The 119,813-nt window shown below is 38.9% G+C and overlaps 22 protein-coding genes across 22 annotated transcripts; 10 read left to right on the forward strand and 12 right to left on the reverse strand.

The window, feature by feature from the left end:
• Positions 1-6,332: 6,332 nt before the first annotated feature.
• Positions 6,333-7,573, reverse strand: PCOAH_00032890 (KIR protein; the record flags this gene model as incomplete). The annotated part of the gene is made up of 2 exons (XM_020060084.1): positions 6,333-6,932; positions 7,100-7,573. 2 exons carry the CDS (start codon positions 7,571-7,573, stop codon positions 6,333-6,335), a joined length of 1,074 nt encoding a protein of 357 aa, XP_019915647.1.
• A 4,857-nt stretch (positions 7,574-12,430) lies between these two features.
• On the reverse strand, positions 12,431-14,527 carry PCOAH_00032900 (Uncharacterized protein; the record flags this gene model as incomplete). The annotated part of the gene is made up of 1 exon (XM_020060085.1): positions 12,431-14,527. The coding sequence occupies one exon, from the start codon at positions 14,525-14,527 to the stop codon at positions 12,431-12,433; it is 2,097 nt and encodes a 698-aa protein (XP_019915598.1).
• A 1,553-nt stretch (positions 14,528-16,080) lies between these two features.
• Positions 16,081-17,317, reverse strand: PCOAH_00032910 (KIR protein; the record flags this gene model as incomplete). Its single annotated transcript, XM_020060086.1, has 3 exons — positions 16,081-16,272; positions 16,375-17,172; positions 17,291-17,317. 3 exons carry the CDS (start codon positions 17,315-17,317, stop codon positions 16,081-16,083), a joined length of 1,017 nt encoding a protein of 338 aa, XP_019915743.1.
• A 10,368-nt stretch (positions 17,318-27,685) lies between these two features.
• Positions 27,686-28,696, reverse strand: PCOAH_00032920 (Uncharacterized protein; the record flags this gene model as incomplete). The annotated part of the gene is made up of 1 exon (XM_020060087.1): positions 27,686-28,696. One exon carries the CDS (start codon positions 28,694-28,696, stop codon positions 27,686-27,688), a length of 1,011 nt encoding a protein of 336 aa, XP_019915893.1.
• An 835-nt stretch (positions 28,697-29,531) lies between these two features.
• On the forward strand, positions 29,532-30,647 carry PCOAH_00032930 (Uncharacterized protein; the record flags this gene model as incomplete). The annotated part of the gene is made up of 1 exon (XM_020060088.1): positions 29,532-30,647. The coding sequence occupies one exon, from the start codon at positions 29,532-29,534 to the stop codon at positions 30,645-30,647; it is 1,116 nt and encodes a 371-aa protein (XP_019916041.1).
• A 1,055-nt stretch (positions 30,648-31,702) lies between these two features.
• On the forward strand, positions 31,703-33,421 carry PCOAH_00032940 (Uncharacterized protein; the record flags this gene model as incomplete). Its single annotated transcript, XM_020060089.1, has 7 exons — positions 31,703-31,851; positions 32,104-32,366; positions 32,487-32,586; positions 32,741-32,805; positions 32,932-32,997; positions 33,180-33,253; positions 33,365-33,421. 7 exons carry the CDS (start codon positions 31,703-31,705, stop codon positions 33,419-33,421), a joined length of 774 nt encoding a protein of 257 aa, XP_019916028.1.
• An 802-nt stretch (positions 33,422-34,223) lies between these two features.
• PCOAH_00032950 (RNA binding protein) lies at positions 34,224-35,771 on the forward strand (the record flags this gene model as incomplete). The annotated part of the gene is made up of 4 exons (XM_020060090.1): positions 34,224-34,465; positions 34,781-34,942; positions 35,132-35,393; positions 35,569-35,771. The coding sequence occupies 4 exons, from the start codon at positions 34,388-34,390 to the stop codon at positions 35,610-35,612; spliced, it is 546 nt and encodes a 181-aa protein (XP_019915645.1).
• Positions 35,772-37,081: 1,310 nt separating this feature from the next.
• On the forward strand, positions 37,082-37,990 carry PCOAH_00032960 (Uncharacterized protein; the record flags this gene model as incomplete). Its single annotated transcript, XM_020060091.1, has 2 exons — positions 37,082-37,600; positions 37,970-37,990. 2 exons carry the CDS (start codon positions 37,082-37,084, stop codon positions 37,988-37,990), a joined length of 540 nt encoding a protein of 179 aa, XP_019915792.1.
• A 771-nt stretch (positions 37,991-38,761) lies between these two features.
• On the reverse strand, positions 38,762-44,311 carry PCOAH_00032970 (Uncharacterized protein; the record flags this gene model as incomplete). Its single annotated transcript, XM_020060092.1, has 1 exon — positions 38,762-44,311. The coding sequence occupies one exon, from the start codon at positions 44,309-44,311 to the stop codon at positions 38,762-38,764; it is 5,550 nt and encodes a 1,849-aa protein (XP_019915982.1).
• A 1,327-nt stretch (positions 44,312-45,638) lies between these two features.
• On the reverse strand, positions 45,639-46,885 carry PCOAH_00032980 (ADP-ribosylation factor; the record flags this gene model as incomplete). The annotated part of the gene is made up of 3 exons (XM_020060093.1): positions 45,639-46,269; positions 46,384-46,493; positions 46,738-46,885. The coding sequence occupies 3 exons, from the start codon at positions 46,883-46,885 to the stop codon at positions 45,916-45,918; spliced, it is 612 nt and encodes a 203-aa protein (XP_019915970.1).
• Positions 46,886-48,016: 1,131 nt separating this feature from the next.
• PCOAH_00032990 (Uncharacterized protein) lies at positions 48,017-57,347 on the reverse strand (the record flags this gene model as incomplete). The annotated part of the gene is made up of 3 exons (XM_020060094.1): positions 48,017-50,656; positions 50,746-53,812; positions 53,863-57,347. The coding sequence occupies 3 exons, from the start codon at positions 57,345-57,347 to the stop codon at positions 48,017-48,019; spliced, it is 9,192 nt and encodes a 3,063-aa protein (XP_019915585.1).
• Positions 57,348-59,511: 2,164 nt separating this feature from the next.
• PCOAH_00033000 (Uncharacterized protein) lies at positions 59,512-65,415 on the reverse strand (the record flags this gene model as incomplete). The annotated part of the gene is made up of 1 exon (XM_020060095.1): positions 59,512-65,415. The coding sequence occupies one exon, from the start codon at positions 65,413-65,415 to the stop codon at positions 59,512-59,514; it is 5,904 nt and encodes a 1,967-aa protein (XP_019915885.1).
• Positions 65,416-74,679: 9,264 nt separating this feature from the next.
• Positions 74,680-75,819, reverse strand: PCOAH_00033010 (Uncharacterized protein; the record flags this gene model as incomplete). The annotated part of the gene is made up of 2 exons (XM_020060096.1): positions 74,680-74,706; positions 75,310-75,819. 2 exons carry the CDS (start codon positions 75,817-75,819, stop codon positions 74,680-74,682), a joined length of 537 nt encoding a protein of 178 aa, XP_019916033.1.
• Positions 75,820-78,310: 2,491 nt separating this feature from the next.
• On the forward strand, positions 78,311-79,996 carry PCOAH_00033020 (RNA binding protein; the record flags this gene model as incomplete). Its single annotated transcript, XM_020060097.1, has 2 exons — positions 78,311-79,409; positions 79,557-79,996. 2 exons carry the CDS (start codon positions 78,311-78,313, stop codon positions 79,994-79,996), a joined length of 1,539 nt encoding a protein of 512 aa, XP_019915590.1.
• Positions 79,997-82,578: 2,582 nt separating this feature from the next.
• On the reverse strand, positions 82,579-85,545 carry PCOAH_00033030 (Mitotic control protein dis3-like protein; the record flags this gene model as incomplete). Its single annotated transcript, XM_020060098.1, has 1 exon — positions 82,579-85,545. The coding sequence occupies one exon, from the start codon at positions 85,543-85,545 to the stop codon at positions 82,579-82,581; it is 2,967 nt and encodes a 988-aa protein (XP_019915734.1).
• Positions 85,546-86,054: 509 nt separating this feature from the next.
• PCOAH_00033040 (High mobility protein 4) lies at positions 86,055-88,811 on the forward strand (the record flags this gene model as incomplete). The annotated part of the gene is made up of 13 exons (XM_020060099.1): positions 86,055-86,070; positions 86,109-86,226; positions 86,372-86,416; positions 86,656-86,758; positions 86,924-86,992; positions 87,097-87,156; positions 87,310-87,338; positions 87,499-87,574; positions 87,702-87,740; positions 87,878-87,965; positions 88,127-88,171; positions 88,315-88,380; positions 88,642-88,811. The coding sequence occupies 13 exons, from the start codon at positions 86,055-86,057 to the stop codon at positions 88,809-88,811; spliced, it is 924 nt and encodes a 307-aa protein (XP_019915820.1).
• Positions 88,812-89,839: 1,028 nt separating this feature from the next.
• PCOAH_00033050 (Riboflavin kinase / FAD synthase family protein) lies at positions 89,840-91,897 on the forward strand (the record flags this gene model as incomplete). The annotated part of the gene is made up of 1 exon (XM_020060100.1): positions 89,840-91,897. One exon carries the CDS (start codon positions 89,840-89,842, stop codon positions 91,895-91,897), a length of 2,058 nt encoding a protein of 685 aa, XP_019915973.1.
• Positions 91,898-93,902: 2,005 nt separating this feature from the next.
• PCOAH_00033060 (Uncharacterized protein) lies at positions 93,903-102,644 on the forward strand (the record flags this gene model as incomplete). Its single annotated transcript, XM_020060101.1, has 1 exon — positions 93,903-102,644. One exon carries the CDS (start codon positions 93,903-93,905, stop codon positions 102,642-102,644), a length of 8,742 nt encoding a protein of 2,913 aa, XP_019916061.1.
• Positions 102,645-103,930: 1,286 nt separating this feature from the next.
• PCOAH_00033070 (Uncharacterized protein) lies at positions 103,931-107,257 on the forward strand (the record flags this gene model as incomplete). Its single annotated transcript, XM_020060102.1, has 15 exons — positions 103,931-103,945; positions 104,046-104,102; positions 104,243-104,283; positions 104,463-104,522; positions 104,675-104,802; positions 104,938-105,029; positions 105,182-105,267; positions 105,361-105,406; positions 105,552-105,614; positions 105,746-105,826; positions 105,922-106,034; positions 106,198-106,352; positions 106,508-106,548; positions 106,649-106,724; positions 106,880-107,257. 15 exons carry the CDS (start codon positions 103,931-103,933, stop codon positions 106,927-106,929), a joined length of 1,104 nt encoding a protein of 367 aa, XP_019915674.1.
• A 275-nt stretch (positions 107,258-107,532) lies between these two features.
• On the reverse strand, positions 107,533-107,988 carry PCOAH_00033080 (40S ribosomal protein S13; the record flags this gene model as incomplete). The annotated part of the gene is made up of 1 exon (XM_020060103.1): positions 107,533-107,988. One exon carries the CDS (start codon positions 107,986-107,988, stop codon positions 107,533-107,535), a length of 456 nt encoding a protein of 151 aa, XP_019915760.1.
• Positions 107,989-113,899: 5,911 nt separating this feature from the next.
• PCOAH_00033090 (Uncharacterized protein) lies at positions 113,900-114,361 on the forward strand (the record flags this gene model as incomplete). Its single annotated transcript, XM_020060104.1, has 1 exon — positions 113,900-114,361. One exon carries the CDS (start codon positions 113,900-113,902, stop codon positions 114,359-114,361), a length of 462 nt encoding a protein of 153 aa, XP_019915915.1.
• A 1,637-nt stretch (positions 114,362-115,998) lies between these two features.
• On the reverse strand, positions 115,999-118,761 carry PCOAH_00033100 (Uncharacterized protein; the record flags this gene model as incomplete). The annotated part of the gene is made up of 1 exon (XM_020060105.1): positions 115,999-118,761. The coding sequence occupies one exon, from the start codon at positions 118,759-118,761 to the stop codon at positions 115,999-116,001; it is 2,763 nt and encodes a 920-aa protein (XP_019915716.1).
• Positions 118,762-119,813: the final 1,052 nt, after the last annotated feature.

The raw sequence follows: 119,813 nt of genomic DNA on the forward strand, positions 1-119,813 counted from the left end.
GCGAAGAAATGTCTAAGGATATTAGAATGGAGGTTCAGGGTTTCAGAGTTTAGGGTTCTAGGTTCAGGGTTTAGGGCTTAAGGTTTCGATGTTTATGATTTAGGGTTTCCGGGATGAGTGTTTCAGGGTTTAGGGTTCAGGGGTTTAGGGTTCAGGGTTCAGGGTTTAGGGTTCAGGGTTCAGGGTTTAGGGTTCAGGGTTCAGGGTTTAGGGTTCAGGGTTCAGGGTTCGGGGTTTAGGGTTAAAGGTTCAGGGTTTAGGGTTCAGGGTTCACGATTCAGGGTTCGGGGTTTAGGGTTAAAGGTTCAGGATTTAGGGTTCAGGGTTCAGGTTTTAGGGTTTAGGGTTCAGGGTTTAGGGTTCAGGGTTCAGGGTTTAGGGTTGAGGCGTTTAGGTTTCAAGTTTCACAATCAAGATTGCGTTTCCTCAGGAAGAAGTTCAATATAGATATTACGGATTTGGAATTAATGTTTAGGTTTTTAAGAATGAGTTTCCTACTTAAAAAATTGATGATTCCGGCTTAGGTCTCAGGGTTCAGGATCTTAGATATCATAGTTATGGTTCAGATATATGGCTCCAGATTATGTATTCAATAAGTTACTTCCCAGCAAATTTCTGGATGTAATTATTTTCGTTCATAACCCTAACCGACATCCATATATCTGAACCATAACTATGATATCTAAGATCCTGAACCCTAAGACCTAAGCCGGAATCATCAATTTTTTAAGTAGGAAACTCATTCTTAAAAACCTAAACATTAATTCCAAATCCGTAATATCTATATTGAACTTCTTCCTGAGGAAACGCAATCTTGATTGTGAAACATGAAACCTAAACGCCTCAACCCTAAACCCTGAACCCTGAACCCTAAACCCTGAACCCTAAACCCTAAAACCTGAACCCTGAACCCTAAATCCTGAACCTTTAACCCTAAACCCCGAACCCTGAATCGTGAACCCTGAACCCTAAACCCTGAACCTTTAACCCTAAACCCCGAACCCTGAACCCTGAACCCTAAACCCTGAACCCTGAACCCTAAACCCTGAACCCTGAACCCTAAACCCTGAACCCTGAACCCTAAACCCCTGAACCCTAAACCCTGAAACACTCATCCCGGAAACCCTAAATCATAAACATCGAAACCTTAAGCCCTAAACCCTGAACCTAGAACCCTAAACTCTGAAACCCTGAACCTCCATTCTAATATCCTTAGACATTTCTTCGCTTTCCTTTCTTTCATTCATTCATTCTTTCTTTTTTTCCTTTTATCTTTCTTTCTTTTCTCTCTTTTCTTTCTTTCTTTTTTTTTTTTTAATTTTTTTCTCTGCGTGCTCTCATGAATTGAACTCTTTTTTTGTGAATCTTTGGATTTTCAATTTTACTGCTTTCAGCTTTCACCTTTAAGGGGGTGTGCGTACTTTCTATACTTACAGGGTGTTGAGAGGGAGCTACGACCGTTTTTATTGTGTATATGATCATTTTGGCTTTGGTGTTCAAGGAGTGTGTGAAATGGAAGAAAAGGCCATGGATAAGGAGTTATATTTAGACAATTTACTACAGAATATTTGAAAACGCAAAGCGGTGTTATACTTCACACGTTATAATACAATCACACTTAAGGAAAGATAGGCATCCTCAGGAGGAAAACGCATACTTGAATATCCCTGTTCTTCTTAAATTGATTAAATCTTTTTTTGTAAACGTGTTACCAAGAGGTTTATTTTTACTTTTTCATTTTTTTTAGAGCATATCTATTTAATGTAATATTCATAGGGAGAGAGAATATGAACCATTTTAAGCTTACTGAACCTTGGTGACGCTATTGAACCTCTTAGATCTAATAAATTAGAAGGAGGGACCTGTTTTAATGTATGAAATATAGTATAAATTAAGGTGGGAGGAGAAGTGATATTAGTGTTGTACACATGCCCTATACAAATGCACAATTTGTAATATACTTAGAAGGAAAGGGAAAAGGAGGAATAGTGTGAATACTTGAATATAATTTAGATAAGTGAAAGTAGGGGAGAGTGTTAAAATAGTGTAATATATATTTTACTTAAAGTGTTTATAATATAATTATAAGGAAAGTAAGATGAAAGAAATGAAGGACGATGTATAACACATAAGATACCACTATGAGGGTGTGCTTATACCTGTCGTTTGAAATATAGTTAATGTGAACTTCTATATGGAGACCTTCCTGATTTATCTTGTAAAGGTATGCTCCCCCCCGTTTAGCATTAATAAGTTAACATGGTCAAAGTAGAATACCTTGCATAAGAACTGTACGCAAGTTCAAACAATTTTTAATGAACCTCATTCGGGGAGCCGTGAAATATGAATGAGTAACGTGGGCAAGGTACCTATTTCTTAGGGGGAAGTTCCATCCCGGTATACACAGTATTGGGGAGATATAAATAATAGTATAGCCTTTTAAGTGGTCACCTATTGTACATTAGTATGGCGTACCAATTGAGAATGCATAAGGAATTTCGTAATTGATACCCCCTGAGCTTTGTGAATTCTGAACCCATTCACCCATATCTTCACCTTAATTGTACACATATAATAGTTTAACACATATTTGTGTACTATCATTGCCTGAGGTATTGTAGAATATGTACTCCTGATAGAAATAAAAGCTTGTGCTGATTAATTTATAATCATCCTGAAGTTCACGAAATACTCACGTACACATTTTGTAGGAATATATGTGGGAGGAGATCTTTTTAATATAAATACCACATAAACAGGAATATACACATAAATCATGGTGCTCGCTAAGCGAGTATTACACCCATTCCTTCCTTCAAAATGAATATACAAACATAGTATATGTAATTCTCCATGCATATTAAAAGAGAAGAGTAGGAAAACATATATATATATGTAATTGTTTAATTATATTTACAGACAGAGAAGCCTATATTATATTCAGAATGGATCTATGATATGTTCAAGGAGGGTGGCAATCTCTCCCTACCTCTTGAAATTATGCAGAAGTTACAGACAGTGTTGGATGAATATAACACAATAAAGGGATCTGCATTTAACATTGCGCAAGCGTGCTACTATGTGTCGAAAGTAAAAGAACAGAATCCAGGCGGGGATGGTGATATTTGTAAGTTCTTTTATTATTGGCTATGGGGCATGTTAGTTAACAAACTTCGTCATGATCAAATTTCGAATGTAATGAGTAAAGTTTACGCAGCGTGGGCAGCGTCCTACCCAGGAAGTAGTTGTACAAAGGGGGACATTCATAATGAAGAAGGTGCTTCCTATAGTAAGAAGAATAAATTTGATTATGAACAGGACTATAATCCCAAGAGAGAACAATTAAAGAAGTATTATGATTCTTGCGATAATGTATACCGTACGGTCAAGGGGACTCTTCCAACATTCCCTGAAGTGCGTGTTAAATGTGTGAAAGGTAGTAACGATGTATATTGTACCAGACTTCAGGAGATATATATGAGCTACTGCCTGATGGAGTTATCACAATTAGCATGTACACCACCGGAGAAACTGTCTGTCGGGGACGACTTCGACCTTGGCGACGCCGTGGTAGATGGTGGAAGTGATTATCCACCACGACACCAAGATCTACCCAAACCTAAGCCAAATCCTAATCCTAACCAAGCCGGTAGTAGTGGTAGTTTCCCGGTAGGTGTTGATGGTGTCTGAATTAGTGGTGGGAAAGGAAAAGGAAGGGTCATTCTTCACCTTATTCATTCCTTTTCCAACATAAACAATTATATATTAAACACAGTGTATTCTATACATAATATCATAAACTTAAGAGCAGTGGAAGTGCATGGACACATCCATCTACACATACATACTCCATTTTCTGCTAATTAAATTTATAGGAACAATGTTTAGGCAAATTACCTTCAAAATTAATGTATAGTTCATTCGATAATAGTGATAAGAAATGTTGTAAAGATCTGAATGGCACCGTAAGTACTGTCAAAACTGAACTAGAGAGTATAAGGGGAGCGCATAACGGCATTCCAGGCTCAGAGGAATACATTATGGGAGCCTGGTGCCATGTGCCCAACATGGAAAATAACGTTGTTCCCAAGATTGAACATTGTAAATTTTTATATTATTGGTTGGGATATATACTATTTTTTACTTCTAACCAACGTGACAAATTTTCTACCGCCATGGAGAAAGTCTACGACCAACTAAAACAACTGAGCGGAACAGGAAGTAGTACCCCATGTAATAATTTATATGAGAATGGCAACATTCCTTTGGACACTTTTCTTAATATGAAATCAATATATGACTACACCCAAGACTACAACACTATAAATGCATATAAACCAAACACTGGGGCTCCTCCCAAAACTGACTGTAAGGATGACTACGTCGGCTACCTGAACGACGTTCTTATTGCACATGAAAAAATGCAATCACACTGTAAAGGAAGTTCGAATTCCAGCCAAGCATGGTGTACGGATTTTAAGCGAGTGGCTGAGAAACACAATTATGAGGAACTCCTAAAATTAAAGTGCAAATTAAAATACACCTCAGAATGTACAAACAACACCATAACTGCTGCTGTATCTGGTACATTACTCACATTAGGAATGGGGGTAGCTTCCCTACTTTTATATAAAGTAAGTAATTACAACAATTATAATAGAGCTATATATATATATATGACATATGTATGAAAATGTTAATGCATAATACATATTCTTTCAACCCTAACACACCCTTATTCCCGCCCTTCCTCCCTTCCTTCCTTTCTTCTTCCCTCAGTACACTTCCATATTCAATGGGATAAATAACACCTTCTCTGGAAAAAGAAGAAAGGGAAGATCAAACCACCAACAACAACACTTCGATACATCCACAGATGACACGTTAACAGAATACTCCACTGAAGCTTCAACATACGGTTCTACAGATAATTCTATCATCTATAATGCTAGGCCACCATCTGGAACGAAAAATACACGGGGTCGAAAGAATATAGGTTACCATGGTATGTGATGTACCACTACATGTGATGTTCTCTCTCCCCCTCTTCGGAGGGGGACCATATAAATAACTGCAGAACTCATACAGTGTGAAAAAGAGTAAATTGGCTTTTTTCCCATTTGTTCCTTTTAATTTATTTTTTCCTCTTTTCCTTTTTTTTTTTTTTTTTTTTTTCTTTTGTTTCTTTCTGCAACTTATGTTAATTACAAAAAAAACTTGATTACACTTTCGTAAAATGTGCAAAAAAAAATTGCCAAAAAAATTACCCAAAAAAAGAAAGAAAAATGCCCTAATATAAATTTGTCACAGGAAAATTGCGAAAAAGTGGTCCTCGTCGCTGTTCCGTGAAAACAGTGCAACGTGCACCACCGAGTGCGCAAAGCAAAATTGCACCGTGTAATATTTACAAAAAAAAAAAAAAAGAAAAAAAAAAATTAAATTGAATTAATTCATAATATTAAAAAAGAAAAAGAAAAAAGTCCACCTCTAACATTTAAAAAAAAAAAAAAGGAAAAAGAGGAAAAAAGAAAAATAGGAAAGAAATGCCACTTCGTCCTTTGCACTGTATGTAAACTGTGCGCATAACCTCTTTATATTAAGTGGGAAGGAGGAAAAACATTACACATTCCAATGCGTTACATTCAATGTGTTACATTGCACACAATGTGTTGTTACATATACGATGTTACATTACATACGTTGATAACTAATGTTTTTCCTGTTTTCATTTCCTCCTCTTCTATCATTATTATTTGCCCTTCCTTCCCTTCTTCTTCTGGTGGGTGGTGATGGTGGTGGCCCACCAAATACGGATGATTCATCCGCAGAACCAATGGTTGAGGCACCTTCTGTGGAATATAATGTTGAGATGTCGTCTTCTGTGAGTGTGTTTAGGTCCCGTCGGACGGATCATCTATTTCTGCTGCTTCCAAAGGAGTTTTTTATCCCAGAGAATAGGGAAGTGTACTGAAAGAAAGGAAGGAAGGGAAGGCGTGTATATTATGTTCAACATAATTTACACTGGCATTTATTTCTAAATAAAAAATCAATATGGAAAAGAATACTATTATTCATGCTATTATTTGAATTATAATTTTACTTTAAATAGGAGGAAAGCAGCCGCCGGTATTCCGACTAGTGCACCGGCAGAAGGAACCGCTGTACTAGCAACTGTGCTTTCACCAGGGGAGGTTTCACTATTGCGCTGTGCTAGACTCGCTTGGGACTCAGGACTACTTGCCTCCTGTGTGCACTGCTTTGGATTTTTCAGTACACACCCTACATCTAATTCTGCTTTCTGCTCATAATCCAAATACCATTCTTTAAATTTATTACACCACTTGTGATTTTTTGTGTGCTACACATTCCTTCTGTATAATTTCATAGGCATATTGTACTTTCTGTAGGTAATCTTCATATCGTGCAGAACAAAGTTCCCCTTCACCTTTTGGTTCCTCAGTTATAGTACTTTCATCCATCTGATAATTGGACAGTATTTTCATTTGTTTGAAATACTCTTGAGTAATATCAGTATATATAGTTCCACACCTATATTCAGAAAGCAACTTCTCCTTCAGTGCACGATAAATTTTATCCGTAACTTCTGAGAAGGTATTATCCCTGCCCAAATTGTTCCATACTTTATCTCCCAGCCAAAAATAAAACAGGTCATATACAGGACCACTCACTTCCTTCCTCCTTACTTCTCCTGCGTAGTCCCCCTCTTCGTTCGCACCATTAGTTACATAACACCAAGCTTTTGTGATGTTACCGGCATGTTTCTTAATACGATCATACTTGTTTAATTCATTCTCTAAATGAGCCCTTATTTCTGTCTCCTTATTCCAAATTCCACCTCCTGTGGTACTTCCTGCCCCTCTGTCAAAATTATCGTACCTTTCTTTTGAAGGTAATTCATCTGAATCATCTTCCTGCAAATGTAATTGGTGAGGAATGAAATATATAAATGAGTATTCCTATAAATGTTCCTTACATTTTCCCATTACAATATGTACAAAGTGCCACGTGTACGTTGGTGCATTTCAGTTGAACATGGAATAATGTGCAGTAGTTGCTGTAGTGTTTGTTCTTGTCCTACTTCTTCCATTGTTAAGGTTTCCGGTGCCTGTACTCCTTTGCACTCTAATTGTGGTAAATTCTGCTTAGTCTCACAGTTTCCGTTGCTTTTCTTGAATTCCATACAGTACTTATCATCACTATTATTTTCCACACATTTCTCACATAACCATATATATGCTTTTTGAGCTTTACTGTGGTATTTAATATAATTCCCATCTGATAAATAACTACTGCACTTCGGAAGTTTCGCTATAGCACTAACATTATAGTCATAATTGAATAGTTGCATACTATTATCGAAAACGTCCTCGCCAATATTATCGTACATATCATTGAACTTCTGCTTGCGTTTTTCCCCTTGTAACTTGTCGTAAATTTTCCTCATTATATCCATAAAATCCTGGTCCTTTAATGTTCTTATTTCATTAACTAACCAATAATAAAAGAAGTCCCAAGGTTTACCGTCGAGTGGTGGTCCTTTCTCTATTTCCATTTTATATGCATTGCACCATCCTCTTGCAACTATACTGGCCAAGCCTCATCTCTTAATTCTTATTGGCCCTAATACTTCCCCCAGCGTCCTCGTTAATTGATCCCCGTAATTCTCTTGCGGTGATTCTTTGTTACATGTTCCTTTCTTGTTGAACTCATCGTATACTTCCTGTGTGGGCAATGGAAGTGAACTTCCGCTCTGTAAGTGTAATTGACGAAATATAAATGTATGTATTCCTCAGTTCATAATTTACTACACTATAAATAAAAAATTATGCACACATTCATATGTAATTATTCATGCTGTAGAAGGAAGGAAGCAGAAAGAAAGGAAGAGAGGAAGGAGGATCTAAGTGGGACGAAGGAAGGGGTTATAGGGAAGGGTCTAAGGAAGGAAGGAATGGAGGATCTAAGAAGGTCTAAGGAGAAAGGAAAGGTGGGTCTAAGGAGGAAGGTGGTCTAATGAAGGAAAGAATGGGTCTAAGCAACGGTCTAAGGGAGGAGGAAGGAAGGAGGTCTAAGGAAGGAAAGGGAAGATGTCTAAGGAAGGAGGAAGGAAGGGTCTAAGGAGGAAGGTCGGTTGCTAGGTGGGTGGTAGTTGGGTTGTTAGGGTGGTGGTAGGTGGCAGGGAAGGTTGTTAGGGTTGGTGATAGGTGGAAGGAAGGTTGTATTAGGGGTGGTAGGTGGAAGGAGGATTGTATTAGGTGATAGATGGAAGTAATGGTTGTTAGGGTGTTGGTTGGTGGAAGGAAGGGGTCTAAGGAAGAGGAAGGAAGTAGGGGGTTTAAGGAGGAGGAAGGAAAGCATGGTCTAAGGAAGGAAGGATGATATTAATTTTCGAGGTATAGTGTGCACTGGAAGGAGTAGTGGGGAAGGCTTAGGTAGTGCATAATGTGCTCATTTTATGTATGCATGAATTATTTATTGTATTCTCATCAGAAAAGAAAAAGAGAACATAACAGTTAAATTATTATTACTAAGTGTCCATGGGAGGGAAGAGAAAGGGTGTGTATTAAACAATGTACTATTACTACGGGAACACGCATATACATGTTCTCTTCTAAGTAATTCGTACTCGTTTTCTTTCGTACATAATTAACTTATTTATTTTAAATCCACATTCTGCTCACTAAATATGGATGAACATGTGCACATTTCGAGAAGGGAAGAAATGAAGTATATGTGAACTGTACTTATGTCAACTTCTTGGCAACCACCCCTTTTAACAATAACAATTGAGCATAGTGAATGGAAAGAACAGGAGTGCGTGACGAAGCAGGAAAAAAATTGTTCCTCTGCTCAGAGGGGAGATAAGAAAATTACACTCCTATGTACCTAATGAAAGGGGGGTCCCTAAGAATATACTAATACACTTATACACAAGGCAATAGTGTGATATATGAATTGGTAAGGTAGGGAAGAATGGGCTTCTGCATACATTTGCCCAATTATTCTAATATATTTATTCCAACATTTCTGGCTTTAATTCGTATGTGCACATATAATGATTTTGATACATATATGTATAGTGTATTATTAGGGCTTAAAAATAGAGCAGCGTGTATTATAGAGGGAAAGGAAAAATTTCATATCCATATTTATGGAGCAGGCTAAATTTTTTCCACATGTGCATATTCTTTAAAGAGCATGTGTGAATAGTTCCTTAATATGAGTATATTATATAAGTAGTGGGTATATATGAAAAATGAAAACAGGGGAAACATTGGGGGTTAGTACCTGTTAGAAATATATATGTGTTCATTATACACTTAATACTATATTTGTAGTAACTGAATAATAGGAGTGTATGTGGGAACACCTATTAATGTGTTCCATTCTATCCGAATTATATTTGTAGGTGAAGGAGTTGAATGAATTACCTTCAAGGAAATATGTAAACCAGGAGGTTGATGGAAGAACAGTTTCAAATACCTGCACGGATCCAACGAAGGGGGGGGATGCTAAAGGGGAGGTAGAAAGTTTCCTTAAGGGGAATGATAAAGGGGAATATGCGGATCAGATTGTAGGAACATGGTGTCATATAAATAAGACGAGGGGCACCACGGAATCTGAGAATAGCTGGTGTTACGTTTTTTACTATTGGCTAGGGGGTATATTGTCTGAATATTCGGTAAGTGCTGATTCATTTTCAGGCGCCATGGAGGAAATTTATAAGGCATTGCGTAAGTTAGTTCCTGGTAGTAAGTGTAAAATAATATGCCCCAATGTTGACAAAACCACATTCGACCGAAGGAAAGTAATATATGACTACTCACACGATTATGGTCTAATTGATATGTATTCACATACAGGGAAGAAATGTTGCGATCAACATTATTACCAACACCTACAGGCCATTGTTAAAGCTTATGAGGCAGTACATTTCGACTGCAAAGGTAGTACCGGTGGTACATGCTGTGGAGAATTTGAAAAAGTATATCAGGGAAACAAAGATCAGCCGACGCTAAAATTGGAATGTCAGTTAGTGCCAGGTTCTTCTGGTCCAGTTAGTACTGGACACCAGTCTCCCGGTTCCTCTGGACCAGGTTCTACTGCTTCCAGTACAGGTGGTGCCGTGGCACCTGCAGCTGTGTCAGGTGGCGTATTGGCAACAATAGGATTACCAACAATAGCATTCCTTTTATATAAAGTAATTGTTCCTCAATGTATATTTAAAATATATATATAAATAATGCAACATGTACACTAAGTATTTATTTCTTCCTTCCCTTTTGGAATAATAAATGTTCAAATATATGTGTTATTTATATATATGCTGCATGTACCTTCTTCCTTTCTCTTTCTTCCTTCCTTCCTTAGACCCTCCTTCCTCCTTAGACACCCTCCATCCTTCCTTAGAACCCTTCCTTCCATAGAACCCTTCCTTCCTTAGACCCTCCATCCTTCCTTAGACCCTCCATCCTTCCTTAGACCCTCCTCCCTCCTTAGAACCCTTTCTTCCTTAGACCCTCCTCCCTCCTTAGAACCCTTCCTTCCTTAGACCCTTCCTTCCCTCCTTAGACCTCCTTCTAATCCCTTTCTTTAGACCCCTGCCCTTCTTAGACCAACCTTTCCTTCCTTTCTTCTTCCCTCAGTACACTTCCATATTCAATGGGATAAATAACACCTTCTCTGGAAAAAGAAGAAAGGGAAGATCAATAAACCACGAAATAAACACCTTCTCAGATGATTCTACCGAATATTCAACAGTAGGTTCCTCATCCAATTTAACAGATGGTGATTCCACCACACTGTATTCTGTCCCGTACACTATGAAACCAAAAAAAGGAAGTAGTAATGGACAGCAGTCAAGAAATATAAGTTATCATCGAATGTGAAGTTTTTCTTCTCCGTTAATTATAAATAGTGCATGTAATTCACCCCCACACTTTCCCCATTAAGTACCTGCACAATTTCTAACATATTTCTATACCACATTTATAAAGGTAGAAAAAAGAGGCGTTTACAGGGGAAAATTTTTACCTTCCAGAAGAAAATTTACCTTCCAAAAAAAAAGGAAGGAAAAGAATAAAAAAAAAAAAAAAAAAAATAAAAAATAAAATAAAATGAAATAAAATAAAATAAAATAAAATAAAGGTGAATGAATCAGTGGGCTGTGGGAGGGTGTGGCATTTCGCAGTTAAGAATGTACAAGATTTCACATTTTAGGGGGGTGTATGTAGGATTTCGCATTTTAGGGGTGTGCCTGTACGATTTCACACTTTAGGATGTGTGTGTAGGACTTCACATTTTTAGGGTGTATGTGTAGGATTTCACATTTAAGGGGTGTATGTGTAGGATTTCGCACTTTAGGATGTGTGTGTAGGATTTCACATTTAAGGAGTGTATTTGTAGGATTCGGCGTTTAAAGTTCCGGGTTTCAGGTATAAGAGCAACAATGTTGGCCTGGTGTTTAGCTGTTTAAGGGTGTAAGAAACAACAACATGCCCTGGTATTTAGATATTTTAGGGGTGTAAGGACAACAATGTGGCCTGCTATTTAGCTGTTTTAGGGTATAAGAAGAACAATATAGCCTGGTGTTTAGCTGTTTTAGGGGTATGAGGACAACAATATGGCCTGGTGTTCAGCTGTTTTAGAGAGGGGTATGCATCTAAGGTGTTCATAGAAAAAAGAAGAATGAAAAAAGAACAAAAAAAAAAAAAAGGAAATTAAAAAAAAAAGATAGAAGGAAAAGAAAAAAGGGTTTAGGCTTCCATACTTAAGGTTCCGCGTTTCAGGGTTTTTAAGAACAACAATATGCCTGTTGTTTAGCTCTTTTAGGGAGGGGGAAAGAATGGAGGAAAAGAAGGTAAAGAAAAAAAAATAAAAATAAAAGAATGAAAAAATACACATTGGCGTGATACATGCCTGTGTGATGTGTGCTGCGTTCTGTTTAATGCGTGTTTGCGTCCTTCCATGTGTATTATCAGGGTCGCGTGACGAGAAAACTTCGACGTGTTGGTGCCTCCCTAATATGTTCACCCCGCGCTATGCGCATCATAACTGTCTTTTTTTTTAATTTGTATACTTCGCAACACTTTTTGAACAACTTAAACGTAGGTTAAAAAAAAAAAAAAAAAAAAAAATGAACGAGAGCGAGAAGAACAAAACAAAATGGGAAAGAGGCACGGGGAAAGAAATCCCCAGACGAAGCTGCTAACACACACACACGGGGGAGGAGCCCCGCTCAGTTATCCTGATGTTCAAGCGGATTTGCTTTGCTCCCCATTCTTGGTCCCTTTAAAAGGAAGCATCAACAAAGTGGAGCGTTACACAAACACAAAGGGAAAGATACACATGGTAGGGTTACCCCCCCTCTTTCTGCAGGGATGCCCCCTTTTTTGCTCGGGTAATATTGCTACGGTTCGTCGTCTCCTGGAAGGTCCTCTTCTACCTCCCCCGGTGGAGCGTTTTCCCCCGTTTGGGTATTCTTCTTTTTTTTTTTCTTCTTCGACGTCGTTGTCGTCTTCTTCTCCTTTTCCTGCACGAAGTTGGCCCCCGGTGGTTTGGGTTTGCTCAGCTTGTGCGTTGGCTTCTTGGCATTCATGAACCCATTTAAAATTGCGCTCACAGTGGTAGATGTTCCAGGAGCACGGTAAACGCCAGTTTTCTTCGAATCGATACCTAGCTGCTTATGTATGTATAGTTGCTTATTCGAATTTTCCACATAGATGCCTAAAGATGCATCTGTTTCGGAAAAATTAATCTTATTAAAAGGGAGAATGATAACATTGTATAACTCTTCAAAGTTAATTCTGCTAACGATAAAACCATCGTGGGTGAAGATTTTCAAATGGTTATCCACTCGAAGTCTAGGGTGGGTAGTTGCTGTAAGGAAATGCTTCCCATCATTAAAGAATTCACAAATAACTGCACAGGATGCTTTCGTTTTGGTGACTTCCTTTTTTGTGGTGGTATTCCACAAGGTGATGTCTCCACTTAAGTTCCCAAACCCACCTGTTAGAAGCAACTTCTCTGAACAATTCAACCTTAAGGTGTTAAATTTATGCCTCCCAAAGGAATGAGCAATATTAGCACATTTGTCATACAGAACAATTTCTGCAGGAATGTCTCCTTTACAGACATAAAATTTGTTTTGATTATAAGACCAGATGCAGTCATAGATTTGTCCTCGGTCGGTCATTATATTCACCTCGCTAAACTTGCTCGTGTCGATGAAGAATAAGTTGCTTAGTCCATAGTAATACTGCTTCTCCTTATCCACCTGTGTGTGCACATTTAACAACACCGCAGTGGCATTTTTGTTCCACTTGAGCTTCATCTCATCTGAGTTAAAAAAACTCTTCGAGTAAACATGGTTACTTAAGTCGGACGACTTGAAAATCTTAAATACGGATGGTTTACCTTTAGTCCCTCTTTCATACGTTGCAATTAGCGCTTCTCCTCCTCCTTTTTTATTACCTTGCTCAGGGGACACATCAAAAAATTCCAAATTTTCTAGGGTCAGTTTACTTACGTACGAAGTGAAGTTATTTTCCTTATACACGTAAATAATGTTGTTCATTCGGATGGCGCACAAAGATTCGTTTTCACTCCATTTGTAAAAGGGCCACATCTTGCTGCTGTAACTTTTGAGCGTGTCCACACGCACGGGAATCTTCTCACCAAAGTTATCATCGCGGTGGCAACTATCCCCGTAGCAAATATCGCTGTGGTCCGTGTGGTCGCCCTGCCCGGACGCTTTTTTCCCCCCTGTGTTGGGCGCTTTTTTCGGAGTTTCTTTAAGAGTTGTGCTAGACTTTTCTTTGGATCGTTCTTCTTCTTCCGCGCAGTGGCTCCCCCTGCCGCCGGGTGCCCCATCATCACCCTTTGTATTTTTTTTATACCTGTTCTTCTTTCCAGCTGCTTTGCCAATGTTATACACGAACAAATTGTGTGGTGATACCTCCGGTTTATATTGGCAGTACAACACCAGGTGGCTATCCTTGGGGCTGCTAGTAATTGCTTTTATGGGCGTCTTCGCCCTAATTTGGAAGGAGGAGGCTGTCCCTCCCTTATTCGTGTTATCATCCCCCTGTGGTAGGTCGATGATTTCGGCCACGTTCAAGTTGGACTTCTTAACCAGAATAATTTTTTTATAATCGTTTGTGCAAGTGGCTAGCTCCACATCCTCAAATTCTTTGTAAATGCGAATACCCCGGTTGAGTATAAAATCGTTGTTAAATTTGATGTTTCCCGTTTTTTTTACTTGTGTTGGGGGTGGTGCGCTTTCATTGCTCGTGGCCGTTTTTCTCCCATCTGTACATTCCCGCTTGGCACTTTCGCTGGGTAGTGCCAAACCATTCTCTTCGCTCCGTTTGATCTGCTCTTCTATATCATCAACTATGCGGCTACTACAACTAACGTCGTACTCGTAAACCGTTGCTTTGTTTTTGCTCACCGCGAGGAAGAACAGATTGTTGTTACTGCTGTGACTCGGCTCTGACGACCTCATTGTTGCAGAGATGTGGTACTGGTTCCAGCCGGATTTTTCGGCTATGGTTCTCCCCGCGTCTGCGCTATACACGTGTCACGTCGCGAGTGAAAAATCGAATGCGAGATTCGGCTCCCCCAGGAAACGGTTGACGCTTTCTCGTTTGGGTTATCAATGACCTGTTAAGGGCGATGTTAGCGGCTTTGTTGGCGGCCTTCCGGTAATCTACCACTAGCGTGCGCAAAACGTTTGGTGATGGTGGGAATGCCTTCCTAGGCAATGTTCGTAGCCTTTCTCCTATTATGTCGGTTAAATGGTGGTAAAATTCGAATTATGTGCTTCCAATTTTTGGTGGAAGGGGAAGAACTCCCACCGAAGCAAGGAAAGGAAGGAAATATATATTGACAAGTAGAGGAGCTTAAAAGTTAAGGGTAGGAAGTTGCGAAATTATTATTATTTTTCTTTAATTAATTTTTTTTTTTTTTTCCTGATAATGCCCTCCCGCCTTCCGACGTACGTATATATTTCCCCCTTTTTAAGGGCAGCTAATGGTTGGGAGCGTTCAGAAGGGGCCTCTTTCCTGTGAGATGTAGACTCGCTTGTTTTTTTTTTTCTTCCACTGCAATGATCCCTCATAAGGGGTACATTCTTCCTTGCAATACACGCGCATGCGCAAGTGAAAAGAAGCGCGCTAGGTCCACGTTGCAGTATACCTGTACATGGTAAATGCTCATCGGTGTATGCATAATCATAAGGGTAACACAACCCCCTCATGTTGCGCCCCACGTTGTCCACCTCGTCATTCCATTTTCTATTTATGTAGGCACAATTATTACATTTTTTTTTTTTTTTTTTTTAAATTACGTTAGCATTTTTTTTAAAGGAACATGAGAAAAAGGGAGAGGAAACTTTGAACTATTGAAACAGAGATTGCCATTTTGGACTTTTTTTTTAAAGCATATTTTTGCGCAGGAGAGCACATGTGATGTGCTGTTGGAGGCGCTAGAAATGGACAACTTTGCGCAAAAAAAAAAAAAAAAAGAGCAGTGAAAACCCTAAGCCCCTCCTTTTTTTTGGCAGTAAAAAGGCCCCTTTTTTTTTTTTGGTGCTTGCTCCTTATTTGGGTTGTTGTTGTTGCTTTCGCCCCCCCTTTTTTATTGTGTGTACTTCTTCCATATTGTACTTTCGATTCTCTTTTTTTAAAAATTTTAGAGGGGTAGACGGATTATTTTTTTTATGATGAAATGAGAAATTCGATTTTTTTTTTTTTTTTTTTTTTTTTTTTTTTAATACACCCTTTGGGTGTACACCCCTAAAGGGGAATATACCCCTATCACCATTCCTCCTTCTTTCCTTCCTCCTCCTTATTTCTTCACTTCCTTAGACGTCCTTCCTTCAAACCCTAACAACCCACCTACCACCCTACCACCCCTAAGAACCTTCCTTCGACCCTACCACTCCTAAAAACCTTCCATGCACCCTACCACCCACCTAACAACCCACCTACCACCTAACAACCCACCTACCACCTAACAACCCAAACAACCCACCTACCACCTAACAACCTTCCTTCATCATCTGGATGATGATGAAGTATATGGAACAGAATATTTTGTTGCAGTGTCGGTTAGGTTGGTTCTAGAATATGTTTCTGTAGAAGTGTTGTCGTCGTCGTCTGTTAAGGTGTTCAAATCGTGGTGAATGGTTGATCTTTTCTTCCTTCTGGCATCAGAATGGTTACGTTTATTAAGGAAGAATGGTTTATACTAAAAAAAAAAAAAGAAAGGGGTGTTATGGTTGTTATGTGATAGGTGGAAGGAAGGTTGTTGTTAGGTGGTTGATGACAACTGTGGTATAGATTTACTTACCTTGTAAAAAATGTATGCCAATGCTGGTAATGCTACGGTGGACAATGCACCACCAGACACAGCTGGTGCTACACTACCACCTGCACTTTGATCAGCATCACTAAACGAACCAGATGAACCGGCCTGGTTTGGATTGTGGTTTGGTGGTGGTGTGCATGTTAATTTTGATAGTTGGTTCCCTTCACAGTAATTGTTACCTTTCCCTTTTTCTGCATTAAACCATGTACAAAATTGATCACTCGAATGTCCATTATTTGGTGCGCAATCCCCCTCCACAATAGGACACACTAATTTAATGGCCTCTAGGTGCTGGTGATATGCTAGGTCACAGGATTTGTTACCTCCACCTAATTGATGTTTAATAAGGGTGTAGTCCATGAAGTAATCATATATTATTTTCCTTCTGTCGAAAATTTCTTTGTCAATACCACGACATATTATTTGGCACACATTCCCAAGAGTTGATTTCCTCAATATTGGGTAAATCGCGTCCATGACGTCAGAAAATGAATCGGGATTTTGTCCATACTTCAACAATATATCTCCTAACCAATAGTAGAAAACATAACACCAATCATAATTGGACTTAGTGACTTTCAGGTTTTCATGTATGTAACACCAGGTTCCGACAATCTGATCCGCATATTCTCCCTTATCCCGCTCCTTAAGGTAAGCTCCTACCTGCTTCTTAGCATCTTCTCCATCCTGCTCTCCATTACAGTTGGTTGAAACTGTTCTCCCTTTGACTGTATGGCTTACACGTTCTCTTGAAGGTAACTGGTCCAAATCATCCTCCTTCTATAAGTGCCATTGGTAATGTGAATATTCCCATGTATCGCCATATTTGAACCTATTATATTACACGTAAATTAATATATGCGCTCTATTAACTTATTTCTCTTAAATAGAAAGTAACCGTTAATTTTCCTCTTTGATCCGGCATTGTTAATATGGACTCCGTGGTATACACAGTAAACTTATTTTAACGTATGCTCATTCATGCAGAACACAAATATGTGTGAACACCTTTCCTCCTCCATAATCATTATGGAACAGCGTTAATTTTCTATTCCTCGCCACCCAATAATACACATTCCTCAATTGTGAAGTGAACACCGTATTCTATATACATGTGCTGAAACATTATATACTCAATTCATATAAAAAAAAAAGGGAATGAATACAGAATAAATCGCGCCATAAGCAAATTAGAAAGGAAAGAAATGCAAATTTCTTATGCACATTCCCTATTCGTGTATTATACACTATTAGTCCCTATTCCTGTATTATTCTATTCCGTATGTTACATCATCAATTGCATTTCCTTCACTATTGCACATATAAAAGGAGCGTAATAACTCTTAGGAGCACATCGTGCTAACACCTTCCATTTTTCCTAAATTGCTATTATGAAAAAGGGTGGTTGCTAAGAAGTGTATATATATATAATACAGTTCATATATGCTTTATTCATTCCCCCTTTTTTTCATACTGCGCACATTTATCCATATTTAGAAATGGCGATTGTACATTTATGGAATAAGTTAACTATACATATGTGTGACATAAAAGATCTAAATGATCCGTCTATCATAAAATATATGTGCCCATCCTTTATAATAATACATCATTTAATATACGTCCCCTACCTTTCCCGGCCACGCTTATTTAGTAATAATAATTCCATTGTAATTTTTCTTATCGTTCCCCTTATGGTGAGCACACTGAAAGTAACTCACACATATAGAAGGTACTCATTCTGTTATTTGAGCCGCCCCTTTCTCATTCTTCTAATGCACACGATATTTCGAACATTAATATCCTCACTCCATAAACCCTCCTTCTCTTCCCCTCTCAGACCCATTCCTTCACTTCTCCTTAGACCATTCTTCCATGTTTCCTCCTTAGACACCTTCGTTTCCTTCCCTCTTCCTTAGACCCCTTTTCTTCCTTCATTCCTTTCTCAGATCGTTCTTCCTTCCTTAGACCCTCCTTCGATAGACCTGCCTTCCTCCATAGACGCTCCTTTCTTCGAAGCTTAAACATTCTTTCTTCCTCCTCCTTCGAACCCTATCCTTCCTTCCTTCTTAGGCCCCTACCTTTACTTCCTTACTTAGATGCCCTTCATTCAACCCATAAAAAACATCATTCTAACACCCCTAAAATATCATTCTAACACCTATAACAAAATCGTTCTACAAACCATAACCCTTCAAACACTGAATCCAGAACCATAAAAACCATAAACGCTAAACCCTGAACACTCAAACCTGAATTCTAATGCATAAACCCTCAACCCTAAAACCTAAAACCCTGAACCCTAAACCCTAAATCCTAAACCCTAAAACCTGAACCCTAAACCCTGAAACCTAAACCCTGAACCCTAAAAACTGAACCTTAAGTCCTAAACCCTGAACACTGAACCCTGAAACCTAAATCCTGAACCCTAAACCAGGAACCCTAAACCAGGAACCCTAAACCAGGAACCCTAAACCCTGAAAACCTAAACCCTAAACCCTGAAACCTGAAGCCTAAACCCTTAAACTCTTTTTACCCCTGCAGAATCTGTTAAACTTCTTAATTTTATAGAACAGAAAGAAAGAATGAAAAATAGGTGGAAAGGATTGAAGGAAGGAGGGAGTGAGGGCGTGAAGGAGTGAAGGAGGGTCTAAGGAGGAAGGAAAGAAAAAAAAGAAATTAAAGAAAAAAAAGAAAGAAGTAGAATGAGGAAATGGAAGAATATTAATATATATGAAATAATATGTATTAGCAAAGGGAGTAATTTAAAATAATGTAATATGCATTCCAAGTAAGTGTGCTATCTATAGTGCACTTCACAGGAGGAGGAAAATGGACGTAATGGAAGAGGGGACTCATTATTATGGAGCGCATGTTAATAGGGGGAGAACGGATTTATGATAAAGAGAATGTTATTATAAAAGTGTGTGTTACTCCTCTTTATTATAATTAATTTTTCTCAATTAGTTTAACTACTTTTAATGTGTATGAATAGTACTGTACACACATTCCTAAAGGGGATTTTGAAAAAATGTTCTCTACATGTGTAGGAAGTATACTGGATATATGTGCGTGATCAATTTTTTAAATAAGCACTTCCGATATAAGAATATGAACAATAAGGGTTAAGCATAAATGGAAATTGTGAGTAAAATTTTTGCCTCCTACTAAGGTATATTTTTATGAATGGAACAGTGAAGGGTGCTGAGGGATACGAATAAATAGTAATAATAATAATACTAATAATAGTAGTGGTAGTGTATAGATTCTAAATGATTATATGGAATTGTAGAATAGTGTATTAAATACATGAAGGATGTGAAAAGCGCAAACCACAACACCTTTTCACATAAATTTTATTACATGTATACATATAAATGTGTGTATACACACATACAAACAATAGCAGTAACAATGGCAAAACCACCACAAGCTTCATCACCACTAACGGTTAGCACTACCACTACTTCTTTCCTCATTATTCAAAGTAGTGTGGGTACACATACATACATACATACATACATACACATATATATATATATATATTATTCATGTATAATACTTCTTATGAATAATACATGGAAACATATATATATCACTAATTTCATTCGTAGAAAGTGGAGTTGGAAAATTTACCATCAAGATTAGCATATGAAAATTTTAACCTTAATTGGACAACATACAGTTCCGACCAATATGTCAGTAGCATAAAAGGCAGTGTGCAGGCAGTACTACAGCAATATTTGAAGAGTGATAAGTACTTAAAGGAAATTTTGGGGGCTTGGTATTACATGAACAAAGTAATGAATAGTAGCAACAACCCATCCTATGCACAGCGCTGTGAATATTTTCATTACTGGTTAGGTAGTAAGTTCTTCGAGAAACAAACAAGTGGAGGTGAGTTCGTCGACTTCATGGAAAAAATTTATGATGCACTGGAGGTGTTAGATGTTGAGCACAAGTGTGAAAGAATAAATGTATTTATTGACAAATTCACTTTCTCCCAAATGAGGAAAATGTATGAATACAAACAGGATTATGGTACTATAGATCTGCAATTGAGAACTCATAACAATTCTTGTGATACAGATGTTAGCACTTACCTGCAAGATATTCTTACAGCTTATGGTGCTGCGCAGAGTAAATGTGAAGGAGGAGCAACTTATAGTAAATATTGTGATGGTTTCAAAGACATGTTCCAAGAGAGTGACAACAACAACCAATATGAAAAACTTTTAAAGGACGGATGCAAAGGAGAACCTTTACCGGAGCGCGCAGTACTTGCAACAATGACAAGAGACGGGAGGCAACAGCCAGTAAGGATAAGTTTACTTTCCCCCCCTTTTTTTTTTTTTTTTTCTCATTTGAATGTGTACTAATATACTAGCATATATATATAATGCACTTTATATGCATATAAAGCACTCTATACATAATGTAACGGAGAATATGTGTGAATACGTAGTAGAAACACATTCCATTTCTAAATATATTCCACTTCCTCCTGCTCAATTACATTTATAGGAAGGATGTTTGGAACAATTACCGTCAAATGAACATTTCTACAGTATATTTAATGAAAATAGAAACCAGTGTCAAGGGGAACCTCCTACGGGGGTTGACGAGGATCCACTGTTAGAATACGGTGATCTTGGAGGTTATTGGGATACAATTAAGGACCGTTATTGTTATGTATCTAAGGTGGAAATGGAAGGTGATCTTTACAGTGAACGTTGTAATTTTTTATATTTCTGGATAGGATATCTGTTAAATGACAGTCTTTCGAAGGTTGATTTCTCAGGACGTATGAATACAATTTATGATGCATTAGTACAATTGAATGTTCAGAATAAGTGTGAAAGGAAGCACACTAATAATATTGACAAAAAACTTCTCAAACAAATGAGGACAGTGCACGCTTACTGTCAGGACTATAATACTATAGAACAGCGGATAAACCGTGGTGACAATTCTTGCAATAAGCAGTACTATGAACACCTCCAACATGTTCCTGCAGATTACAAAGATGTACGGAAATACTGTATACAGGAGCCTAGTGATAAGTACTGTGTCGAATTTAAAACGAAATATGAGAAATACGGTGGTCCCGTATTGTCAAATTTGATGTGTTCTTTAAAACATACACCGGATTGTCCAAGCAACGCTGTCGCCGCTGCTATATCTGGTACATTTGCTGCGATTGGATTACCAACAGTCGCTTTCTTCTTCCTATATAAAGTAACATCATAATAAAAATATATACATATATACATATATATTTATTTATATATACACATGTATATGTTATATATATACATGTCTATATATAAATATATATGTATATACGTATGCACATATACATACACATTTCCACGTTCCTTTCCTTTGTGCAGTATAATCTTCTACCTTCTTGGTTTGGTAACCAACTTAAAGGAAGAAGAAGGAAAAAATGGTCATTAGAACGGAACTTAGACACCCTAACGGAAGATTCTACAACGGGCGGCTCCACATTCGACTCAACAACGTTCGATTCTACGGACGTCTCAACAGTAGCTTCCACAGCAGCGTCCGATTCTACGGACAATTCTACTATATATAATGAACGACGACGACCACCACCAAGATACAAAGGAAGAAGTAAAAGCAGAAGTGAGCAGGAGGGACAAAGGCAAAAAAATATACGTTATCAACGTATGTAAAGTGATGTGATGCTGGTGGGCCCTAGAAATGGACAACTGCTTAAATTGACAACTTTGATAACAAAAAAAAAAAAAAAAAAGCAGTAAAAGCAGTGTAAGTCAAGTCCCCCCTTTCTTTTTTTTTTGACAGTAAAAGCCCCTCCTTTTTTTTTTTGTGGTTGATGTTCCTTATTTGGTTGTTGTTGTTGTTGTTGCTTCCGCCCCTTTTATTGTGTGTGTGTACACTTTTTCCATTTCCTTTTTTTTTAAAATTTTAGAAGGGTAGACGGATATATATATTTTTTTCTTCTAATATTATGAATTAATTCAATTTAATTTTTTTCTTTTTTTTTGTTGTGCCAGTGTTTGTTCTTTATAATTTTGATTCTTTTTCGTATACATACACATGCATGTGACATGGTAAAAATTTTGTGTAATTGTACACACAGTCCTTTTTTTTTTTTTTTTTTTTTTTTGTAGGAACATTCTTTTTTTAAGACACTTTTTTTTTGCGGAGGCGAAGAGCAGTGCACATCTGTGTGACATGGTAAAAAATTTGTGTAATTGTACACACTTTCTTTCTTTTTTTTTTTTTTTTTTTTAAGAACACTTTTTTTTTAAGAAACTTTTTTTTTTTGAGAACACATGTACGTAATGTTTTGCTAGATTGACTTTGCGCAAAAAAAAAAAAAAAAAAGAGCAGTGAAAACCCTAAGCCCCTCCTTTTTTTTTGACTTCTTTTTTTTGGTGCAATTTTTTCTTTGTGACAAAATTTATATTAGGGCATTTCTTTTTTTGGACAACTTCACTTTCACAAATTTCTGTGACAAAATTTATATTAGGGAAATTTTTCTATTGGGCATCTTTTTCCTTTGGACAAAATTTTCTTCGAAATTTTTTCTGTGTGACAAATTTATATTAGGGCATATTTTTCTTCTTTTGGACAATTTTTTCTCCTTTTTGCAATTTTTTTTTGGTGCAATTTTCTCTGTGTGACAAAATTTATATTAGGGCATTCTTTTTTTTCGCAATTTTTTGTGTGACCAATTTTTATTAGGGCATTCTTTTTTTTTGGACAATTTTTTTTTTTGGCCTATATTAAACTTAAATTTGAATAAACGCACAAGGGAAGAACGCAGCTTCTCCTTTATCTTCTGTGAAGAACATTGTGTAATTTTGCACTTTTATATGAACTGTGCATCTAAAAGATGTGTATAACACAAGAGTGGGTATAATATACTTTGCGCAATGTTGTACACATATTCATTTTATCAAATAAACAGAAAAAAAAAGTAACCCCCCCTTTTTTGACAAATTTATTAGGGCATTTTTTTTTGTGCAATTTTTTTGACAAATTTATTAAGGTAGGAAAAGTTATGGAGGTCAAAACTTGTGCAAAAAAATGAATAAACATATTGCACCTTCACTAAAAAAAATTTACCAGCAGGTCTGTTAAGTGAAAAAATTTACCAAACAATCAGAATAAAGTGGAAAAAAAATTTTTTCTTCTTCTTTCTGGACTTATATTGATTTAAACATGAACATGTACACAATTTAATACAATACAAAAGAAAGACAGGAAAAAATTAAAAAAAGAAAAATCCTTCTGTTCATACACTGTATAAACTCTGCGTTAATTTATGCTTCCTGCAAAAAGGAAACATTACATTCCAATGTGTTACATTCCTATGTGTGTTTTACATACGATGATAACTAATATTCTGGCGACTCGCTGTATTCTTTCCTCTTGTGAGTGGTGATCTACCACCATATAGGGTAGATTCATCCGTAGAACCTACTGTTGAAGCTTCTTCCGCTGTTGAATAATCTGTTCCATATTCTGTTGTTGAGTCGTCGTCCGCGAACTCATTAAATTCTCTCCTAATGGATCTCTGTACCCTTCTATTTCCTTCAGAACGGGTATGCTTCCTCAAGAAGAAAGGTTTGTACTTGTAAAAAAAGTATGCCAATGTTGGTAATGCTATGGTGGCCAATACGCCACCAGATACACCACCAATAACACCACCACTAAGAGCCTCAGCTTCTTCCCCTTCTTTTCTGTGACTACCACCACCGTCACTCCCTCCTTTTCCTTCCCCACCCATGACGGGGTCGCCAAGGTCTAAGTCATCTCCTGCAGAAGGTTTCTTTGGTGTTGCGGGGCATTCCAATTTTTCCAGTTCCTGCTTAGTGCAGTATTTTTCATATTTCCCTTCTTCCCTTTTGAACCAGATACAAAAGGGATCACTATTAGCTGTATCCCTTTTGCAGCGTTCACTTACAGTGGAACATGCTGTTTTAATGTTTTGCACATGTTCCTCGCACTCACTAATACATTGAGAACCAGAACTCTGTAACCGTGTTCGTATATTACTATGGTCATAGAAATAATCATATACTATTTTCATATTCTCGAAAACGCTTTGGCTAATATTTTCGTCCTTGTATATACACTTACACACATTACTGTACCCCTTCCCGAAATTTGATTTCTCTAGGTGTTGGTAAATTGTTTCTATAACTGTTCCTAGCGAGGCGTCCCTTTTCATTTCGCCTTTTATTTTATCCCCTATCCAATAATATAAAAAATTACAACGTTCACTTCCCGCAGGGTGGCTACTTCCCATTGTACATGCGTAGCACCAGTTTTTCACAATTTCCTCGGCATAGTTTTCAAGGTCCGTGTACAACTTTAATGCATTCCTTACCCTTTCGTGTACGTTAGCCTGGTTCCACTGTCCTTCCTTAAATGGACACTCTATTTCACGCATATCAAACGCAGAGTATCTTAATTTTGAGGGTAATGTTTGTAAACATTGTCCATCCTACAAAATGTAAATTAAGATTGAATAGAACATATATAATGAGTAGGAGGAGGAAGAAGAGGAGTGTGTATATTCTTCCATGTATTTTTTTTTTTTACATTTTCTATTGAATTATGATGAACACATGAAGAATATTATTATATATGTAGTAGTGATAATGGTACATCCACTTGAAATCAAAAAAGAGAATAAATCTCCAAGTACTTCGCCTCTTCCCTTCACCATTGTTTACATGCACATTCCTTCTATGTATATATATATAAAGTAATCTAATAATGTTCAATCATTCGGAAAGGATTTATAAAAATATTTCTTGTTTCATTATTATAAGCGAAAGGACATGTGTGAGCTCTGCCCCATTATTGATTATGAGCTCCTGTTAAATTTTTATTTTCCTGAATAATAGATATTGCTTAATTTTCAAGCATAGATAACATATTATATATACATATCAGATCATTATGCACTAATTTAAGGCGGAAATGTGAAAAATTGGCCAAGAAATAATGAAATAATGTGGAAAAATCATATTTCATATATTCTTCACACACCATACTTTCCTATTGTTGCTAATAGTTCAAAGCATCACATTATTAATCATACCACTTAGTTATTATGTACATAAAGGAATAGTCATATATGAGCAAAAATGTTAGCACATATTATATTAATTCATGCTTCACTGTTATTTAAAGTGTTACTAAGAACTGTTAACAAATGCAGTACACTTCGTGTGTATTGTGTGCACTTCTTTCATCCTCCAAATGTGCACATTCTTCAACATGTAGTGTAGAAAAGAAATTTATAAATAAAATAGAAAGGAACATGCAGTACCAAAGGAATATATGAAGTATATGTTAAAACAAAGGAGGAGCACACATCCCCATAACAATACGTTCTGGAGTACACGTTCCCACTTCTCTTTCATAATTATTGAATAATAATAATTCCTCCCTTTTTTTTCCTTGCTCCCTGATAAGTATACTGTAACGCATTCATATGTGGAACATGGACAACATTATTTGAGCCAGTTCTCCCATAATGCATATTTACCTTTATATATTAATGTAAACGCCCTATTCCTCTTTTCCCTTTTATTATAATGTATTAGAAGGCTAAGTAAGCTTAGGAGGGATTAACAAAGTTTAAACAATTGGAGGGCTGAAAAGATTGGAAGAGGTCTTCTAGGGTTAATGCTTAATCTAGAATTCCTTAATTCCGATGTTATAAAGTTTAAAAATTTTTAGAGCAATATAGGCTTGAGGCTTGAGCGCTTAATGTATAGCGTTCAGGGTTTAGCTTTTAGGGTTCAGGATTTAGGGTTTCATATTTCAGGGTTTAACTTTCAGGATTTAGGATTGACGCTTCAGGGCTTACGGTTGAGTGTTCAGAGTTTCAGGGTCTCAGGCTTTTAGGATTTAGGGTCTAGGATTTATGGTTTAGGATTTACGGTTCTGGCTTAGATGATTTCATGGATTCAGTGTTTAGGATTTAGGTTTCAGGGTTCAAGGTTCAGGTTTTTTGTTGGTTTACTCCTTAGGGTTAAGGTTTAGGGTCCAGTGTTTAGGGTCCAGGGTTTAGGGTTCAGGATTTGAGGGTTTAGGGTTCAGGTTTGAGGGGTTAGGTTTGAGGGGTTAGGTTTGAGGGTTATTGATTTAGGTTTTAGGGTTGTAGATTTAGCGTTTAGGGTTATAGATTTAGCGTTTAGGGTTAATGATTTAGGGTTTAGGTTTTAGGACTCAGGGATTGGCGTTTAATTTTTAGAGTTCAGAGTTTAGGATTCAGGGTTTAGGGTTTTGGGTTCAGGGTTGAGGCTTTAGCGTTTAGGGTTCAGGGTTTAGGATTTTAGGATTTCAGTGGTATTAACGGACTGTTCTTATAGAAAATCTCCTACGGAGCATCCACGCGCCGAATGCATTCCCATGGACAATAATCCCTGAATGCTGAACGCTAAGCTCCAAGTCCTAAATGTTATACCCCCAACCCTAAACGATAAATCATAAAGCCTGAAGCCTAAAACATAATTCCTAAAACCCTGTACGTATCCCCTAGAATAGTGAATCCTAAAACCTAAAAACTAAGCCCTATACACTAAACCCTAAACACTTAACCCCAAACACTTAACCCTAAAGCCTAACCCCTGAACCCTAAACCCTAAATACTTAACCCCAAACCCCAACCCATAAACGTTAAACCGAGAACACTAAAACCTAAACCCTAAAACCATGAACACTAAACCCTAAAACTTGAACCTTAAACCGTGCACCCTAGACCCTGGAGTCTAAACCCTGAAACCTAAAACCTAAACCATAAACTTGGAACCCTAAATCCTAATAGCCTGAACCCTGAAAACTAAACCCTAAACCGTGAAACCTAAACCCTGAACACTGAACCCTATACCCTGAACCCTAAATCCTAAACCCTGATCCCCGATCCTTAAACGACAAATCCTGAACCATAAACCCTGAACCCTGAAAGGCTGAACTCTGAACGCTGGAACCTCCTAGCTAGCCGCTTCGGGTTATTCTCTTTTAATTTTGAAATATCCCCGTTTTTACATTCATGCAGGGTCCGAATTAATAAGTATGAAGTGGGAATGTATAGGTGCGGAGAACACACAGTTTTTCAGATTTTAATTATAAGCCAATTTGGTGTTTTGGGGAATGTAAACTTGGGGAGGTGGCATAATTCGTGGACTTATGTGACGAAGACGGTCCGTGAAGTAGAACAATGTATAAGTTATATTATGATGAAGTTATGAGGATAAAAAAAAAAAAAAAATCCAAAAAGTTACTCACCATGTAACTGTTTCAACATGCTTATTCTGCCGGAATAGAACCCAGAGTAATACCAAGACATAAGATATTTGAGGAGCTCTTGCAATTCTTTATTTTGTTTGGTAGAGTCTTGCTCATTGTTGGGATTTACAACATTTAATTTTCTCATAATGAAATTATCAAAATGGTTATTTATAAAGTTATTTTCTTTTTCAAATGCACCTTCATCTATGCACAGAAGTTGCGACTCTAGGAAAATGTTTAAGGAACCGCTTCTTTTTTTTTTATGTTTCACGTACACATCACTTATTTCTTTATTGTATTTCTGGAAGGTATCATTAAGAGGGATTGGCGGCGGCTCCAGGAGGCTTTTAATTACTTCACTGTTCATGTTAATGTCCTTTTGGTATGGCAACTCATTCGTGTATTCATTGGCATATCCATTGGTATACCCGTTGCCATACCCGTTAGCGTATTCCTCCGCATGGACAGAATTGCGTCTTACCAACTCCTCATTGGAACTGCTAGCAAAATCCTCCTTTTCGAAATCAAAATTAATTTTATCGATGTCAATATAGCGTCTTTTTCTTTTATGCCTCTTCTTATCATTGCTTTCCCTGTTGTCAGCCTCGTCGGGAACTTTGCCCAGGCCGTCTGCACACATCTCCAAATTTCGCTGTTCATGCGGGCTGTTTAAAAAGGCTTCACGATAATTATTCCCGTTGATGTTTTCGCTTGCATTATTACCGCTAACATTTATGAACTCCAAGCCATCGTCAGATTTATTCCAGTCGTCCTCCTCCTCGGGGGAAGCCCCCCCTGGAATATTCTTTTCTATATAACTGTTTAATTCTTCATTTTTTCGCTTTAAGAAATGTTCATTGTCAGCCTCCCCCCGAATTGTACACTGTAAAATATTTTTTATACAAATGGGTATTATGGTTTCATCATTTAAAGAGCACTCTGCAGTGTTTTCTTTCTTGTGTTCTTTCAGATCGCTGTTATTTTCATTATTCCCATTCATTTTAGCTACCTGCAGTTGAATGGCGCATTATGCTTCTCTCAATTATTTCTTTGCTGTGATTGTTCTGGCATTTTGCTTCTCATGACAAACGCACCACGTTTGCCATTTATGCGGTGGAATAAATGCTTTCGAACTGTTCCTTCGGCTGCTGCGACTGCTCTTTCTTGACTCCCCTTGACTGCTTTTTTTTTCTTCTTCCGTGAAGATCAGCAAAAAAGTGGGTAGATAAATTTCCCTTTTTTTCCCCCACCTTTAAAGCACGTCGCTGGATTTTTTTTATGAAAAAAAAAAGAACAGGGGAATTAACAAAAGTGCAAACCTTTCCCACGAATGGACAAATTTACACTACACAGTTGAAATAAATATGGCACCATAAAATGGTAAACAAAACCATTCTGTGTTGTGCAATGCCATCAGTTTGTATGCCTCACCTTCTGCATGTATATGTTTTCCCATTTTGAACACACTAATTGGAGTGAAAAAAAAAACAAAAAGTCTACATGTTCTTATGAGGCGAAAAGAATGCCTAGCCCATTGCACAATTTTAAGAATTAAAGAAACTAGGCGGAGCAATTTATTCCTCGGTGACACTAACAAAAGATTGATTTTGTCAGATTAAGAGGAAAAAATACACCTTTTTTGATTTGAGGGAAAAGGTCCAATTTTTTTGCAATATTACAAATAAATCGCACCATTGTGTAAAGTTTACGTGCAGGACATGAGGACACTTTTTTTTGTGATGATCTATTAGCAAAACTTATTGACGACCCTCCGAAGAGCGTACATTTTTCTTTCTTTTCTTTCCCTCCAAAGTTGCTACAGCTAATGAGAAGATATGCCAAATGTTATCATAAAATGTGTCCTCCTTTTTTACCTCATTTATTGCCTCTCCTTTATTGTAACTACAACCTGCCTGATAAGCCATAATGGAAGAACTTTAAAAAACTGGTTTAGCCAATTTAGTGATGACATTTTTTCACCTGAACAGGTCATAAAAATAAAAAAAAATAAAAAAAATAACTCACCAACTTTTGGTTGTCCATTTGATAAGCAAAAAAAACAGGCTACTTTCGAATGCGTCAGGAGACAACTGCTTAAATGTAGTGGGAAATTATTTAACGCATGGTGTGATAACTTGTCTATAATACATCCTAATGGAAAATTAAAAAGAGAACAAATTTATAATGAGGCAGAGCATTATATAGTAACAAAAAAGGGAATAAATGAAAAGTTGAATTACATCGATTTGTCATCGTTCAGTACGTATTGCTCATTTTACAAATTGTATGTGCGCGACTTGGTACACTTTAGTAACAATGCGGGGGCACATACTGGTACCTCCATCCCGAAGACAATTATTAAAAGATATTTTGTCAAAACAGACCATTTGAATAGCGATCCACTGGAAGAAAATAGCTATATTTTCATTTCAGGCGCAAAAAAGGAAAGCCTAAAAGGGGAAAATGAAAATCCACCGTACAGTAAAATTTACAACACAGTAGCGAACATAATACATTATTACTACGTTATCTTTATAAACAAAATACTGGATCACACTTTCTACTTTGTATATAGCCAGGGCCATAAGAAGGAAAGCGCTACACATAGCACCAGTAGTAGTTATTTAATTTATAAAAATGAAGTTATATACCCATTTCGAAATGGCGAAAGAGCCTGTGGGGGTGTTTCTTTCAAGGACTACTCCCATTATGATGATCTACGAGATTTTTACGTAATTGAAATTTGTCACTGCTTCAACGGGATTACATACAGACAGAATATGTACCGTTTGTTGAAGAGGTTGTGCAAGCTATATTTTAATATCGAATTGGTTCCCTACATTTATCAGTTACCCCCCGTGTTTTACCACATCCTAATCATCCTTATCTGCTCCTTAACGTTTTCCTACATTTTTTACAAAATTTTTCTAAAGTACAAAAATTGCTTTTGATGTGGCGTACGGAGGCAACCGCATGGGCGACATAAAACATTTGAACATTGACAGAGGGGAATACAAAAACATCCAACCCATTACACTGCGTCCTATTTTGTAAATACCTCTATGTGTTAACTTGGTTAACGCAGCTATGCGTACTGACTTCGAGAACAACCGCAAAATTGTTTATCCGTTGGCATTCACCCCACACTGGGCGGAATGCACAGGTACGTTTAAAAATACCCACATGGCATGTATGTACGTTTGTGTCAATTTTCCCAATTCATTGTAAACTTCGACTTGTAACTAATCTACAAGGTAAAAACGTTTTTCTTTTTTTCGTAAAAAGCCAAGCACAACTAATTTACACATGTAAAATACATCCGCATAATGCAAAAAAAAAAGAAAAAGAAATCATTTCGTTAATTTTTCATTTTAATGATGTATTGTTGGAAAGAGCATTCCTTTTCTTACGCAATTGTTTAACTTAATAATTTGATTGAGGTTGAATATTTTTTAAAATATTTTTAAAGAAATGTTTTCCATTTCGACCTCCCACTGTTCAGCGCATATTTATTTTTAACCTGTTTGTCGGCCCCGCATCCTTTACACTTTTAACAAAATTTTCGTTCGTTTCACTCTTATTGGAATTACGTGTTATATTCTTGCGGTTAATTCCCCCTATGTGATGTCACCATTATTTCTTTTTTTTTTTTTTTTATTTGCTCATCCCCTATTACTATTTGCTTCTTCACATGGTATGCCACAGGGAGGGCATAACAAAAAAGGGATGCGTTTGGAAGAGTTTTCCCTTCTAACCCAGTTGTGCTTGTTGTTGCCGCTGAGCAATAGAACATCACCCAGTCTTCATCCTTTTTTGCAACATAAGCGTAGAAAAAATATTACCACACAAAAGAAGCACTTAACCCGTCATGTGCCAACTAGCTTAAGCAATGCATCCCTGAGACTTCGCGACTAACCTATTTGAACACGCGAATTGTATTTACATATATCAAGAAGCAGCTACATAAGAAGAGGAACAACAGCAAAAAAAAAAAGAAGTAGAAAAAATGGATGCGCTAATGCTGGACGAAAAAATACGCATGTATGCCCTTGTGCCAATTTTCATAATTGTCGTTTTGGTCTGCATAATAAAAAGCAACCTGGGGCAAATGGTCCGACCTATCATCAAACCGGACGTTGAGAAACTGAAGCAAAAGTAAATAGGAGCGATCAAAATGAGAGAAAAAAATTCCATTTCATCGATTGTGTTTTTTTTTTTTTTTTTTTTTTTTTGTCGCATATGTTGCTCTGGTCTGCCATAAATTATACAGACAAACTTGTGCCTTCTTGCGTGCACCTGCAAATTGCCACGTTTCAGTTGGCACGAGCCAAAATTGAGTAAATATAGGTGAAATACTAATATAGACACTTTTTTTTCCCCCCTTCACCCCTTTTATTTTTTACAAAGTAACTTCCTAACTAGGTACACCCAGCTGAAAACGAATCATGGATTTATTTCCCCAGTTGCATTCCTAAGTCGAAAATATTTTTTTAATAAACCGCAAGGTGGCTTTTTCAATGATTTACCTGAACAAGTTAATCCGTTTGATGCGCTCCTAAAGCAAGATCCCTCGGACCTGTTTGGAATGATGAAGAACCAGATCCCCTTTTTGGTGTTACAGTTGGGGCTAGGGTTTTTAATAAACCTCTTTTTTTCTGGCTATTTAGTGGGTATGCTTCGCTAGGCGAGACTGTGCTGCGCATGTGCCCAAGTGTGCAACTGGGCACGCAAAAAATGCAGCACACGCAATACACACACGTATATTCCTTTTTGCTGTCACCCCCATTCAGCCAAAATTCCCTTCCCCCTGACGTACAAATTCAAGTCAACCCTCCAGATGGGAATGGATATAGAATTGCTGGACATGAAATTTGTGTCCTCCCTCTCATGGTTAGAATTTTTTTGCATGCGAGGGAGTTCATTCGTTCTAATTACCCACGTTCATACCACATCGGGGATTACATGAGCGTTTTTTTGTTTGTCCTTTTTACCAGTTCGTTGGCGCATTTCATCTTGCTGCAAAACCTCCACCCGTTAATCGCAGGTACTTCCTTGTCATGTTTGGATCGAGCGGCCTAATAAGCATCATTGATTATTTTGTTCTTCACGGTATGGAAAAAAAAAAAAAAATAGACGAAAGAGCAAATAGCCACGTATAACGGAGCAAAACTGTTGTGCGAACAAAAAGACAACTTCTCCTTTTTTTTTTTTTTTTTGCGAATAAAAATGTTGCAGACAAGGACAGGTCACAAAATAACCCAATGGAAAATTTGATGGCAACCCAAAATCCCCTAGCGAAACGTAATAGTAGCAAATAAGAGAGGATATTTTTTTTTGCACGAAAAATTAGTACATTGCACATAAAAAAGACCAACGAGGAATAATTAAATGTGCGCATAAGCATGCACGTTAAAACCGCATTTGTTTTTGCTATTACGCGTGTACTTACGCCGCGTATTCGCCTTTTAATTTTCCCTTTGCAGAGCCTGCAAATATGAACAACGTGCCCGACTTGAAAAAGTTTTACGAGAAAAAGAAGGCCGAGCTGGAGAACGTGGTATTTAAAATGGAAAATATTTTATTTGTCCAACGTTGTTTGTGCGTCTCTGCATTTTGTTAGTCATCATAACAAACACCCCCGCCCCCCATTTTCCTCCCTATTTTGCAGAGGTATAAATTTTGGCTGGAAAATATCGAATATGACCTTATAGTAAACTGGAAATGAAAAGGTGCGTTGGAATGTAACTCCCCCCCTCCTCCTAATGTGTATGCACATGTTGCATACGTTCTTATGTGCGCATTTTTCTAGTGCTATGCAATTTTTTTTCCGTCTTTTTTTTTTAAAGGCATATTAACAAACCGTTATATTAACAACTAGGTTGTTCTGTTTATGTGCCAAACGTGTTCTCTTTTTCCTGTCCCTTCATTTCATCTTCACCTTCTTCGCATAGAACAATTTTTTTTTTTTTTTTTGTAAAAACTTTTAAAAGCATATATTGTTTTTTAAAAAAGGAATTTGTCGTAATGATGAATTTAAAAACATCGATTTGGAGCGCAAGACGTCCGCTACTTCAACGTAGGTGTATGCACTGTATAATCCATGCGTGTGGATACACTATTTTTACCGGTCTTTTTTTAAGTTACCGTGGATAAAAATCGGCACATATATATATGTATACATGTCTCTCACTCAGTTGGGGTCTATACCACTAGCAAATTTAATCCTCTATGCAGAATTTTCGAAATACAGCCAAATGGGGGGGCTAAACAATGTATATGTGAAAATATTGTCCGCTCATGCTACAAATGTACAACAAAATGAATGTTATAAAAGGGCATTTTAGAAAAATAGCGGTTAATAATAATTTTCGCATCATTTTGGCCAAGTGTCAAATTTGCTTAATTTATTTGGTGACGCAATTATGTGCCAATTTAACGCTTAGTGGTTTTTTTTTTTTCTTTTTGGAGTCAATATTTTAGTGCATTCCATTTCCGCTAGCCAAATTTTACGGCAAAAAAAAAAAAAAAAAAAAAAAAAAAAAATATTGCGAATGTATATATATACGTACGCGCGAAACCTAATACAGTCCTGAGGCAGATTTTAACGAAGGAACAAATTTGTTTTCTACCCAGTTTGTGGAACACGCGAACGAGAAAGTAGAAAAACCCGCAATTTGCAAAGTAATGCCAAATGAACGCCAACGACGGAGAAGAGACGCAACTGGATAATGCATCCCCCACCAAAAATGACAAATCGAATAAACCCAAAGTAAGCACAAAAATGCGCGCCATACAAAAGTATGTATACCTTTGAAGTGGCAACAGTTCGAAAAAAATTGCACGAAATGTTTAATTAGGCACTGCACAAAAATGCATTCCAACTTAAGTGATACCACATTTTTGCACTAATCTCATTATCCCGCTGTGCCAATGCAACGGAACTGCACGACGGTCAAAGTTGTTTGCTTGCAGACGCGGGTGGAACTCAATGTTATTTCGTTTTATCTTATACGTACGTCTACACAAAAGCATATATCTGAACGCTTTTCTCATCTTTTTTTTTTTTTTTCACCTCGCCACGCAGCCACATTTACGGAAGGCAGCCGGGGTAGTGTGGAAGGACTCATCATTGGATGACTGGCCAGAAAATGACTTTCGAATTTTTTGCGGAAATTTGGGAAACGAAGTGACTACGGACATTTTAGCCAACGCCTTTAGAAAGTACAAATCGTTTAACATGGCAAAGGTGAGAAACATTCGAAGGCGTCAGCTGTGTGTGCGCTTTCGAATACATGTACTTTTTACAATTTTCCCACTTATTTGGGGCCCCCCGAGTGAACAAGTGTTCATTTTCGTAAGTCTGCATTCCGACGCGGTGTAGATCCGAAGAAGCCACATTGCATGATCAAACAACGCCCCTTTTAATCCCGTACAGGTAATTCGCGAGAAAAGGAACAATAAAACGAAAGGCTACGGTTTTGTGTCCCTCTCGAACCCCCAAGACATGCTAGATGCATTGAAAAATATGAACAATAAATTTATTGGGAATAGACCAATCATAGTTAAAAGGAGCAAGTGGAAAGACAGAGAAGTGGACTCCAAAAAAAATAAAGACTTTGATAGCTTCGTCCAGAATATGTATGTTCCATCCAAGAAATTTAGGAAATTCAAAAAACCCGTCAGAAGTGATAATAAAGGTTAGAGCAAAAAAAAAAATGGCAACCTCTTTTTGGTCAACATTTTCTTTTCAACGTTGTAACGGTTTCAATTTACCACTAAAGTGAGGTGCACCCAAAGTGGCGTGCAACGTGAGCTATGCTTGTGCACATATATAGGTGGACACTCTTCTTTTCCTTCCCCCCGCCTTTTTAGAAGTGCAAGACAAATTGATAAACAAAAACGGAAATAACTACTGACATGGAAATAGTTACTCTGCGGATGAAGAAAATGATTTCCCACTTATCTTAGCGAGCATACCCCCTTTTGCGCATTATCGCGTTCTCACTTTTGCCGATATGTGGAGACCCCCCGTTGGTCTCGTTTCGAAGTTTGTTTGGGAACATTTCCCCCTCATAATCCTTTTTTTTTTTTTTTTTTTTGTCGTAATTTTAATTAATTTTTGTGACCTCTTTAACAACAATTTAGTAGCCAATTAGCTACTTCTTAGCAACCACTTAACAACCATTTTTGGACCCCTGTTGCCATTTTTTTTTTTACCGAATTTTTTAAAAAAGGGAGAAAATAACTACGAAATGATTTTTAATCATTAATATGTTTTTGATTTATGCAACTTCTTTTTATTTTCAACGGGATTATTTGGATAATCTCCGGCGGGAGGGTGAAACACCAGGAGAGTAAGGTTTCCCACCTCACCCTTTGAAAATGTTCAGAGTGTTCGCACACATGTGCCCCACGGGTACATATACACTTATCTGTATTTCCTGCATTACTCCCCCATTTTAGGAGTAAAAATAAACTCCTTGCTTTAGCCCGCTACCCTTAATAAAATTTCCCCTTCTCCAGGGTACCTTTTAAAGGTTTTTTTTCCCCTCCACCCCTTTGGCATTTTAAGAACAAAATTGACGCAGCAGATGTGCTGTGTAGGTGTACACTTATATGTAGGTACGTACACCTGTATGCTCTGCTTACATATGCACTTGTAGTGTTCTTTCCCCGCGTATCAACCGTTTGCCCTTTTCATTCTATCATTTAATAATGACGCAAAAGGTACGACCACGGAAAAAGGTACAAAAAAGTAAATAGCAAACACCCAGCATTTGCATACATTTTATTGTACACTAGGTTCGCCGCTTCGATAAAAATGCAAAAGGGTAAATGAGTTTTCAATAGGATTATGTACCAATCAGTGTAGTGCTTCACCTTTTGGCCCGTTTTTTTTTTCTACGAAAGTCTATAGAACGTAAAAATTGCCCTTCCCCAGGGCGGGGATAATATTAGTGCCCTTTTCCCCGCCGTATGTGAAACGCCCGCCGGAACATATATTTATCATTTTCTGAAAAATAAAAAATATAAACCTTCGCTGAGCTGTGCTTATGACAAAATATCTTGTGAATTAATTTTTTTTATTTCACACAAGGTATTCGAGCAAGTACATCCCCATTATGCATTCCGCGAAGTAGGTACACTCATAAATTATAAGGGATAACAAAGCAGTTCAATTTTTACCTAAAGGGAAGAAGCAATATTTATGGTCGCTTCAGATGTGAGGGGATAATCTTCCCTGCGTATGCGTGAACAGTTCAGGGGCGCACATGCCAGCACACGCTTCAATCTTCGTGCCAAGGAACCTGCTAGCGGGTGTATCAGGAGCTTTCCCACCCACCTGCCATGTGCACCCCCCCCATGACCCAACGAAGCAACCAGGATGAACGCAACCAGGATCCTTCTAAGCAGCCAAAAAGTATTAAAAAGAAATGTAGAGTTTAAGGAGATATTCACCCCGAGGTGGTTCCTAGAATCGCCCAACTACAGCCGTATGCCCCTATGGAGAAGATTTTTTGAAGGGCAATACACAAATGGGTCCTTTTTATTTTTTGGTAATGCATGGACATCCATGTTTGCTTTCGCCTTCATGTTATGGTTTTCAAGAATATTCGACCCACCCCCCTTAGAGAGAGTTGATAAGTATTGGCTAAACTCACCCAAGTTCAGGATCCTATCTGCCTTTTACAATGAAGGAAAAAGGCCAGGTGTGAAAATATCTCTGATGACCTACGAAGCGAGATACTTCTACAGGGGCATAGATCACCCCTTTACAATTAACGAGATAAAAGACTTATGGTTTAAATTGAGGGAGAATTATATTATTGAGAGCATTCCAGCCATTCAATACCCGCACGTTTTTAGGCAGTACAACAATGTCTCTACGCCTGCAGATTTGCATGTACATCTTCACTGAGGAAAATTTGGATCTCCCTTACTGTGGGGTACATCACCTGTTTGTATGGAGCTGTGCCCGTTTGCTTCTCCATATCGTTGACGAAGCGTGGCCCAGGGGGACGTAACAGAGTTCAGGCTCCACCACGAATGCTTTGATGCGTAGTGCGTTTCCTATTAAGGGGAACCCTCCCCTCATTCGCGCAGCCATTTGGAAACCATTTGCAAACTATTCGGGGGAGACCAAATCGGTACCCTCTGTACCACGCGCATCCCGTTTAGACCTTTTACACACATACCTGTTTTGAGCAGACAAATGTGTTCATTCATTCGTTCGCTCGTTGCTTGTTTATTTATTTATTTTTTTGCTGCCTAGAATAACTCGCAACAGTCATAACTTTTGCGCCAGTGAAGTCGTTGCGCTAGGGCGTGTTCGTATCTTCACACTACTGGGGGCACCAGCGCATCAACACCGCTTTGCATTCGCCAAAATGAGATAGCGTCACCCCATAAATGCAGCGCAACCCCATATGGGTATCCATCCAAAGGGAAACACGGCAGGCTGCCGCTTTATTAAGGGAACAAACGGTTTTCGCAAATGTTTCGAGGGCCACCGCAACAACGGGATGTCCGTCCCTGAATATACACATGCTGCGTGTGCTGACGCAGAGGGAACGCCGCTATGCCAGACAGCGCATTCAGCACAAAATGGTACATTCTATCGAAAACGTGTGCAACGGTAAATTCGTATAGAAAGGTGCAAAATAGCCGTAAAATGGGCGAAAAAGTAAATGTTAATTTAGAATCATCAAATTTGCTGCCCATCCAAATGAGGAGAAAATTCAGCACAACAGAACATACGCGCTGAACGGGCACATAAATACAGGCACGACAAGGGAAACAAACACCCATGTAGAAATTTTTCCACAAAATGAAAAGGACAAATAGAGCAGGTAAAATTTTCCCCAATCCAGGGAAGGAAAAAATAAAATAACACTTAATTAAATTATGAGACGATGGAAATTAAAAAAGGCGAATGTGCCTCACAAAAAAGCTGCACACAAAAACACGCACAGCGCAATTCTATCCACGCAGGATAGGAACAGAAAAAACAAAAAAAGGAAAAGCGAAAGTGGAGATACGCCGCACGGTTGAGCAAATTATTGTTTTACCGATGGAGGCTGCCAACCCCAGCTGGAGCTACGCGCAGCACAAAGACGTTGCCTCTCCGTCTGTCCAACCGGCTGACACGCTCGTGCGCACGTATATTCGAAATTAGTACCTCCCGTATATCATCCATAATTTCTCTTTTCACCTGATAAAAAGAATGCTTTAAAAAATCCACATTCGTTTCGACGAAAGTTGTGTCAATCACATCCATGTCTAGCCAAGCGTATTTATCGAAGGAAATATAAACAGTGTCTGTTTTTTTAGACGTCTGATTGGACGTTTTAGACACCCTTTCTTTCATTTTTATATTATTAGACGTATTAACAGTGTTTTGGTTAAAATAAATGTGCTTCTTCTTATTTTTGAATAGCCATTTTCTTTTAAATTTTTTAAAGGCCTTGGATATTTTAAACCTCCTTTTGGATGTAAAGGCCCTTAAACTGGAGTCACTAAACTCCACCGTTTTGAGGAAATTTTCATTCAGGTAATTCTGCGCTAAATCTTCAGAAATGCAGGAGGCACCTTCATCATAGTCATATGTGGATGTCTTACGAACGGTCTTATTGACATGTTGGTCATTCCCACTGGTGTTTGCATTAGTATTCGTGGATTTATTTTGTGTCTGACTTTCTTCTCTCTCATTTTCTTTCGCTCTGTTGTATTGCTTGTCACCCCTGTCAAACTGCTCCCCAATTCGCTCACTCTGTTTCATCCTCATTTTTTCCTCCACGTAGGACGAATTGGGGAACAAAACGTTGTCACACATTTTGTATTTGTCTTCGTAATTCCCCGTGAGGAAATTACTTCGGTCCAAATTTAAATTCAAGTAATCTTCACAATTATATATTTTGTACAGGGGTAACTTCAGCTTGAAAATTCTTTTTCCTAAACACTTTTCTCGATTCCACGTTTCGGAGTAGGTCAGGGCCTGGTCCCTCGTGTCTCCATACATGACGATGTGGTTGCAGTGGCTCCTCAAAACGAAAAAGTCTGTTTCTAGGAACTTGTCCAGTGGGTAATCTGGGTTCAGTAAAATGACTGTTTTGACTATGATTTGCTTGTTCTTTTTTTTTCCCCGCTTTTTGCCTGGCGGGCGTTCGATCGTACTGCCCCCCAAGCGGCACTCCTCACTTCCATCATCGCTGCTATGATCGCTAATATCGTCGTTGGCCGCATCGCGCTTGGCCCCGCCTTCATCATGATCCCCCTTCTTCCCGGCCGACTTTTCACTCTTCAGTACGTTATAAAACAGGTTATCCTCCACGCAGCTAGCGAACCCGTTAAAAAATAGCCTTGAACCACAGGAGTGACTTATCAGATGCACATTCTTAATGCCCGATTTTATAAGCTCCCGTATAAATGTTTTGAAAGAATTTCCCAAGACAGCCATTTCGGATCTTTTCCTCGCAACCGGGTAGGACAGAGCCGAAAGCGGACCCCACATGTAGCCTTCCCAGTGAAAAACAAACGGTTGGATGTAGGACGGCAACTTGGAAAAAGAAACCAAGTGAGCCAACTGAGAACATCCATGATGTAACTTCACATTATATCCATGTATATATATAACAATTTCGTCTGGCATAAAATTTAAATTCTGTTTTAAAGATAATGATTGCCAACCTTCTACAATAATTTTTTCCTTGTGTTGATGGCGATAATTTTCCCATTCATCTTCTTCAGCAAAAACCTGCGCAATTGTTTTATTCCTCTTCATATTATAGCTGGATAAATTGGCACCATTCAAACTGCCAAAGGATTCATTGATACTCTTTACTGTGTCCCCCAAGGTGCTTATTATTTGTGTGTTCTTACTATTGTTATTATACTTGGATCGAATGAACTTATCGATTTTCTTATTATTGGAGGTTATGTAGATAGATCCTTTTCTGTACTGTTTCGTGTACTTTTTTACAAATCCTTTTATCTTTGAATTTTTCATTCTGCGCAGACTTACTTTTTTCATTGTCTTGTTGTAAATTTCTTTCCTTCCTTTATTCATATTTGAATAACTCCTTTTCGATTTTTTACTCTTCGTCCTTTTGTCCGTATACATTTTGTGCCTATCATTTTCTATGTCGTCACTGGAGTTATTTTTCACATTTTTTTTTCTTGAATTTTTGGCTATTCCCGATTTTATAAAGGATTTAAAAATGTCCGAAAGGAATAACGCTTTGTTTTCTCCAAAATTTGATGTGCCACTTGATGTATCCTTTGGGTTAACTGTTTTTTCTTTCCATTTCTGTTCCTCATTTTTTTTTGCCTTCGGGGAGTCCATGCTTTTCCTTTCGTCCGATTCGACGTTCTTATCCTGCTCATTCGGTAGGGTAACTCTGTTTTTGTTCTGCTTTTTTTCTCCTTCTTGATGGTGTTTCGGGGTGCTCCCCTCAGATTCGCTTCTCCGCCTCGCCCTACCGACGCTTTCCCTCTTTTCATTGCTTCCCCCCTTTTCCATCCCCACGGTGGGGTGCTCCCTAAACTTCGCACGCAAAACGTTCTCACAGAGTAGTTCTTCTTCTCTGCACTGGAAACCTTCCTGTTCGTGTTCGCTATAAAGGGAAGGATCCTCCATGTATGAGTTTTCTTCCCCATGGAGCGGTACCCTTCTGCGCAGCTTCTTTCTTTTCTCCTTATTCGGTGTTCTTCTCCCCGGTCCAACAACATGTAAACCATGGGATCGTCCCCCCCCACTGCACCGCCTGTCACTTCCGAAGCCGCTTATATTAACAACAAATGTGTCATCCTTTCGGCAAAAGGAGGAGCTACTTCTGGCAGCGCTATCCTCTGTGAAGAGGTTGACATGTGGAGGAATATGGCACATTCCACGCTTCCTCTCTCTTTCGTTTGAACGTTTACCTGTTTGTTCATCTCTTCTGCCGAAATGCACTTCGATGGAGCTGCCACTGTCGCTGCCTCCACCCATGTGGCGATAAGGATATTTTCCCCTTGCGCCATAATAGTTACTCCGATGGGGAAAAACACAACCATGTTGACTGTTCACGGATTGACCGATTCCGTCTGCACCCCTTTTTGCGTCCTCATCAGGACTGGTGCTGCTCCCACTGTGATCGAACAGGTATGGCGCTTTGTGTATTTCGGTCGATTTAATCGACTTATTCATTTTGTACAAATAAATGTCATCATTTACAGAGTCCAGCAGCTTGTCTGACAGCCTATGTGTGTAGTAAGAATGGTAGTTGTCGTCCTTCAGTTCATTTGGATAATTCTGGTTCCCATGTGCACTTAGCTTTTTAGTATTGCTATGAATTCTGTTCTGGTTGGAGTAAAAAAATTCTTCACCTTCATGTCCCTTGACCTGTTCATCGTGCTTTTTTTCCGGTTTCACATACAGCACAGTGTTGTTTCCATTGCCGCTAAATTTATAGGGACAACCCCTTTTGTAAATTTTTTTCCCCTTTTTCACCTTGGGGAGGTGTACCAATTTTACGGTAATTTCGTCGAGGATGTTATTATTCCTCGCCTTGATAGGCCCCAACCGTTTGTAATTGTGAACCTTCAAGCTCATAGTCACATGGTCAATGGAAATCATGCAGTTGTTGGAAAAATATTCCGTCGTAGTGCTACTATTAACCTTTAGCATATTAAAACACCACTTCAAATCGTACCCTAAAATGTCCTCATAATTTTCCTTCAAAATGTCCTTCACAATAATATCATACCTATTGGTTGGCAACCTCCCATTGGCATCCTTCTCAATTTTTGGATTAAAAAAATATGTCAATGGAAAGTCATTAAAAAAGTGGCCACTGATAGAGCATTCCGTACAGGAAACGCCATATCGTACATCTGACCAATCTTTTCCCACACAGGCGGCAAAGCCAACTCTTGTATTAACAAATAGAGATCCACTTCCAACTTCCTGTGATATAAAGGGACCTACTGGGTACCCATGGAACCAGAAACCTCTTAGCTTCTCTCCATAAGAATGATCTTCAATCCATTCTCCATACCCATGCGGTCTACCATATATATCAGTCTTCCCCTTATACCTTAACTGATGACTAAAAGGGGCTTCATTAATACTATCATTTGCCATTTTGAAACGTAAATTGGAAAACTTTTTATAAAAACAGTTTACAATACGATAGAAGGATCGATAAGCACAGAGACAAAAACAGCAAAAGTTATTTCCACACATCCCAGCGAAATCGTTATACCGACTTACCGTTATATTCAATTTATTCGTTGAAACTTTCTTCTTTAAAATTCGACAGTGCTCTGTACATGGGCAGAAAAAACCATATATAGCCAGAAGGGGACCAATACAAATAATAACCTTCACTATAATTATTAGGGACAATTGAACTAACCCATAAATCATTAGGATGTGTTCCCCCCTGGAGATTTTATCATATTTGTCCTTCTCATAAAATATTAACAAAATGGAGGCGCAGATTATAAATATGTAGGAGGCGTAAATAGGCCAGTGTAAACTCAGCCTCGTTTGGAACTTTGCAAAAATGATCACTCCAATGATTACCAAGGCGGCTTCTACAAAAAATAAAAAGGACGTCTGAATTTTGAAGCTAATTGTAAGCATGCTATTCTCATAGGACGTTTTAAAATACTTCCACGATATGAGGATTAAACAGAAAATGGTTATAATGAAGACAATTTTCTTCGAAATTGGCTTCCTTATTCCGTTGAACCTTCTTCGCAGGCGTCTATAATCCATGTATCTTATGGTGTAGATCAACCAGTCCATGTTCTTCAGCTCGCTGCTTGCGTTTTTCATCTTCTTCTGGCTTTGATTCCCGCGTTCGCACTTTATGCAGTGCCCACTCTTGGCGCATCGGCAATGGTTAACCTCGGCACAGTTGTGCACATCCCCGTAGTTGTGAATATCTACGCTTGTGTACTTCTTCCCCCTTCTTGCGAAACAACAGCAGCAGTCATTTTTCGCGTCCAATTTGCTCTTGCTCATTTCGCTCACGTAGGAGACCTCCGTGTCTGTGTAGCCCGAATTATCCCCCAGGTTCTTCTTTAAACTCCCCTCCCCTTTTGTGTTATTTTCCTCCAGTTCATTTTCATACTCCTGAGAATCGCACAAATCAAACTGCACGTCATCCATCTGGCTATTCATGTCATCGTCGTACTCGTCGTCCATTTCGTTCTCCACATCGTTGTCGATTCCAAGGTCGTACCCATAATCCTCTGGGGTGACCTTTCTAACTTCACTGCTAAGTTGGCTACTAACCTGACTACTTACCTCACTGTCGTTCTTTTTCGAGTGGGCCGCCGGAATGACTGATGAACCCAAGCCGATAGCGCTTTGGCTTCTGCGTGGGTTGCCGTGATCGTCTCTGTCCTTTTTTTCCGTCTTTTCGGCCTTCTGCACCTTTTTCGTCACTTCTCTTTTTCCCGTCCGCTTGTTCTCGCTTCCCCCTTTGTCTACGTCTGCAACCACCCCATGATGTTCTAACAGTCCCGCGTTTGTATGGCTATTTTTTCGCTTCCTCTGTTTTAGGCTTTCCTCCATTTGCCACCCTGACGCCACTTTCTCCGTGTCGCTGTTTCTCTCTGATTTCATTTCACTACCATTGAGATTGATAAAGTGTGTTTATTTGCTTAAAGGTTTTTTTTTTTTTTTTGATTTTCCCTTTCATTATTACATGAATATGAACTTTTTTTTCTTCTTAAAAAAATCTTGTTCAAATTGCGTTCGCTTTGACTCTTCTCATTTTTTTACACCTTTTTTCATGGTTAAAGAGGACTCCTTTTTTTTTTGACAAAATTTTCATCTAATGGGGGATCGTTTATTTTCCTGTTTTGAATAAGCCCTCACAAAAGAAAAGGTTATAATATCTTTCTTTCCCCTAATCTGCTCTTTATTTTGCTATAATGCTGTTTGGTATGGCGACAAGTAAAAGCTATTGCTCGGTTACACTTTTTTTTTTTTTTTTTTTTAATCACTGAACAACATTCGGAAATTGGCATATTTCGATATATCTCATTTATTGCAGGGGGAATTGTTCTTCTTTTTTTCTTTTTTTTTTTCCCCTTTTGAGAATTTCTTCCCGCCAAGTTGTAGGTAAACTTGAAGGAAACTACAAAAAAAAAAAAAAAAAAAAAAAAAATCGTAACCTAACCGGATTGTAACTGTCATTACACAAAATAAGGTAAGTCCTCACCTCGGAGAAGGTGGAAGGAGGAAAATTCACAACTTCGGAGGCCAGTTGGAAGGATTACACAAGAATGTGCACGTATTGTGTGTGGGGATGCAGAACAATGTGCTTATGCAAAAATATACTTTCACATGCAACATGTGCATGCTGCGCGTACATGCGTCTTCGGCTCCACGGTCACCCATATGTTTTTCGTAACGAACTGTTGCGTTGTCCCTAGCTTTTAAGTATCTCAAAAATGTTCCTTTTTTGTGTGAACTTTGGGAAAAGGAAAACGAAACGAAGTAAGCACAATAATGCAACGGTGAATAGTAATATCCGCTTGGTTAAAAGCTTTTTTTTTGTCCTTTATCACAAAATAGACCTAAATTTTATCTCTTTTTTTTTTTTTCTTTTCATTTTCCCGTTTTCGCGTAAAACACATTGACTCTTTTCCGATTGAGAATACTGCCCCTTTTAATTCTACAGATTATGTTACTACTCGATCGTGCAGCATATAGGGCGCGTTAAAGATTATTCCTTTTTTAACCGCTTTTTTTTTTAAATCCGTGTTAACCTAAAATTGGGGGGGAAATCCCACACCATGAGGGGGTTATTTTTTTACTGCTAAATCTGATTTATCAGTTTAGGCATTACCTCATTTAGGACAGTATATTCTTTTTTTTTTTTTTTTTTTTCCTTTATTCCTCTTTTCACCGTGGATTCGTGTCTTTCGTTGCGAATCGCCCATTTGGGACACATTTTTTTTTGAAGGAGTTGTCGCCTTAGGGAAGGTTTGCAAAAAAAGCGCTTCGCCCACAAAGTCGGTAAAGTCAAATTGAAGTTAACTAAGCAGAACAGCACAAACTTCATATGCACAGCTGAAACATGCAAACACACATATATGTACGATATGTATACATTTAGAGAGAGCCCCGTCTGGCCAATTCTCTTCTGACGCGTGAGAAGACTCATTTCTTCCCCCCAATTAGCACGCAATGCAGTGGACACTTTTCTTTTCCTTTTTACCTCAGAAGTAGTAGGAAATTTGTTGCATCAAGCCCATCCAGTTTTTATCCAACTTACAATTTTTGCAATCAACAAAAATGTGATGAATTCTATTCCCATAATGGTTTATCAAATCTTTAATTCTGTACTTAAGGTATACCTGATTTTTTGTGGCTTCATCCACACTGTCTACATCATTAAAGGTGTTAAAGACTAACACTACGCAGGACGCTTGCAGACATTCATCGTTCAGTAGAAGACTTATGAGTGAATTGTTCTCTCTTAAAATTTCATCCGATATGTCCATTATGTTAATAACGTATAAAATTGCGTTCACTTTTACGTTCCGATAAATCAGTTGCCAAATGTTCCTCATCTGCGGGGGGCAAAATAAACCACACGCACTTTTTGTTGCACACATGGACGCAAGAAAAATATATATATATATATATGTAATGAGAAAAAATAAAATACACTAATGGTTACTAACTACTGGATTCCCTGACATGTCCCAAAAGCCGATTCTCCCATTTATCCATTTAATCTCCTCGTAGTGGTAAGATATGGTTGGTTCCATGTGCGACGCGATGTCTGTCCATTCTTTCGAAAGTATTGTGGGAAAAAAAAAAAAAAAAAAAAAGGTGCACACATTTAAGTCGTTTTAATTTCTCCCTTTTGCTTATGGCTGAGCGGGTAGAACTTGGCCAGACTACTCAACGTAATTCATTTTTTTAACCTGATCCACATGTCGCTTTCACGTGGGTATGTCCCAATAACGGAACACCACACAGCTATACGCTGCAACGCCCTCGTTTAAACCACAAAAATGAGAAGTCAAACTCACCTGGAATAAAATTATGATACAGTAGCGTTGTTTTGCCTGAGCCGTTAAGGCCCAAAATTAGAATGTTGTACTTTTTGTCTGGCGGTTTGTTTTTCCCTTTTGCGCGATCGTCAGTTAGGAAGGCCACTTTGTTCGCAGCGTTCCCCATTTTGCGTATAAGCGAGGAAAAATAAAAAAAAAACACTTATGAAAAAATATATATAAATGCATATCCTCGCTAGACGCACCCATCGTAGGGGGTTTCCTCCGCGCACATTTGTGTGCTCTTCCGGAATTGCTGCGTCCAACTTAAAAAAGGAGTTTAAATCGACTGAGCCAAAGTTTAACGTTCCACCTGTTCGTCAGCGCGCCGGCTTCCAAATTTGAAAATCGTTTCAGTCTTAGAGGAAGGACACCCCAAGCGGGCGGCCAAACGGACGGCCGAAGGGACGCACAAATACATGCCCCAAATTCGCGAACTTAAACAGAATTATTTCTCGCACTTGAAAAAATTAAACAAAAAATAGTGAGAACGAATAAGCGCACATACGTACCTAGCAGATGGATACAACAGGGACGCTTTGTACGTCCAAGAAGTTTTTTTTTTTTCTTACGCACGGAAGGGTTAACTGTGTGCACAGTTACATATATGCGTAGACGTACTGCCAGATTTGCGCGAGCAAACTTATGTTCTAATGAGTGATCATTATGACACGTAAAAAAAAAACAACAAAAGAGCATACTTAAACGAACACATAATATGTCATTTGGTATGCTTAATTATCCCCCTTTTTTGTGTATGAACGATTTTTCCTTTAAAGGTGACTTCACCGTTTCTCTACATGTCTGCTTAGTTTCCCATTCACGTCTGTTCGTAGTTTCTACCTTTACAGGGGAAGTACAAGTTACTTTTTTTGCTGCACACGCGCCCTGAGTAATGCATGCGATAAAGGGTACACACGAATAGATAATAAGTATATATTTGTGCGCCCTTTGCTAAAGCTTTATATTTTGCTCCATGGGAATGTTCTCTCCAGCCAGGCTTCCACATGGTTGCTACGGTCGAGCTCATTTTGACCTTCATTCGTTCCCCCAGCTGGACTAATGCAACAGTGGTGAATTGTACCCGTAATCATTCCTTTGTTTGCGCCTTCAAAAAAAGATAAGAATATTTTACGCATACTAATTCTGGTGACAACTACAGGTAGAAGAAAGACATGTCCTCTTGGCCAAATAAATATGAGTCATTCTGTTGCCCCCTCAACACCTCCAAATAATTACACCCATAAAAAAATTACGATCATAGAGTTTTGCTCTTATTAAGTTGGCCGCTCCCTTCTGGTATATGAATGGAAGGGGTTCCGGCTTCTTCCCCCGTCTCCCTTCCGTTACTTCGCTTGGAAAGTTCCTCCTCCTGTTTATTGGGCTGGGCATTGCACTGGTTCTCCACGGCACAATTTTGTTCTTCCACCGTTGATTCGATCGCTACTTCCACGGCTGGTTCGACTGTTTGCCCCACCTCTGCTTCTGCGTCCTCCTTCTTGTGCGTCTCTCCATCCTGTCCCCCCCTGGTGGCGCTTGTCCCCTCTATCGAATACCCCACTCTTGCTTTACCCCTTTGCACGAAGTAACCTTCCAGCGTTTTATACGCACCTGCCGCCCATGCAAAACGCTTGCTATTCAGTAAAAGCTCCATTAGGGATCCCATTAAATAGGCAAAATTATCGTCCCTCTTTGTGAGAAGTATCTCCAAGTTGCCCTCTACGTATTCCAACAAAGAGTGCATTTTGTTATGCAAGTTATCTTCATCGAATTTTGTGTCATACCTACTATTATCCACGCAGATATTGTGAAAAATGTCTTCAATGGGAACTACTTCCGAAGCGCCTTCGCTGGCTGTTCTCTTTACAACATTAATTAAAATGTAAAGGAAGTTATTTAACTCGGTCATACTAGGGTTCACATGAAAATTTAACTTTTCCAAAAACTCCTTTTCATATTTTAAATTAGTCAAATGGACAAAGTGGAACAATCTGCTGCCATTTATGAACTCCCTAAACAAGCCACTATTACCATTGTAAAGCTGAGCAATTTGTACATATCCCCTAAACTTCAATCGCACTTCTTTCAATTCTCCAAAAATGTTCATCAGGAATTCCCCGTAGTGATTATCCACATGGTCCACCTCATTTGCGTCACACACATTATGGATGTTACCAGAATATTTTTCCCTCCTAAAATTTGTTTGTTTGTTTTTTTTTTCCACTATGTCTTCATACTCCTTGTAGATAAAAAGCAGAATGTAGTGAAATAGTTGTTCATCCCTGCAATCTCGTACCACTTGTAATAAAAAATTTGCGATGACGTCATACCCGCACCAGCATTCTATGTTGATATGCTTCCAGTAGTTTACGCTAACGTTGGAGTGGTGTAGGAAAGTGTACTTCATCGGTGTGCTCATTTCGTTGTTGTGAATTGTTGCGGAATGGTCCCTTTCTGTACTTCTCTTCAGGGGTGAGGCCTCCGAAAGGACGTCCACCTGATCAGCGTCACCATGCTTAGCATTCCCTTCCTCTTTACTACCTTCACGCAAATCTGTAATTGTTACCCCATTTGCACCATTAGTAGTATCTCCCTCGATGGTGCTACTACCCAAACGCAATTCCGACAGTACAAGTGAGAACAACTCCAAATGATTCGTGCACACCACAATGTACCTTCTACTCTTGTTTGCCAAATTGATGTATGCAGAACAATTTAAAGAATAAAAAATGGGCAAAGCTTTAAAATAAAAAATATTATTACTATTAAATTTGATGGTCGAAAGGAAAGTAAGTAGAAGAAAATTCATGTCATCCATGCTCAGTGCTGACCAGTTGAGATAGTCCCCATTTATATATAAGGAAAGCATAGCATCTTCGTAGTCATTTATTAAGTACTGTCTAAAAATACAACTGTCTGACATAGTGGGGTGCATTTTTTTGTAGCCCAATAAATATAATGTAGCCTCCATGCGGGGATCTCCAAAGTGAAAGCTGAGGATATTTTTTATATCGTTCCACCTGTGTACATACATATATGCCTTCTCTGCATTCTGTGCTGCCTCGTCAAATGTGATGAGAAGGCGAAAATTGTTCAGCGTGTGGAGGACGCTCTTGTAGGGCTGCCCAGTACACAGATCGCTTATCATGTCGAGGAGAAGTCTACTATAAATGAGGACGTTTTCTTCGTAGGCGATTTGTATGCAGTTATACAGGGGAGCGTTATTTTTGCGTTGGTTTTCTTCTCCTTCGAGATGGTATTGTGTATGCTGACGTGGGTGGTTTGGGTCCCCCTCCCCGGGGAAGCGCACCAAAGCATCACCCTGGTCACTATCAAATCCATCACAGGTGCCATCCTTCCCATCGATCGGATGGCAAGGGTGAAAAATGGAAGGGTACAAATTATGCTTCAGCACCTGGGACAAATTACTAAAACTCAGATTCACCACAATTTGGGTCTCCATAAGGAGAGACAAAATGGATGAGGAGTAAAAATGGACGTTTATAAAAGTTACGCTGTCTAAGTCAAACAGATAAAAATATTTTGACGTGTAAATTTTTCCATTTTCGTCATACTTAATCAGGTGAATAAAATCATAATTGAAAAATTCCTCCGTGTCGAAGTTGCTGTTCTTAAATTTGAGTAGGTTATCTGTGCATATGGGGACGACGTGATTTGCTTCCCCCTTCGAGTGGTCATCCTGTTTGGGGAAGGAACACCCAGCGCTTTCTCCACACTCCAACGTTTTAGCGTCTTCATTGTGATCATCCCCCATTATGTCAACATTCCCATCTTGAGAATAACGTCCGTCCATATCTCCCTCATCGCACTTTGTCTTGAATGTCTCCTCTTCGTTACTCACACAGGAGTTTCCTTCCCTTAACCCTGTTAACTCTTCCTTTCCGGTAATGGTGGGGAACACCCCCCAGGAGGTAACAATCCCTCCAACTTCATCTTCAAATACGATGTGTCATAATTCAGGATGACCAAGAGGGGTATGCATTTTATCTCCTTCACCAACGTGTCATACAATTCATGCTTCTTAAAATCGGAGAAAATATAATCCAGAAAATAGATCACCGTGGAAAAGTTCTTCTCACTCAGACATTCCTTCACAAAATTGACATAAACGGACATATATTTTTTTATCCTATTTCTCAGATAACATGGTGTTATATTGACAACTTGTTCTGGTTTGTTCTCCTCATGAGTGCCTGTTTTGAGGGCATCTTGATTGTTCTGCTTTTCCTTCATGTATGAGGAACGGTCCTCCTCACCACGTCCGCTGGTAGGGGGCTTCTCCGACCCCATGTGCGCTCCGGCCTCCCTGACGCAGTTAACCATTTTGTGCATATGTATAATGTTGTCAATTTCGTAGTAGGGCAGCAGAACGGTGAGGCCCAAATCGAGGAGGAAGAAGGTGATCTGGTTTAAGTACTTGCAGAAAGGGTAGACATTGATGCAGTCGTGCATATTGGACCAGTACAGGGCGTAAATTTTTTCCTTCTTCTTTAAGCAAGGCAAAATTTGAAGTTCTGGGCAATTTAAAAAAACACTCCTAACAACTGAACTGAATAAGTCATTCTTGTCATATTTTTTCGGAATAAAATTAAGATACTTGGTTTTAAAAATTTGATATATTTCGCTAAAATTTTTAATGTCCCTTTTGTCTACTTTGTATATGTAGTCTAGGGTTACGCCGTCGTTGCTCTCCTTAGGGGTGTTCCGTGCGTTTTCACAATTCGAAAGATCCATCAGGGAGGCGCTCGCCATGCTGGTCATGTTGCTCACCTTCCCGCTGTGCATGTTTCGCATGACGTGTATGCTGGGAATGTTAGTAATGCTGCTCAGGTCGGCACTGCTAAGGCTTCTTATACCGTTAACTGTGCCAACCGGGGGAATTGTACTCACGCCGCTTGCAACTCGCCTCTCCGGCAACTTCCTTTTAACCCATTTCCCCTTACATTTGTAGAGAACCCTACTCGAATCCTGCTTCAACAATTTCTTCACTGCATTTCTGTGGGCCAGCTTCAAAAAGTGTTCATACAAAATGGAGATCTTCTTTATTACCCCCTGCAGGTTCTCCACATTTTTCACCCTTTTCAAATTGGAGGTATTATTGTCAAATAAGTTGCAACATATATGCATAGGTAAGTTGTCTATATTTGAAACGATGTTAAAATTTTGGAACAGAAAATGTTTGCGGAAAATTTGATAATGCTCGAAACAAATGGCTATACGAACCTCGTGCAACAACCCGATGATCCATCTGCTCGATTTACTTCCGTTGTATATTTGGCACTGAAGAAATATTTCCAAATTGTTGCAATTCGTTTCGTCCGGGGATAATTGCTCCCCTTTGTTATTACCCAAACTGTGTAATTGCTTCCTCGCTGCGTTGTAAAATTTTTCCCGCAGATGGAAGTGATAGTCAGACATGCAGATCCCTAAACTTGTGGCATTTTCAGCCCGCCCCCCTTTTTCATTTATTTTTATAATATCCAATTTTAGAAGATTTTTCGAAAAGAAGAAAAACTTTTCACTATATTTTTTGCACTCCAAAAAGACCCTTTCAATCATCTTTAGTACTGACAGCTTCTGCTTACTGTACAGGCGAATGCATATGATTTGGTTTTCCCTCACGTTTGAATATTTTCTCTTCATTTCGATTCGATCTATGGGATCAGGTTCCACGTCACTGATGGAGATTGCTCCTAGTGGGTATTCCCCGCTTCCCATTTCGGTTGTCCGTCGCAAATAATATTTTTTCTCGCCCCGCAGGGGTACCTCCTTTCTTCTGCTCGCACTTCCCACTTTGGGCTGTTTCCGCAGGTAGCCATTTTCCTCCCATTTGTTCTTCTCATCGGTTCGGAAGTAGTTGTAAAAGAATATACTTTTGGCTAGTTCTTCATCCTTTTTGCTGAGAATGTGGTTTCTTCTGTATAGGACCCTTTTGTTCCTCTCAGATGGTGGGTCTACATTTGGGGTTATGCGCGTCGTGCTTTTCCCAAGGTTGTCACCGTCATTGTGAAGGGAAGTTGCTTGATCCCCACTATCGGGAGATTTTTTCCCATTCGGAAATTCCACTTCTGGTGTATTCCCACTCGGTACATCCTTCAAGCGGGTATTCAGCTCATCTAGGTTAGGCAAACTCTGCTCATGGCTGCCCTCCTTATTGGTCCCCTCCTCGGTGTGCCGTGAATACCACTCTGAGATGCAGTTCCCATTTCGAATTAGCAAATAATCCAAAACGCCGGAAAGGTTCTCAAAAAGGTAGGAGCAAATCAAGTCGTTGCAAGATTTTAGTGACTCTAAGTTGTTCGTGTCTGCATTGAGGTATTCCCTGTAACGCACTACATTGTGAGCATCGGCATAGGAATTTAATTCGTCACTTCTAATTAGAAGATTTTCGTACTGTTCCTTCTTGACCTTTATGTACAGACAGAAGCAAGTCCTTTTGAGGAACACTTTGGGAAGAGTGTCCGAGCTGAAACTTCTCTTATCCGAAATCAATTTTATGTCCAAGCATCCTATGTCGTCTAGAAAGTATATCAAGTTTTTTATTTCCCTAAATAGGATATTATCATTGAGTTTATTCCCCTTTTGGAGCTCTCTTTTTTTGATCCCATTTGTTTTTACATGAGTTCCATTTTGGGGAGGTAACAATTTGGGCTCTCCCCTAACAGTGGGTGTTTTTTCCTTTTTTACTTCTCTCCTCAGTTGTTCCTTTTTCTTCTGTTCGATTAGGTAGGACGTCGTTTTCTTTTTATTTGCCTCCTCGTTGTTTGTAGCAATTTGTGGATTTTTCCCCACTTGGATTTTTCTAGTCTTGCTAATGGTGCTCGCAGGTAGGGTATTTTTCACTGTTTTATTTCTCCCCAGTGGGAGACTTTTTATGGGCCCTTTTTTCATACTATTCTTCTCCCCCTCGTTGGAACCCTTTTTTTGAATTTTCTGCGTTCCTCTATTCAGTTCTACACTTTCCTTTTCTCCTTTTTTTGGAACATTCAACAAATCAATGATGTTCTCCTTCACGTCCCTATGCACGATGTTCCTTTTGTGTGAGTTGTTATTATACAATAGGGGGTACTAACATAGGTTAACTCCTCCTTCTTCACCAGGAGGTATTCCCCATTTGGAAGGTAGATGCCATCGAAGCAGGGACATTTCAACTGAGGCTTCGTCTTCTTATCCACTTGATTCAATTTTGCCAAATTTCGACCCTTTTCATTTTCCACCGTTTGTAAGTTTTCCTTTTCTCCCTTTGTACAGAGGGGTGCCCAATCACAAACTGACACATCAATTATATTCAACGTGTTAACGTATGATATTTTTAGCAGTCCTGATAGGTACACTTTCTGTTCATTTACTACCTCGCCTTCATTTGTTTTCTCATCCGGGTGGGCGTCCTTCTCACCTGGGGGAACCAATTTGCTCCTCAGTTTGGAGACAATTTTGCCCAAAATGCTAACCACCTTGGAATGCTTCAGACTTCCCTGCACGCAACTGAGCTCGATCAAATTGGGGTACTTCATTTTGTACAGTTTGGGGAGCTCACACAGGAAGAGGTTAAAAGGGATGGTATACTTAATGGAAAACACGTCCTTGGCCCTCCATAGTTTGTTCTTTATGTAAATGAACTTCTCTTTTTGGACAAAGTTCGCCAGCATGCGAGATTCACCTTGTGGGGAAGAGTCCCCCACACGCCCTGCTTTCACCCCCCCTGTGTCACCCGTTCCCGCATTTCCTGAGACGACCAAACTTCCCCTCGATTTGTTCCGAACAATGTGCTTCTCCAAATGGTCATATATATCGTCGTACACCTTGGACACGTTCTGAAAGCACGTATTCTTGGAACTCCTACAGAGCAATTCCAGGTGCCCCAGAACCTCAGCCAAGGGGGGACTCCTCTCCAATTCGAGTAGGTCCCCCAATTGGGGAGACACAGTCAGCTTCTCCAAATGGTAACATTTGGCTTTCAAAAAAATGACGTTGAAATATTTCCTATCATACGCATCACATATTTTGACAAAGTCGTTATCCTTCTGGTCGTTTTTGCTTTTTCCACAGAGGTCTGCACTTTTATGCACGTCACGCCTTGCGACGTTAGAGATATTTTGGGGCGAATTGCTGTTAGTCTCCCTTAAGGGGTCAAAACTGTTGGCACTGTTGTCATTGCTCGAGGTGACCTCCGTTTTGGTGACCCCCCTTTTCGGATGATCCCGATTGGGTGTCCCTCTAATGACGACCTTTTTACTTATCCCACTCTTACCTTCTACCGAAGTATCCCCTGTACTAGAGAAGGCATAACTAAAGTGTTTACTCCGGTACAGTGGCAGGAAAAAACGCTCCCTACATTTTTGCAGTACTAGGGGATCTTTCAAATGGTGTATATTTTTCTCTAGCTGGAAAATTATTTTGTTCAGAATTTTTAATTTACTATCAAACAAATTTTTGCTACGATATAGTTTTTCCAAGTCGAGAAAAATATCGTTTATGTTGTCATTTAATTTGTACTGCTCTTCGAGGATGGTAAGACCTAGCGACTTCATCTTTTCGATCCCCTCCTCCTTAACTTGTTTCACCAAATGGAAGTTTAACAGATTTTCCTTCCCAATGGAATTTTTGTTTTTTGTCTTGTGGGTGTCGTCCTTCACGTGGGTATCACCATGAGGTATATTTTCCCCCTCCGTAGGACTGCAACTTTCACCATTTTTGCCTCCCCCCATGTTGAGTTCTATCCCATTTTCACTACAATCGTGATTGTCTACCCCGTAGAAATCTTCGCTGTCCAGGGGGTACACCAATTCGCTTAGCCTCCTATACTCTTTTTCTTCATTTGGGAAACAAGGCGAGTTTTTCAGACATGCTAATACGGACTGTTCCCCCACTTCCAGCAAGTGGGACAAAATGGGGACCCAATTTTCGAACTGCACATAGACAGCATTGTGTATGATTACTTCGCACAAAAATTTATTTGTCCTATTTTGATACGTTCTCTTCACCATTTCATCATCTATGTTGTGTTTATCCGTTCGTCTGAATTTATCAGGGACATTTTCTATATATAGCAAATTTCGCTTACAAATTTTCGAAGCCAATACATTTTTTTTTTCCTCACATAGGATATTCAAATAACTGAACAAAGCGTTCTTCACCTTATCGTCAAAAAAGAGTAAATTCTTCACACCGGAATGTTTTACAATGTCGGAGATGCAATTCTCAAAAATATTTTTCAAGTCGTACGGAACGAATACACATTCAGAGAATCCCATCCAGTGATGCCCATTAAAAAAAAATTTTAATTTTTCTTCTTCTTCAAATAGTTGTCTGTAGAGGACAAAAAAAGTATTGGCCTCTAAGGTGTCTGGAAAATGGAACGAAAAATCATATGCACTGCAGGATAGGTTTAGCTCACGGAGGAGTAACAAAAATTCCACGTAAAGGTTACAAATGGTAGTTGCTTCCCACCCCTTCGTTATATCCACCATTTGGATTTTCCTTTTACTCTTCGATTTTATAAACATTGGGACGACACCCTTCACGGTCTGTATGTAGCTCGGCCAAGTAACACCTCCCCCTTTTTGGAACGCATCAATTTCGCTACAGTTTTGTGATATTCCATCCATTTGTCTACTTACATGCATAAAATATATTTCTTCCTCTTGGCTATTACTTTTTATCGCATTTGCATGGAGAACATACTGGGTGATTTCATCTTCCTGCTTCTGCCGCACAGTAACGTAGGGGACTTCATTCACTAGGTGTGTTTCACCTTCCAAGTGAGAAATGGGAATACTATTCTCCCTCCTCTCCCAGGTACACACCGAATGACCATTCATATGAACTTTAAACGTTTCTACCTCCCGGGACAGGAGCACAAACTCCGTTGTGACTTTTATTAATTGCTCGCAAATTTGGTGCATACACACCTGCGAAGTGAAGGGGAATTTTAGGAGAGTCCCCGAGAAGGAGCTTAAACTTTCCATTCCCAAGGCTTCCAAAATTTGTTTCAACTTGGAGTTCTTTCCATTGTCGTTATGGAAGGATGCATTCATCTTCTCCATTTCGACGCCCTCTTTTGCGTCTTCATCGTTAGAGCTTCTGCATAGTATTAGTTTCTCCTTGGAATTTTCTACCGTGTTGGCACACAGTGTTCTCTCACATATGTCCACCCCTAACGCGCTTCCTACCAATTCGGGGTCAAACACGACATTGTAAAAAATGACCATCTCGCCATACTTCATTTGTTCTTCACCCACTCGAGAAGTTACCTCACTTTTCTGTTTTCCAACATTTCTGTGTCCAAATGGGACTCCCTCAGAGTTATTGACCTCTTCCCCCCCTCCCCAATATTGGCTATTCAAAGAGGGAGTATGCCCTTCTCTACTGGGAGGAACTTCCTCATCATTGGGTACTCCTTCCCTTGCGACATTGTCAAAGTAGTCAAAAAGGAAGACATGAAAATGGCTAGCTCCTTCATTTGAGGCATCCACATATTGTAAAACATTTATATATTCATTAATTTCTTTATTTTTTGTAAACACATTCGTCACGTTTTTGCATCCGTATACCTTTATATTGTTCATATTTCCGAGTGTCTTGTTCTAGCTTATATTTTCACAAAAAAGGGGGAAGAAGCACCGACGTTGTCTCGTTACGCTTTTCGGGGGGTGCAGGTAGTAAGCCGATCGATCAGCTAATTGTACAACATTGAACGCGGGAAAAAAAAAAAAATTCAGCCGAAGAGCCCAATTCGAATGTGCAACATAATTATGTCTTCAGAGGACACTAAAACTGATGCGGTTAACGCGGTTCCGTGTGCATGGTGACTGAAGGACGCGCTTCCACTCCCCATGTGCGTATAATTATGCGTTCACCTGTGAGTACATATATATATATATGCATCCACATGGGTGTGGAAAATGGGAACACCCCTTCTTCCAAGCAAAGAAAAGCACTGTTCTTGTAACTTTTTTTTTTTTACATTTTTGTGTGTTGCGCGAATGGGGTGGAGAAACAGTACCATAGCGCGCGCGCTTACATATGAGCATGCAAATGTGTGTATACATATATATGTGTCGCAAAAAGCACCAATCTTACAACACAATTTGCAACGTTTGAGCTAGGGAAAAAGCCAGCATTTTGTGTCCAGATGACCACTGCCGGAATTGCAAACATGTCTTCTTCAATGACAAATGAGAGGGGTAAACAAGCTTCCAACATTTTTGTTGTGCGTATTTTCCCCGCTAGAACATTTTAGCACTATTCCGTATTTTTTTTTTTGCACTTCGCTTGTGTAGTGTGTAACGATTTTTTTTTTTTTTTTTTTTTTTTTGCGCGATCTAGGTTTGAATATCCTCATCCCTTTTTTACGTATTTGTTTGCATACCTGTGTGCATAAAAAGGGTTTTGCCATTTAACAGGGATGGGATAATTGAAGGGTACCACATTGAAGAGAGTCACATTGGCCCTATCCCTTTGGACCATTTTGTCCTAAGGACGCGTGCGTGAGCGCGTAAAAAGTTGCATGTGCATGCTGTGGGGAAGCCTTCTCCATTTTTTTTGCAAAATTTGGAATTTGCCACATGTACACGATGAAAGGGGGTAACATTGAGAAGGACCATGCTTCTATTAAAACATTAATCCTCACGTGAAAATTGAGGGGGATGATCAAAGTTGAAATAGACATTTGTAGAGCCTTACACAACCTGTAAAAGTGACCACCCTGCCGATGGTGCTAATTGGATTTCCCATTCGTTTTTTACTCATTTAGTTACCACCCTATTTGGGCTTCGTATCAATCCGGGAACACAAACGGTATACCTTCGCATAAGATCAAGAAAGACAAATGTTAGAGGGGAGAAAAAATTCATTTCATAATTGAATAGGTTGGATGATGGTAAAAAAAAAAAATTCGCTTAATCTAACATAAACACAAATTCATATTTTGTAACATTTAAAAAAAAATTTCTCTAATGTAAATTAATATTATGATTATTACTAAAAAAAAAAAAAAAAGGAAAAAAAAAAAATTTAGTATATAATTATAATTGTTAACTATCGAAACCATTAGAGTAAATGATTAAATAAATGTACTGAAAGTATGCTTGTGAAGATTTAGACGGAGAGGGGGTGAAAAGCAGTAGGTGTGCATAGGAGCAGATATGCACATGGGTAGGAGCTTATGAAATGTTAAAGTGAAGACGTGGTGCGAGGACGGAGACCCGACGAAACAATAAAAAGTAGAATATATACGAAAAAACATTTTACACAAAACAAAAAAATATATGTAACGAAAAAATAAAGTGTGGTAAAGGAAGGAGCTGAAGAAAATAAAATGAGAGGGAGAATTTTCCCCCTTCAACATAAAAACGTGTTGGCAAGTTGTACAGTTCGCTTTTTTTTTTTTTTTTTTTTTATGCCCATAGAGTATATATATGCAGACAGCGCATCTTGAAGATGCACCGAAAAAATGAAATATAAAATATGAGAAAAATATACACGCAAGGGTTCTTCCACTTTGCTCGTGCTCAGGTTCCCACGTAAAGATATACACCTTCAATAAAACGATAAAATAAAAAATTAAAGTAAAAATGATCGACAGGGATGCCCACTTTCTTCCTCCAACAGGAAGCTATGTAAGTTATGTCGGTTGAGAGAATTCCCGTTCTTCTCTTCATAAGGAAAAAGCCTACTCCCGTTTTGCCTCTTCCCAATGAAAGTATATACTCCACTTCTACTTGCTATCACTCACTGCAAGTTAAGCACCGATCGGCAAGGGTACTTGAGCAACTCGTAATCGTAGGACTGAACTGAAAAGCAGGACTGCATAAAAATGACCAGCTTCTCCAGCGCACAGTCCACATTGACCTCGTTTCCTCGTATCTCCATTAAGCGTTCCGTAAAGCCCTCATGCACCTGTACGTATAAATTACCCAATCGGACGTCCGCCCCACACTCCTCCTTAATTATTGCCATTCGTTTGCATCCATCGGCCAGTAACTTCTGTACACACTCAAACGGAGCAACTAAATAAATGCAACATTTGGAAGACGACATTTTAGACTTCACATAATGGTACAACAATTGACATGCTCTTAAAATACCAAAAATATTTCCTTTTAATAAAAATACGTGGCTGTCAGCAAATCCTGGAAACCAAACATCCTTTGCACTTTTGTACACTGAAATGTGAAGAGACGATTTAATCGTTTTCACGTGTATGCCCTTAGGACCCATAAAAGATCCACTAATGTCTCTCTGAGCAGCTATTTTTAATTTCCCCATGGAGTTATTTGTATAGGCCAAATGGAACTTCTGTATAGAAATCTTCGTGTCGTAATTGTACTTCTCCTTATCATTTAAAACGTTCTGAACGTACCTGTGCGAATTTTCTGCACTGCCACAATCGGAGTTATTCGTGTCTTCCTTAAAAGATGAGTAGCTACTAATGTCGTCATTTTTATTACTTAGACTATTTAATATAAGATTTTGCTTTTTTTTCAGTTGCATATTTTTCACCTCCGTGAGTTCCTTTTGCAGCTGCTTGTTCTTAAACCTGAGACTGTTTATTATGTTTTGCAGTTCCATAATTTTGTCGTTTTTCAGGGTCGCTTTGCAATAACCCTCGACGTCTTCATTTTCTTCCAGCATAAAATCGACGTCGTCTTCGAATCGGTTCATACTTTCCATTAAGTTATTCAAGTGATCGCTCTCCACTAGGTTATCGCAGATGTTAGCGTTATTGTTGGGTCGGTTGGCGGTGCCCACCCCGATGTTAGCTCCGTTGTGCAGCGCTCCACTCAAGGGACCGTACTTCAGTTCGCCCCCCTGCATACGATTCGCCTCCTTATACATATCCTCCTCAATATTTCTAAACATGTTCTCATTCTTCCCGATTAGGTTAACATTGGAGGTTTTGTCGTCCCCGTGATGGTTTTTCACGTTTCCATAGATGCATCTGCCATTAGGATCATTCACCTGATCAACAAGGTTTTCCACCTTCGTCCCATTTTTTAAAATGTCATTCTGCTGGTTCTTCATATCAAAATAGACCTTTTGATCATTCATACAGCCATGCACATTTTCGCCTGGATCCATTCGACCGTGGTACATGCCCGATTGGTTATTCGCACCTATGTTGTCCACTTTGCCTCTCAGATGGAACATATCGTCTTTCGCTTTTCTACTCATACTACCTCTAATGGCCCCGAAGTGATCATCCTTAGTAGCGTGGCCACTTCTTATATTCTGTTTGTTAAAGCTGAAAAGGGGACTGCTGCCCAAATATTTTTTGCCCTTTTCAGCTGTCAACAAATTTATTCTTCGGGCGTTATCTGTCCGGTTGTTAGTAGTTCGTAGGAAGGACTCCTTCTTCTCGTTGCTCGCAGGATAAACACGGTTTGTACAATTAGACGAGTTCAAAAAAGTTCGACTTGGATTCATTCCGTTGGAGCTGTTCAGATCACTTCTACCTCCGAACGAATCGAAGCTGCTTCGGTTGCCCATTAAATTGTCCTTATTATACTTACTATTGCTAAAATTTCTATTACGGTCGTTCAGCCACGTTTCGAAATATTTCCGCACATGACTTTTGTCCTTTTTATCCACGTTAAATGTACTATTCATAAAAACCTTATCTGTGTGGCCATTGGAATTGGTACTAGCCAACTTTGTAGAAGCGCAATTTAAGAAGGCACTACTTTTCGACTTGTCATTCTTTACCATTTCGCTTTTAAACGAGAAGTTCTCATTTTTGATGTTCTCATAATTTAACGGCACGGAATTGTATGGTGGCAAGATAAGCTTCTTCCTATGTTCTGCGTTCACCAGGCTGCTGTTTTGACTGCCATTTTTGTTCATCCCACTTGCGACGGGGTTAGTCCTGTTTTGATTTCGGCCATTACTATCGATGGGATCGTCCCTGCTGCTTCGATTGCTTCGATTGCTTCTGTTGCTTCTGTTGCTTCCGTTTCTTGCGTCGCTCCTGCTGCTGCTGGTACTATTGGTGCTGTCGTCGCTAAAATTACTGGCATTCTTTAGTTGCACATTTTCGATTCCGCTTATGTTGATACCCTGATTATTTGTGTTAAAATTTCGTACGTTTTTCGGATCCGTTGCGCTTTCCCTTGGCTGACTGTTTTGCACCATTGCAACCCCTTTGACGCTGTTCTTTTTATTACTACTACCGTTGTTGCAACTTTTTACGCATATCCCCGTTACCGACTCGCCTGTAGCATCACCGCTAATATGGTCATCGGGGTTAGTCTCTTCATTTCTCTTGGCATTACTACTGGCCCTCTTCGTGTTGTCTTCCAGGATTCTATCAGCGACCCCTTGTTTGTTCATGCTACCTTTTCCACTTACACCAGAGGAATGTACTGTCTCGCATTTTGTACCGACCAAGTTCGCTCCTTTTTTCGTCATCGCGTTGGAATAATTACCGCGTGCGTGCTTCCCCATGTGCTCTCCGTCGCTATGCAAAGCAGAACCAACTTCGTCATCTAGGTCATTTCTTCTGCGTGCACCATTCCTTTTGCTACACGGAGGGATGCTTTCACACGCGCTAGCGCAAGTCGTATTTATACAAACGCCGTGTATTATGTTCCTATTGCGCTCCAAGTTGGTGCTATTATTTTCCAGCGAATGATCGTTATGCGGCAGCCCCAAATGATGGTCATCCATCAGTGTGTGGTCATTATTAGAGACGTTATTTTCCTCGCAAATAAAGTTGCTATTAATGGTGTCGTTATTTCTTCCGCATGTGCTTTCCTCATGTGCACCCTTTTCAAATTTCCCCGAATCGGCATTCCCCCAATTTATACCTAAATTATTGTTATTCACAAAGAGCATATTATTATTGTTTATATTTTTCTCCACGTCATTATTGCACTGATTTGTACCCTGAACCGTTGCGCCAAAACTTGATTTCTCGTCAAAAATTCTGGGTTCACTATAAATGGGGCTGGGAAAAACGGTACTACAAGCGCTAAGGCCAAAGTTCCTCTCTGCACCGAGGTTGTAACCGCTACTACTGATATCATGGTTGAAGTGAAAGGAGCTTCCCAACGTGCCTTTTCCATAAAACGAGTGATGATCATCGCTACCCAAGTGGGGACTCCCCTTAGCGGAAAATATTTCATTCATGTGCTCGTCCTTCCAGTCCTTTTCTTCCAACTCGTCATAATTTAGGAAGGACATATTTCTACTCATGCTGCTTAGGTTGGCCGGAAAATCTAAATCATTATGTAGCTGCGCGAAATTGCCATCAAAATTGGAGACCTTCCCTAAATAATTCACATTTCCTATATCGTCGTCCTTCATATTGAGATGCTCGTTCAGATGCTTCAAGTTCAGGTGCAGCTCGTTCTTTCTGAACAGATCATAATCATAACTGAACTGCAGGTGGTCGTCAAAATTCAGATACAGTTCATCATCGTCATGATAAGGTCCGATATCTCTTTCACAGTTTTTAAGCACCTCGCTTTCGAAGTTAAGCGGATCCGTAATTCCATCCGGACAACGTCGGCTTAAGTCATCCCCATTTTCATTATCAATGTAGTGGCCATTCTCATCCAAATCATCATCCTCTTCCCTTCCATTTTTATTCTTACTAACAGCGTTATTGGTCGGGTATATGGTGCTGTCCGTGGCCATATAGACAGGCTTCACACTTTGCACACTCTGCTCTGCGCATGCGTTTGTTCCTTTAAAGTTTTTATTCACCAATTCGGGAAGCTCGTCATCCACATCTCCCTTGAACAGGTTATCACCATTGCGAAGGAAGGAACGGTCTGTCTTAATGAACTTCAAATCTTCACTCTGATCCTTTTTTACCTTCATCTGTTGTACTTCCATCGGGAGTTCCACATTGGACGTGTCGAACGCGCTCTGGTTGTAACTGATGTGATTAGCATGTTGCAAATGCCCAGCATAATTCAACAATTGCTCTTCGATTAAATTTTTGCCATTAAATTTGTTTTCATCAATTACAGCACTGTCGCTGCTGACGTTCACACACACCCCACAACTGTTAAGGCCATCCTCTACATTCTCCTTTGGCAAATAATTAGACGCACATTCCAAGTCGACCCCATTGAAAACCCTATCACGCTGGTTATCATTACTCAAAAAGGGGGTGTAAAAGTTTCCTTTCCCATTCCCATTACTGTTACTACCTATCGGGGTTGGCATATACTTCCTCAAATCGCTCGTTGGGTTACTTTTCACACTGGAAGACATTTTTCTAAAATCCTCATAGTTCGTGTTATTGCTCATAGCGTCTGCAAGGTGGAGATAATCCCCCAGGGGTGTAGCAATACTCCCTGGTTGAGTAACACCTACGTTATTCTTCATTCTGTTGCAATTACCATTGGCAGAGTTGTTCGTTCCGGTCATCATAGCAGCCATCGGAGCAGCGATGCCACAATTGTTGGAGACAGACTTACCGTGATGATCCTTACCAATAGGTTTATACATACCATCATTAAAAGTAAAATTCTCATAGTGGAACAATTCCATAGCGTTTTTCTCCCTCACCAAATTATGGTCCTTTCCCATTTCATCCACATTTAATCTTTTCATATTTGCAAATAGCTTTTCAGGTTCTATGGAGAATTCCTTATTGGCTAAATCGTCCCCAGTGTTCATCTTCTTGAAGCTACCACCTTCCATGGGTGCACTATTCGCATTGCTAATGCTAATCTCCTCCCCGATGGTCAAACCGACCATATTAGTATTGCTCATTTGGGCCATACCTTTCCATGAGGAAGATTTCATATCGCAGCTGGTTCTACTTACACCTTCATACACATTCCCTGCGCAGGAGTTCAATACACTGTGTTGGTGCTCAATCGGAGAGTTCACACTGCTCAAATTGTGCATGCTATTCACACCGTTTACGTGGTTAAAACTGCGATCAGCTGCACCCGTACCATTGTAGAGATTGCCACATCCAGCGTACTTGCAGCTGTCACCTGGGATTATTGCACTGCCTATCCTGTTCAGCCCTCCACTGTAGCGGTCCCTTATAATGCTACTCATATTCGCTCCGTTCGTTATATCCTCAGGGAAGTCATTCCTTCCCCCAAGGGAGCTATTCAAAAGTCCATAACCAGGAGGTTCCATTATTTTATTCATGTTGGGAATCATAAAGGCTTCACTAAAAGGTGTTACCCCATTGGCTCCTTCCACATTACACACCGCTGGGTTTACAAAAATGTCTTTACCATCCGGTACCTCGTGCAGAACTGAATTATCCCTATTCCCTTCGTTAATACTACTAGCAGATGTTGCACAGGTATTATACCCGTAAGCATAGCTACTATCCATGTTTGCACTTTTATTCAGTTCATTCGTTATTCTAGATTCCTCACTACTGATAAAGTTGCAATTCCCTTGGGGGAGACTTTCATTCTGTGAATTGCACATGTTCACATTTTCGCTAGCCTTTTGTTGACTAGCCGTCTTGGATTTTGCTTTCCCCTTTTCTTTCTTTTCCTTATTTCCCGTTTTAACCTTTTTATCCTTTTTGTCTTTCTTATCCTTCTTACCTTTCTTGTCTTTGTTGCTTCCCTTCAACGGTAACTTATTCAAGTCTACCTCCCGCAAAACTCGCGGCACATTCGGATCTTCACTCTTGCAGTCCTCGTCCATCTTCAGCAGTGCGTAATAAAGAATTTGGTTTGGGCTTAAAAAATAGAAAAGGTCCTCAATTTGTTAATTCCCGGATCATAATATGGACTCAATTGAGAATCGATTTTTACTTTTTTTTTTTTTTTTTTTTTTTTTTTTTTTTTTTTTTATTTAATTCAAAGTGTATCACTTTGGAGTGTTATATAATGGCGCATGAGGTGGGCGTGTGAAGCGGGTTTTTTTCACAGAACATGCACAGACACCTTTCTACACTGTCACAACTAGATTATCCACAACGCATAAAGGTAAGCGACGAACTCTCCGACATGCACCCAGATGTAGAATTGCCTCCGTTTTGCACATGCACTTTATACGAACGGGGCATCAACTCCTGTCAACCAGCATGAAATAGTGTTTAGCACCCAAAACCACCACCTTCACGTCAATTAAAAAGGAAAAAAAAAAAAAAAAAAAATGGACACGCTATGTATCACTAACATTTAAAAAGTAATGTAAATTTCAGAAAAAAAAAGAAAAAAATTTAAACTACCCTTTGTGATGATATATAATTACATGTACAGAGTGAGCACATTGGGTGGCCAAAGAAAGGGGCATTAAAAATTTATATAAATAAAGGATAATTTGAATTATGTACAATCATGAAGCTTTTAAATAGCTCAATGGTAAGTGACGCAACGGAAAACTAACTGAACGCTGGAGTGAAAAAGGTGGGAAATATAATAAAGCAGAGCAGCAAAATGGAAAAGAGGCAAAAGAAAAAAATAATGCTGTCCTTGCGCTGTGTCTAAGAGACTGCGCTTATACATTCCTATGTAGGGAGTCTCACGCAGGAACAGATAACTGGACAAATGATTAAAAATTTTCTTAATTCATAAAGCAATAATAATTATCACATGCAAATGCACTTAGTTTTCAAAAGGGAGAAAATAAATGGGCAATGGCAAACGAAACAAATGCGAAACTGTACATGTGGTGGGAAGTGTAAATATCACCCCCTACACCAATTGTTCTGCGCACATATATATATACAAAAAATTATGGGGGAATATTAAGACCTCCTCAGAAGCTGAGCTATCTTTGAGGTCTACTAATTAAAAGCATATTAACAAGTGAACCATAAAACGGAGGTCACGGGCAACATATGCATATATATGTAAGTCTTCCAAGGGGTAGAAAAAATTCATAAAAAAAAAAAAAAGGTGGAGAGTGTGATGATTTGTTCCTCGGTCGGGTTTTTTAATAACGCACGCACACACGATAAAGATAGAAAGATGTAAATTTTCCAATAAGCACTTTGCAATAATATGCAAAAGCTCATAAGGCGTGTTTTTTTCTTTTTTTTTTCAGATGGGAAGTACTAATTTGGAGATATAACTCGTTGTAAATTAAAAAACGTTTGAGTGCCTACGCAGGAAATCACATCCCGGATACCGACAGGCACATGCACATATTCATAAAAGTGGAAGTGTGCACTCCACAAACGTAATGGGACGTTATAAAAGATGACAAAAAAATTTGCTTTTCTATTTATCCAATATAACATAAAAAAAAAAAAATAAAATAATAAAATAAAATGAAATAAAATGGTGAAATTATAAAATACTGAAATAATGAAATAATGGTGAATTATGAAAATTCTCCGGGAGAATTAAAACGCAACACGTGTTAGTATTATAACGAGATGTGCGAATAAAAAAAAAGCTGAAGGATTAAAAAAGAGGGATAATACACTGGAACAAATGTAGCTACGTACAAATGTGGAACGATACAAATGTAGAGCGGTACAAAAGTAGAGCGGTACAAATGTAGAGCGATATAAATATAGGACAATACAAGTATAGAGAGGTGCAAATATGCAACAGCTCACACATACAATGGTATACGTGCAAAGGAATGAAAGTATTCATAAAAATATATAATTATTTAAAAAAAAAAAAAAAAAAAGACCATATATTAACATACAAATTATCAAAGTATACACATTAAATGAATAAATAAATGATTAAAGCATACAACGGTTTTGCTCCTATAACATTACTGTATCTGCTTAAAAATTTCACATCCACGAATTGTGGCCAATGAATGTACATAAAAATATATGTTTCTTTCTGTCACTTACAAAGCGAGAGGGCTTTTTCCCTTACCACCAATACGCCTGGATATACGCGTCGGGGAATACGAGTGCTGACATATATGTGTCCAGGTACGTACTTGTGTTTGCACGATGGTATGCACATGTACACATGCATACACACAGGGCCACAAGCACATACAGGCGCGAACACACACGTGCGGCCACTCACCCTTGTACACATTCACATATAAATAAATATGCCAAAATGTGCACTCAGACGTCTGTCCAAGCAGGATGGAAGGGAGTGAAGAAGGTCACGCCCAATCTACATCATATGACAGTGTGTATATGCGCCCACAAAATGGGGCGGGAGGGGAAAATAAAATTTAAAATTAATTTAAGTACTTAGCATTTTTGCTATTAATAATATATACATATAAAAAATAAAAAAAATTAAAAACTGTAAACATGTAAAACGTGTAGGCACATTGGAAAAATGAATTAAAATTTCTCCTACACGCATAAAAGGTGCTATGGTAGAAAAAGGCTAGCTGAAAAAAAAAAAAAAAAAAAAAACATTTATTCATAAACAAAAAAAAAAAAAAAAAAAAATTAAAAGAAGGGATTAAAGAAGGCACATTTTATATTTACTCATGTTTTAATTCAGTTGATAAAGTGAATTTGCTATTAAAATCTATATCTGCAAATGGTTAAAAAATTCAATAAACAAAAAGACATTGAAAAGAGTATATGTAATTAGTTCGCAATTGTTTTGAATATGACATTCATTATTCATCACAAAGCATTTCTTAATTATTTTTACACACATATATGCGTTATTATAATATATTTTATAGTATTTTTTTTTATTATTTATTATTTTTTTTTTTGCCACTTACGCAAGATGCACACTATTTTAGCAATGCAGTGACTTCTTTATTTTTTAATTTTTTATTACAGGTACGTTTTTGCATAAATGTATACTCTCACGTATGCTCTGGCGGGTGGACGCTCGAGCATTGGCTCGTATACTTATATGCTCTTTCGCTACTTGTAAATGTATACAGACTTTTTTTTTTTTTTTTTTTTTTTTTTTTTTTTGCGACGATCTGCATACAAGAACAGATGCACACATGTACACATACGCTCAGGTATATGCACAATTTTCTCAACACACAAACATTTATAGATGCATTTGCACATACGAAACAATATGTGCAATGGAAGAGAATTCACTCTATATTATCATATTAAAAAAGGGCAAACGTCCTAATTTGGTACATGAAAATGAGGGCACTACGGCGTGTACATATATATACCTGTGTGTATTTTGTATATACGCACAGGATGTACGAGCAAAGCGTAGGTATATATATATACACACAGTCATACACACATGTACGCATATATGCTACACGTGTGGTGCCTCGGTACGCTCTTGTGTGTGCGCGCACATTTTCACATACGTGTGTGTGTGTGTGTGTATTGGGTGGATGCACCACGAAGGTGTAATTTTTTTTATTGATTTTTTACCTATTCTGTTAATTTAAAAAGTGAAACATAGAAATGGTTTAAAAAATAAAACAAAGTGTAAGTACACACACGTACATATTCACCTGTAATAGCACTTCTTACACACAGCTGATAAATTTTACTACTGTTCAAAATGGGAAGGGATGGAAAGAAAACACTATTATGTATTCGACGTGTGTTTCATTTTGGTTTAATTTTCACGGGGGGTACTCGTGTGAAAAGCGTATGTGTGTGTATATATATACGTACATACACATGTGTACATGTATTCATGTGACCAGCGGAGTTAACGGGGCAAACGACTCCTTCACCGCAGCACGTTTATTCGGATGTATGGTCGAGCGTCGTGTAGTTTTACGCATGAGCTTACCCACGTACGCTCACATGTAGATTCCTCCACACACTGAAAACACAGGGGGAGGGCTTTAAAGGTAAAAAGTTATAAACCACATCTTACGCGTTGGTAACAGATGGAAAAAACGTATGTACGAAGGTGTGGGCATACATGTATATACACCAGAAATATGAAAACATAATGTATTACATAAACTTGAATTGTGAAAAGGTTCTTTTCTGTTTTTTTGAAAGCGGGGGGTACGGTAGCACGATGTATATATGGATGTACGAATGTACTTGTGACTTGTAAGATAAAGTTGAATTTAAAAATAACTTGTTAAAGATTTATAGATTTAAAATGAAGGTACATTTCTCTTTTTTTTTTAAACTGATGTTACAGCTTTTACATCTTCTTCATTTATGACACACATAAATTTATAAATGTTATAAAGAAAGGTGAACGTACCATCATGTCATGTTATAATTTTATAAAAAATAATAATAGTGAGGTGGTACAAGTTCATTCATTACTTCCTTCAAAAATACATGTACATGCGAATATATACATATAAGGTGCGTGTATATTAACTACGCACATATGTGCATATATACACGTATAGTACCCGTGCACCACATGTACACCTGCATGAACACATGCACGAATACATGTGCATTAGTTATGTAAAGGTATGCAGAGCGCTGTGCGAAGTAAAAGTTCACACTATGGGATATAATTTAGTGGGGACCCACAAGCTTCTACCCTTCAATTCAATTCTTACCATGAGGAGATGCATTCCACACATATGAGAGCCATCCCAAGTGTACACGTGAAAATGGGTTCGCATATATAAATCATACACTTTTTCCTACCTGCCCTATCTACGTGTATGTATGCGTAATAAATATATAAAGATATATATGTGCACATTACACATTCAGCTATATATGCATACTATACATGTGTACTATGCATAAATGTTATATATAAACATACAAACATATGGATGCGTGAAGATGCAAATTGAAAAAGTACACATAAGTAGAGTGATAAAAATGTTCATGACTAGCTGAAAAGATATATTTCTTTTTTTTCTCACCACTGAGGTGTATATAAAAATGCCGAAAAACTAATACTTTACAGTGTAAAATTAAGTACGCTTAAACACTTTTACTTTGATGCGTTAAAAATGGTATTCCTGCGCTTCTTTTCATCTGAGATATATATAAAGGTGCACATTTATATATACATATGTATGCATATATATATACATATATATGAATATATATATATATACATGAACATGCGTCATAATTGCAGTTTTATCAAAAGGAGCGGGAAAATATTACTAACATTTTGTTCACTACCCAGAAAATTTATATATATAAATGTTCAAGAAAATGACCTTCCCTTATTTTTGCCTTTTCTGCATGCGAATCGAAAAAAAAAAAAAAAAAAAATAATGAAAAGAAAATAAATAAAAAAAAAATAAGGAAAAATAAAAAAAAGTTAAAGGAAAAATAAAAAAATTAAGGGAAAAAAAAAATTAAGGAAAAAAAGAAAAACTTTTATTTATGCGTTCCTTCCTTACACTTAACCTTTTGCTAATAGACTAAGGCGAAATATACACAAAAGGAGTGTTCTTTTCTGCGTATTATAAAGGCCAGATCATGCTATAAAACCATAACCCCCTGGAAGTATCACATTATAAATTCATGCACATATATATGTAATTATACGAATAACCCTTTTGCGCTTATTTCAAGATTACTACATATTCTAATTTACCGAAAAATACATAAATTTTTCACTGCGTTACCTTCCTTATGTTTGTAAGCGGGAGATAGTTTCGCGTCGCACGCCAACACACCTATTCTACTGACCAGCATTATCACTTCGCGACGAGCGCATATTTTTGGTTGCACATTGTAGGAGAGGATGCATATCCAAATTTAAAAAAAAAAGCACATCTCTCTTGCTACATATTATATGCTACACTGAAGAGCTAAGCCTGTTCCTACATGGCAAAATATATTGCGTGTAGCTAAGCAAAAAACGGCACTCGTTAGGTGTACTGCATTTTGCTACCCCTATTTTTATTCTTTTGTGGGAACAGAAAAGGCGAAAAAATATAAGCAAAAACTGTTTACCTCCTTATGTTTAAATTTTTTTTTTCTGGGTACATATATCGCTATATCTCCCCCGTTTCAAAGCGTTCCACATTTCGCGAATTCTAAAATTGCGTTTTACGCGATGTGCGTACCGTATGCCCTAGCTATTCCCTAAATTCCCCGTTCACATAATTAACTATGCTCTAGCTCAGTGGTGAGGAATTTTCACCCCTAAATAAGTACATCAAAAAAAATGCTTATCCTGCCGATACACTTCCTCATTTTGTGTATCTCCATTTTGCGTTAAAAGGGGAATCTGTGCAGAGGACGTGCCAAAGAACAGATTAAAGGCGAAACGAAATACTCCCCCGTTTTGACTGCTCTACGTTTCCATCAATTGAAAATGCAGATTCTTTACACCAGTTGAGGGGAAAATTATTTTGCGTAAAACGTCTCGCACGCGTTACCATCATGTTGCGTCTGATATAATTTGCATCATGTGTCGCAAAGTACACAAAAAAAAAAGAGGAATTACAATGCGCGTTAAACATGTCGAGCAGGTGTAGGTAAACGCCGCTCTGTTGTTCGCAAAATTGCACATATGCAAAATGTGAATTATAATTGTAAATTTTATAGCAAATTCGCACTTTTCGACGAGTGCCAGAATTTTATTTTAATTTTTTCATGCAATGGAAAGACAAAGGGGGATACGAAAAAAAAAAAGGAGGAAAAAAATGAGCTAAAATTATAATGCATGAAATTGTCGCACCCCTGGGGGGGTGTAAGTTTGTGCATTTCTTCACCCTGATCGGTGACGCATCTTTGTTTTTTCTTCGCTGTTACGACACGCATAATCGCCTCAATTTTTGTGCTTTTCTTTTCGCGAAATATTTTTATTTAATCGACAAGACTAAAATGCTCGCCCGCTTGATGAAACAGATGGAAAAATTGTCATCGCATCCGCTTCTTTTTTGTCAAAAAAACACGAAAAACAACCCCAAAGGATGAAAAAAAAAATGGCGCAACAAAATTTATAACAAGTTAATTACGGGTACACTCGTTCACACATATTCACGAATGAGTGAACAACTGCATGCACTTTCAATTTGTTCTATTCTTCTCGCCTCCTTTTTTTTCCGCCCCTTCCCCAATATTCGGGGTGCACTCAAATAATATTTACTGCACCACTTCAAAAATATCGAGCCAGGAAAATGCATACGAATACATGCGCGCAAGGGAAACTAAAGACACGCCCATTTTGAAAAAACCTGTTACGGCAAAAAGAAAAAAAAATGTTCAAAGTTGTTAAAGGAGGCGAAGTCAGAAATGAAGCGTGTACCACCGTCTTGCAACTTGGCAACTTTTCCACTTTGCAACTTTTCGGTTGCCCTGCCAACCCCCCTGTCGCGCGTGCGATTGGTGCAATCATGCAGATCGAATTTTCCTCCAGTTGGGGGAGACACCAATATATGATGCCGCTACGTAACGGAAAATTGCAGATTGAATTTGTTTGTTTAAATTGTAATCAATTTTTGCACTTTCTTTTTTTTTTGCCTAGGCTGTGTGCCTTCCATTTTCCAACCTCCAAAACGCTTTGTCTTGACAGAGGTATCCAAAGTGCAATATTTATTTTGGAAGCTCTTTTTAACCCCTCCATACATGTGCACAAAAGCGCAAATGTGCAAACGCGCATGCCAGTTTCGAACTTTCATTTTGCGCGTGCAAAAATGGAGGGCGGCACGCATTTTTTTTTTTTTTCACATTTGTTCATTCTTCGTAAAATGGAAGATGATCGTTTGTTCTGATTTTCCCCACCACGGTTTAACTCACAAATTGATTAAACTTTAATCTAATTGCGTGGTTGTGCAGAAAATCCAAAGTGTGCACTTCAATTGCAGTTAAGTGTCACCTTCCGCCTGGGAAAGGATATGTTGGGGCATCCTTCCAAGACAGGCACAGATGAGTTCATTACATTATGCACATGCATACGTAAACACACGCACACCCTGATAATTGCCAACCCTCACATTTGTGCGAAAATTATTCTGTCATTATGATATGCCAAATTTATTACTCAGGCAAAAAAAGAAAAAAATGAAGTGCCATTTTTCCCTTTACATTTTTGTGCTAATTTGAAGAAAGCAAAATAAAAGTGTGACAAAAAAAAAAAAAAAAAAAGGGGGAAGTAAAATGGGTCAACGGTGGAATTTGTTTATCTTTTCTGTGCGCAAATAGCTAATCGTGTGAACTTTGCATTGGATAATCCCACATGCTCATTCGCGCGATAGGTGTAAATGTTATATGTCAAGCAGGTACGTTTATGCAGGCATAATTGAACACATAACGTATGCACTCCCAGTCTCCTATGAAACGTTTGGTGGGATTACTTCGTCGGAAAAAATATGCCAAGCCATAAAAAGGGTTGCCCTTCACATACGATGTGTCACATTAGGGGCAAGCACAGTGTAGTATGATAAAGGGAAGTAAATCCTGTGTAGTGCTAGGTATGATTTACTGCCAGTTCGGATTCCATCCCCCTGGCTGAATATTTGTGACCTTCATTCGTAATAAAGTGCATGGTAATGACTCCATATTATGAACATACATAACTTTTGGTGATGCACCACTGCATGTATCTTCCCCATAATAACGTGGCGGTGATGGTAAGTACACCCAAGTTTTATTTTTTCTCTTTTTTATTTTTACACCCCATTTGATTATTCTTAACCCTTTTCTGCTCTAAGGGGTGCACCCATGTATGTACGCACAATTGCATGCACATAATTATGCAGCGTGCATAATATCAGGTGAAGGAAAAAACTGAGCTAAATTAAATTATGCACGTATGTAGGGGTAGTGCCGGTTTGCCTATCGGTATGAGACGAATCTATATGTGCATGTAAGAAATGGTTATGCGCATGCGAGTGAGGGATTTTCTAAGGACATGATATTCTGAGCTTAAACAGTACGGAGCATTTTTTTTTTTTCTTTTTTAACATTTTAGCAAAGAGAAATCCTATGCCATTCAAGCTGATACATTTAGCTGCGTGAACTCCTTTCGAATGATCATAAATCGTGAAAATGTCGCCAAACGTGTGAACGTATATGGTGTGCAATGGGGATCCCCCAATTTGCCATTACTTCACCGTACCTTCATTCTTTATGACCCCTTTTTTGTTTCATTATCGGGTCGTCCTTTTGAAGTAACTTCTTCACTGTAATGTGGGTTCATGATGTGGCTCCAAAGAGGAAAAACGGTGAAAAAGGGGTGCTTAAAAATGGGGTAAGCATATTTTCCCATTCTTTGTAACACATGCCCATAGTGCAAAACGAAATGGGGAAAGTGGGTTTATTTTTTCTTCCTTTCGCTTGGCTGAACTGGTGGGATTATTCCCCCTCGCCAAATATGCGCAAACGTGCATACGTGTGCAGCCCTGAGGAAGCACATACTGAGGGGATAGAGCGACGTTCTGCCACAGGCACTCTGCATCGCTCCTACACCCGATCGATGTCATTTAAAGAGGGCCACGTGGTTTGTCCCTACAATTTGCTATACAGCATCCAAATGCCCTTTTGCTATATCCTCTCGTTCTGTGTAAACAAACTGGGTAGGCCATCACTGGTTCGATCAATCTGATCAGGCCACTATTCCTTTTATGCTTCTTCTTAATACATCCTGGTGAAAGGTTCAATTCGTTCGCACCATCATGAAGGGGTTTTCCCTACCACGACGTCCCACTGTTTAATTCCTCCTTGCCGTACATTCTCATTCATCGATTACCTGATTGGCCTACTTTTTTTTTAGTCCGTTTTTTATGTCTACCCTTTTTGCGCGTCTTTACAAATAAGTGCGTTCCATTTAGGGGTGTACCAATTTCCGGCAATAATGCAAAGTCGAAAGTATTTTCGACATATATGGGTTCAGTTTGCTTAGGTGGATTTGTCCCATTTCGGCAATTCAAGGTACTGCCATTAGTGTTAGCATGTTCAAACGTATTGAGTTGTCCCTTCTTATGGCACTCCTCCTCTTTACCTTCTTGGTCCCCCTCTCGATCGCTGATTAAGAAGAAATTTTCCATAACCCTTATACGATCAAAATGTTCATAACGTGTTCTCTTTCGACTTAACTTTCGTAAATGTGCTTCTCTGTCATTTTGGCTAGCTCCAACGTTGCGAGCGCTACCCTTCTTAACACTAAAGCTTCCTGCAGTGGTGTAGTACCAGTCGATGACTTTAAGTCTTAAGCTACTTTTCCCCGTGGTAGAAAATTCTATTTCACTTTGATCTATTACGTACTTCTCAGGAGTACAGGCAAGCAAGCAATTTGAATAATATTCCCTTATCAAGTCCATGGCGAAACGCAGGTGTGGGGGATTTAACCGCGTGTTTCAACTGTCATGGGTTATGTGTCACTTTTAAAAAATTTTCACCAAATTGTAATCACGTGTGATGTTGCAATGGACACTTTTTTTTTTACCTTTTCTTTTCCTTCTTTTTCAGAAATGACCAATTTGATGCCCACGTTATAAGAACAAAATTGTATCCCCTTTTGCAAATCCATCCAATTATAGGCAAAACCACTTTAGCAAAAAAAAAAAAAAAAAAAAAGAGGACACACCAACGTTGCGATCAAATGTGTGCAGCTGTTCAGAGAATTTCCACAAAGGCATTTTCGTTCGCGTGCCGAGCGCGCGAAATTCTTTTCATGAGCCGCCTATATTTCATCCATCCAAGTGCAAACATTTTATTTCACCATTTTAGGGATTATATCCTTTTCTATCATTCGTATGTGAGACATTTATTGTGTCATCATGGGGCACGTCACGTGCAGACAGATGTGCTGCAATACCCATTCACCCCTTTAGCATACACAATTAGTCTTTGATATGCCCATTCATCATAGCGCCTATAAGAAAGTGACTTATTCTGTGAGAACATATGTCTAGGTACCTCCCTGTACAGGTTAGTATATCCGCCGTTGCTTGTAGTCAGTCAGTCAATACGTACACCTTCCCTTTTTTGAAAAATTTTAACCACATGGGGAAGAAGTCAAACATGGCAAAACCAACTTCTTAAACTGACACTTTGGCTCAAGGGACCATAGTCACATAAAGGAGAACATCCCCCCTTATCGCATTTTTACGCTATTGCAAAAATGGTTCAACAGAGTGGAAGCATCCGGTTGGTTAAACGTCCTTTCTCACTTATTCTTAGCTAATCCTTCACCCTTTTTACAAAAACACGCGTGGTTCTTGTATGTCGGTGAGAAAATGTGCACAAATTTATGCACGCGTATCGTTCAGTACGTGACGTACTTATGCATGCCTTTATGGCGTGCGCGTGAACAGCCTTGTGCTGTATTCTGCAGCTCTACTGCAATTTGTCAGGCCTGCATATGAGCAGTTCACACGTAAAAAGGTGCACGCTTATTTACATTATGTGCCTGCTTTGTGGGCATACTTTGCAAGAATACTGCCATAACTGCACGTGCACCTTTGCACGCGTTAACTGTGAAGGCGGCACTAAAAAAAAAGAAGCGCGAACCGAACCCGTGACCGTGCCATGTCGTAGCAGCGAAAGGCAGAAAAGCAAAGGACAATGGGTTAAAAGAAAAAACGAAAATCTGAAAAAGTTCATACTTGCATTCATACGTAAAATCAAGCGTACCTGTAAACATTTATAAATAGTAAAATAAACCGCAAGCGGAGGCAAAAAAAAGTGCGTTCACTTGAAGAAATGGCAACTTTTTCCTTCCTCCATATATTAATTTTTACCGATAACCCCCGTGATACACTTAACATTCTACACGCAATCGGTATGTACATAGGTACATTTGTACGTATATGTAAAATAGGCCTTTTCAGCACAACTACGGTCTGGGGCGCAGCGTTAATGTAGCGTAAGTGTAGCGTTATGATAGCCCCAACATACCGCATAAACGCTGCGTATGCCTGCGTGTACAATTGGTGCGCAAATATTTCCCGAATATTTTGCCCTTACATGACTGCAATTTGTGCGCGCTATAAAAATCCCCAAAAAAATAACTTTAAAAAAAAAATGAGGAAATAAACGAAGAGAAACTTTTACCCTTTCAGCAAAGTATCACTTGACAAGTGCAAAATTTTTTACTTTTTTTTTTTTTATTTCCCCTCATTTTTTCCACCACCTTTTTTATTTTTCTATTCATTATTGTTTCAAACTTCGTCACCATTTTTTGTGCCACTTTTTGCGCCAAAATTTGTGCATATTTTTGTGCGCTTTTTCACTTTTTCACATTTTGTTTTTTTGCCTTATTTTAATATATACCCCTTTTTTTTTTACTTTTTATTTCCCCACCCCACATTTATATCCATGCAAACGCGAATCGATAGGGTATGATTAAACGTACTCAGTTAAGCCAAAAAAATTGCGCAATCGATTTGGGAACGTAAAAAGCAGGCCACATTTGTAAAAGGAAAAAAAAAAATAAAAGCGGGAATAAAAGGGAAAAACGCGAAAAGAGCGAATCGGAAGAGGAAAAAAAGAAAAAAAATATATTCACATCCGAAGGGAGGAATATATCGTTCCGGCTTTGAGAAAAAAAAGGTCCCATCCAAGTTTCGCGCGAACTGCTGTATTCGTCACTTTTGAAAAGTCCAGGGGTAAAAAGTTTGCCCATTGTACATACGCAAGTTGGCAAGTCACCAGCTGCAAAGGGAAACGCATACATTGCGTACACCGCTGCAGGTATCGCTCAAGCGGTGTAAAGGTATAGCAGCATAGCAGCTAAACGACGAAGCGGCTAAACAGCCAAACGGATAAGCAACCAAACGATAACCAGTCAACCACGCCAGGCACCCCAATATGGATAACAGTGAGAACATAGACTCGAACGACAACTCGTCGGACACCAACACGGCGAACTACCACCAGGGGAAAAATGAGAACATATCAGAGGAAATGGACTTTTCCAAGGAAGACAACGAAATGGATGAAAACGGCAAGAGCTCCAAATCGAAGCAGGATAATTTAGGCAAGGGAAAAAATGCATCAGATAAGGATGACATAAACATGGACTACAGTGACCATCATTTTCCATGCCACCCAGCGCCACCAGTATCGATAAAGCTTTTCATAGGAAGAGTCCCAAAAACTATGGAGGAAGAACAGGTACGACCAATCTTTGAAGAATTTGGAATAGTAAAGGAAGTGGTAATTATAAGGGATAAAATTACAAATATACACAAATCAAGTGCCTTTGTAAAAATGGCATCCATCTCAGAAGCAGATAATGCTATACGGTCACTGAATAACCAGAGAACTTTAGATCCTACACTTGGTTCTCTGCAAGTAAAGTATGCATCTGGAGAAATTATGAAATTAGGATTTCCACAAAATATCGAATCAGGTGTTGATCAGGCAAAACTATTTATTGGATCTTTGCCAAAAAGTATATCAGAAGAAAGTGTGAAGGAAATGTTTTCTCCTTATGGTTCTGTAGAAGAGGTATTCATCATGAAAGACAATTCTACCGGCTTAGGAAAGGGATGTTCTTTTGTAAAATTTGCTTACAAGGAACAAGCACTTTATGCCATAAACTCCCTAAATGGGAAGAAAACTTTAGAAGGATGTGCACGTCCTGTGGAAGTTCGATTTGCAGAACCCAAGTCGGCTAAACAGGGACAAATGCCATTGAATATGCAATCCATGCAGAATTCAGCCCATGGTATGTCCTCGCAAGCACATGTGACCAGCCCGAACAATATCAATTTTGGTAACAACTTTGGCGTTAATAATAATTACCCACGACAAGTTGGTGCCTGGAAGGAATACTACTCTGGAGAGGGAAGACCCTATTACTACAATGAACAGACAAACACAACACAATGGGAAATGCCAAAAGAATTTGAGACCCTCTTTATGGGTTCTACCCACAATATGCACAATTTGTCTGACACATCAGGTAATTTGGAAAAAATGCAAAATTTTGAATATAACTACTTATTTGGGGGACGCGTTCCATTTGGGCATTTCCCCAGTGAGGTTGTTAACCGCTCTTGTGAGTGCCTATTTCATATTCGTTATGCTTCTTTTCCATCCTCTTCTGCAGGTCCACCAGGAGCGAATTTATTCATCTTCCACGTCCCCAACGAATGGCACCAAACAGACCTCATCCAGGCCTTTTCCCCGTTTGGCGAACTTCTCTCTGCCAGAATTGCAACTGAAAAAAGTACCGGTCGAAACAGAGGATTCGCATTCGTCTCTTACGAAAATATTGAAAGCGCTGCGGCGGCAATTTCCCAGATGAACGGATTTATGGCATTAAATAAAAAGTTAAAGGTAACTGTCAAGAAGGGAGAAGAAGAGGAAATGAAAAAGTTCGTCAGCCAAAATGGGATAAACTCCTTCCAGCAAATGTCCAGACCGCAGAAGAGCATCCCTGCCCAACCCAATGCAGTAGCACAGCCAAATTTCCCACCACACCAAAATGCACAACCACAGAATTTTTTCTACTCCAATAGCAACAGTTATAGGTGTGGACCTTATTGAGGTAAATGTGGGGACTGGCAGTCCTGCCTCCCTTTTTTTTTTCTCTTATAGTTTTACTTAAGAGTCATTTTTAATATATATAATACAAAAAATATAAAAAAAATTGCATAATCCAAAAAAAAAAGAAAAAAATTCCCCAATTCGCAAATTCTAAAAGCGGTGAAATTAACCCAATGTATAATAAAATTAACGTAAACAAGACGGAGGACAGGGTTGGAGAAAATATAAAAAGACGAAGAGATGAAGACCACGAAGGTGAGGTAGCGAAAGGGGCGTAAAAGGGAAATATATATATTAATATATATATATTACGAAGAGGGAGACACAATACGGAAGCAGAAAGAAGCCCAGCTTGGTGCTCTTCCATTGCTGGGTAAACTGCCCCCCCTGCGAATAATACATACTTACCCAAATGAGTAGTTATGTATGTCCGTGCCTGCGCAACACAGGTGGGAGGAAACGCAAGCGAAAGTGAAAAATGGACAAGAAGAACTGAATGAAAAAACCGAATGGAATAATTGTAATGGGGAATTCAAGGAAGAATTCTCAGCTAAGTCGAAATAACGGAGCAGAGAAAAAGAGAAAATAGAATTTTTTTCCAGAAAAGACTATTTTGTTACACACCACGTGCTAAGAGACAGATTCAAATAGCACAAATTGTGCAAATTGTCATGCGGCTCTCAGGAGCACCACGATAGTGAAAATATACCACCCCGTGTAAAACCTTTTAAGAGTTATATTTCGCTAATCAGAGTGGCAAAATATGCGTGGAACCTTCCGGTGTGTACGCTTACATTTCATTCGAACGGGAAACGCCTTTTCCCCGTTGCGTTTCGCTTCCCCTTCGCCATCTTTTTTCGCTTACCATTTTTCTTTTGCAATTCATTTGCAAATTGCTTTACAATTTCCCCTTCCCCTTTTTTAAATAAGTATTCTTATGTAATATGGAATTATTTTAATTCCCCTCTACCTCTCCCCCTTTTTTTTTTTTTTTTTTTTTTTCCTCCCTCTGTACAATTTTATATTGAGAACATGTTAAAATGAATTACACATTTGCTCAATGGATTTATTTCGTCATATATATCCTTATATATATATAGCCCCCCCTCCCTGAAGCTTACAATCTGTTTTTTATTTTTTTTTTGTTCATTCTTTGATGTAAAGAGTAGAATGAGTGATGCTACCGTTGTTGCGGCTTTTGCTATTGCGCTGCTGTTTCCGTTGCTATTATCGTTGCTATTGCCGTTGCTGTTCACATGGGTTGGTATATACTTCTAAATTTTAGTCTTTAGTATTATTTTAAGCAAAATGCATTTATTGTACGAATACATAAGCGCATCCCCACCACCATTACCCACGTTTCATCCACGTAGTATGTTCCCACTCTCACGTGTATATAATATCTTCTCTCTATCTCCCAATACCAATAATGTACAGTGGCCCATGCAACGTCAATCCCTTGTTACTTCAACCCCATGTTACTGCTTCCCATTTGATAAGCTAATTTTTCCTTAAATTTTGTTGTACGCACCAGATGGATAAAGTACATACACATTTTTTCCGACACCATTTTTCTGATTTATTTTACCACAGTTTGGAAAAAATATTTCCGCTGTTTGCAAATCATTCGTGGCATTTTTATTTCGAAAAAATGCCATCTTCGAATGTGCTCATTTTTAGATTTTTGAAAATACTGCTTTCGATTTTTCTACAATTTGACGTGAATTTTCCGTTTCTTCCCCTTATTGATGATTTTTTGCATCCCCACTTTTGTGCCAATCTTATGCATGTCCTGCCCATGCAATGTACTATTTTGCATGTGTGTGTCTGCCTTCGGGAGAAGGTATGCAGGCATGTGTAACCACGTGGGCGAGGAGGAATACATCCCCCTCCCCCCTGCGTATTTGTTAATCTACAGATACGTGTCTGCATGTGGACGCTAGTGTCCATTTGGACAGCTTTCCCAACTTGGCATTTTCAAAAAAAAAAAAACGACAATTTCGCTTTTGCCAAATTGTCCACTTGTTTTATTTATTTATTTATTTATTTCCCTACCGTGTTTGCAGCTTTCCTCCGTGTTGTTTTTTAACATGCAGCATTTTTTTGATGAAAGAGGAAATTCTTACGAACACTCCATTTTGAAATAAATGTTTTGTGCGCATTTTTTTACCTGCGGATACTCCATCCGTCTGAGGTGTCTTTACGAAGGGCTAAGACGGGGTTCCTTTCCCCCACCTGTCCCTTTTACAGAAAAACGACGCCGTGACAATTTAACCAAATTGTTGACCTTCCCATCGTGGGCGAGGAAGAAATTGACGCGCAACTTTTCTCATTTTTACATTTATTTCTATTTTTTTATATTCCTTCAATTTTTCAGTATGTTAAGAATTATGTTATAATTTTTATTTTTTCTAACTTTAATTTGGACACTACTCACCAAGTGTGCGCCCACCCTTTTACGAAATCGCTTTGTTGAAAAGTTACGCCTAGGTTGAACTTTCAAAAATTTAGTACAAATGGGTAAAATGAAGTGTTACGTTAGAAAGTGGTGAATGCATGGAAAAAAGTGGCACACACACACCTTACAGTTTTTTTATAAAAACAAAGTTATTCTGGCACTTGATGTCGCCGCTGTCGACCTGAACGTGAACCTGGATATTGTCATAGAAGCTGAGGGAGAAGAGCACCTCATTATTTTCATCAATCTTTTGAAAGCGCTTGCGTTTCTCATCGAAGACGAACCCGTCCTTCCTCTTCAAGTAGCAAATTCCCTCTACCGAATAACATGGTAGATATATTTGTACTCCGTTTTTCTTCAAATTTGTAATTACTGCATTGGTAATTTGGTTCCCCACTTTTTTAATATAAAGGTAGGAGAAAAATTCCACCGATGCTCGTCCTGCAAATCTGGCATTTCTGTACTTTTCATTTAGGAGGGAAACTTGTTTGTTCAGATAAATAACGTCCAAATATTTGTTGTCCAATATTTCAATGCCATAAATGTGATTCAGAACACGATGAACCATTATATCTGCATACCTCCTAATGGGTGAAGTAAAAAAGGTGTAAATATCTGCAGCCAATCCGTAGTGCCTCAGCATTTCATTATTGTGTACATTATACCCTGAGATAAACACAGCTTCATTCATACACTTGGTGATCAGAATTTTTAAAATATTTGACAACACTTTATCATCCTTCAAGTTTATATTATTAATTGAGTAGGAAAGTTCCTTAGAAGTGCCATACTTAAAATCGTGAATATCTATCGATTCGAGGTAATCATTTAATTCTTTCAAATTTTCATTCTTCGGTGGAGGATGCCTTCTCAACACGCTGGCTGCCTTGAAACCTTGATAGATTATTCTTGCCACGGATCGGTTAGCTAAAAGCATGAACGCTTCAATAAGCTTGTTCGTGTCGTATGATACATATGGTTTTAAATTTTTCGTCTTTGAAAAATCGTTCGATTCAAATTCGAATAGTACTTCTGAATTGCCCCTCAGTTCTAATGCCCCTTCATTTAGCCACTTCTTCTTTAAATGCTTCGCAATGTTGTTCAGTAATCGTAGCGCCTCTGCCGTGGGGGAAGAATCCCCCCTATCGTCAATCACGTTCTGCGCTTCCTCATATGAGAAAGATTTGTTGCTTCTGATGATACATTTATTTATGTTGATATCCCTAATTTCGTAATTCCTATCAAATGTGAATATGCAGCTGTAGGTCAATCTGTCTTGACCTTCTACCAAGGAACACAAATCTGTGGTCAGCAATTTTGGAAGCATTTCAACACGCTGGTTTATTAAATAAACTGTTGTGCACCGTTTGGAGGCTTCCAAATCTAGTGGACTATTCTGCTTTACGAAGTAAGACACGTCTGCTATGTGTACTCCTACCTCAATAACGTTTTGCTCCTCCAATACCTGCACGGATAGCGCATCGTCAATGTCTTCACACCCTGGTGGGTCAATACTAAACGTTAGCACATCTCTAAAATCTTTCCTCTTGGAATATTCCTCCTCTGGGATTACCCAATCATTGGGAGGTAGACACTTGTAGGCACTTTCACTAAACTCCTTCGTTGATATATTGTACTCATTATAAATTAATTTAGTTTCCGTCTCGACGTCATCGCATATGCCTAACACAGATAGGCACCTCCCCAACGGATACTTGGAATTATAATCCCACCTATCTATGACGACAATTACCCTCTTATTTTTTAGCTCTTCTCCCATGCTGCTCTTTATTATAATATATGGTACCTTATTATTAAAGGCTTTAAAGAATAAGATTTTCTTTCTCTGTGCACTTTGTTCCTTTTCATATGTCTTTATCACACCTCCGTATTCTTTCCTTCCTCTGCTGATGATACCGACTACCTTTCCGTACAATTTGCCCTTTCTGCAACTGTTCTTGGGGGGGATTTCCCCCTCACTTCTTCTCTTTCCCCCCTCGTCAAAATGCTCCCCATGGTCCTGCTCTTCCTCCTGTTGCTCCTCCTCCGGACTGATCACCTCCTCGAAGTAGTCTTCCTCTTCCTCCCCGGAGAGCTCCCCCTCACTATCCTCCAAAATCTGCACCGCCACCACATCATTGTGCAGTGCTCTGTTCATATTTTTAGACCCCCTTATAAGAACCTCATCCGTTTCTGTAATTTTCACAAGGGCCATTTTATTAACGCAGATGACTTGAAAGATGCCCTTCACAATGAGCTTATCCCTAAGCCTTTGTATCATTTCCTTTTTCTCCAAATGGGGTTCGAATATTTGTCTGCTCTCTCCCATGGGGTACGTATCCTCATTCGAATCTGCTTGGCCATTTTCCACACCCCCCTCCTTGGTATGCTGCTCATCCATTAGCATGTCCTCCTCAAAGTACATTTTTAAAGTGTCCAAGTTGATGGCGCCAGGCGCACCATCTTTCTTTTTTTTGCTCTCCCTCCTTAACCCCTTCACATATTCGTACAGACTAAAACAAGAAATGCCATTTTTCAGGCAGTCATCTTTTAAAAATTTATTATTACTTACAACGATTAGCTTGAGGTTCGCATTATGTTGCTTAATCCATATAACTATTTTTATAATTTCTTGGACTTGCTTTGTGGACAGATCAGCATTTTCATCCACGTAGGTAAACTTACAAAACTTGTTCGCAAAGACACTGTACCGTTTGCTACTGCTTGGGTTACTATCTTCCGTCTCGTAACACAACTGATGTAGTTTTTTATGCAATATTTTATTAAAGGTCCTCACATGATCATATATCGTTAGGGGGATTAATATGTTATCCACATTGCACTCGTATAAGAAGTCTATATATTTTACTATAGTGTTTATGTCTAAGATAAGGATATTTCTCTCTCCATCCAGGTACTTTTTCTTGTTTTTATTTTCGCATATGTTGCATCTCTCCACTCCACAGCTTATGTCGTTTCGCAGATACACCTCCCTCACGATTTTCGTGATTCGGTGGTTTGCACTGCACTTGTAGAAGCACCTTTGGACGCGCTGGTCGTTTTTGCGGTTTAGAAACTTGAAGCGCTGCATTGTGACTCGGCCAGGCGATGAAGCTGCTGACCGGGAAAACTGCTAATGTTCCACTGACGGATGGGCCGATGGGGCACAACATTACGTGGAGAATGGCCCCATGAATTGAAAAGCGCGTCGCTTAGTAAGGCAGCCCACCGACTACCAACTCGAAATTCCCGCCTGGGAAGGGAACCTTAACAAGGAGCTACCACACATGCGCACAACCTGCTAATGGAGAACCCTTTCGGAAAAAACGTAGTCATGAAGCAGTACCCAAAGAGGATAAACTGCAGCGGGGAAGAAAAAGAGAAACAAAAACAAATAACAGAGCTGTAAAAAAAAAAATTAATAAATAAAAACACTTAACGGGAATTGCGCCATCTTTGCAACTAAAAAATTCGCTTCTTCGAAATAACGCCACTCAGTTTTGCACTTCCTACAGTGCGGGAAAGGCGAAAGTGGAAAAAAAAAAAAAAAAAAAAAAAAAAAAAAAACACCCTCTGTGTGAACACCTCCCAATGGGGAAGATGGAAAAAAAAAAAAGTTAGAATCAACCCTCATTTTGTTCCTTCAATTACAAGTCCGACTTAAGGATCCCTATCACATTCATTTGGCTTTTATTTTTCTTAATACTTTTTTTTATTTTCCATGTGCGCGAATTTCCGCGTTTTTGCCTAGGCAGTCCAGGGCCCTTCTTCGGTACTACTCCTCATACGCCATTCCGAAAAGAAAAAAAATCCTTACCACTAGAAAATACACATTTTAAGAAAAACTCCATGTGTCATTGGCGTCACATTTATAACATGGAATAGACCTCTCCTTCACTTCCCCACAATTTAATCAGAAAAAAAGAGGAAAAAAAAAGCGCGGGGAAAAGTAAAATGGACAGGTACGATAAATCGTGGAGAGAATAATGCCATACGAATTAAAAAGCGCGCAACCGGTTAAAACAAAGGGCAAACATGACCAGCGAAGTCGTAGCGCAGATAACCAAAGTGGCCATTTTGAGCAACGAAAGGAGGGTGCTTTTCGTACCACTAAGCCGGTTTAAGATGCCTTGCCATGATCGTCTTAAACTGTAAGGCTTACCACTCCCCTTATTATTATTACCCCCAAAAAAACGTGCAGGAAAAAACCCAAAATCCCGCCTTCGTCTTATTTACTCTTTTGTAACTCCGAGCGGGAAAATGTGAGGCAACTTCTACTGGAGAAGTCTGAAAACAAGACAACGGTAAAGGCCTACTCGTTATAAATAATCGATCGGCATAAAATCGCATCATGTGAAGGAAGCCATGCGAATGATGCGCGTATATGTGTGACATCCTGCGTCCATATTCAATACTGAATAGAATGATGACACCCCTCTTTGCATGATTGTTTTCTCCCGTGTGTAAAGATTAGAATAACGGATATTCAGAAGGAACTGAGCAGCAGATGGAAAAACTTATCCGAGGAGGAGAGGAAGGTTAATCAGGAAAACGAATAACACAACAGGGAAAAAGAGAGGGAAAAAAAAAAACATAAAATTCACATACATCTGTTTTCCCCATTATTCTATTCTTACTCTAGGTGTATGAGGAGCAGGCACAACTGCTGAAGATAAAGTATAATGAAGAACTCCTCGAATGGGTAAAATGGATAGAGCTGGAGAGACATGACAACGGAACTGAATAGGCCTACATACCGATAAAGAAGAAAAAAAAAAAAAGCATAAATTAATATCTTGCATCCACTCCATTGCAACTGTTCCATTCCCATTTCCTCCCTTTAACCATTCAACAGAAATCCGGAAACGCAGACGCTGGAGACAAGTTAGGGCAAGAGGAGCAGAGATAATTTTATTCCTTTTTCCTTAGCACCTCGTTATTTGGCCTACATGCTCAAAACTGACGCACTGTACAACGAATATGATGCATTGTAAAGATATATTTTTTTTATTATTTCGCATTCCTCACCACATACACACCACAGCGGCATAATCAGCACGTCCAAATTTCCTGTTGTTAAAATTCAGAAAATTATGCACCTAAATAGCAACGTCAGGAAGGTACGAAAGAGGAAGTAGCCTCGAAAGGAAGTGCGTCTTTCCAAGCAAAGGACTATTGTGTCAGGTCCCCAATAACAGCAAAATACCATTCACATGGCTGTAACCCTTTTGTGTCTTTTTTTTTCAGATAAACAATGAAGCCATTAATGTTTTCCAAAAGGCCATGGTTAGATCAAATAGCGCAAAAGGGCAGATAAAAAAATTCAGGAAATTTTTTGTGCACATGCAGAGGTACCTCTCACCCTGTGAATACTTCATCCTTCCATTATCCCCCACCATGAATACTGCATCATGCCCCAACAGATCATGTTCCTAATCGAACTGGTGAACAAAACCATTGAATTCAAAAATGAGAAGAACACGTCCAAATTTATCACATCCCTCGACATAAGTTAAAAACGAATGAACTTCCTTTTCGCTGCGTCTGATGTAGAACGACGCTTGTTTTCCATTTTTGCAATTCCACGCATGAGTGGGCTATTTTTGTGTATGTTTCCTGTTTTTGCGGGGCCCACACAAATGCCCCATCAACTGCTGTTTACACCCCTTCAGTATGGTGCATAAAAAGAGAAGGCATAAAATATAAATTCCTCGAAGGTCCTAAAAAGAAAGCACAATTCCGCACTCCCTGAATTGTTAAAACGTTTAAACTCATATGTATATGTCTACGTTTTTATGCCGTTACGCTACACTTTTCTTTTTTTTTTCCCTTTCGCCTTTCCCCCCGGCAACGCTTACAGATTGCCTTTACCTACTGAAGGATCAAAGCATAAATACATTCTTTATTGAGGAGGACGAAAACGACGGTAATGGTTTAATCAGAAAAAAGCACAAAAATTACTTGTATTCGTTTTGCACATTTATCGCATTGTCGAAGGAACAAGGGAGAGGAATACAAAACGGGGTGATCGCCCCCAAAGGCAGGCTACTTACTCTGACGCAAGTAGCTGTTCTTCCCTTGTTCCTCTTAAACCTGAAACGGAGTTCACTTTTATGCTTCCCAAAATGTATGCCTCAATTTTTCCATTGCAACACTCCCATATGACTCCTCTTTGCCCTTTTCGAAGAATCCCTATTTGACCTATGCAATGAAGATAAGAAGGAATACAACTACGACGTTGAGGAAAGGAAACTCAGTAGGATGAAACGAAGGGGACTAGGAAACAGGGCCAAGGAAAAAACAACGGAAAATAGAAACATATATGCTGACATAACGATGTATTTTAAGAAGACTTGACGGGAAGGACAGGGGTAAAACGGAAGAGCTTAATCTGGAGGATGCCCACTTTATGGGGTCCACTTGGCGCAGTCCTCTTCGTACAGGTCACTATACCCAATTCATTTTATAAATTTACAAAAAATGGGTTTCCTGTCCTGTCCGCTAAAAGGAACAACTTGGCGTAAAAGAAAAAGCAGTTCCTCTCACCTTCCGAACGCACCAAACATTTTCGTGAAAAAGGCTAATGCTCTTTCCGTGTGTCACTTTTAATTAACTGTATTTTTTTTTTTTTTTTCCCACACAAAACTCTTTGAAAATAAAGAATGAACGTAAGGGTGCTACTTTTGGAATGCTGAACAAGCGCATCACTGTGTATAAAAAAAAAAAAAACACAATATGTTAGCCAAAATGTTTGCAAAAAAAGAAAAAAAAAATGTAAACTATTTCAAATAAACAATGTGCCATTTTGCATCCTGAACGCGTGCACAAATCGGCTGGTTGGCAAATTAAGCGCATCGACTGTTATGTAACAGAAATGCAAAAGAAAAGGGCCACGTCAGGAGGCGGAACTTCATCGAAGCGGAACAGCCAAACCACGCATTGCCCCGAGTGCACAACCCCACTGCCGATTCAACGCTACATGTAGATTCCTCCCCCATGTATAACGTCGCTAAATTGAGGAGTAAATTTTTTTTTTTTTTTTTTGTAACTTTTCACCTTTTGCTATCATTCTGAAGGGAAAGAATTCGCAGCTCTGAATTTTCCTCCATCGTTAACCGCTCAGTAGGGGAGGCGATGTAAAAGTATCCCCCCAACATCATGTTGTAATGAAGTAGTAAAAAAAAAAAAAAAAGGACAAGGAATGGAAGAAGAAATAAAAAATGACAAATAAAGGATAGCAAATCGTAGTACTTTAGAGACATAAAGAAACGCCAATTTGTGTTGAGGCTACTGTGAAGCATTGGGGATCCCCCACAATTGGTACTTTTCCAAAAGGATACTTCCCTAAAGTGGTGTGTCTCCCCCCTGGACGACTACCTGCCAAAATGCGCACAAACGAGGGAAAGAAGCCCATCGCACTTATAGATGCGGACCACTACATAATAAACTACAGAAGCACCATAACGACGTATGTACAAAATATCTGTAACAATCTGCTAAAGGGGAATGGGGACTCAGCAGGTCGTGCTAATAACGAGTGGGACGCTAAAAGGAGGGAACGGATCATCTGCCTTTTCATGTTCAGCATGTATCTTAACAATATCCACAGGAATTTAAATCTGTTCGGTTACTTACATGACGTGTTGATAAAGTATAATCATCTGATGGGGAGAAGCAGGACAAACCAAGGAGGGACAGAAGGGGGTGAGAATAGCAACATGAACAAACAGCACCATGGCCAGGTGAATGAAACTACCCCGGGTGGAGTAACATCGGAACGGAGGGAAGGGAGTCCGAAACAGACGGAAGTGGACCCCCCTGCTGAACAGTACATGGGAAAGAAGGATGAAGCATCCAATGGGAAAGACCCCACTCGACATGGGAACCTTGCCCAACCCGGAGACATCTCCCACTTCATGCACGACCTGATAAAAGACAAAAATTACATCAACATGGATAACGTGACCGAGTCGAAAGTCTGCTTCTTGAACATAAAAAATAAAGGGAAGAATGTGAGGGGGTCTCCTGAATCGTTAAGAGATGCATTCGACGCGGAAGGGCACACGTGTGCAACTGAACTGAGCAGCAACTCGAAAATAAGTGGGACGAATCTGGGTCGTGCAACAAAGGGGAACAGCACTAGTAACAGCGATGAGGATACAGCGGAAGATGACAATGATGATGAGGAGGACGGCGTGGTAGACTCCGCTGAGGATTCTGTAAAGTGTGCTGCACATCCCGACGGAGATGACACATCCCTCTGGGCCAATCGCAGCACGCGGACCGAGGCTCTCGACGAAGCGAGTTTGGAGGACCCACAAGACGACTCCTTCCAAGAATCGCAAGGCAGCACCTACCGCTTCAGCAACTCCTCACCAGTGTGCCAAGGGCAGAAGCAGTTTTTAATAAACTACAGTAGTGTGCACATGAAGGCGAAAAGTTTCGACAACCTACTCTGCGTGGAAAACCTTTTAGTGGAACAAAAAAAACAAACAAACGTAGAACATTCCGCGAAGGAAATAGAAAACCTGTACAGAATAATTGTGCTGTCCAAATTGCACATAGGAGTGTACCGCTTTTTAACCTTTTTAAAAAAAAAAAAATATTTTTTAGTATTTTTCAGTTCCAATAAAAAGTTAACACAAACACTATTCAAGTATTTTAAATTTTCCAAGCATTTTAAAAATTGTTACAAAATAATTGACTCCTTTGAGGAGCTGAAAAAAATTGGAAACGCCGATGAGGAAGTGCTCATATTTAGTAATCGTGAATGTTTTGTAAATTTCGCAAAAAGGGAAGGATATTTTAACGTAGCAGGGGGTAAGAAAAATCCTTCCATGGCAACAAACTGTGATGATGTCAACTGGGATGTGTTAAAACAAAAGGAGAGTTTTCTTTCAAATACTTCCGACTATGTGTCGAATAAATATAACGACGTTGTATATCCTTTTCTGAGAAATTGTAATTTAACGGAAGACATACTATCATGGCGAATTTTTTATATTTTCAAAAAATATATGTACATACACGGAACGGTCGTGAAAGGATTTGGAAGAGGCAGTAAATACTTAAACATCCCCACGGCAAATATTTCCTACTCCAACTTAACCTCCACCGATATTATGCCTGGCATATACTTTGGTATATCCAGATTGAAAAAAAAAATTTACAAAACGGTCGTTTCAATTGGCTATAATCCCTTCTTTGAAAATAAGCATATAACTATAGAAGCCTTTTTATACTACAAGACCAATACTTTATTTTATGACGAGGACATCCATTTAATTATTGTTGGTATTCTTCGAAGCGAAAGCAACTTCTCCTACTTTTCTCACCTCATTCAAGCCATCCAGTTTGACTGCGAACTCGCACGCATCATTCTCAGCAAACTTCAGGATGACGAGCAGTTTGTCCGGTGCAGGGATTACCTCCAGTCGTTGTAGCGGTGAGTGAAAGGGGTGCCAGCGTCTTATATGCTACGTGCAGGACGTACGCCATATCAAAATGTGCAACATCCTTCCCCTTTGCAATTTTCTGCTGAAAAAATAACCATTAAAAACAAATAGACGAAGTAGAAATAAAAAAAAAAGAGAACATTCCAGCATAGGTCACCCATCAAACGAGTTCCCAACTCATATTTGCAAAACAGTTCCATTCGTGTGAACTGGAAGGAACATATACAAATGTTGTTCATCTATTTGTTCCCTTTTTTTTTTTTAATATGCCATCCGTTCCATCGCTTCAGAGGGGCATTCGCGTGTGCGTAGCGGCATGTTCAATTTGTTTCCATTGCTTTATTTGCTTTACGCTTATTCGTTAATTCATTTATTTACATTCGGACCTTGTAGACGGCTTCTATCATCTGTCCCTCCTAAGGTGTTTAACCGATTTGACAATTTTGTAAGTCACCGCGTTTTTCTTTTCTTTCTTTTTTTTTTCTGTAACATTAACCCTCCGTGTGGACGCACGTGAGATGAACGAATCGAAACCAGTTTATCGTAAGATAAGCGCTAACCCCAATGCACACGTTTACATATATATATGTATGCACGTTGTATGCCCAGCCTATGCCGCACAACTGGTGATGCCACCAACCAGGGGGGGGTAAACAGGGCCACCTTAAAAATTCGAAAATGAAATACGTAACTTCGTGGTCACCACACGTGGAAAAGATCACTGCATTTGGTAAAACATCGAAGATTTGCTGTCGACCCGTTTAGGATTCCTCATAAAGGGATATGCATCATTGCAGCTAGGGGCTTTCCCTTTTATCGTTTTTTTTTTTTTTTTTTCAATTCTTCCACGTTATGCATACATAGTAGCACCATAAACGGGAACAAGACGAAACAACATGTTTGTAAAGGGAGCAGTTCGCACTTTGTTAGCCCTTTGGAGTTTAAATTATTTCCTTTTTTTTTTCATGTTCCCCACAGGGTTCTTGCTTACCTACATTTAGCTCGCATTCCACTTTGGAAAAAAAAAAAAAAAAAGAGTTGTAAATTTACTGGGAACGTTTTGCTGCGATTCCGCCACCCGCAAGGCCAAATGGTTAAAAATTTGCATCTATTTCAGGCAGCTTCTGTAGGTTTTTTTTTATGCCCCCCAGGTGGCAATTGAACACCGAGAAAAAAAAAATATATATATTTGCTTTTTCCCCCTTGCGGAAATTAAAAAAAAAGAACGACGCGTTGTTATATAGCGAACAGATAAAATTGCGCTGCGTTTGCCTTTCATACTTTGCAATTTATTTGTTTTTATTTTTTGAAAAAATTGAACCTCCTAAATTTGCCCGTTGTATAACCTATCAGGGTGAGAAGGTCATATCGTGAACTGTATCCCCTGTATCGTACAGCTTGAAAGAGGTACATTTTTTTTTTTTATTTTCAAATTTGTTCATTTGTACGTGCCACTTTTATGTGCTACGTAGAGTTTTCGAGTTTGACAAGCGTCTCCACTTTGCGCCAACTCTACCGTTTTGTGTTCGAGCAAAGCAGCCGCAAGTAAATGGCGCATAATTCAGCCTCGTAAGCGTTTTACAAAGTTTGAAGACCCAGGAAAAGGTGGAGGTGGCTATCCCGGAAACATTCAAATTGGAAGGGACTTTTTTTTAATTATTCCCTGTGACTGTTACTTTTGGTGGCATAATTCTAAGCTAAAATTATCGACCGCTAACTCCCTCCCGACGGTCACCCCACGGGCGCAGCGAGTAGGACAAATAGGCTACTTTCTTTCCGCAGATTATGATACAAAATTAAGGGAGTAATGAAAGTTATCAGTTAAAGTACCACCGCCTCCTCATCACTACGTGGGCCAATAAGATACGAAAGCCCATGCAGTGTTGCCATTACGGGGAGAGCGCCTACATACAACCATCGCTAGGCTAAATTATTAGCTTGCGCTGCGCACTTTTTGCAATAAAGGATTTGCTGTTTAACCCCCCCTTGTACGATGCTGAGCAAACAACTGAACGACCTGCGTGTGCAGAAGCAGGTCCAAGTGTTTGAAGATAAGAACATCGATAAGCTGACCAGGAACAAATATAGCCTATTTAGGAACGTCTACAAGAATGTAATAGTCTCCCCAGCTCACGCAGAATCCATAAAGAGTTGTCTACGCAAGTTGGTAGGCATAAACAAATCGTTTGCAGCCTTCCATAAATTGTTCTACCTGGAGGAGAGCGATGTGCTGCATAGTTTTTATGACCATGAAGGGGTAGAAGAAAATCTTATCGGGGAGGAGTATCAAAATGGGCATACAGAGAATTACAAAACTGACACCAGTGTGGATGACCATATGGATGACCAAATTTTTCGGAAGCACAGAGAATTCTTGACGCAGGAGGAAGAAAACGTTATCTTGAAAAAAGTGAAATCATTCCTAAAATTGTGCTCCATTTATGCAAACAGAAAAGAAGTGAAAATTCTAATCGAGTTTTTAATTTACAAGTACGAAATAAATGTGAAATGTAGTGAAGACATTTTGTTGTGCATTTTACCAAACCTTTCCTTACCCCACTTGAGGAACATTTTGGAGATTATTTATATAGAAAAGAGTTCTTCCTTTTTCTTCATAAATAACTACAAACATGAGCAGCTGAAAAATGTCGACCAGTCTGTTTTTGTTCATCACATAAAGAGGAACATATCGATATATAAAATTTTGTTCGAGTACGTCGTGGAGTTGATATATAGCAGTGACGTAACGTGTGCTGGTGCCACCGAGGGGGATAGGCTCAACAGGGAGCCCATCCCGTATGTAGACTTCTTCATCTCAGTCACGGAAGATATCATCCACAGCTACATAGACATGCCTGTGCAGATAATCGAATTCTACTGCAACGTGTTGCTGGTACTGTTCAGGAGATGCGATAAATCCTTCGAGGTGATCAAGTGCGCACACAAAAAGGGGGGAAACGACGACTCTACCACCAGACACATGGCTTACTCTATGGCCACGCTTCAAATCCACCACTGCGTAGATTTTTTGGAAAAATTTTTAAAAACCTTCGAAGATGCAATTGGCAAGTGCAAAACGGGGTTCAACTTTGACTTTTTGAAGAACAAAATTTTTTCCTTTTTTGAGACAGAATTTTTATCAACATGGGAGGAAGGACCAAAACCGATTGGAGGAGGAGCAGAAGAAGGAATGGCCAGTGAGGCATCCCCCCATTCCAGATTTATGAATTCGTTACTTGTCCTTTTAAATGTAATTTACAAAAATGCGCATCAAATATCCTTGGACAGCTTCCTTAAGGACGAACAGGCACACACCGGGGCAACTCCACAACAGGAGAAACTCCCATCGGAACACCAAATAAACGAGAAAGTCATCCAAGGCATAATCAACTTTGTGAAGGAAAATAAGAAAAACTGTTTTGACAAAAATATAAACGCCATTATACAGAATGACCAGGCTCTGAGAAATTTGTTAACTCTCCTATATAAGCTTAACAGCACCTACGAAGTGACAGACAATTTGATAAAAATCGTGTTGATAAAGAGCTACACTTTAAAGCTTAATTGGTTTCCCCTAGAAGACATATTTTTGCAAACGTTAAGAAGTAAACAGAATTACCTTTTCAATATAATCGCCATGGTAAATTTTATATCATTTTATATTTTCCTAATAAAATCAAGGGAGAACGAACTGGATGAGGGGATCTCCAACGGTTCGAAGATGAAAGGAAGTGTAGAATCGTCACCCATGAGGAACGTTGTGGAAGCATTTATTGGGAAAATATCCCACGCGAATTCCCTTCACCCTGAGGTTGTAATACGAAGTGAACACTTGTACCACATTGTTAAATTTTTCTTGAAGGAAAATAGTGACCTTTTTAGGAAAAAAATTATTTTGTTCGAACTGTATAGCAAAATAGACGAGCGTTTGCTAAGGCTCGTTAAGGGGGATAACACCAAACTTCACCGCCTGCACATTTTTAACGCGATGGATAATGAAAAGGTCAATTTTAACAACCCTGAAGTGGTGGAGAGGGCCATCAGGAGTGTCAAATACATGTATGATCATCGAAGGGGTAGTGACACTGCAGCGGAAGTGACTGTAGATGAACCAACCGATTGCACAAATGGAGAACGGTCAGAGGAGGTGTCATTCTCCCTAGGGACGATAAAAAAAGGAAAGAATTTTTCCAAATCGAAGCGAAACATAGAATGCCTGTACGGGAAAATATTCTACCAGCTCAGGCAAAATAAAATCCAGATGGTGGACTACATGAAGAAGTACGAAAAAGAACTAATCTATTTCTTCCCCTCTAAGAAGTATCTATACCGAATAATGTTTGACGCTTTCAATGAACTGAAGCATCGCAACTTTTGTGAAATAGACAACGAAAGGAACACATCCTTTTTGAAATTTTACTTAAAGTTGTTCCTTACCAAATTGAGCAAGCTGGAAATTAAGAATAAAACAAAATTGCAAAATGAGAAGTTTTTTAAAAAATTTGTCAACGTGAATTTTGCCTTTTTTTTCGTCCTTTATGACTACCTACGGAATAAGAAGCTCTACCCGAACAGTTCCTTCTTTTCGAGAAATATTTTATCTGGTAGTTACAAACTGGTGGAGGCCTTTCTAACATTACTAACAAGGGTGAAAGGCTTAACAGTTGAAGGATGCTCATTTGAGGAGTTTTTCCAAGCAGAAATGAAGCAGCGCCGCTGCGAAAACATCAAAGGGGTGATAAGGCACAGCATGCCCTTCAGGGCACTCATACTGTGCAGAATTGCACGCTACTTGTCGGAAGAAGTGGGGAACTCCCTAGAGGAATACATAGGTGGAAACATGCTCCAAGATGGAGAAGTGAACGATTGTCCGGTGGAAGGCAATTGCCCACCCGGAGAAGACTTAAAACGCTTCCTCGTGAACATACTCAAATGTGTATTCAGACACCTCGACAACGTCAGCTCCATTAGAGAAGAGTCAGAAAGCAACATCTACAAAAGCACTGAGGAGTTGTTTCAAAAAACCATATTACAATTTAGGAGGATAAATTCCTCAGTGACTTTTTACCTGTACTGTAAATACCTGAACACATTTCCCCCCAGCAACGAATACATCCAGTTTGTGCTCCAAACCTTGGACCTCTTCTTCTGCATTTTCAAAATGGAAAAAACGAAGAAGCATATAAAAGACAAAAATATATTCAAAACAATCATTGCAGAATTATATCGAGTGAGAATAAAATTATTTAAAAATTTAAATGTCAAGTCGTTTTATCAAAGTTTTCTCCTCTCATTTATGCTGATCATATTTACAGACATATCAAGTTCTTATCGGCACATGAAGATGCTCCATGGTGCAAAAAAACGTTTTAAAAATAGCTCCTTTGTAATCGATTATTTTGTCATCAATAAGTTGTTTGAAAAGGAGAGGGGGAAGAAATTCCAAGGGGTCTTTCATCTATTGGACGACAAGCAGAAAGAAGGGGGCGGCTTCCCCGATGTGCAGCATAATGGCGAGGGTAACTCCAACGAGATGATTTCAGCACCTTCCAATGAGTACACCGTTACGTATGTCTTTTCAGGTCGCCAAGGGAATAGCAAACCAGGAATAAACTATGAAGGTTATGAAGAAAGAAAATACTACTTGTTCATTCTTGCCTATTTAAGTAGACCCTTTTTTGATACCTTTCTGTCCAATTTCCAGAACTTAAATCGGAAAAAATTTTTTTATGGGGAATTTTTGAAGGAAGCTTTAATACTAGCCTTTTTGAGAAAAATTATGCGAAGAAATTCATACCCATATAAAATTACCAAAATTTATAAGGCCATGTTGGATGTTAAAAGTGAAGCTTTGCTGGAGAAGAGGGAACTATTTCTCCTACTTCATCTGGTCGATTATTACGTTAACGCTTTGGAGAACGCAACTGTAAAACGGGGCAGGCGTGCAGCTAGGCAAAACGGAGGGGAAGTCCCAACGGAGGGAAGCGTCCCTAGTGGGAATGGTACCACGAGTAAGCTCACCACTTGGATGAACTACTTCACTGGCCAAGATAACAGCGCAACCAAGACGAGTGCATCCCCCTACGTGCCGGCGAAACTCCTCAAAAAAGTGAATTCACAAAAGTTCCAAATGAAGAAATGCTCAGATGTACAACCATTGAACAGCAAGAAAAAAATAAAAAAAATTAAATACAGAAATATAATGAACGATCCAGGAGGGGAAGAAGCGGACAAAAACTTCTTCCAAAATCTGAAGGGATTTTTTAAGTACTATGAAAATCTGTTCACAAATTCATATTTCAAAAAAGAAGTAGAAATAAAGGCAATCTGCGAAGGGGTAATACAGCACGTCCTAAATCGTAAGAACAAGTATCTAACAGTCCAGTTGTTGTGTATTAGGAACTTTGCCACCAGTTGTCTCTTCACCAAAGATTTGCAGACATCCATTGAAAAATTAGAAGTAGCCAATTTGATGCTTTTTAAGAAATTCTTTGTGAAGAAGGCGCATCACGATTATCACTCCATTTTGCTCATGTGCAAAAATGTGAGTAGTGTAAAAGAGAGGAACAAAATATTGCTGTTTATGGAGGAGCAGATCATACAGGTGGGCAGGGAAGAAGGCCCCTCCGCAAGTCACATGGCCATCCTTAAAATTGTAACTGCGTTGTCGGGTGACGGGGAAGTCGGTGCCGCCTGCAACGAAAGCGCAGAGTTCCCCGTGGAGGACCCCACACACACCGAGTTCGTAGAAACGCACATTAGAATATTTAAAAAAATTGCCAAGTACGCACAAATAAACGACATCCTGTTTTTAAAGCTACTAAAATATATAAGCAACATTTGCAGCCTTATATATGAAGTGCCCCAGCTGGTAGCGCAGCACTTTTCGCTGACTGGAAATAATTTCCTTTCCGAAGTTGTTTCCTTTTTCGAAAGAAATATATTTTACCTGTGTGAGGACGTTACAGCTCATCTGAAGCCCTTGGCGCACATTTTGGATAAAACGATTAGGAGGAAGATTTTGCTCTTTGTGCAGGCTACGAAAAGGGCTGCCGCTGGTGCGGTCGAAGGGGAAAGTAGAGGTGATATAAGGGCAAATTCTGATGCCAATGCAGAAGGAGAATCAGCAGAGGAACGTCTAAATTGCAAGGAGCATAATGGAAGTGTAAGCTCCACCCGCAGATTACCCACGTTGGAGATTACCCAAGATGACGACATGGACAGACACTACCACCTGCACACGTTTGCCTACATGTGCACATTTATTAACCGCATATTTAAGAACGAAATAAATTTAGAGCACTTCACCGTCCTAGTGAACAATTTAATTTTCCTCTTCAACAAAAAATACACCTCATATGTGATAGCCATTTGCCTCCTAAACATAATAATAAAAATTAAGTTGGAAAAATTACACGCGTGTAAGAACTACCTTCTGGAAATTTGCTATGTTTACTTTACCAGCGATGTAGATTATTGTATCAACAACCACTTGCTGCTTCTTCTGGGGCTGTATCTCTGTCCACACAGTCCTGAGAAGGATGAATTGGTGGAGGGGGGCCACACAAATGGGGGAGACAATCCAGCAAAAACAACAGACCTGCAATCTACGTATGAAGATTTAAGCGCTATTTACCCAGAGTATGTTCTATCCAAGCTGAAGTACTTGAAGCCGCATCTGAAGAAAGTTAAGAACAACCAGAATCTCTGCCTCAAAATAATTTCCCTCATTTCTATAGTTAACACTCTGAATACAAATGCAATAAAATCTATTTCCTATTTTATCTACATTTTGACGCTACAGAATTTTGTGCTCTGTTTCTGCTTTGCCAAAGATAAGGTCATTAACAGGAAGCTGAACATCCTCTTTAGGAAATTTTCCTTTCGAAACACTGATACGTTTGTTTGGGCCTACGTATTGGACAAGTTCAAAATGGGGAGCACCCCTGAGAGGGGAATTGCACTCGTTGATAAATCCTCTAACGATGCTAACCCGAGGGGGAATCACTTCGAGGAGGTATTCTTGCTCAAATTTTTGCAAAACCTGAACAAGCTGAAGGATCAGATCAAATTCGAGGAGGGATACAAGAAGTTACTCCGATGTAGGGAGAAGCTAAACAACCAAAGTAGAAACTCAAACGACAGTGCAGCCCAATCGGAGGAGCATTTCCTACTTGACATTTTTAGTGACCTGCTAAAAAAGGAAACATATGATGAAAACGAAATTAGTAGTATCATGAAAAAGAAGCTATTCCACTTTTATGAATTTCTAATACATAAAATGCTCACCGTGAATTCATTGAAGTACCCAAACCTTTTCAAAGAAATGTCCATTTTTATGAACCAGAAGTTGAATAACGGAACGGATGTGAAGCCAATATTTGACGCCCTCATTTATTTTCTGTACACGAGGAAAAATGACAAGGCCATCACATCGCTAAATCAAATGTATATTTATAACATGTTCAATAAGGCTTTGTTCAAAATTCATGTGGATGATTGTACCAAGATAATTATTATATCGAGGGTGAACGAAATTTTGAGGACACTATTTCAGCAGCTGTATTGCGTCTTACAGAATGAGCGAAGGAACAAATGTAGTGCAGCGTTGTCACACGGGGGCCCGTCCGATGAGGAGGAGGGGGACATTCCAGGTACAAACAATATGCCAATTAACAGTGCCACTTTTAAGGAACCAATTTCTGGAAAGGCGAAAAAGAAGAGAACTTTCTCCAGCGAGATGGACATGATAAATGAAGAATACAGAAAGTATTGTGAGCGCGTTGGTCCTTTAATCAAAGGTCAATTCAATGAGGAACCAATTTTGGATCTCCACAACCGTAATGCTCTTCTCGACGTGGATGACCCAGCAGATAAGGACCAGACATACCTGTCCGATGCAGACTCGGTCGATTTGTATTGCACCGTTGGTGATAACGACGAGGATAACAACTCAGAGTGCGCCAAACCAAACGGCGTCGCAACAAGTGAAAAATTGACTGCCACCCAAATTGCGCATATAAAAAGTACAAACAAGTTGAAAGACCTGAACAGTATTTTCCTCCTGGATCTTTACCCCCTAAACACAATAGTAAAGTGTATATCATCGGTGTTGGTTAACTTCCCCCTATTCACGAAAAAGCAACTAATTGAATTATTCAGAATTTTGTTTCTAAAAAATAGCCATTACATCCTAATCAATGAGAAGAATGTCCTACAAAATAACCTGTACAATTTGAGTAAAGAAAATAAAGTGAAGCAAATTGGAAAAGTAATGATGAACCCTTTGAAGAAGCTAAATATTTATCACTTATTTTTTATTTTTTCAAATAACCACTTGGAACTTTGCCTAAAGCATGTAATGAGATACTTCAAGAAAAACTTCCTCCATTTGGTGAACAAAACAACTTACTACAGCTATGGCCAATCCGTCGTTTTGAATAATGCTCTATTTGCTTATCAACATTTGGTTATTTTTCAAAACAGTTTAGCTACTACCAATAAGGGAAGCTTCGATTTAGGGTTGAGACTCCTCTTCAATATTATAAAAGCGCATATAAATAATTGTGCTAACTATGTTACCACGCTGGTTAATAAATGGGGGGATAAAATAGAGAAGCTTAACGGAGGGGATTTCTTCACCTATTATAGTGACCACCCTGAAGCAGATAAAACGATAATTGACCTAACCGTGGATGTACGAATTGAGGAGGAAAACATTGTCAAGTCTTTAGTGTATATGTCTACCAAAATGAAATTGTCCTCCTTGGGAAACCTGTTTGATAAATTAATAGCATCATTCGAGCAGCCGAATTTTGAATCCAACCCGAGTTCCCTCCTGGATAACTACAAAACTGTATACGAAAAGAGGATATATTTCCTCTACTTTTACAGGCTCTACCAAAATTTTGGTACCGTCTTAAGTGAGAAGAATAAGTACCTTTTCGACCTCCTGAACAATATCAAATTTGTGCTAATTGCCTGCCATCGGAATTGTTGCCAGGTGGGTTCCTCCTCTGCGGGGGGGGCTATCACGGGAGATGCTACTAACAACTCGGTGTGTGACGCTACCCATGAGGAGGATCTCCAAGAAGACCCTAATTACAACATAGAATATACTACAACTACCGAGGGAACAAAACGAAGGAAGGTAAAAAAAGGGGCAATCAGAAGCACTTGGTATTGGTTCGACCTGGGTTACTGCACTCTCCTATGTCTGTATGAAATTCTAAAAAATGAAAAAAAAAATCAAAAAAATTTCACCCCCATATATTACCAAACCTGTTTCGATTATGTCATAAACTGTTTCGATATTTTCGCATACCTTCCAAGAGTACACACAAACGATCACTTCAAAAACAGCATCAACGAAGACGTCATAAGATATAGCGAACACTTGGACATGAAAATGGTTTCTATTGCCCTTTTGGACATTTTAAAGCTAATCCTATTGGAGCTCTACTCCTTATATATAAATGACCCGGAAAAAATACAAATCATGACCATGAGACTTTCCTTAAAAAATGAAAATAACAACACCAGCCCTAATGTTACCCTGTGCATAATACTGACCTTGAAATATATTTACGACACTATTGGATATAAGGAATTACTCTTCGCAGTCACAGATTTGTATCAGCTATTTTCAGAACTGAATGACCATCCTGATGACGAAATAGAATTTGTCACGAAGGAGTGGTTCGCTTCGATAAGTAAATTCTCGGCTGAGGCGTGACCTATTAGGATACACGCATTTTCTGCATTTTTTTTCCCTAGCAGAATGCATTTTTTGCGCACAACAAAAAATTTTTTCTTCTCAATCTCCTGTATAGTTGTTATACCTACCGTATGCCTGTTCACCCATTTTGTGTTTGTTCATCTGCAGTTAAAAATGCTAAACTTTTCCCTTCACCCGCCGAACGAAAGTGCATATTTCAATAGTAACCCTGAAATGATAATACCCCCCATCAATCCTGTCTGATCAGATAACACAGTTGTGTGTGATACGAAATGGAGACATTTTAAAGTCCACATATATGTTTTCATCACCCCATATGAATGTATTTTGCGATGTTTGGAAAAGCGCCTTAAAGGGGACATTTTAAAAATTACGTGTCTGTCAGATCATTTAAACGATTCGTAACATGCCCTTTTAACCCTTTGCGGAAGGCGCAGGTGAGTTTTCCCTTGACCGAAATGCACACCAGAAGAAAGGCAAAATTAAAGAGCGAAAATTTGACAAAGAATAAAAAAAAAAAGACCAAATTAATACTCGTTCATTCGAATTTGTGGAAAAGGATTTCTGTCCGCCCCCCAGTTTACCCCTTCCATGTGCATTTTCTCCATCTGGTGCGTCATTTCGCCATTTTTACGTCTACACGAATGGAACAGCGTTGTGCGTTCGTTACTCGATGTTTACTCACCATGCATATGATCAGCATCTAAATGGCTCCAATGCAGTATATAAATTTTCCATTTTTTTTTTTTTCTTGGGGTGGCCTTCACCTACCCAACATGATTAGCACAATTTACATTCGCTAATTACGCCCATGTTGACATAGAACTCTTCTGAACTGTAAAATTTGTAGTGCCAATAAATAAAATAAAGTTACACAAAAATATTAACACTTTCTATTTTAAAAATTAGTTCCGTTCACACCACAAATGATGGCAAGAGAAAAAAAAAAATAATAAATAACTTCCGCAACACTTGAGAGGATCATTCCCGTTGGCGATTAAAATTGGAAATATTACATTACAACATCCCCACCTTTTTGGTGCGAAAAAATGGAAATAGCAAATTTTCCCTCAATTTTTTCATCCCCCAATTTTGGCAATTTATTAATGTTACCTTGTTAAGAATAACGAGCTGAGGAGGCATCACCACTCAATCTTAGTTTTGTTTTCATTTCATTTGATTTGTTTTATTTTTCTATTTTTTTTTTTTTTCGTTATGGTTCCTTGCCATAAAGTTTATGATAGAACTCTCACTACTAGAAGCGGACTTCCTTTCCTGTCAAAATGGGAATTCTAGAAGTAAGCTACCTGAGGGCTGTTTTTTTTTTTTTTTTTCTATGCGTTGCCCATTTGTACACCCTCAATGGCTTTTTTTTTTTTTTTTTTTTTTTTTTTTTAGAAAATCAAAGAGATAGAGGCCGAAATGGCCAGGACCCAGAAGAACAAGGCGACAGAGGTAAGGGGGGCCATTACTAGACGTTTCACATTACCTGGTGGGCTGTTATGTCCTCCTGTGTATCCCTCCTTTAGTCTTTTTTCGTGCCCCTAACCGTATAACCCTGTCTGACCACCTCACATGTGCACCCTTTTTTTTAGTATCACTTGGGTCAACTGAAAGCTAAACTAGCCAAATATAGGTACATCGATGCGGACATGGGGTCCCCATTTCTGTCTGAACAGGAGAAGGAGACGGATACCGTGAATGCACACCTCATCAGTGCTGCATGACGCTGCCGTGTTATGTACGCATGTCAGCATCCACCCAATTGGGTGTCCCAATTTAAAACACCTTTATTGAAACCACCTTATACCTTAGGTCACAGTTACTGGAGGCCCCCAAGGGAGGGAAGAAAGGCGAAGGCTTTGACGTGCAACGGTTAAGATGATGAGAGAGAAATAAGCAAAAGGAAAAAAAAAAATAAAATAATAAAATAATAACAATAACAATAGCATAACGAATAAATGTACGTCGCCTAAACCAATGCGTGCATGACTCACGTCACTGTCCCCCCTCTTTTCCAATTTCAGACAAGGCGATGCGAGAATATGCCTAATCGGATTTCCCTCAGTCGGAAAGTCGACGCTATTATCAAAAATAACGAGCACCACGTCGGAGATAGCCGATTATGAGTTTACCACCTTGACTTGCAAGCCAGGTGTGATTCGTAAAAATGCTCTCTCTTAGCAGAGGGGAGTGTGCTTATTAGATTGGTCAAAGATTTGTGTTAATCACTAGGATGCATGCCCAATAACTACTGCTACATTTTCTGAGCACTACATTTTTCTCGTAGGAATAATAAGTTACAAGGATTCTAAAATTCAGTTGCTCGATCTGCCTGGGATCATTCAAGGGGCTTCAGAGGGTCGTGGGCGCGGGAGACAAGTACGTATAAGAGAATACACACACATGTACATATATGTACATACCTGTTTAAGTGCACGGGATGGAAAATTTGCACGTCGTATGCACACATAACGTGGGTAAAATGTTTTATTTCGAATTTTTCGCTTTTTTCCCGTTCTTTACTCCCCCAGGTTATAGCTGTTGCCAAGTCGTGCGACATGATTATGATGATACTAGACGCAACGAGGGATAATAGTCAAAAAATAAAATTAGAAAAGTAATCTCATCTTTTTTACAACCTTCCTAAATAGTGTGTGACGAACCTATGGACATGTTAACATTGTTTGTCCCCCCCCTTTACCTTACCCAGCGAACTTAAAACTGTGGGCATACGAATAAACCAAGAGCCGCAAAGGGTAAGGGAAAATAAAAAGGAGAAAGAAAAAAAATGAACAAATGGATAGATTATTCTTCTTCATTCTGCAGTATGCCTACGCCTATTATAACATGTGTTAATTTAGGAAACTATTTCAATTTTACCGATTGATTAATTTTTTTTAGATCACATTGACAAGGAAGAAGACCGGCGGCGTTGTTATAAATAGCACTGTCCCGTTAACAAAGGTGAGCTATCTGAATAGGTCTTCCCGCAACCTGTGCACATATTTACAACGGAGCATGGTGCAGTGTATGTGTTGGCCGCCCATTTTGGGTAATTCCATTTTAATAATCCCCTTCTTTTCCCCTCCCCTCAGCTGGACAATAAGCTTATAATGAGCATTCTACACCAGTATAAAATACACAACTGTAATTTGCTCTTCAATGAAGATGCAACGGTAAGAAGTGGAAGTGTGCAGATTTCGTTCAAATGCAAACATTCGTAATTCAGCATTAAATTTATTTCATTTTTTTTTTTTATTATAACACACAGGTTGACGATCTCATTGATATTATTGAGGGCAACAGAAAATACATTAAGTGCATTTATGTGTACAACAAAATTGATATGCTTCCCTTGGACGAAATTAACGCCATCGCGTCTGGGTAGGGGAGGAGGAAGGAAGAAATGCTTCCCCGTTAAATACGTATATGTGTGTATGTGGGCATACCCTTCTCTGTGTAGACGCGTACACATACAAACAGGTGAATACCTCTTTGTCTGCGCATGTTACACCCCCGTGCCGACTTCACCCTCTTCTCTTCGCAGCGAAAACACGGTGGTAATAAGTAGCAGCAAGTCGTGGAATTTGGACGTGCTAAAGGAGTATATATTTCAGAAATTGGAAATTATTCGCGTGTATACCAAAGTACGCAAGGAAAAACCTGACTTTACGAATCCGATTACGTTAACTAGGCAACGGGGTGAGACCTTACGCGGGAAAAACTTAAGAAATAGTTCCACCAATCGGTGTTGCATGGAAGCAATGCTGCGTCCAAACGGTATGCCGCAAGTTTCCTAAAGGATGACAAAATTCGTCCATTCCCATTTGCCATTTTTTTTATTTCCATTTCTACAGGAAGCCAGACTGTGGAGGCCGTGCTTAACCAAATTCATAAGGTAATTCGGCAGCGTTGATAACTGTACTGACTGTGTTCCACCCATTTTATGACATATGCCAACACTGATAAATACCAATGCCATTACCTTTTTCTTTTAGGACATGATTAAGGATTTTAAATTTGCACTCGTTTGGGGAAGAAGTACAAAGCACAATCCGCAAAGAGTAGACTTACGTACGTCAAAAATTGATTTGTACACCATTGCGCAAGCAGTTGCATTTGTTTATGCACAGACCGCGCATAAGTAGCTGTGTGCTGAAATGTGAACATTTGCCCATTTATACGTTTGCTCATTTTTCTTTTCTTTTTTTTTTTTTTTTTTTAACCAGATCACAAGCTAGCCGATGAGGACGTCATTCAGATTGCAAAAAATGGCTAGCTAGAAAAAAAAAAAATACGCGCCATGTACAAACGTGCAAACAAATGAAGAATTTTTTTTTTTAATGTCCTATTCTGTGCTATTGTTTCCATGAAACTGTAACGAATTCCACTTAGTGAACATTTGATGGGCTTTTTTCGAACCTCCCATTTGCATATGCATCACCATTTAGATTGCATTTACTTTGAGTGTACATTTATTGCTGCACAGGTATGCTCCTGTGTACTGTACGCACACACTGTAGGTACCCTGGCTGATGACCACCACCTACTTTTTGCTTTATGCCTTTTCGACTTTGTCCAACTAATCCCTCTTATGCGTTGCGCAAAAAAAGGGCTAATTTTCTTTTTTTAATTAAAAATTTGAACAAAAGTTTTGCTAAAGTTTTTTAATACACGTTAAAAATGGTGAGGAAGAAATGGGTAATGAATGAAAAAAGTTATGGCGTTCGTACGTATAAGCGGGGGCGTGTACATTTGTATGTCTATCTAGAGACAGCCGCTTTCTTCCGTTCTTTTTGGCTTATTTGTTCACAGTGTTGTCCATTTTGTTCTAATCTTGCCGCTTATTCATATGCACTCCGCACGTCTCGCTTCGCTAAATCTATGCAATCAGTGCGCTAGCCGTGCTGGATTGGTACTTCCAGTTGGATGGCAACAACTTTTTTCTTTTGTAGTATCGGGAAATTCTGTGAATTTTCGATTCAGTTAAAATTAATCTAAATTTACAATCCTTATCCTTTTTGTTTTTTTCAAGATGCTTTCTCATGGATACGGCCTTTTTTATTAAAAAGTACAAATCCTCTGGAATGGTTGTGGCAACTCCATGGGCTCTTAATATTCTGAGGATTTTATTTCCTGTAACGGCCTTGACTTGGGGAATTCCATAGTTGTCTCTTAATGTAGCACCAATTTGGGATGGGGTTTGTCCTTTCTTGGCCAATTTAATTATCGCATCTTCAATTTCAGATGGCTTCTGTTTCAACCAACTTGGTTGTTTCCTTTTGTATGGAATGGTAGAGCTGGAAATACCTTTTCCCTTACCGTACATACGACCCATTGTGTTCGGCTGTTAAGAAAAAAGGGGGTGCATACAATATGTTCACATATAGTAGGTAAATATATATATACCATCAAAAATGGCCATATCGATATGTGCGCTCTGCCGTACGCGTTGGCGCATTTGTTTATCTCTCTACAGTCGGCATGGTACTCCCTCCAATTAACTTTACAAACGCGAAAAAAAAAATACGGCAAAGGGAAGCACAGCTTTGGCTGGCTTGCTGGAAATGTATTCTCTATATAAACACAAATAGTAACATAACTGTGCTTTCCCTCCAAATTATGTAAGATCGCACATATGTACGCTCAGGCCGCCCAGATATTTAGCATACATTCACGCAGATAATGTGGCCCACAGTTTCGCATTAATGTGTTGTAAAATATTATACTATGTAGATGACTACGAATGTAGATACGCACGGAAGTACGGCGCTATGTTAGGCCGTCGTTTTTTTTAATCACATTTCTCACTTACCTTAATAATACGAAAGGTTCCAAATGATGGGTTTGGTTTATTATAAATAAACGTACGTAAAAATGGCTTGTTACTCTTCTTTTGGGCTCGCGAAATGTTCACAGCTTTGTTTTTTCAACTGCTAATTTGAAGAAAAGTAAAAATCCTTTCGTTGCGTGGATATATTTTTTTCTTTTATGTTTTATTGAAAAATTAACAAACAGGTTCTCGTACGTAACGCATACCTTTTTTTTTTACTTTTCGTAACAATTTTTTTTTATAAATTTTTGTATTCCCTACTAAAATTGTTGAACACTCCCGTGGGGGGGAAAATGAACAAAATGTTTCTTATTTTTACCCCGTACATACATCATATATACGTGCGTAATTAGCTGTGGCAACTCCGTGCTACTTGCAAATGTTCCCCATTTAACGCACGCGGCTGTTGAGAAAAAGGTTTATTTGCAGCCTCGCAATGGGGGGAAAACTTGTAATTGTAGTATGTCGCCTATCCAATTGTACGTATAACTTAACTGTTCATTTTTGCTCATTTTTATGCGCATAATTTCCCTGGGCATATTTTGCTAGTGTGACGGTACCCCGTTGCTCTTCCTCCTAACCGCGTGCCTTACCCCTCGACGAAAATGCAAGGACTGCATTGTTGGAACGTGGCGTTACGCTTATATTTTTTCTTTTTATTTTTTCGCCCCCAGTGGGGTGACCTAGGGGTACGGGGATGCGCTTAACCGGATAATACGAACATGGCGCTATGGCGGCAAAGAAAAAAAAACATTTTATATGCCTTTTTTAGCCCTGCAAAATTGGAACTTTTTTTTTTTTTATAACCCATCCGTAATAATGAATTTTTTCCCCTCATTATGCTGTAAAATAGATAAGCTAAAAATATGTTTTTTTTAGCAGCTTCTATTTTGTAGGAGAAGGCTTCCATAACGCTGTTACCAAAGTGGGCATATATGGGTGAGAAAAAATATGCTGAAAATGTATGCGTGACCCCGTGTGTATACATATATATATTAGGGCGGAAAAAAAAATAAATAAAGCCATATTTCTGTTTATGTACATTTTTAACAGTTTCGCATGGTATCTCGTTTATGCATGCACTATTATGTGTTACCCCATTTGGGGGGAGTGATTTTATTTGAAAAGTTGAAAGAATCGTATAGTTTGCTTAAAAGGCCATACACTTTGCGCAAGTCATGTGCGTACTGGATATTTCCTTTCCCTGGATGTGATCATTTTTTGTCCAAACCATTGTTTAACATGACGTGAAAGCAGCGGAAAAATTGAAGCTACAGTGCAATGCTACACATGTGGGGACGGGTTGTTTACGAAAGGGAAGTGACGAGACGGAACATAGCGTAACGTGACAAAGTGGAAATTTACGGCTTCCCCTTAGACAACAAAAAAGAATAGAAATGAAATCACAATTTTGCACGTTTGCAAACACGCACTTCACTTTTTTTTACTCATTCCTCCCATGGAGTGAATTCAGATGACTCTTCTTTGGCACATGTGCCTGTCCTGTACTTTTCGCATGACGTATTTATTTAACGCCCGTAGTGGTTAATAATAGCTTGGAAAGTAAAAAAAAGTGTATGATAAGTATCATTTGGAATAATTTTCCCGTTGTTCCCCCTCCCGACCCTGCGTACAAAACTCCTTTCGACGCCATAAAAAAATGCCACACATCATGTGTTGCTAAGAACGGCGAAAATTGGAAAAACCTTAAAATCCAACATCACGTAGGTATTTTATTTTTTCAAAGTGCAATTTAAATAGAAAAGGACTTTTTTATTTATTCGCTGTATTCCCATCGACTATCAAAGTATCGTAAAAATAATAAAAAAAAAAAAAAAAAAGCGACGTAAAAAAGGATGCGATTTCTTTTTCTATTTCAAATGCTATAAAAGAATAGGGAAATGGTGAAGAAGCATAATATCTTTTTTAACTTTGAGAAAGGGGACTCCCTCCCTGTCTGCTCACGAAACGGGAAAGATTACACCGGCGCGGTGATGACCACATATTCCTGGCACACATCCTTCATGTGATGATGCGCATGGCTCTACGGGGACACTCAAAATTGCTCCTTCTTTACAACCTCCCTAAAGTGACCACTGCTAGGGTGTACACTTCAACGGGGTTCATGTAGTAAGAAAAAGATTCTTACTTCTAATGCTCAGCTTTCCTCCACATGATGGGTTTTCCCCAAGACAACCAAACAATTCACAATCGTGCTACGACGAAGTGACACGCAACTGCACAGAGGCAGCTGCACGTATGACTTAACCGGATGGTGTTATGAAGTTGCATGGCATTCACCAACCATCCGTTATGTGGTCAGTTCTTTCGGATGGCCTTTCTACAGTGGATTGGCAACACATTTTATGGGAAACAAACAACTGCCCCACTGGCATAACGCATATAAGGTGAGGGTACCATGGGGGGAAGGAGAAAGGCTAGTGCAGGCTAAGCCTATACCATACCACCACAAGTACAGAGGTCAAAATTGACATGAAGTAGTTACCTTGTTAATCACTATGACATATTCGCGCCTACATATTCAGAATAGGCAGGGGGGTGAAGAATCCTCCGCTTTGCATGTCCAAAGACTGGATAATCCATAAAACCGATTGTTTAAAGCTACCCATGGAAATGCCAAAAAAGGAGTGACAAAAAACCAAAGAAATAGGACAAGAGGCAATTCCTTTTTCCACTTCTATTTTGTCATCCTCCTTTGAGCTTTCAACATTTTCTTTTTGTGCATGAAATGACAATCGTAAAGGAACATCTCCACTGGTGGGATTTACCCAATTGCGCGCTTCACTATGGTTCGGCTATTTCGCCTACTACGCGAAACGACCACATGGGGGAAAGATACAAACGGGGAAAACCTTCTCGCCGTTCCCTTATGCGTGATTAAAATAGGTACCTCAGGGTTCGTTCTGCTGGTGTATACGTATGCGTGTACAAGTTTGCCTTTTTTTTTTTTTTTTTTTTTTACCCCCTTATGAGTTCTTCCACGGGGGTTAAACATCGGAGTGAAGACAAATGGACAGGTGAAACTTCCCTTCTTTAACATATTTGCGTAAACGGGAGAAAAACCATGAAAGGTATATCCGCTTAACCGGTAAGTCGATTATCCCCAAGAGATGACGGAGCGGGGAAGTGGGTACAAAGTGGGGACTTACATGTGGCATGAAATGATACATACACATATAGGCTCAATTTAATCCGTCCTCGGGGAGGACAAAAAAAATATATATATATATGCTCACCACTGCTACGCGTACTTTACGATAATCCGCATGCCAACCATAAGTACATTTACAATAAATACGTATGTTGGTACAATTTATGGTAATTGTACAGCTCTGGTGTTGGACCTGCCAAATGTAATGGGGGCGGGAAAATAAAATTAACTTGGCCTCCCCAACTGATGAACAAACAAATTAATGACTGATCTCTTAGACGAGCAACGTGACACACATGCCTCCTTTTAAGTGTTTTTACTAAAAAGGGGAGGGAATTATAATTTTATTTAACATTCCTCCGTGTGCATACGTGCATATATATACGCATACATGTTTCCCTTTCGCGGAGCCATGGTCTTTTCCTTTTAATTAAACCAAAACGGTAAAGCAGAAGGGGGCAAAAAAAAAAAAAAGGCGAAATGGATAAGCGCAACGAAGAATAAAAAATGGCGCGGAAAAAATAAATACAACCCAAAAAATGCAAAAGAACGAATAAATGAATTCCCTACTTCAATTTAATATCTTCCGTTTTTTCATAAAAAAAATTTTTGTGACAAAATTAAAAATAAAAAAATTCCAAGTTGTCAATTTTTTTTTTTTTTTTTTCTTTTTCCTATTAGAAAGGTGAAGAAGTAAAAATACATTTTAATTTTACGTATATTCCCCCACCGGAAAAAAAAAAAAAAAAAAAAAAAAAAAAATTATTTGTGACGGAATTTTCAGTACGTATAATGTATAATTACGTTTGAGAATATCGCAGTTAAAAATATTTGTGATTTTACCAATTTAAATTTACCATTTAAAAAAACATGTGAATCTTTAGTATATTCACTTTGCCATGCAAAGGCTCCCCGCGCGAACTCTTCACCTTTGCCATTTTTCTGACCAACCAGAACATATACCATTCGTATGAACTCTTTCGCGGGAACATTTTTATTAGTTGAATGTAACCTTAACTTTTAGTTTTTCCTTTTTTTGTATCATGATTGGAAATATCCTTTCCTTGATGTTTTGAATCCTCAGAAGAGCCCTCCAAAAAGTAAAACGATCCCCCTAACGTTTCTTTCTATGCAGCATTTAGCGAGTTAGGTTTTTCAAGGTAAGCTTAAAGGCGCATCATCGTACTTTGCGCGCGTGGATGCGCATACAGATAAAGAGCGTCTGCCAACACGAATGCGGGATCACCAATTGTGAGCATAACACGCCAATTATGAGGCGCGATATTCAAATTGGGGGCGAGTGAGAATATTGCCCGAACATACATATGCCCCCCCTGCATGCCCATTTTTCCAAACCCTTTTTGCGTACTCCCTGCGTGCTCCTTTGCCCATTCGCACCGTTTGCCCAACCCATGGAGGGTGACGAATGGACGGTACTTGTTGAGTGAAATGGGTAAAGGGTCATTTCAATGGCCTAAGTTCGTGCGGACACAGGCCTAGCACATGCACCGATCTCAATGGTCACGTATGTATTTTGTGCTCGAGTAGATATGCCCCCTACGTGACATTCACCAGGTGACACGCTTGGTTGACCGCTTTGCATTTTTTTCAGCACAAGTTTTCAACACATTGAACGTTTGGTCTGTATTCATATATATATTCTTTCGTTTTCACCCGGGGCGAATATTTATTTCTTACGTGTTGTACATTGGAAGTGCGTTCTGATTAAACACCATCCGCTTGCATGCGCCATTTGTCCACAACGCCATTTCGCCATTTCTATTTAACAGAAGTATATGCCCCACTTTTGTGCATATAAAGTTAAACGTTACCATAGCCTGTTTAACTGCATGGGGTACTACATCATCCTTGAGCTTTCTCCTTCATGTTCATGATAAATGAAATTGATGTGTGTACGGTTCCAGTTTTCATGATCCCCCCTGTGCGTATATAATTGTGTGTTCCCTCATCCCGATAAGGCAGTCACGCTGAATTATTATGACTTTTTTTATTTTTATTTTTTCCTCTTTCCATTGACACCCCCCCTTGCAGATATAGGACCATTGCGTTTTAACATAACTACACTTGTGAGGGCGGTACAGAGAAACCAGTTAACGCATAGATCACAAGCAGAAAGAAGCGAGCCCCGTCTACGTGTGTCACCTCACTTCCTCTTCCACTTTTCTCATTTTATTTCCTTCCCCCTTCAAACGTCAAACTTCAAACATATCCACCTTGAGCAAAATGGGGCTACACATATTTCCCAAAAAGATTATGCACCTGATAAATTTAATCGTGTCGATAATATGCCCAGCAATAAAAACGTACAACTTGCTAGTAAATAAAAAAGATAAGCCACAAGATGAGTTCGTTCAGTATATCCACTTCCTCACCTACTGGATTATGTACTCTCTGTATACGTACCTGGAATCCATTTTCATAGTTCACTTAACCAATTATATTCCTTTTTATTCAGAATTAAAGGTGGCCTTTTTTTTTTGGTTATATAGTGACACCTTCCAGGGCGCTGGCTATATTTATTTTAAATGGATCGAAAAGAATTACGCTCCTTTGGATAAAAAATTGTGTGAATTACTGCACGATAAGATCCCCAAAAATTTGGTCAATATGTTTTACTTTGAAAAATCCAACAAAAAAATACACAACAAAATTAAGAGCATTGTCTCCAAGAAGGATTTGTACTGAGCGTTTTGATTTGAAGGGGGTACAAGCGACGTTGTGCGGGACAGCCACGTAGAACGCGCAAAAAAAAAAAAAAAAAAAATGTGTGAATAATGAAAGAAACTGCAAATGGTGGGGTAGTAAAAAGTTGTACATGTGAGAGGCAGTTCCTCGTTTGGCAGGTGATCATCATCTGGAAGATAGAAACTCAAATCGAGTTAGACGTTTCTTTCCCCTTTTAACGAATCCACACACATTGCCAAGTTAAATCCGTAAATAGCCCAGTTTAACTGTTAAGTAAATATATGTGATGTAGTTAAAGATTGTACTTACGTCCAATACCACCGCAGAAGGAACGTGCACGCACTGTATATTGTGTGTCAGCATGGTCCGGTGATTACTCAAAACGGAACACACCTTAGCCCAGTTCATCACAACATAACGCGTTCATATCGATGTATGAGGAAAAAACCCTGCAATTTCAAGAAGAATGAATATATTCACAATATATGTATATCCCCGATTAGGTTTTTTCATTTCTCATTTTTATGAGTTCATATATGTATCCTCTTTTTTTTCTTTTTTTTTTTTTTCCCATTTTTGCAGCATACATTTTATATAGCTGCCCTTTTTTCTCCCATTTATAACCATTTAAAATGAAAATATTAATCATGCGAAAAAAAATGACCAAGGAATATGTGAACATATTTATGTGTATGTGTCCACGGAATGTGATATATTGTATATACGTGTTGTCTACATGTGTACGTTTGGATGTGTGTGCAGGCTACGCGCCCGCGCATATGTGAATGACCATTTTAGCAGCTATGGAATGCATAAACCTTTCTGCGCTGCGTGTGTATGCCTATATATACGTACGCACAGGTGTATAGATATATGCATGCTTATGATATAATTATATTTGTTGTAATGTTTCCTTTTGTTGCAAAAATGTGTCATTCTATTTTTTTTTAATTCATTCATAATATGAAGAACTTCACTGTTTTTAATTTTTTTTTTCAAAACAATTACCCCTAAATATATTTGTGCAAATATATAGAACATTTTTTTCTTCCTTTAAGAAAGTGCACACTTTCGATGAGGAGCAAGTACCGTCGCCGCATTATAATGACGAAGTTTACACACTGTTAATCCGGAAGATAGACAAAAAATATATATATGCCAAACTGTGGAACGGATTATCCCCCTAATTCATATGACCACACATTTGAATACACTTAATTGGCATTTGAATTTTCCCCCCAGTCAGTCTGGAAAAAAAAAAAAAAAAAAAAATAGCCTCCTCTGGGTATACATTGCCAACAATGTAACTGAGGAGGGGTCCACAGAAAAAAGGCAAACATTTGGCTAGACCATTTTTCGAATCACGCCGGTGAGCAGTCCCACTGCGTCGCGCTCGCATATGTATCTGTACACACATGCGCATGTATGTATTTATGTATATATGTGTGTATATATGTATATATATGCGAACGCGTTTTAGCGCGCCATGATGACCGCAGTTATCCAAATGGTGCGTCCTTTGGATGTGCATGACGTACATCCACATGACAAAATAGCGGGAGAACCAGCAGGGTGCTATGCGAAAAGAGACACGGCAGACGACGCACCAATAGACGCAACAACCCATGATGGATGCGCTAATTCAAGTAAACCTCATCAGTGTAGGCCGCTGAGGGGGGCGCGTAGGGGTAGTAATAGTAACCATAGTTCCGACCGCTTAAATTAAACATCATCTGCTCGTTGGCCAGCTGGTTCATGTGGTAGTGGTTGTTCATATACAGGTCCATGTCATTTGGGGGCGGCTTCATAAACCTCTTCTCGCAGTTAGCGCTCTCTGCATTGTTTGCGTGTAATATGTAACTGTACACGGAAGAGGGATTCACCTGACCATTATATTGAAGCTGTGCATTTTTAGGATATTTTATACCATTGGGATTGGTGGTATTGCCAAGGTTTCCACTGCTACCATTCATCGCGCCGTCGATGTGTTTGTTGCTTCTCTTTGGGTTTACCCCAACGGTGTTCTCATTACTTACGCATACGTCTCTGTTGCAGCTCTTGTTTGCACTGTTTAGCGAAAGTAACTTGGATAATTTTTTTTTCTTCTGCTTGATGTTCCCCTTTGTCTGCTTCATTCGTTCTTCTGTGATGTTCCCACTTGGACATTCGTTCCACTTGTTTTTTTCCACCAAGGAGTTGTTGCTTTTTTTGCTACAATCATTTCGTACGCTCTTGTTCATATGTGCATTTTCGTGCTCACCTTTTGCTTTCAATTCTGTAACGCTGCACTGCTTTGTGTGTCCCTTATGTTTTTTTATTTCCCCGAGTTTTCCTTCGTCTGCCTGTGTATTTTCCCCATCGGTAGTCCCTTCCTGCTGTCCGTTTAGCGGGTCTGCTTCATCTGAAGCTTCTTCCCCGCCGTCGCTGCTCATTTCATGCTCGGCCGTCTGCTTATCATTTAAGGATTCCTCCCTGTCTGGTACGTCGCTTTTTGGGGTTAACTCCTCCGATGAGGTTAATTCCTCTGATAAGGTTTGCCCGTCTGGGTCGTTCTGCTCCCCCTCTACCTTCGCCCTTACATGGCTGTCATCACCCTCGTTAAATGGCATTAGTTCTCCTGTACCGTTAGCGGTGCCTTTCGCCTGATCCGCTGTGTAACTGAAAATTTCCCTATCCTCATTATGGCCACCCTTCATTTTATTCACCATAGCGCACTGCCCATAAGTATATGGATTTGCATAAACGTATAAATAATTGCCATAATAATTTGGTGTCATATGGGGCACATTACTTGGATGATCGTACATAAAAAATTCGTTCGGTTTGGCAAAAGGTGGGTAAGGACTAGACATAGCACCAGCATCATATTTGCATGCATTATTATTTGCTTGGTTGTAATTAAAATAGGGGTTATAAGTGTTGTACTTCATTTGCATCATTTTGTTGTAGACTACCGGGTTTATATAACTGTTATAGTCGTAGTTGTAGTTGATATAATTTGCTTCATTCGTTTGGCCATTCATTATGTGTTGGTTGTTGGTCTGGTGTTCTGCGGTGCCACTGGGGATGTCACCCTTGGGGTCGTTTTTCTGCACAGGGTTATTCTTGGAGTCATTTATCTTTTTAACTTTGCTTTTGTTATCGTACGGTTCAACAAGGGGTTCCGTACTGGATTCTCCATCACGCTCTGCGTCGCTTTCTGCTTTTCCGTCTGCACTGTCGATTGCGCTTCCGATTGCACCCTCCTCTACGCCCTTCTCTGCTTCCCCGCCTGAGCCCCCACCGATGCTCTCCTCCGTTTTCACATAGCACTCATTCATGTCAACCTTCTCAAACGTGTTACTCACGCAGACCTCAGTATTCCTTTGGTCCTTCTTCCCCTCCTCTGCACAATCCAAACTGGACGATATCGTTGTGTTGCTGTCGTAAAATTTGTCCCTCTCCTCGGCGTACTTTTTTTTATTGCAAGGCGAAGCAAAGCTATTCATCACTGCCTTCTTATTGTTGGCACTGTCTGGTTCGTAAATTTTTACATAATCTGAATTCTTCACTTTTAGCTTTAACTGTTTTTCTTTATTCCTGTTTCTGTTTCTATCGCGTCTTTTCCTTTCCTCTCTTTGATAATTTGCTCCGTTATTTTTGTTCTGGCCGAAGCCGCCGTTCGTGTTATTGTGCATGTGTTCGTTCTGCGTTATCTGCATCGAGTTGAAGCTGCTCAGCATTAGGTCAAAGCTTTGGGTGAAGTTTTTGTTCACATTCTGGTGACCATTCCTGTAACCATTTTTATTGCCATTCCTGTTACCATTTCTGTTACCATTTCTGCTGCCATTTTTGTTGAAGCTTTTTGCCAAGCTGTTGGTGAAGTTATTTTCCATGTCGTTTACCAAACTTTCCTTGCCGCCACCCCCCGCATTGTCTTTCCCTGTACAGTTTACATCACCGTTCGCTTCACATATAATATTTCCTCCACTCTCGGACAGCATGAGGTCGGTTTCTGCGTCCACTCCTTCTCCTCTTTCCACATTTGTTTTTTCTAGCAAAATTTCTGGTATCCTTGGCACCCTCAATTCATCAATGGTGTGAGCAAAACGACACGTTGATCCGTTCAAACAAGTCTTATTTGCAACAAACTTACACATGGAAGATTTGTACGCAAATAAATTCTGCGCAGATTTTAATTCCTCCTGGTTATGCGCATAATTACACTTTTTATTAAAACATTTTTCTCCTTTTAGCAGTTTGTAACATAACTTGGTTCTTTTCAAATCAGGAATTGATCGCAAATCTTCAATCGAATGCGCATAGTCACAGTTACTTCCTTCCTTACACCTGTTTTCCATATGAAGGGGGCACAGCTTCGTCTTCCAAAAATGTTGACGGAGGGTTACTGACATCTTCATTTTTCAAAAATTGGCAAAGCGGTCTTTAATTTGAGGAGGCGTATCGCCAGATGGACAAGCCAAAAAGAAAAAAAGAAAGAAAAAAAAAAAAAAAAAAAAAATTGAGCCAAATTAACCAATTGCCTGAACAGGTCAGGCAAAAAAATGCAAACTAGTCACCCGAATAGGTTAGGCAAAAAATGCAAACTAGTCACCCGAATAGGTTAGGCAAATGAGGGAAACAATTATCCAAACAAGACAAACAAAGGAACATGCTAATTAGCCGAATAAGACAGATCAAATGAACGAACTAATTAGCAGATCAAGACAGGAAAAAAATCGAATTAGTAACGATAAATGACAAAGGAAAATGAAATCACAATGAAACTACAATGAAATTACAATGAAATTACAATGAAAGGACGCGAAATGCACAAATGGCTCTCATCATAATTAATAAAAAAAGGTATACTTGCTACATTTTGCGACAAATTACGTTTTTAATAATGTGCTATCAAAACATGTAGATTGTTTCTAAATGTCCTCATATAAATTTTTATATACATATGAATTTTTTTTAAGAACAATTTTGAGCAATTTGCTACGTCACATAATTTCTGCTGACGGGGAATGCCACGGACGAGTAAGTGTATACGTGTGGGTATATGAATAAGCATGTAAACATTATTTTTGCAATTTTTTTAAAAATTTTCAAGTGAGTAAATTAACTGTGGATGAAAAAGCAAAGTGGAAAATAAAAGAAAAAGTAAGAACATGCGAATAAATGGAAACATGCAAATGTATAAATATGTACATATACCTTACATATGTGTGTACGTTTGTTTACTCCTAAGCGTATCAAATGATTTCTTAAGACCTTTCCGTTTTTTTTTTTTTTCTTACATTTTTGCGATGACAAGCATGTAGTGAATATATCTGCATACACACATGCACACACTTTAAAAAAAAAAAAAATATAAATGTATATTGCCTATATTTAATTATAACCCTGCTTGCTTGCTTGTTCATTTTTTTTTTTTTTTTTTTTTTTTTTTTCCATCGCGTATGCATAC

Source organism: Plasmodium coatneyi, chromosome 11 (genome assembly GCF_001680005.1).
Source record: "Plasmodium coatneyi strain Hackeri chromosome 11, complete sequence".
NCBI classification, from domain to species: domain Eukaryota; phylum Apicomplexa; class Aconoidasida; order Haemosporida; family Plasmodiidae; genus Plasmodium; species Plasmodium coatneyi.